Source organism: Osmerus eperlanus, chromosome 3 (genome assembly GCF_963692335.1).
Source record: "Osmerus eperlanus chromosome 3, fOsmEpe2.1, whole genome shotgun sequence".
NCBI classification, from domain to species: Eukaryota; Metazoa; Chordata; class Actinopteri; order Osmeriformes; family Osmeridae; genus Osmerus; species Osmerus eperlanus.
In genome coordinates this window covers 17056658-17199489 of record NC_085020.1, presented here as the reverse complement: position 1 = coordinate 17199489, position 142832 = coordinate 17056658, and the positions used below count along the sequence as shown (strand labels likewise).

Sequence of the window (142832 nt, the reverse complement as noted above, 5' to 3'; positions counted from 1 at the left end):
CTGTGCGCTCGGCCGTTCAGCTTCGACGGCCGAGCGCAGCCATGACCCGATCAGACGGTTCTGGTCAACCAGCCCCCCAGATAGTCATGTAGCTGTGCTGCTGGAGTGTGCTGCAGGATTCTTGATTCCATCTCCGTGTCCAGGAGCACCACACAGTCAGCTAGAACGTTCCAGCACTGACTCTATCTGTACACAACGTGCTCTCTTCTCATGTAGTTGAGCATTGAAGAGAGATATAGAGGTTAGGGGGGGGGGAGAGGGGAAAGAGAAATAGAGGATATGTGAGAGAGTCAAATGGACTCTGACAGCCAGTCAAATTGGGTGCAAATCCGTCTGGGTTGGCAAAGTAAACCTGAGGTCTGTCCATGGTGATAAAGTTAACGCAGGGTCCAGTCTAATGTGTTCCGGAGGTCGCACATCGTTCGGACGGAGCGAATGGACAGGGAGATCGATACTGGACGTGTCACAGGAGGGCTGAGGGCTTTTGCCATTTAGTTTGACTTTTACACCTCAGGAGGAAACCAGATTACAGCAGGAGGAAAGAGCACCGGGATCCTGGGGCCCACAGATGAATCACACAGACACTTTCCTGGAGGGGTCTGATAGGTTCAAGAGACAGTCCCACTTATGTTCACTGTCACAACAACACCTCTGTGCGTGTGGGATATGGGTTGTGGGTATCCCGGGTATAGAAGAGGTCTGTGAGCATTTGACTGTTGTGAAAATCAGCAGTGCTTAGAATAGCTGGAGTAGGCCTAAGCTAAAGAGGTAGAAAAGCAGAAGAGTTGAAGGAATAGAGAGAGAGTGAGTGACGGAGAGGCCGAAAGAAGGCAGAAAAAACAAAATGGACTTCTATTTCTTTCTTTCTATGTCTCTCCCACTCCCACTTTGTCCCTCATCCTCACTCGCGCCCTGTCAATCCTCTCTCTCTCTCTCTCTCTCTCTCTCTCTCTCTCTCTCTCTCTCTCTCTCTCTCTCTCTCTCTCTCTCTCTCTCTCTCTCTCTCTCTCTCTCTCTCTCTCTCTCTCTCTCCCCCTCCCCCTCTCTCTCTCTCTCTCTCTCTCTCTCTATCTCTCTCCCCCTCCCTCTCTCTCTCTCTCCATTCCTGTAGGACTGCAGAAGGGATGGAATGTGCACTGTCAGCAGTGCTGAGACAGGCACAGTGGAGAATCCTAGGGCAGTGTGGGAGAATATCAATTATCCCTGCAGGAAGAGGCTTCCGTTTGTGTGTGTGTGTGTTACATTTTCATCTTATATTCTGGTCACAACCAAAAAACATGATTTTAATATAAAATCTTTTTCTTGACATCTCTCACATAACCTGATGTTTTGATTTGAGGGTTGATTCCATTTTTTTAAAAAGGAGCACCAAACTCTGACTATCGAAAGAGTCTAGACAGAGTCCTTAAAACCATAAATAGTGTTGATTCTGTATTGTGTTAGCCTATGGTCTGCACCTCTCTAGAGGTGTCTCTGGAGTCTCTGGAGTTGGGGATCCTCACTGAATTGCTCCTCCCAAGGTTTCTTCAATTTCTTTCTGAGTTTTCCTGGGAGTTTATATTTGTCTTCCTTGAGGGTTTAGGTTCATTAAGATGCAGTTCTGTGGGTGTATGTGAAGCTTCTTGCTTTCATTGATTTGATTGATTTAACTGCCCCAAGACTAGGTGTTATCTTGGTTAGATTAATTTGATTGATTGACTAATTAGACTGATCTCAGATCTTAGTCTGATCTGGGACTCTACAGGCAGCACTTCCATCTCTGACCTACCTCTGATCAAGTTACATGTGTGCTCATTGCCTCGCACACAGGCGCCTCACACCCACAACAGAAATGAACACACCTCGCATACAGTAAACACGCTTCGCACACACACACACACACACACACACCGTCACTTTCTTCCACAGCCCAATTCAAATAGCATCAAAGAGGCGTAGAGCCTGGGACGGTCCTCTGGAGACTGAGAGCCTGCAGGAATTCCACCCACCCACCCACGCACACACACACACACACACATGCTTGCACTCACATGCACAAACACACACATATAGCACACATACAACACAAAGACACACACACACACTACAGCATTCAGAGCTTCTAACTTGCAGCCATTTTAAAACACTGTGATAGTATATGATGTCACAGTAATATTTTATTCAAAAGCAACTTAGTTCAAAGCTCCTCTTGATACAGTATGCCTAATTGCTGCAGGATTGAATATTCCTGCTGATTAAACTACAAACGTTGCTGTATTGCAGTGCAGGAGAAACTACATATACCATAATGGGGCAAACCAAGCAATATTAGAAAGAATATTCAAAATAGTAGACAAGAACATGATCAGTCAAAACTGGGAATGATACTTTCAGTAAGAAGAAATGCTAACATGTACCAGAATCAAAACAATACTTTAAAAAGGTAACAGGTTGAAATATATAATTGTTCAGTCAAAAAAGGAAAAGAGATATGAAAGTGTGTCCAGAAATCTGCAAAATATCACTGCGAATAGCTGTGTCTGTACACAAGTGTATATATGTAGATTTGCATCACTAGCTTCCAGATAGCACACAGATGACACACAACCTATACACAAGACATAATGAAAAAACATACTTCACACACGTACGCGCAGACATACAAACACAGATACACACACAAAAACATGCAAACAGTTCACACATTGAACGTCTAACCCTCTGTTCCAACAAAAGCTTGTCCAACTCCCCATGCTTATTCAAACGAACACAGTTTGCTTGTTCCAGAAGGCTGGGGAACTTTGGAAGCCTAAAAGTTCAACTGAAAGAGACATACAAGAACTAAACCACTTTAGTTTCTCCCTAAAGCCAACTATAACTTTTATCTTTGCATAATTCAAATAGACAACCTTACGTGCATTACAGTGCCAGATTAGAACTCCCCTCCCACTCCTCAGTTTTGGTACATCCGGCGTGCCTCACAGCCAGGATCATTTTGAGAGGAACCCATCTATATTTCAACACAGGGGTGGAGAACATCAGCTCTGAGGGACTGTCAAACTAAGCAAAGACGTTACCCACCAAAACAAAAATAGAACCTTATACAAACAGACTGTGGAAGGATACTTTCCTCAAAGCTTCTATGATATAACTACAGAAGCTAAGTCCAGCAGCGGATTGGTTACATGCTCCACACCTCCGCCCTGTCACAGGCAGCAAGACAAACGGTCCAAAACAAAGACACTTTCCCCAGCACTGAGCTTATCTCTCACAGCAAACACAGAATTAGTCCAATACAGCGTGGATGCGGTTGGACTGGGGCTCTACTTGTGTGTGCGTGCACGTTTATGCGCGTGTGTACGTGTGAAGTTGTGTTATGTGCACTGCATCATTGTGTATGTGGCTGCATTGGTGTGTGTGTGTGTTTGCATTTGTGTGTGTGTGTACTATGATAACCAGAGTTCCCAAATACCCCAGCATTCAGATGAACACAATGGGATTTCAGGGTTTCATGCTTGAAAGGGACACAAATGATATACTGTAAAGGGTTTACAGAGAGGGATTTAAGGGCATAATCTCCCTGCAACGAATGATTATCATGAAAAGGCTTATATCCTGGATGGATTAGTGGAAAGGAGACCAGAGCAGGTACAGTGGAGTTGCCTTCTTTAGAAAGTTGTAATGCAGCATATCTATCCTTCCTACCTTCTCTCCTTTTCTTGCTTCCTTCCCTCCTACTCCCTACAGGATACGGGGGGAAGTTTGTTAGTTGGTCTCTCATTAGATATGAGTGGCGATTATGTCAGAGAACTGGAAAGAGGTGGTTGCAGATAGAGGGACGGCTTTTTTATTTCATCAGAACATGATGGCTGACCAGTGCCCTACTACTTTTCCGCCACTAGAGAGAAGTGTTGAGTTCAGTAAGGAATAGCTGCAGGAGGCTGTGTGTGCGTTTGGAAGTATAGGCAAGGTGAACAACAGGCATTGACAATGCCTGTGGAACGGTAAGGCAATGCTGGTAAAAGATGCTAGGGAGTGTGGATGCGATAATCTACAGCAATGATCTGCACCATGTGAAACTGTTACAGGCAATATCAAATTGCATGAGCTGCGCTAGCATCTGCGAGGAAAAATACATGTTTTTTGGCGTATTTCGTTTGATCACATAAACTGAAAAGCAAACGGTTTATTTTTCACCTGTAATACATCATATGTGTGTGTGTGTGCTGACCACACGCTGTTCAGCACGACACAAAAAGGCTTGTAGTGGCTGGAGCTAAGAGCTAAAAATAGTATCTAGACCTGTTAGGGCCTTGAAAAGACGCAACGTTGTTTGGTTAAGACAACAAAGATGCCCTCAAGTGGCCGCAACAGGCTACTTCACTCACTCTGCAGACAGGAACCCCCTTCGCAAATCAAAGTTTTTTTAATAATTTTCTCTGAGCGATCCCTGTCAATAAGTCTTGGAAGGAGGCCCCTGGGGATTGAGAGAAAGCAGCTGAAGGCCATCACAGCCTCATGGATGCTTTTCTGGCGGTTCACTGAGACAGGATCCTGTCTGGAGGGGTTGGGGTAGGATAATTATTTTCGCTGGTAGGAAAGCACACATTGATCCCCTGTCCCTCTGACACGGGCTGATATCAGCTCAGCTGTTCCCTCACTGAATCAGGGCACTGGGATGTGTTTGTGTGCGTGTACATTATGCGTGTATATTGTGATTGTGTGTGTGTATAGTGTCAGTGTATGATGGTGTTGTGTGAGTATGCGTGTGTGAGTGTGTGTTTGCATTCATGCACATCTGTGTGTGAAGCCCCACGTGTGAGAAAGCCGTGTCATGTGCGGCCTGTGTTATGTAACAGTGGCGTTACAGAGAGGCAGGGCACCATACTCCTGGCCTGAGCCTGAGGACACATAGAATTCTCCAGCAGGACTCAAAGCTCTTGCTGGATGACCTGCACTTCTAGTCAGAACAAGTTAACGCATAGACTAGCTAGTTTAAAGGCTAACTAGTACAGATAGAGACTGTAACAGGCTAGTTAGTACATATAGAAACTATTACAGCCTAGTTAGTACATATAGAGACTATAACAGGCTTACTAGTACAGACTGAGACTGTGACAGTACAGCTTGTACATATAGATACTGGAACAGGACAGATAGTACCGATAGAGACTGTAACAGGACAGCTAGTACAAAGAGAGACTATAACAGGCTAGTACAGATAGAGACTGCAACAAGCAAGCTAGTACAGATAGATACTGTGACAGGACAGCTAGTACAGATAGATACTGCAACAGGACAGCTAGTACAGATAGATACTGGAACAGGACAGCTAGTACAGATAGAGACTGTAACAGGACAGCTAGTACAAAGAGAGACTATAACCGGCTTGTACAAATAGAGACAAAAAACAAGGTGGTTAGTACAACTGTAATAGGACAGCTAGGACTGATAGAGATTAAAACAGGAAAGCTAGGACCTATAGAGAGACTGTAACAAAACTACTAGTACAGATAGAGACGCTAACAGGACAGCTAGTCGAATGTGTTACAATACCTCAGGTAATATGTGTGTCATGTGTCTGCAACAGCCTGCTTCAGCTCCATACAGGAAATGAGCTCTTGTCCTATATTAGACCAGGCTTACAGGAACACTAGGTATAGCACAACTTATGAGTAGTAACGACTAGCTAGCTCACAGAAACACAGCACTCAGACACTAAACACCATTCTGCTATAACTAGCTAGTTCATACTAAACACTATTCTGTCTGCTGTAATTGTGTAGTTCATTTTTAACACTATTCTCTCTGCTATAAAGAGCTAGTTCATGACAAACACCATTCTCTCTTGAGTGAGTAGTTAGTTCATACTAAAGACAATCCTGTCGGCTGTAACATGGTTAACAGCTCGATACTTCCGTAATACTTTCTTATTTAACATTTTCTGCAGTAGCTAGCTCAAAACAACACAGGATATACTAAACACAATTTTCTCTGCTCATGTCCAGAGGGCCCAATTAGCATATATGCAGATCGGGGTACAGGAAGTGAATTACCAGGCATTATTAAAACAGAGGGATGGATATCTTCAAGCTCTTCTCTCACTCCAACTGAACTCTGGAGAGATAAGGATGAGGAGAGGAGAAGAAAGGGAAGTGCCAAGTTGAGTGTTTCAGCTTCCCATCAGCTGTGGAAGCCTTAATGAGGAATGACACTTTGTAATTACTGTGGACTATAATTAGTGTCTCGGTAAGTGAGATGCTGATATACAGGTCTATATGGGCCCCAGTGTTAAGAAAGTATGTGTTAAGTTGATATAAATGTAAATGCATGTAGTCACTCTGGGTTTCTGACACCTGGATAACAGAGAATGTGTAGGCTACAGTAAATATGAGAATAGTGGCAATGACACACATGCTAGCTATGCTGGATTTAGTACATACTGTATTCTATACAGTCTAGGTCACACACACCTTATTTCCTTCATGGTTGTCCCATCACAGCCAAAACAAAAGTGACTATACTGTTGTTATCTTTGACACCATGACAACAGAGGAGGGGGATGTCACTTCATAAACACACCATGCAGCCATCCCATAATGCTGGTACCAGAAGAGGCCCAGGCCAGGAGTTGGCAACACAGACAGGTTTCCATCACACAGCCATCTAGCCGTCCAGCCGTGCCTTGTTACGGCTGATGTAAAGCTGGAACTAATGGGACACAGTGGGGTTGGTTACCCTGGGGATAAATGCTGTACTGTTACACCTCTGTTACAGTCTCTCTTCCCACGAGTAGAGAAACTGACCTTTCAACATTGGCTCTAAAAATAGCCGGCTTGCTGAAATAAACGGGTGCTCCTCGGACGTGAGCCTCACGCACACACACACTTTCTCACACGCACACACCCTCGCACAGGCACGCTGGCAAACATTCTCGCGAAACGTTTCACTTACACACAATCTCTCGTGAGCTGTGTGCACCCATACCCTCTCACACACAGTCTCACGCACTCGCTCTCCCACACACTCTTCCTCACACATTCTCACAACATACTCGTACCCTCTCTCTCTCTATGTCTCTCTCTTTCTCACTTACCCTCTGTATCAACTCCTTGATGCCAGGTCAATATCTGCACGGACTTCTCCTCTCCTATTGACAGTGTTGGATTAGATTGGTTGGAGCTGTCAGTCTTCAGGGGAGATCAGAGTTCATCAGTGGACACTGGCCGCAAACGGCCTGGGGGGATGGACAACCACCACCGGAGCGTACCTAAACACGGCAGCTTCACGGCGTCTTTATGGTGGGAACACAACGCTGCTGTCGGTGGGGGAAACACAATCTCAGGGACTGTGTCATGTGACTGTGTGTGGTCTCAGTCACAACGTCCAAGCTTATCGTGTGTGCTGAGGGCTTGGCGTGGCATGAGTGGACTTGATCTGATGACTGAGATGGAAATGAGCAAGTGACACAGGAAGACATGAGGAAGGTCTTCTCTGTATGGGCTTGTTTTCAAAAGTGCCCTGCCACTCCCTCTTGGCTCGTAAGGGAGTTGCTTAGCTAGCAGCTGACCAGAATGTGGCTGTCCCCTCCATGTCACCTCAGCTAACACATCTGTTGATGCGCAGCACTCTCAGTTGCTGCCCTCGAGCGTGCACATGCACACACGCATTCACACACACGCGTGCGCACACATACACATACACACACACACAGCCCTCCCTAACAGTTGCTCTGCAGTGGTAGCTCACCGTTGCTAAGTAACGTCCAGCACAAGCCCCTTCCAGGAACCTCAGGAAAGGTCCAGTGAGAAGACAGCAGTCGTGGCACACACACACAAACAAACAAGTTATCCAATGACAATTACACACATACACACAATGCAAGCACATTACACACAGGCAACACATATCATCCCCATTAAGACTGCATAACTAGTGTGCTTTTCCCCTATTGAGTGTGTTAGGAAGAAGGTGTCGAAGCAGTTACTGATTACAATTATTTTCAAAGGAGGCCCAAACTGAAACAGTTTGAGAACCAACCTTTTTAAATGCTCAAAATGTGCAAATTCTTTAGCCCACAGACTTTCCACTGTAGTACTGTAGGGCACGCATATAGTAACACACGTACTCACAAACACAAACATACTTACAATCACTGCTTCTAAGAATATGCATGGCACCACTTCAGTGCATGAGTTACATTGCCCACCACTGACACCATTAACATAAGGGCACATCTTAACAAAATATTGATACAATCAATTAGCATTACATCAAGGAGGCAAACAGGACGAGCGAGAGGGCAAAACAAGGAGAGAGAGAAGCCCATGCAGTGCTGCAGCAGCAGAAAAGCCAGGCCATGTCATTTAAAATGAGAGGCTAGTGTATTCATAAAACATGAATCTTGTCTATGCAGTATATGATTCACTGGCAGTGTGGGGATTACTCCTGCCTCTCACTCATTCACTCACTCTATACAAATACATGGAGTCTGAAACAAACACAAACGCAGAAAGCCACCTTTCACTGTAGCTTTTGCTTACACTCAACCCTCCCATTCCACACACACACACAACATGCATCTCCATCAGACCAAAGCTTTCAAAACATACTTCAACCCGAATCCTAAACACCTCTTAAAACACACTTCCCACTTTGTATGAACACAGAGTGTTCACTCACTCACTTACCTCTTTCTCTTATGTCCTTTGAATTACTCACTCCCTCACAGACACAAGCACACACACACACACACACACACACACATAAAGAAGAGGTTGCTGACTGGAGAAGACAGAAATGCCATAACATGCTTGCCACAACTGTGCAACAATGTGTCACACTGTGCAAGCCTTTGTGTGCAGACAACTGACCCCAACCTCCTCAAAGGTGCAGTCTGTTTGGAACTCTGTCAAATCTTCCCTACACCTGTTGACACTGCTAGGAAAAATGTGCCCTATTACCCTGTCGTGGAGTATATTATGTGGAGACAGACTTACCCTACCTTATGCTAACCTATCATCTCTTATCGAAACTTTAACCTACCTAACCTAACCTAACCTACCCCACACTACCCTACCCTACCTTACCCTACCCTACCTGATTTTGACCTAACCAAACTCATTGTACCCTACCCTAGCCTACTTTACGTTTACCTTACCTTACCCAAGACTACTTTAACCTAACCTAAATACCCTACCTTGGGCTACCCTAACCTTGCCTAATGTCTCTCCTCATAAGATCACAGACTGTATGTGTGTGTGTTGTGGTAAGTAGGATTGGACGTTTCCCTTGCAATCTCATCCCCCAGAGTCTGTCTCAGATTTAATAAGTGGCAGCCAAGTCCAGCAGGGCTCCAGCTTGCATGGCTTCATCAGGATGGAGCAGCCTTGCGCAACATTAGCTGATTAAACACAATGATATCTTGTCCCATGGTAAATGGGTTAGAACCGGGAAGGCGAGAGACATGGCTGTATTTGACCCTGTTGGGCATCTCACTGGGGATCAAGTCTGGCGCTACAGTAGGGGCGACTGTACCTCTGGTACCGTGACGGGCCATGGAGATGGCAGTACAATACCGTGGTGTCTGGTTTTCGTCACTATAAGTTGTCATCCTGTTTTGTTCTGTCATGGTTTAACCCAATGAAGTTTGTCAGGGAAGGGAATTTGTTGTAATTATGAGTTTGTCTTGTTTGGGAAATGAACAAACAAATACTGAGACAAACTGGCTAGAGGCTGGCTTGAGTAAGGGACATATCCTTCAGTGTTCACCTTTCAAAGTGCCCTGCCTGCTTATGGGAGAATAAGAGTCCACTACTGAACTCCATCCTTATCTGGTTTGCTGGTGAGGGGGACTTCTGCTCCAAAGCTGTCCAAATATTTGACTTTCTGCTTATTCATGGTGAGCACTTTGGCTTGGGATCAGGTATAGAAGATGTTTTTGCCAGAGCCAGATATAGCCCCTGGATATACAGGATGTGTGCACTATGTCAATAAAACGCACACATGCACAGGAAAGCACTCGTACATGGACGCATGCATGCAAACATGCACACAAACACACACACATATCCTGTACGGAGTTTGACTCATTTGTAACCGTTTTCGCTGTTCTGTCACCATCCTCCCACTGTCCTGTGGCTTTTCTATCTATTGGCTATTGTATCTGAGAGTGTAGATGAGTTTTGGGTAGAGATTATATTCGTTTATAAACACACCCACTAACTGAATATCAATATCAAAGTCCTAAACATGCCCCATCCATCAGATATCAACACGTTATGTTATAATCTCACATCCTTCACTAAATATGACCACATACAGTTATAAACACATCTCTAAGACTGAATATTCATCACCGACAGTTATACACATATAGCATACATTCTATGAAGGCATTCAGAAAGCATCACATGAAGGTATCAAAACAACACTTTCACCAAATACGCATCACCGACAGCTTTAACCACACACCATCCACTGAATATTAATCAGAGTACGGAGTTTGACTCATTTGTAACCGTTTTCGCTGTTCTGTCACCATCCTCCCACTGTCCTGTGGCTTTTCTATCTATTGGCTATTGTATCTGAGAGTGTAGATGAGTTTTGGGTAGAGATTATATTCGTTTATAAACACACCCACTAACTGAATATCAATATCAAAGTCCTAAACATGCCCCATCCATCAGATATCAACACGTTATGTTATAATCTCTCATCCTTCACTAAATATGACCACATACAGTTATAAACACATCTCTAAGACTGAATATTCATCACCGACAGTTATACACATATAGCATACATTCTATGAAGGCATTCAGAAAGCATCACATGAAGGTATCAAAACAACACTTTCACCAAATACGCATCACCGACAGCTTTAACCACACACCATCCACTGAATATTAATCAGAGACAGGTCTACCACATATAATCTACTGAATAGTCATCAATGTCAGGTGTCAACGCACCCTAGCCTATTACCACCCAGCCAGGTTTGGAAGGGTAGATTAGTCTGGGTCTGGTGCAGCCTGAACTCTACCAACCTCCGACCTGGCCTGGTTGTCTGGTCTGGCCCAGTTATCCATCAGTTTCTTTTGGCTGCAGTCTCTTCGTTTAAAAGCCCTGCTAGAAGATACATTATCACACACATTTGCTGATGAGGGAGAAGCCAGCGAGCATGTCAGGGAAAACCGATTCATGAAACCACGAGTGGATGAATATGTCTTGTTTACGAGAAAGGCACTCCAAATAAGTGGATGGCAGAGGGAGAAAGAAAGCCTAGAGTTCACAAGAGAGAGAAACAAGCTTTCATCAAATAACATTCAGGAATTACTGTGTCTTCATTTACGGGGCGCCACTAATGCTTCAAAGCGAAGGAATGATCCAGGTCAAGTTCCCAGAGAACTTTGCAGAGGAGATGAATGAAGATGAATTCTCTTATCTGTCAGTCAACAACGCTGTCCAATCCAGCACAAATGAGTTAGTGGCTTTCAGAGTCAATTATATGCTGCCCTGCCTATTCATCATTCTCTATTCCTATTTGAAACTATATTTAGAACACCCCCTTATCACTAGAAGAGTTGGATGCTTCATTCATCATGCATCCAGCAAGGGTACAGTGCAGAGATGTCCAGGGAAGCTACCAGACCGAGGTAGATGCAACTTGAAGACTGCAACAGCAGAGTAAATCACCCAGACAGAATCAGGGCTGTTACAGTAAGCCTGGACTTCAAAACGATGCTATCTGGTCAGAATATTCTCCCGACGGTTCATTTAAACCCCCCAATTATAAACAACCTAGTTGGACTGAGCTAGGGACACAGGTAAACACTTTTATCCAAACAGAAGATTTACTGGTGAAATCTTTCACAACTAAATATGTTTTAGTTTGTTTTAGTTGAATAATAAGCACAAGTTTATTGTATTTGAGTGTGTGTGTGTGAACGTGTGAGTGAGAGTGTGAGTGCGCATATGTGTGCGTGCGTATAAGTCTCTACCCAGCGCGCCTCTCTGTCTCGCTAATGATCTCATCTGAAGAAGGTCATGAGTTCTCCGTCCCTCATGACCACCAATCAATATGCTTGACACCACACTTCCTCCCTGAGGACAACATCATCACATCACTTCCTTTTAGCCCAGCACACCCTCTGACCAATGGGGCCCTTAACTCTTAAAGTGGGGCATCAGTGCCAACAGTGCCAAACAGAGGGACAAAGAGAGGGGGAAGACAGACAAGGTGGGGATCGATAGAGATGGACGAGGCAGAGGGAAGGCTGTCATCCGGTATCCTGGTGACCACAAACCACTCAGGCAGCCTCCAGAGATCCTGGTAGGTGAGGAAGGTAACGCCACTATGTAAGTAGGCTACGTCTCCTTATTGACATGCTTGATAAGATGACCTTGAGAGGAGAACAGTTGGGCGTCCCTCTGCTCTCTTCTCTCCTCTCGTGTGTAGGGCGGGATCATATTGAGCTCCACGTGAACTTTGAACTTTTGAATGCAAATCTCACCTATGGACCATCCCGTCGTGTCTTGGAGTAGAGACTTCAAACATGAATCAGTGGTCCAACCGTAACTCCATTACAGGTAACAATTTATAACAAATTTGAACTTAACCTGTTGTTTTTTACCTCTTTTTGGTGGATCCAAGTCTTAATTAGGGGGGTTAGACCCCCTCAAACCCCCCCGTAATTTAAACCCTGACTCCATGGCCCCTTGAGATACAGATATTGTCATTTTCACATTAATATTTCCTATTCTACTGGTCTCTTGTGGGTCAAGAGTGTGTATTATAAATGTAGTACAGTATGTTTCAGAGTTATGAGAGATAGCTCTATAGACCACCTCAGCACCACAAGACTAAAAATGCTGACACGGTGAGGCCAAACTGTAATGCTCACTAATGTGTGAGTACATGAAGAGAGACTCTCCTGATTAAAAGACAACTTACTTAACCTCCAGGAACAGTCCCAGGAGACCTCTCAGCCTTGTTCTCTCTGTCTCTTTTTCTACCTCTTAGTCTGTCTTTCTGCCTCGTCCTAAGCCGCTTTCTCTCTCTCTCTGCCCTTTGATCTCAGCCACTCTCTCTCTCTCTCTCTCTCTCTCTCTCTCTCTCTCTCTCTCTCTCTCTCTCTCTCTCTGTCTCTCTCTCTAGCTCTCTATCTCTGTCGCTCTCTGTCTCTCTCTGTCTCTCCCTGCCTATGCAGAAACGTGGGCAATTGTATAGTAGTATCTGTGAGCCCACCCAGTTCACCCCTTCTGTACACTTACACATGCTAGTTACAGTGTGCACACCTAAACACAGCAGAAGGAGAGGGGGAGGGACAGAAAGAGAGGGAGGTAAACAGTAAGAAAGAGAGAGATGACAAGAGAAAAAGGGAGAGAGAGAGTGGGCCTTTATAAAAGCTTGGAAGACAAAAAAGAACTAGAGGACTTCAAAGATAAAGCTTTGATACCATCCTAGATCTACCATTACAGTGAGGGAAATAAAACAAACCCATTCAAAAAAGAAAGCATGCAGACCAGACTGTTTCAGCAACAAAACATATAATAGTAGAAACCGCGCTACGCACATTAAAAGTTGTCTATTTTTCTGGACTTGTGTGATGTGAGAAAGGAGGATATTATTTGAACCAACCATTTTGGTGGTGCTCAATTCAAGTCCCTTATGCAAATATCACAAACCTGACCCCATAATGTAAAGTTTTCCTCTACCTTAAAGAAAAGGAATCCCTCGACACCATAAAAAGAAAAGAACATGTTGATATTCTGTACATGCTGAATATGCCTATCAAGAGTGGACGTATCTGGTAAAAGGTAAAAATTGTCAAATAAATTTGAGATACATTTCTTGTTTTAATGCTCTTTGATACCTCTTGTGTTTGAAGACGATGAGAAATCTGAAATTAGCGGCACACTTTGTAACTACTTTTCACAATCTATGGAACAAGAACTCGGAAAAATACTTGTCAGAGTGAAAGAAAGAGGCTTTTATCTACTAGAATATTTTCAGGAAGCATGTCGCAATTTGAGATATTGCCTGGCTCAGAGGACTCCATCTGCGGTCTGCTGCTTTAGCGTGGCCTGCAGTGATTCATGGGTAACTGGCCTTTTTACATGGCCAATCAGTTTCTACGCCAACCATCACTCACAGACCCCATGGGCACATACTGTACAGCTGGATGGTTATTGATAACATGGAGCGGAGAGGCACTCACACAGTTCATAGAGCATACAGTCTGCAGTTGTAGTTATGGATGCTTTGTATACAAGTCGGGAGGATATTCTTTATGACATTAGAGTGAATAGGGCTTATAAATTGATATATTTGTGTGTATTTGTGTGTGTGTGTTTCACCAAAATTTAAGAAACACTGCTGCTAGGAGTCTTTCATGAGTCATAGATCGTGTAAGCCTAAATTGCTGGCCCGGGGTGATGGCACCTTTTCACTTCTGTACATTTTGTTGAATATCTGAATGTTTTGCTCAAATCAGAGCCAGCTGCAGTACCTATGGTATATTCAGACATTGAGAGAGAGCTGTCCAGACCATGCCTGTCTGCACTGCATCATGCTGAGTAACTGTGTTACAAAGTCAGGACACAATAAAGATGAATAGCTAGACCTTGCTCTCTTTCTCTCTCTCTCTCTCTCTCTCTCTCTCTCTCTCTCTCTCTCTCTCTCTCTCTCTCTCTCTCTCTCTCTCTCTCTCTCTCTCTCTCTCTCTCTCTCTCTCTCTCTCTCTCTGTCTCTCTCTCTCTCTGTAACAAATCTATGAAACCAAATGGGATAATCACATAGGGCTCAGTCTTGGAGCCATTTGTAACAGTATGACTGTGCATGGAGCCATATGTAACAGAGCACTGCAGTGTATATGTACGCACATCTGCACTCAAGTTAGCACACACACGCATGCACGCACACACACGCACACACACACCAGCCTCTGATCATCTGGAGTGACTGTGTTGCTGATTGATGGGGTCAGGAGCCGTCACCCCTCATCAATTACCCTGACTCAACACAGGCCAGGGGGACCGATTAAGCTGTGACACCCATAGGACACTCAGGACTTATGGGGGGGGGGACGGGGACGACGACAACAAATAAGGCTGTGACACAAAGCTGGAGGGAAAGAAAAGAGACTGTGACATGCAGTACAGCATCTGCAGACCCACCAAGGGGGCCATTGGGACTGAAAAATCTGGAAACCTGTGACACCTGGCGTCTGTCTGTAACACTTATCCCGTTAAGGCCAACTGACACACACAGGACAAGTAAACATACGCAGGGGCAGCTGGAGTGTGGTTCCGCAGGATACTGCACATTCTTGTCCCCTCCACAACTCTATGGGTAGTTCATTCACTGACAAGGGAGAAAGTAAGACAGGAAGTCATAGAGTGGCTGCAACCTGTTTCGACCCATATACTGGTCATGCTATCCAGGACAACCTACTTCACATAACTATTCTGTGCTCACTGTAAATAGGTCTTTTTATGCACACACCACACACACACACACACACAAATGATAAATGGTCTTTGGTTAAATGAGTGAATTAATGTATTTTACACTCCCAATCGAAAGGCCTGACACATCAAACTCACAAATGACAAAGAAAGGGAAGAAACAGAGTGAAAGTGCAGTAAAGTAATGATCCATTTGACTTTGTCGGAACCTTGAGTGTTTCCTGTCCATGTCGTCTCATGCCACCCTCACATCCCTCCAAGAGGAGCAGCCTGGTGTTGCCTCTAAACACCAGATGGACATGAATATGTCCAGTGTTTTGTAAACGCACAACCTTGTGCTAGTGGAGAAACCCACTTTGCACGCACACTAACACACACTAATACAAGAATACTACACGCACGCAAACAAGCACACACACATTTAGAAGACAATCAAACAAAAGAATCACCCCGTATCAGATAGAGTAAATAAATGACGTGGCACACTCATAGTCTCTCTCTCTCTCTCTCTCTCTCTCTCTCTCTCTCTCTCTCTCTCTCTCTCTCTCTCTCTCTCTCAATCTTTCTCTTTCTGTCTCTCCCCCCCCCTCCCCCACACACACACACACTCCAGGTAGGTCCAAAGCACTTTGCATACTTTTGCCATCAGCTTGTGAGCATTGAGCTCTTGACACTCTGTACTCAACACCTATCTGTTTATCCAATACTGAAGAGAAGAATATTAGGTTCAGTGCAGTACAATATTAGGTTCAGTACCGTAAAATACACATACACACACACATACTCACACACACAAACACACACACACACACACACACATACACACACACACAGCCACATTCTCCACATCTGTCTAAGTTCCCATGGTCGTAGCACTTAAAGCAGTTCATAAATAAACCACTACTGCGCTGTCCTCTCTACAGCACCATCTGTTCTGCTCTGGCCAGTACAGGGGCTAGCAAGCTAACAGCTAATATCATGCTAACGACCAAGCAGCTAATGGCTAACCAACTAAAAGGCTAAGGACTAAAGGTTGTTAACGATCGTGTGCAAAGGATCACACTGAAGAGATTTTCTCTGTTCATTATGAAATATTCTGTTTTGTTCTTGTCAAATTGTTACATTTTGAAAAGCAAGGTGTAATGACTTCTCATCAGTAATTGTTAATTTTTTTGTCATCATGAGGTTTAAACCTTTCACTAACAGGGTGCAAATATAAACCACATAACATAACAGGCTAGCAACAGGCTTACTCTTTCTCCTCTACAAGAAAAGCAACCTCTTGGAGCGGAACCAGGGGTACAGTAGAGTTTATTGGAGATTATTTATTAGACTACATTATAATTAATTAACTATACTAGAGAAGAACAAAAGTAAAATTAGGGGAGTAGAGAGTAAAATTTAGTACAATAAAGTTGAGTAAAGTATATTGGAGCAGCACACAGCAGAGCAGAAGAGAGCAGAGCAGAAGAAAGCAGAAGAGAGCAGAGCAGAAGAAAGCAGAAGAGAGCAGAGCAGAAGAGAACAGAGCAGAAGAGAGCAGAGCAGAAGAGAGCAGAAGAGAGCAGAAGAGAGAAGAGCAGAAGAGAGCAGAGCAGAGCAGAAGAGAGCAGAAGAGAGCAGAGCAGAAGAGAGCAGAAGAAAGCAGAAGAGAGCAGAAGAGAGCAGAGCAGAAGAGAGCAGAAGAGAGAAGAGCAGAAGAGAGCAGAGCAGAAGAGAGCAGAGCAGAAGAGAGCAGAAGAAAGCAGAAGAGAGCAGAAGAGAGCAGAGCAGAAGAGAGCAGAGCAGAAGAGAGCAGAATAGAGAAGAGCAGAAGAGAGCAGAGCAGAAGAGAGCAGAAGAGAGCAGAAGAGAGAAGAAGAGAGCAGAAGAGAGCAGAAGAGAGCAGAAGAGAGAAGAGCAGAAGAGAGCAGAGCAGAAGAGAGCAGAAGAGAGCAGAAGAGAGCAAAAGAGAGCAAAAGAGAGCAGAAGAGAGCAGAGTAGAAGAGAGCAGAAGAGAGAAGAGCAGAAGAGAGCAGAAGAGAGCAAAGCAGAAGAGAGCAGAAGAGACCAGAGCAGAAGAGACCAAAGCAGAAGAGACCAGAGCAGAAGAGAGCAGAAGAGAGCAAAGCAGAAGAGAGCAGAAGAAAGCAGAAGAGAGCAGAAGAGAGCAAAGCAGAAGAGAGCAAAGCAGAAGAGAGCAGAAGAGAGCAGAGCAGAAGAGACCAGAAGAGAGCAAAGCAGAAGAGAGCAGAGCAGAAGAGAGCAGAATAGAGAAGAGCAGAAGAGAGCAGAGCAGGAGAGCAGAAGAGAGCAGAAGAGAGCAGAGTAGAAGAGAGCAGAAGAGAGCAGAAGAGAGCAGAAGAGAGCAGAAGAGAGCAAAAGAGAGCAGAAGAGAGCAGAGTAGAAGAGAGCAGAAGAGAGAAGAGCAGAAGAGAGCAGAAGAGAGCAAAGCAGAAGAGAGCTGAGCAGAAGAGAGAAGAGCAGAACCGTGTGGTGCTGCAGAGGCAGTCAATCACCCACAGTGGAGTCTGTCTGTGTCTGCGTGAGGAGTGTGGGCGCCGGTTTCAGGCAGGGACTGGGCCGTTTAGCCGGGGTGATTGCGACTGTGTTGCGTGTGGCCCCCCAGGGACGACTTCTCACCTCTTGTGATAACGAACGTGGAGTCCCCAGCAGGGGGTAGGGAGGCACCTGAATATTAGCTGTAAAATAGCTAACCCAGACAGTGCACTATTGCTTGTGAAACTTAGCTTTGATGGCCTGTATGTGGTGAGGATAGGAGGACAGGACACAGACTGATAAGACCATGAAGGAGAAAGGCTTTGACCAGCATGAAAGCACATATGCTGAGTTGTACCATCTGTTTATTGCCCTGTGATCAATGGAGTCTAGAACAAATAAATTAAGGTGATTAAATCACTTAAGAAAATTACACCTTGACCTAAGCATCACTGAAAGTACACCAAAGTGGTGCGTGTGTAAGTGTGGGTGTATGAACGTGTGTGTGTGTGTGTGTATGTGTGTATTTGTGTGCTTGACAGTCGTTAGGACTTCATAGACCCAGTAAACAATCAGAGAGAGTGTGTGTGAGGAAAAGTGTGTTACTTCTTGAAGGATGAGAACAGTCTGACATACATGGCATTTAGCAAGGTTCACCAACCTCACCAAACCTCACCAAACAACACACACACACACACACACAAAAGAAAGACACGAATAAACAGGGGGGTCAGATGGCTGAGCGGTTAGGGAGTCGGGCTATTAATCAGAAGGTTGTTGGTTCGATTCCCAGCTGTGCCAAATGACGTTGTGTACTGGGGCACGGCACTTCACCCTACTTGCTTCGGGGAGAATGTCCCTGTACTTACTGTAGGTCGCTCTGGATAAGAGCGTCTGCTAACTTTACATTTATTCATTTAGCAGACGCTTTTATCCAAAGCGACTTCCAAGAGAGAGCTTTACAAAGTGCATAGGTCACTGATAAGAACAACAAGCCCCAAAAACATTGCGGGTAGCCAAAACGTGAAGCACATATTGTGAAGAACCAAAATAAGTGGCAAAGGGAAGAACCACACAAGCACGTAGTTAAACAAGTTACAATTGAACAACATGAATCGCTATAAGTGCAAGTGTACCTGTAGAAAAGCAAGCAACAGTAAAAAAGGACTAAATGTAAATGTAAACAATGACACACAGCGCACCCACACACTACAACACACACACACACACACACAAGGAGTGAAAGTGAGGGGAACAAAGGGTGAAAGGATGTAAGGTGAGAAAAGAGACCATGGGTGTGAAGGATACAGACTCTCTCTCTCTCTCTCTCTCTCTCTCTCTCTCTCTCTCTCTCTCTCTCAGCGGCTTCTGTCATGAGACTCTCCAGTCAGATACACACCTCACTACACTCCCATACCTCCAACCTTCCATCTCTCATAATGTTCTATTTCTCCCTCTACCAGCCCTCTTTTCATCTATTCATCATTTTGGCCCAATGTTAATTCTATCAGAATTATATATAGACCATCATCTCTGTCCTACTTCCATGTATCCCTCCACGTTGATTCTAGATGCTGATTTGTTGATTCTTTTTTTTTTCCTACATTTACTTCAATTCATTTAGCAGATGCTTTTACTCAAAGCAGCAAAGAAATAGTCCACATTGAAAGTTCAGTAGTATATAAAAGGGATAAAATGATAAAAAGTGCACAGTTTTAATAGTAATTCAGAGATCAGAGTCAAGGAATGGTGTGTATTCACAGGCACAGTGCCACATCTCAGCTACCAGGCATGATGAAAAAATTAAAATATCTACTTAACTAGAGAACAACAATAATATCTCAATTACAGTATTACATTGTACAGTACACCTAAAAAGTGAAATCTTAAGTACAAAATCAAACCATTTTGTTGGTGCATTCTCTTGCGAGCCAGTATCTCAATTACAACATGCAGAGAGAGAACAAGTTTGCAAATCTAACAAGAAATAATGTACTGCTAAGGGCTGCTTTCTGTACCTTAAAGCCAAGCAAAATGTCCAGTTGAAGCTTAAAGAGTATCGTATTGCATCTTTGGCAGGACAGTAGGGACGGAGAGCTGCGTAGTTGACGAGGAGGTCTTTCCATCACAGTGAAGCATGGCAAGAGAAGCACACCATGGTACAGGCCGTGTGCAAGGGCCCTTCTTTCTCTTTGCAGGGGTCAAAAGACTACCGGATGTCGCGGAGCAAAGCACCCTGAGTTGGTGCAAACGGCTGGACGATGTCCTCCAGGTTTGCAGGGGTATGGTGGTGGGTACCTGGGGCAATTTAAGATTAGGCGCTGCATTCTGTCTGATCTGCAGAGGGTGTATGGCACACGCCAGTAGGCCAGAAAGAAGGGAGTTACAGTATTCAGGAGAGTACTGTGGCCTGGATGAGCGGAGGGGAGTACTCTGTCCGATACGGACAGATCCCCTTGACGTTGTATGGCGACAGGTCTGCGCGGTGAGAGTAATGTGTTTCATGAAATCCAGGTTACCGTCGAGCATGACCTCTGGAGGTTTCTTGCCAAATGAGAGGCTGCCACAGAGATGCCGTCACCAGCATGGGCGGAGTGAGGGGTGGCTTCTGGGGCTTGAGCCCCGAAACCGAGACTAGGTCCTAGGTTTGGGCTAAGCTAAGCCCCTGATGTCTACAACGTTTGGCTCCGCACCTGGTCACCAGAGATGGAGAGTTCTCAGGGCAGGGAGGATCTATCAGGGATGAAGAGTGGCTCCGTAGGGATTCAGCTGCAGGTGGTGGATTAGAAGATGCCGGTCAGACAGACCAAGATTCTTTCATTGATTTTGACTGGGAGAGGGTGGAAGGTGGAGAGGAACATCTGAGTATGGTCATGGTAACAGTGCTGAGAACAGCAATGTGATTTGAAGACCAAGCCAAGTGTTCTGGTGTGGATGGAGAAAAGATAGGGCTCCCAGCAGAGATCCCTGTGGGACTCCCTTAATGAGTGGGTGAGGTGCTCAAGTAGAGTCTCTCAAGTGGATCTGGAAGGTCCTATCAGACAGGTAGGACTGGAACTCACATTCCAGCCATGTGAAGATGTTGGGTGAATGTGTCAAAAGCCTGCAGACAGGACAAGAAGAACAAGGATGGGTGACAGGTCTGAGGCTCTAGCTGTGTTTTGGGTGTCTCTCACTGCCATGGGAGCAGTCTCTGCCGAGTGTCCGGTATTGAAACCAGATTGGTTAGGGTCTAGCAGAATGTTACTGGTAAGGAAGGTGGATAGCTGATTGAGAGTATCAGCACATTCCAGAATTTTGGAAAGGAATGATACAAAAGATACCAAACACCTTTTTCAGCAAGGGAGTGACTTGTGTCATGCAGTGGGTGTGATTTGAGACTCGCCCTCCATTCCTCTCTTCTCTTCCATGCTCCTCTCATCTCTCTTCACTTTGTCTGTGTTGACTAATTTCTCTCACATAAAACACCATGTTATTGTGCCAGTATAAGTCAACTCTCTCCATGTTCTGCTCCAGTATCAAGGGATGGCTTACATAACTTAGAAATGAATAAATTAGCACCACCAAAATGTAATTGTTCATGTTTTTCAAAATAACACTGCATGTATAAAATAATCTTCCCCGACTAGTATTCCCCAAAACGGAAGTCATAAGGAATGGACCAGCTGCATTTTAACTCTCTGATTACGCGTTTCCAAGGTGTGACCAGAAACAGTGATTGTTGGATCCAAAAAGGCTGAGTCATGAGGTTCACATTCTGTGTAAGTTGACTGATGCCGAAAACAAATTCAGGAGAACCTTTTTTGGAACGAGAGGTTAGAATTCTATCTAAGCTCTGTTTTGGAGGACGGGATGAAGCTGCAGTTGGTCGCTCTAACCTCAGAGAAACACCATGAGCTCTGTAGCACAGGGCTAACAACAGACCAAGTTCCCTCAGGGCTCTCCTCAAATGCCTGTAGATGTTTCCTTAAATCGGAACACACATGGTCAGTCACGTAAGGCATGTATCGAGCAGAATCCTTCCATGTTGGCAGTAGGCCGGGTGGGTTAGCCTGCCAGTTTCCTGCTCCCCCCAGCTGAGCTGGAACCTCGCTCCCTGGGGAGAGAGCCATCTGAGGGCTCCCGATAATGACAGGTCTGATAGGATTCTTCATGGGGTTTACAGCAACACTCCACATAGAGGAGAAGATGCAGTTATAGCCCCGCATGTGTCACTGTCACACACATGCAGTCGTGCACACAGCTGCACACACAGCCACACACAAGCAGCAAAGCAGGAAACTGAGGACAAGTACAGTAACGTTCTCTCTGATAGTTTACTCTGTTTCTACAGTTGACCCTTTTGGTGTGCAATTTGCAACATAACTCACATTCCATGTCATGGACAGTAGAGTAGAGTAGAGTAGAGTAGAGTAGAGTAGAGGAGAGGAGAGGAGAGGAGAGGAGAGGACAGGAGAGGAGAGGACAGGAGAGGAGAGGAGAGGAGAGGTCCAGGATCAATAGAGAAAACAGTTTTTTGCGAATGACCTGATCTCCAGCAAACCAAATTACATTATTCAAATTATACTTATACAGCAACATAATCCACAGTCCATTTCATCCATATTACAATCCTTTATACAAGGCTTCTGAGGTTGTGATATAACGCTGCCCTCCCTCCAGGCAGTGGACGGGGTGTGGGCCGCAGAGATTATGCCAGGCCAGGACAAAATGCTCTATTCTGTCCTAAATACTTGTTGAGAATGCTGACACATACCATACACAGCTCTGAGAAATGCAGGCCTGGATTGTGAGACTAACCTCCTTTACTCCATTGTTGCTTTACTATCTCGCTACCTACACTCCTCACAACTACTGTAACTCACTACCTCAAGGCTTGTCTACTTTACCAATGTACCTTCCTATGCTAACTCAAGACGTTTTACAAACTAGAAAAGTAAACACAAACCAAAGAAGAGTTGCACAGAATGTTGGAGAGCAGAGTAAGAACGACTTTAGTCTGTCAAAAGGTGAGGAATGTTAAATGTTAAAAACAACATAAAAGAATGTGTGGTAGCACTTCATCAGAGCAGGCTAACTAGGCCGAAACCTTTAAAAAACAATTCTAATTGGTGAATGCTACCATATATGTTTGGATGTTGTTTTTTGAAAGTAGGCTGTAAGTGTTTGGGTTTAGTTCTATAGTAAAAGCTTCACTTTGGATAGGCGCATCCAACTCCTCCACTGGAATGTAAAACTGTGTGTCCTGTATGTCCCTCTGGCTGGTCTAATCATCTACAGAATGTCTATCAGGCAAAACATTTGCTCCTGCAGAAACAAAACATGGATGCCAACAAGGCACTGATGCTCTGGTCTTTTCCCTGGCCTTACGCTCTCACACACACAGACACATGCACACACACTTGCGAATAAGGCATGCAAACACAAGACTTCACAGACACACACTTAAATACACAAATGCACACACTCACAGACACACAAGTCCCTACACACAAACAGATGTATCAAGATATGCAGTCACTCCACAGCGCACAGAGGGGACAGCAGCACAGGCATCAAAACAGGTAGCTTCCCCATCAAGTGACACGGCTATTTTTAGAATGTCCATGTGTCCCAAAGAGACGGAGAGAGAAGGGGGAGAGGGACACAGAGAGTCTGTGTGTTTGTGTGTGTAAGGTTGGGATGATTGAGAAAACTTGTAATCACAAATTTAGTCAAACTTCCTATTGGTGACAGGCATGACACCCACACACAAACAGAAACACGCACAGAAAATCCAGCAGTAGTAGTGTAGTGGTTGTGCATGGCTGACAAAGAGAGTCTGCACTGAACAGATTCATCACGACCTCGGCACATTACGTAATCTGGACCATTGCCATGTCTCCATGTGTATCCAGTAAGAAAGACTCATTCATTCCTGCACTGCTTTTGCCCAGTTATATTTCACATGCAGACATGAGGAAGCAGGTCGAGTGTACTATGTAGGCCAATTCCACCAGCAAGGTAACCGTTGGTTAAGAAGAGGAGAGGACGCCGAGAGACTGAAAGAGGAAGATAGACAGAGAAACATGTAGACATGTAGTAGGCATGGTACTTGTGAATGACCTGAACCAATCCAAGAAGAAATTTAGCCAGGGAGAGGGGTTGAGGGCTAAGTCAGGGCTGGTGTTGGGGCCAAGGTCCAGGCTCCGGAACAAGGGAGTAGGACAGAAAGAGAGAGAAAGTGAGTGAAGGAAAGCGTGAATGGGTGAAAGGCGGTAGTTGAGGGATGAGTAGAGAAAGATTGAATAGAGAAGTGGATCAGTGCGGGGGGGGGGGGAAGGTAAAGCTTTGTGACCAATGAAGTACCAGCATGCCAGATACTGACTGCTCCATTGCCCAGTACATTTATTGCATTCTCCAGTCACCGCGAGACTGTGCTGCGCTTAGATTATAAGTTGATTGACATGCATATTCCCTCACCCTCACACAAGCAGTCACACACACACACACACATAGAGGGCCTGTGAGTTGGAATCTGAAGACAGCAGACTAAGTTCAGGTGGATCATAACACCATAAACACATCCTTCAAATCACTTCCTGTTTAAGAAAAGGCCCATCACATCGTAAGGCTTGTGTTATGTAAGTTAGAGCATTCCCACGACCAAGGCAGCCCAGGAACCGTGCTTCTTGCTCCGTGCTTTGAGAGAAAAATCCATAATAAATTTAACAAGACACAAAGTGCATGCACAACCACTATACTGTATGTTACTGTACCAGGCCGGCCTAACAAACCCTGCTCAAATTTGAGGAGAGTGCTATGTATAAAGCCTGGCTCCATATTTGATGTCTATTTTGGACATGGCGGAATGGGTTCTTTATAAGTGCTTGTTGTGTGAGTGGACCTACATTCACAAGAAAACCAGAGTGAGAGACAGACACACAGAGAAAGACAGGCACAGAGACACACAGAGAGAGAGACAGACAGACACAGAGAGAGACACACAGAAAGACAGGTACAGAGAGACACACAGAGAGAGAGACAGACAGGCACAGAGAGAGACACACAGAGAGACACAGAGAGAGAGCCAGAGAGAGAGAGAGAGAGAGAGAGAGAGAGAGAGAGATAGAGAGAGAGAGAGAGAGAGAGAGAGAGAGAGAGAGAGAGAGAGAGAGAGAGAGAGAGAGAGAGAGAGAGAGAGAGAGAGAGAGAGAGAGAGAGAAAGAAAGAAAAAGACAGAGAGAGATATAAAGAAACAGAGAGACAAAGAGAGACAGACAGATCCAAAAAGAGAGAGGGAGTATGTGTGTGCGTGTGTGTGTAAGAGAGAGAGAGAGCGAGAGAGAGAGAGAGAGAGAGAGAGAGAGAGAGAGAGAGAGAGAGAGAGAGAGAGAGAGAGAGAGAGAGAGAGAGAGAGAGAGAGAGAGAACATAAATCATTATGACAATTAGAGCTCCAGAATGGTATCAGCTATTTGCCTACTCACTGAGTCACTCTATATTACACCTGTACACACAAACACACTATCTCACACTAACACACACACACACAGTGTATACACACACTCAGCTCCAAACTCAACAACACATTTAGAACTTATTATTTTGTACATATGATGTACAGGGCAAGTCCAAACTTGAATAACAGGTGGGACATGGGAGATAAGCCAATTAGATAACGAGTACAAGAAAGAGGGAGAGAGAGAGAGAGAGAGAGAGAGAGAGAGAGAGAGAGAGAGAGAGAGAGAGAGAGAGAGAGAGAGAGAGAGAGAAAGCGAGAGAAGAGAGAGAGAGAAACAGATAGAGAAAGAGAGAGGGTAGAAGAGAGAAAGCGAGAGAAGAGAGAGAGAGAGAGAGAGAGAGAAACAGATAGGAAAAGAGAGAGGGTAGAAGAGAGAAAGAGACAGACAGAAAGATAGAGAGAGAGAAGAGAGAGGGGGGGAGGTGAGGTGAGATCACATGGGATAAACTAGAGAGGGTACAATTTCTGGGGAAATTGTAGGGTGTGCTTGCTTGCGTCGGTTGTACAAGGATTTTAATGCCATTTTTACAACTGATATTCCTGTATATTTTATATAAGAATGCATAGGGCCTACTTATTATGTATAAATATTACATAGATTTAAAAGCATCTTTTTTTTGCTGCTCATTTACAACTGAAAATACGAGTGAAGTGTAGAATGAAATAGATGTCTTCTCATTTCCCCTGCAAGAGGCAGCCTCATCGTTGAATCAAAACGAATACATTTGGCAGACCGGTGTAAAAATTGACCTAATCTCTATGACTTAAACGTCATTTTAAGTTTTTCCCTTCTCATGATATTTTCAGGCATTTAGCCTACTCATTGCATTCATTCATTAATAAAGAACCCCCTTTGAAGATTATTCTACGACGTTACCCGGCAGTAGAAGATGGAATCGCGATTCAAACAGTCCCATCTGCTAACTGAAAATATGCCCCCCAAAACGTAAATAATCTTGACATTTATTTAGTGGAAAATCGCTCATTCATAAAAAGCTCACTGGTAGCGATCATCGTCAGTAACAATGCAAAATGCGATATAGCCCTGTGTGGAGAAGCTGCCCCGGTAAATTGTACTACTACGGTACAGTACTAGACCACTGCTGTGTTCGTCTTGGTAGCGATTGCGTTGGTTGAATTGGATTTAACGTTCCGTTGTACGGTTTAAACTGAAATTAATTATTTTCATGAACAGATTGACAACGTTTAGGCTGTGGCAATGAAGTTCAGGTTAGTAGTTAGACTTTTGATTTAAGTAAGGGGAGTGCCGAACACGTTCTGTCGCCGTTTGACTTCCTAAACAGCTGTGTACTGTAGTGTAGATATTTTTGTAGTGTGTCTCGCGTAAGCTACAGCGTTGCAGTGAGCTACACTGGTTTGAAACCACAGGTAATGGTCATTTCACCAACAAATCGTTTACTAATGTCAGAATAAATCCTACAACGAAAATGTATATGTGAGGAATGTTTATTTTAACGATTGAAAACAGATAACGCTACATCATAGACCACTGTAGTATGTGTTGCCCGGGCAACACAGGCTAACGTCATGATGCTAATACTTCAGTGAAATAGTAGACTACTGTTTCCGAAAGTAGATGTACTTCCTTAATAATATCAGCTTATACTGTACATTACACATCACAATTGTGTGTCATATCACAAAGTAAAATGAGTAAATAGTTATCACCCTGGCCTCTTTGCTTGTGGCGTTTCTGCAGCTGCCTTGCAGTAAAGCTATAGTTAGCCTAGCTATCTCCCAGAAGTTAACGAGCTGCTAAACTAATATTCTGCTAGAGGTAGTCACGCGAGTTTTCGTGACGTTAGTGACGTAAGTAGCGTCATTGACTGTGGTTAGCAAGTTAGCCACCGTTAGCTTCACTTACGTTCCAAAACGTAATTTCTACTTAAACCGTGCAACGGAACGTAAATCCCAATACAAGCAACTCAATCGCTACCAAGATGAAACTTTTGACACCTACGTTGTCTATGTAGGCCAAATATTGACTGAGTTTTAGGGGGGCAAAAAGAAATAAAAATAATAATAATATATATGTGAGAGAACAAAGGTTGTGCTCTCGCCGAAGGCTTGAGCACACCCAATAATATATATGTGTGAGAACAAAGGTTGTGCTCTCGCCGAAGGCTTGAGCACACCCAATTAGATTATCCAAACAACAATACAGGCAGCTGGTACAGTACCACTGCACAGGTCTAAAATGCACATTATCTCTTACAAACAAACACACAAACGCACGCACACACACACATGCACACACACAAATATACACACAGATGAGTGACTAGCTGAGTAGCCACCAATAGCTAGGGCTTGAGCTGAATCTTCCATGGTTCTATGTTCCAAGACTGACTGCCCCACCCCACAAAGAATGAAAAACCAATCGCAAAACAAAACATTCCATCCCTTCATTACAAACTAAATTACACACTCGTCAATGTATTACTCCACTTGCACACTGACATACAGTACAACAACAGAGCATAGTTAATAATACTCACATGTTTATCCGTGTTTCATGCTGCTGTGCGCGTATTGCTCCATGTTTGTGTGTGCTGGTCCATGTTTGTATGTGTATTGGTCTGTGTGTGGTGTATGTGTTGGTCTGTGTTTGTGTAATTCTGCCTCACTGCGTTTCACGTTCCCGTGTCTGTAAATGTCACCTGAAGCTAATGACGGTATCACTGATAATAGCACATCTCTCATAGTAGTTCAGGGTGAGTAGTCTTGGCACACACACACACAAACACACACTCATACACATACTGCTGGTAAACACACACACATACTGCTGGAAACTCACACACACACTGCTGGCACATCACACACACAGGAACTGCAGGCATGCGGAGATGAGATAGTCACTGACTTGCTGATCATTACCTGTGAAGTACTGGCCTGTGAACTCAATATGTCACTCACTTGCTCACACACACCATGGCCTCACCACACACATGCATACACACACACACACACACACAAACAAATAATCTCATCACGAGAGCCATGTCATGTCAGAACTACTGGAGCTAGCAGCAGGCCCAGCAGGGAACAGAATATGGGGCAAAGAGACAGGAAACAAGGCCAAAGAAATGTAGTAGCTGTGCTCTGAACAGCACACGGCATTATACACACACACACATTCACACACACACAGCAGCCCAGAGAACGTAGCTGGCTGTTTCATAAGCCTTTTTAGCTACATTGAAATAACCTCTCCAGAATTTCCATAACGTGCATGGCATCAATAAATAACCTCATTCTGCACCATGACAATTCCATAATGAATATTTCACTGTATTATTTTTTAAACATTACAAACTTGTGAATAATGAATGCAGCTGTATCCCAAATAAGGCATTTTCACCTAACTAAGCAGTAAAGGTCAGGAAGGGGAGCCAGGTTCCATAGGATGATCAGCTGGAGAGGAGAGCAAAGGCACATGTCTGTGTGTGTGTGCTTGTCTGCTTGGAACAGAAAGCACCCAAATGACATGAAGTATGCAGACAACTGTGTATCCAACTTCATCATCCATAAAGAATGCCTTGACCTCCTTTATCATCCAGACCACACATCACTGTCTCCTCGCTGGCGTGTCAGTGACCTAGTGCTGTGTGCTGTGGTGGGCAGCCCTGAGGAACAGCCCACTCACTGTAGCTCATCACACACTCAACTCTCATGCCACATGTGCCCGGACAGACAATACACACGTCACACAAACGTGCATGCACACACACACACTTGGTGTAATGGTGCGCACACACGATGGGCGCAGTGGCGGGAGTGGAACTAGGGCTGGGGCCAGATGCTGTCTATACTGAACTCCTATAATCTATATCATCTATATCTGGTCATGACACACACACACACACATACATTGAAACAAATACACACACATACACGCACAAATGAACCATCTTGTTCTCCCATAGGCCTCTTTATCTAATTAAACCTCTGGACAGACTCAGTTTTGGAGACTCTGTCAATAATCATCAAAGACAACAGAAGCTGACACACCTATGAGTGATGGGAGGATTACCAGGCCACTGGAAGGCCAAAGCCATAAATATATCAGGTCACCCATTCTGTAAGGATCCCAGTGTAGACCACACACACAAACGGTCTGATTCATTACATTAGGATGGACTGCGAGGGACAGTTTATTGGGAGATGATGATAATGATAATGAGATGTTGTTTTCTGAGTGCATGAGCTGAGATATCTCTAACCTTGGCACATGGATACCTTCATTCATGAACTCCAAATCAAAAGTCTACCTAGAACATATTTTGTCCTCAGCATGTCTATCTATGGTATAGATACACCTACTGTACCATTATTATACTGTAGATCTTAGCTTACAGTAGAGGACAAAAAGAGAGGAACAAAGCAGTGAAGAACAGGCAGGCAGGTGACAGTGAGGAGCAGAGGAGCAGGCGAGGAGGTGACATTGAGGAGCAGGCAGGGAGGTGACAGTGAGGAGCAGAGCAAGAAAGGAGGTGACAGTGAGGAGCAGAGAGGAGCAGGCAGGGGGTGATAGTGAGGAGTTGAGCAGAGAAGTGGGGTTCAGCATTTTGAGGACCTTGGCACTCCAGGGAGTGTCCTTTACGTCAATTACCGTTACCTGCACTCCCTATTGCCACGGTGGCCAACTCTGCTATTAATGCTGTAATCTAATAAGGCTTGTCGCCAACCAGTAACCCTGACAACTGGATTTACCCAGAATACACCTGGGTTGGTCCTAGAAGGAACTGCAGACAGACCAAGATTGAGGGTCAGTTAGAATTAAAGAGCGTTAGAAACTTGTGGGTTAACAGCAAGGTTAATGGAGCATGGTGGCAAATGAAGCTAAAAGCATGAACACTGTCCATATTGACAACACTAACAAGGACGTCACAACTCACCAAACACTCTATTGAGAGTAATATCCTACAACAGTAAAGGGAGGGTTAGGACTAGAAATGAATAAACACAGAAACAAATGCAATCTGTATCCCTGGTAACTAAATCTGAATCTGTATTTGAATGTACAGGTACAGGACTGCGATGAATCAGCATTTTGCTCATTTATCTGTAGCATACACACCACCTCAGCTGTCATACTGTTTTATCCAATCTGTGATATCACTGTGAAACTATTATCTGCACTTCCCAGGAGAGGAGACAGAAAGTTAAAGTATGGAATATCTGTCTCTCTCTCATCAATGTTCTATCTGTAAGACTCATAATTGGATGACTCTCCATTTCTCCAGGTCCTGCAGTTTCGTCATTGGTTCAGGCAGGGCCAAGCCCGCCTCCCAATCAATGTTCATCCTATTAGAACTTAACTCCAGACACATTGATCCATGCTACTCACACTCCTCCAACTCTATTGTCCTTGTTGAAAAAATAAGTCTGCTTAGACTTATTTAGCAGGAAATGCATGACCCTGCCTTTTCCCTCCTATTTTCGAAGTATAGCATGTCAGCCTGTCTGTCTGCCCGGAACACCCTCTTTGTATGGGTCATCAAAATCTGCAGTTTCGGTGGCGAGGGAGAGGAGGTTTCTTCCTGTTTTTGTGGTGACTTGGAGGTCGCAGGTAGGTTGCCCTGGCCAATCAACAGGGCCTTGGCAGAGAACAGCCTGGTCCTGCTCTAGTCCAACGGATCAGTTTCTCATGACGGCTCACTTTGAGAGAGCTCATGGGCCAGCAGGAGCTGCCCTGGCAGGGAAACGTGATAGGGTGAGGAGTGGGGCGGGCGAGGGTGGTGGTGAAAGTCCTCCACAAACATATACAGTGTATGTGTTTATGTGGATAGGGGGATTCTTGGGAAAGGTTGGAGGCTGGAGGGGAGGTGGGTGGAAGGGGCTTATACGCTCAACCTTAAAGCGTCCCTACCCACCCAGGGGAAGTCTGGTCTATGATAAAAAACAATTGAAACCATGTGGGTAACGTGGAGTCACATTACCCTTGATGTGGATATTTGACAGGGCCAATAGGATGAACTTTGCGTTGATAGGAAAAACTTTATATAACTGTGTAGAATTGAATGAAAGAAACTGGACCACCCATAACATCTAACTTATCCAGTGTAAACCTGTGTGATCGTTCACTGTGTTCAGTATTAATCAGAAACAAATTGCTTCAGATAGACAGCCTCTTAGATAGACAACCTGAACAGCATCAGATACATGTAAATGTAAATGTAATGTAAATACTGAAGATAGATTTAGACAGCCTCAAAAGATAGTTAACCTCATAGAGACAGCCTTTAGACCGTCTCTATATATATCCTCTATATACCGAGGCTATCTATCTATAAGGCTGTCTATCTATCGACGCCGTCATCTATAAGGCTGCTTATCTATTGAGTCTACTGTCGATATACTGTATCTATTTATCTATCTATCTACAGTATGTATCTGTTGTAGAGGTTGTTTTCCTTTCTATCTATAAAAGGCTGTCTTATCTAGAGTCTGTCTGTGTATAGACAACCTTTTATAGATAGGCAGCTTCAATAGACAGACAGTCTCTACAGGTAGACAGCTGCTACAGACAGAAAGCACCTAGGACAGCCTCTATTGCAGCTTCAGACAGACAGCCTCTATAGAGGCTCAGATCCAGACAGGTCCCAAGCTCAGGAGATCCTCTTGGTCAAACGGTCTGTTAGGTCTGCGAGCTCCTCAGATCCTTTGGGTAAAAAGGTGCCTCTCTGCTTCATTGACCTGCAGCCTTTGACAAAGGCAGTGCTCCGTATCAGTCTATCACGCCTTTCTCCACAGCCCCGGCTAAAAACAACGTCCCTTCCTCCTCCCTTTGCCCTCCTCTCCAGCTCCTCTTTAAAGCAGCAGGTCTTCCCGTTCCTACTCCCAAAACGAAACGCCTGTCTGCTCTTTCACCTGCACCCTGGCGTCTAAATTTAGTTCGTAAAGACCACATTCAGTTATTCCATCCTTAAAGAGATAGTTCACCTACATTTCATCACTCGCTCATCTCTCTCTCACAGAGCGAAGCAGAAGGGTAGATGGTACTGTGACTCAGCTGTTCCCTGTAGATGATAACCCCATCACCAGTCTCACCCTCACAACCACAGAACAGCAAACATACAACTCACAGCATTGTTCAAACTTCAAAACAGCTACTTCAAGATCACCTTGTGCTTTGTCATCGTGAGGTGAGTTATGATTCAGGAAAAGCCTCAAAATCTAATTCTAATGACCACCCCAGCCCTACCTCTACCGGTGCACAAATGATGTGCTGTGTTTTTGAAATACAGTAAAACAACATAGCAACAGTGCTGTAACAAGTGTAACAACTGTCTACTGAAATAAACCTTGTTTGTCCATCTGTGCTGCCTTCCAATTCAGATGGATGTGTCCTATTGATCCCCTGCTCAGAGCGAAGGGGTTATGACAAACAGATTCATAACAGCACCAGCTCAGACAGGCAGGACAACATTGTAACGCTATCTCTGTGCTCCCCAGCCCGCCTGCACAGTCTATGCTCGCACAGAGCCATTAAGTGCCCATCCATTACATCACACAGATGGAGAAATATTAGATAGGATGCACCGTTTCGATTTGTTTCAGTGTTTGCCTGTAAACACTGTGACACCAGATATGGCATATAGTCTGGACGTCAATGAAATGGTTGACCAGGGAGACATACTGGAAGGTTTCGATAACTGCAAGAATCTACACTAACTTCACTGTCGTCATGCTACAAGCTGGGGAAAAGTCTTGTTGAGGGTTACAGTCATGGCCAACAGACACTGAACTATAAGCAATAGAGGACTGCAGCACAACAAGGAGATGTTGGTTATTGCTATGCCATCCTTTAAACAAAAAAACTCTCTCCCTTCTCTCCCACTCTCTACCTGAGTCCTGCTCGGCTCCAAGGCTTCAAGAAAGTGATCGGTCAGCACTCTAGTCATGAATCTTGTAAAATATATCTCAATTAATTAGTCATGAAACACATTCAAACAATTCTATAGCCAGTCACACGCTTAGAGAGCGAGGGAGAGGAAGAAAGGAGGAGGGAAAAGGAGCAACACGCTCAACTGAAGTCTGAAAGGATGTCAAAGATCATTACCCAGCAGTCCGAAAAAGCTAAAGAAAACAAGAAAGCTAGGGTAAAACCTTTCCCTTGAAGCGCTCTTTTTAACTCTTTCCCTCTCTCAATCTCTTTGTCTCTCTATCTCTCTCCCTACCCCTTTCCCACTCGCTTTTCTACCACTCTTTCTCTCCATATCCTGCTATTTCCTTGTCTTTGTCTCCCTCTCTTTCTCTCTCTTTCCCTCTTTTTCTCTCTCTTTCACTCTCTTTCCCTCTCTCACACACACACACACACACACACTTTTTCTGCTACATGGCTCAAGTATACAGACCCGGTGTAATTTACATGCCGCACACACAAATACACAAGAACAATCTCAGGCAGCGGTGTTGTTAGGAGGCTTGGGGAACGGCATCAAAGCGCCATTTAAAGCCCTCTATGAGTAATGGCATGAGGAGAGAGATCCATCTCCCTCAGGAGTACCACACAAAAGCACACTGTTTATCCCCACAATAACACCACACTGGCCCTGCCTGCGCCGCTAAACCATCTTAACTATCTGCCCCACTTTTGAAAAATCTCCTTTCCCTCTACTCTCTTCTCGATTCCTCGCCTCGCCTCTCCTCCCTCCTCTTTGTCCCAGCGATGCTGTGAGAGAGTGCTGGAGATGGAGACAAATAGACACTGCAGTTCTATTCCCCCGGTTACCCAGATGATGAGAGCAAACTTGGTCAAACTAAAGGAGAGCTCAGACGCCTGGAGGTGTGAACTTATCTCGGCATCTGCTCACGTCTACGGGCGGAACACATTTTACCAGAAGAGATGCTGGCATTAGGAGCAGGAGAGACAGAGGGGATGAGGGGAGCAGAGCAAATGCAGGGACAAACTCTTCTGCTTGGAGCCTGCTTAGAAACAAGGCCTCTCTTCTTTCACCGGCACATTCTTCTTTTCAGAACATCTTTTTCACATACTGCCTTTCAAACATGTTGCCTTGGTCATGACTGAAAAGCGTGTTTGTATTATATCTTTATACCTTTGAAACTTGTCAATACATGAGATTGGCCTCAAAGTTGGCATGACTCAGGACATCTCGAATGCAAGCCTTTGAAAAGGCAGCAGCTAGCATTTTGGCCTTGATGTTAACGGAGTGTGTCTGTGTAGCTATGCCAGCTTTGAGAGAGGTGACTATATTTAGCAGTCGGTCATTGGGAAGTGTTTGGTGCTCAACGCCGATTAGATGGCGAGGTGTGGCAGCGAGACAAATCACGTCTTTCCTTCTTTGATATGTGCTCGTGCCAACAATAAACTGTTTGTGTTTGTGTAACAAAATGAAGCACGCAGGTGTGCCGTGGGATATGTGTGTGTGCTGTCTGTGTGTGTTTGAGGACCAGTACGTGTGTATGGTAGTGGGTGTATGTGTGGGGGGTGGGGGGTGGCGGCGTCATCCGTGGATGTGTGTGCAAGGTGAGGCTTTCACGCAGTGATTAAGAGTGGGTTTCTGTGTGTGCGGCTCTGTGTTGAACAGACTGAGAGGTAAGCATGACCTCTGACAGCTCAGGTCAGAGTGGATCTTACACACAGCTCAGCAGTGACAACAGGCCAGTGTTGGAATGCTGCCTGCTTATCGCCTCATTCCAGCACCAGGCAGAAGTATGTGTGTGTGGGAGAGGGGGGGGGATGGTAACTGCATCCTCAAGGCTCATCCCGCCTTATCCTCAAGACATCATCCTGCTTCATCCTCCAGAACATCCTACCTCATCCTCCAGAACTGATTTCTCTCAGTCTTTAAACCTCAACCCGGGGAATGCTTTCACATGTACAGGTTGCTGGTTTGGAGCAGTTCTCAACCATGGAATGTGTACCAGTTAGGTTTGTTGGCCAGGTGATAGCACACAAAACCAAACAACCTAAATCCCCTTGACAGCAGAGGTCTTGGTAAGCTTCCAATTAAACTGTGGAGCGTTTACTCATGAGTGAGAACTCAAACTGGACCAAACCCAGGTAAAGGACCACAGAGCAGCACATTTGACAAAGCTGATTGGACAGTTTTCATTGACATTTCCTTGTTCTGTTCAAATGTACTGTAGTAACAAAGACATGCATTGCTTGATAACCTGTCACTAAATTAGCCACAGCTACCTCAACTGTATTTTTAGCGTGAGCAAAAGAGTTATTGGTTAGGCCAAACATGACAAGTATTTACTGTTGAGTGTCATAACAATAACCAACATTAGTCATAACACATCAGTTTAGAGATTAACAACTAAAAAGCCACCAATTAACTCAACAATTACAAAAAACTCTGTCTCCGGTCTGTCTTTGGTGTCTGTACTTACCTTCCAGCTCTTTCTTCAAGACCCTACGCAAGCTGCGCTCCATGATATTAACAAACGACTGCGTGTCCATAGTTCCACCAAGATAAACTGTTTTTATTGAAGTTTTCAAAACTTAAGTGATAAGTATGACGCTATTGTGGAGGTAGCCAACTGACCCGCTGCCTCTTGCATGCAAACATGGCCTTTTAACCCAGACGCACACACACACACACACAATCAAGTATTCCAACACGCCCTCTCCACTTCCAGCCCCTCTTACATTGTCACTTCCCCCCCCTTTTCCCAAATAGCAGAGATAACATTAACACTTAGTCTAATGGGCAAGATAACCTTCCCCTAATGTCACGGCTGAGTAGCGAGGTGAGTGTGACTGAGTGTTTGGTGGTTACATCACTCCAGGATTTGTTTTTCTATTGTGTGTCGCCATGTGTTTTGAGCAGGTAACCTGTTTGAGCTGAATCAGCGAACCAGCAACTTAATGTTACAGTAACAGGTTCTCCAGGGAGGCACACAGCAGGCTCACTGGGTGGCCTATCCTCGCAGCCCCTGTCTGTGCTGTGGTGGAGGCTGTGTGGAGGCTGTGGCAGAGGCTGTAATAGGGAACGTGATAGGCACTGGGAGAAAGAGGCTGTATCCTACTTGAACAACTATTAGGCAGACAGCTCACCTCTCTTACTTCTCAGGTAACAGAAATGACACAGAACTCCTTGTCTGTCAACAGGACCAGTTCTCTCCCAGACCAACCGGTAAGGAGTGTCTTCTAAAAGATCTTGAAATAAATGTTCCCCAAGCTGTGTAAGGGCCCGGTCAAGGGGAATGCTCGGCTTGCCAGGGCTGATTGATGAAAGTGAAGCTTTGGGGCTAATGCCATTTTATAAAAACAAAACTGTGGAAGTGGTACACTACTCCACACAGCTTACATGGAAAGGCAAACATACAGAGAAAGAGAGAGAGGGGGGAGAGAGAAAATGAGAGAGGGTAGAGAAAGAGACAGAGAGGGGGGGCAAATAGAGAGAGGAAGAGAGGGAGAGGGGGAGTGGAGAGAGAGGCGGCGTTACAATGCTGCCTGCTGCACTGCAGCAAAAATCTACACAGCATACCCTAGCTAGCTCACAACCTCCTCATCGGCACAGAACATACTACCAAAGAGAGGAAGAAGAGAACATTGAGAAAGAGAGAGAGAGAGAGAGAGAGAGAGAGAGAGAGAGATAGAGAGAGAGAGAGAGAGAGAGAGAGAGAGAGAGAGAGAGAGAGAGAGAGAGAGAGAGAGAGAGAGAGAGAGAGAGAGAGAGAACAAGAAAATTAAGAAAGGTGGATAGAGGGAGTCTAAATCAAGTGATAGTAAGAAAGCAAATGAGTGTGAATAGCATTGAGGAAGATGGAGGGGGGCTTGTAGAAAAGGTTAAAAAAAAATGGGGAAAGACAGAAAGGAGAATGGAAAGCAAGAGAATAAGCCAAGGCAAAAGAGAAAAGACAAAGACAAAGAAAGTCACTGCCATAAAGAAAACAAACCCTTATGTTCTTTATGTTTCAAGACGTTATGTTCTAGGGACTGTGCTGCACAGACAGTTATCTTTCCATTTCTCTGTTTGCACCTGTTGTCGACGAAGACAACAGCATTAGAGGTAAAACACTGATGAGTTGTGTCTTCTGATGTCCATATGAGGAACATTCTCAAGTAGCAGTTTCCTAAAGACTGTGCATTAGCTGCTTCAGGAGCAGATAGGAGAGACTGGAGCCTCTGGCTACATGTGGAGAGATGAGAGCACATGCACACATACACACACACACAGACACACATGTGCACAACATACACATTCAAACACACACACATACCTGGCTTCTCATGCAGTCAAAGAGGGGAGTCAGAAGGAAAGAATATGAAGAGGGAGATTGGGAGAGAAAGTACAGAAGAACAAGAGGGGGGGGGGGGGAGATGGAGAGAGAGATGCCCTAACTAATGGACTCCATTAGGACCTGAGAGCCCAGATCCTCTCCGCTGTCCACCTTTCCCGTGCCCCTCACTGCCCCAGGGGGACCAGGAGAGGGCAGGACCAGAGAAGGCTGGCCCAGAACATGCAGCCCCAGAACAGGGATAAAGCATCATGGAGAAATTATTCTGAATTTTAAGCTTGAATCAAATAAGGTTACACATTATGGTTCACCACACTGGCACTCTGTCATGCTGGGTTGGACAGCATTGCATCGCTGTGGTCTACTGTAGGGTTGGTATAGCTGAAGATATTCATATAAACTGAAGAGAGGAGGAGGGGATCTCATCTACACCAGAGCCTTGGGGGCAGACAGACAGAACAGAGCAGAGATGATGCGTTCAGAGAACACAGGAGGTTAGGAGACAGAGACAGAGACGGAGGAGAGGTAGAGGGGGAGGCAGGGAGGGAGAGAGAGCGAGAAAGAGAGAGTGGGAGACACAGTAAACGTCTCTGACAGATGAAAGGCAATGTCTAGCGCAAAGCCTTCATTTGAAGCTAAAAGACGCTAGGCTAACTTTATAGGGAGAGCAGAGGAGGTTAAACACAGAGGAGGTTAAACACAGAGGAGGTTAAATGCAAGGCTATTACCTGAGCACGCACAGACATACTGACTCGCGCGCATACACACATTCAAGTACACACTGGCACACACTCTTCCTGACACAAACTCATGAGTCAATACAAACACAGACACACACACCCTGACACGCACTTAAAAATCCACACGTGCATGTATACAAGACACACACTCATACATATAATTATACAAGCCCTGGTACACAGTCATGGACACAACAACACACACATTAAGCATAGATAATGAGTGTTATTATATTTCAGGTGAGAAATAAGTGCTAACTGGATGCCTAACCTTTTCCTCTCCACATATGAGAAGCATCCTGATCCAATGAATAATGGTATTTAGAGGAGTGGGTGGTCAAGAGAGGTAGAGTTGTTTGATAGTCAGTTAGGAGGAGACAGAGAAAGAGAGAGAGTGAGGGAAAGAGATAAAGGGAGGGAGAAAGGGAGAATCGAGAGAGGTTCTCCAATCAGCCAAAGTGCCTCTTCACTACCACCACAGTGTACACCAGATGCCTGAACAGACCAGAGCTCCTGAGCCCCTCTCTCATGTCTATTTGACACCTTTAAAGTGTCTGTCAGGCTGGGGAGCAGGGCTCCGGCGCTGGCCTGCCCTGTCTTCAGAACATACCTCCCCCCCCCCCCCCCCCCCCAACCCCTTCACATAAAAAAATTCTCCCCAGGGAGAGAAAAGCTTCTGACTCACATCTAAGAGGCACAACCCCTAAAGACTCACTATCCCTAATAGAATTAGCTTCTACTGGACACGGACACGTCACCAAGCACCTCATCACTGACTGTAGGATGATGGCCATGACCTCGAAAGAGCCTCACATTGATGAGAATGATGGTCAGCATCACTGGTCACAGACAACTGCTTTTCTGTAACATCGTCAAGATTCTGAAATCCATTCATTCTGGACTCTTGTAGGGGATCGTGAATGAGCATTTATAGTTAATCCATCCATCTGTGTCTCTCCCTCTCTATTTTTCTCTCTTGCCCTCTGTCTCTTTCTCTCTCTCTCTCTCTCTCTCTCCTTATTTGACATGCTCCTTTGCCCATCAGTGTAATTTATAGTCCACCAAACAGAGAGTTGAGTCTTTCTGGCTGTGGCTATAATATGGGCCTGGGTCTCTGCTAAAGCATTGTAGCTTTCAGCTTTCAAACACCACTGCAGATCCACTGACAGTCATGTGACCAACTCTCTCTGGACCAGGAAGTCTGAGCAGCGAGATATGTCAGAGAGAACCTACTTACAGCTGTGCTTTAGCTACACTCCTGCTCCTCACCACAACAACTCACCTCATCACTTCCTGAGGGGTGTACGTGTGTGTGTGTGTATGTGTGTGTGTGTGTGTGTGTGTTTATGTGTGCGTGTGTGACTTATACGTCTTAGTATTGGGGCCAGAGGATTTGTGCCAAATGATGGTCTGATTTATGGATGCTAGATGAGACACAGGACAGTGGACCACAAGGGGACAGCCTGAGTAGCAGAACCATGCGTCTATTTGAGGAGGAGACTATCCAAGGAGGCAATAATGTGAAAACGTCTTCATCTGGGATTGGCTCACAGCCTACAAGAGACATACTAGAACTGCCCTCATTCAGTAGAACTGCTCTCATTCAGTACACACTCAGTACAGTTAGAAAGACTGGGCCTCATAACAGTTTGGAAGTAGTGTGGTGTTAAAGAGTAAGACACACTAGAATACACTGGGTTGCTTTTATGAATCCAGAACGCTGTAAAATCGCATACTCTTCCTTTACGGTTATTACACTTTAATCTTATTTACCATGCAGTTGTCATGTACTATAGATGTGCTCACCATCGATGCAGGCATTTGGTGTATGTATCGTCACTAGGGAAGCAGTTTGGTGCATCTTTACTACAGAGACAGGTGTTTGGTGTGGGTGCATTTAGCAGAGAAGCAGATGTTTAGTTTAGCTACATATATGTTCAGAGAATAACGCATTAGATGTATAATCCAGGTCAGGCTGACAACAGCTTGGCTGATAGGAGCGATCGACGTGTCCTGTGATCACGCCAAACCTAGCTCCACCACCAGTCACATGTCAGAGCCTGGAGAGACTCTAAAACAGGCAGCGATAACATCTCCTAACAGTTACTGCTCTCACCGGAAGGGAAAAACCAGAGAGAACCATGAGAACTATGAGAAACACAGCCAGGTCTTCATGCATAATACAAAGATCTATATTTGTGTTTTTCTGTTCAGTCAGTGAAACAGGCTGCATCGGAGGTATAAAATATATATACAGCACTGTGTTGATCAGTCCCGGTGTCTTTAGCAGTAATTAAAATGCCAGATCAGTGCGCTGGGACTTTGTGATGTGACCACTTAATGTATGAACGCGGGAGACATACTCCATTAGGCTGACAAGACACAGACATGCCTCAGACCCATCAAACAATTAGCCAGCATCTTCAGAAGACTGAACCTGCTCTGAGAACCTCAGCAGAAAGGGTGAAATGTTTCTTCTGTGTCTTGTACAGTACGTGTTTAAGGAATAGCTGGAGTTTCGGAGTGGCAGTGGCATAAAGTGTCATAAAGAGTGTCTGTTGAAAACGTGAATGCTGTCAATAAATACACTTCTGGTTAAACCTCAGACAGAGCTAAAAAGGCTGGGTAAAGTAATTTATAAGTATACAGTATAGTCAGCCATAGCCTGATCCTAACAGACTCTCGTACATTTCATTAGGAGTCAGATGGCTGAGCAGTTAGGAAATAGGGATATTAATCAGAAGATTGCCGGTTCGATTCCTGGCCATGCAAAATGACGTTGTGTCCTTGGGCAAGGCACTTCACCCTACTTGCCTCAGGGGAATGTCCCTGTACTTACTGTAAATAAATCTGGATTAGAGCGTCTGCTAAATGTAAATTTGTGCAGAGAGTCTGGCCACAAGCATTAACTTCCTTGAAGGCGGGTACTCTGTTGAAGTTTAAAACTATTGGATCTGCCCAGAGCCCCTCTGGATCTGCCATAACCAATCGCTAGTGTTCGCCTTAGCCAACTCCTTCACCACTAATGGAGCTGGAAAATCAAACTTTCCAAAATGAAAATTGAGCGGAAGTACGTAGGAGGGCGGAGCCAGGTTGTCAGGCAACCCACACCATCAAATTATGTTTTAGTGGCACAGCCTGCTAAAGTGTTTTTCGTGTCAGAGGACCTGAGATCAAACACCAAAAATCACACTGTGATTCGAAGACACTGTGAGGATTTGGTAAAGATTTGGTCAAAATAACACCTCTGGATCTTGGAGAGCCTTCTTAGAATCTAAGCTCTTCATACGGTATCTTCTGCCACTGCTTCCAGGCTCCTGCACTGTGACCTTGGCCACAGCTCCAGACCAGCTCGGGAGGCTAACGTCTACTCCAGGAGTCAAGGCCAGAGTCAACGTCATGCAACAGGGCAGTCTGCCAGAGAGAGCAAACCCCTCTCTTACCTTTCCAGAGCTCCATCTCTCTCCTTCCTTCTCCTCGCCCTTTCATATCCTCCTCTCTCTCCTTCTCCAGTCTCTCTCATGTCTGTAGACCTCTCTCTTTCTCCCTCTCCCCATCCTCTTTCTTTATCCCCTCTATTCAAGCTCTTCATCTCATCTTCTCAGCTCTCCCTGTCCCTTCTCTGGACTTCTTCTCCGTCTGTCTGTCTGCTCTTTTCTGCCCCCCTCTCTTCCACCCTCCCTTTCCTCTTTTCTCTGAGAGAAAGAGACGCAGTAGAAAGAGCTTCAAGGAAATGTAGAGCAACTAACTCTCCTCTCACTCTCCTCTCCTTCTGTCTCCTCTGTCTGTGCTGATTTGTATGTAAACTCGATAGTCTCTGGGAGGGAGGTAGGGAGGGAGCCAGATCCTGCATCTCATCACCTGGCAGGTCACATTTCTCAAGAGCAGGACACAGATAACCCAAATTAATTCACTGAGGAAAATGTCGATTCTGATGTACAATGCGATTAATACGAAAACAATGGCTCCCTTATTCGAACACAGAGAAAACTTTGCTGTATGATTACCTGTAAAATGACCCTGTAGGTGAGGAGACCGTACTTGAGCCCTCTGAAGGCCGAGGAAGACAAAGACCTCTGCTTAACAGTCTAACAACAATCCCATCACATCCTGTGGACCCCTGACGTCACACACACACACAATGTTAGACTGGCTGTTAACCGTCTTGTCTGCATATAGACAGTTGCTTGTGTCCTCCTGTGCGGCTTGCCTCCAATCAATATATTAGGGTGATACTTTGGTACCTTTGTCCTTCTTTCTAAAGGAAGATAAAGAACTAGTCTAACAAAGCAGCAGGATCCCTACAACATTTTCCCATTGTGGGGAGAAATTATTGCAAGGCTGCCAATTAGAAACTTACAGTAATTGCTTGTTTATGAAGCCATAGCAACATGGCATAGATTCGTCCGTACTGCTGTTATTTTTGGCCAGCCCTGGAGTTGTTGTAATTGTTAGTGTCTACGTTTGAATCCCCTCCAACCCCTTTAATTATACCAGTGGTCTCCCCACAATACTCTCTATGGGGAGGGCGAGGGGGGGGGGTGTTTCACACAAATTAGCCACTTGGTTTTAATAACGTACACATTTAATGAATACTTGTTACCTTTCCCAAATGAGTAGTGGCCACCTGATTGAAGGTGTACTGCTGTGCAACTAGGTTGTTTGACAGACAGTTGTTTTGAAGTGAGACTTGCACAAAGAATGAACACCATTCTGACACTCCTGGTGTTGCATGTGAATGTTAGGAGGGGGTCACAAACCTATTCACGTTATATGATACAGAGGCCCATCTTGACACGCAGTTCAGCTTATTAAAATATCTTTCATCGCACAATGACAAAGACAACAGTGTTCAAGGTCTTGTGGAGTTCAGTGTCACCTCTGCGTGCTGAACTGAATCCATGCACAAACTCTGTGGAAACAACATATTCACAATACAGCAGAGAAGCTCTAATTAAGTCTCTATCTATCTTGCTGTGCTCTAGGATAGTGATAATTCTGTCACCGGAGAAGGTCAATAAGCTTCAGGGTTTGGTCTACAGGGTAGATGTAATCTTTAGGTAGGTCAGGTCAGGGGCTGGGTGTAGGGTTGAGGTTAAAAGGTCTCCCTCTTCCTCGACAAATCACCAAGAGACTGTGTTCTCGGTCAACTGACTTGTTTAAACACTTGGTTTGTCTTTACGTCATCTCCCCCACATGCACAATTGAGCACAGCAACAGAACACGACACATGATATAATCGTTCCACACATGCACCACACCTAGCACAACACAGCACAGAAGCACAGTAATATAACACAACACAGAACAACACATAATATCATGCTTCCAAACATGCACCCCACATGTACACTATAGCACTCCACAAAAACACAGCACAGCAATAGAACACAAGCCAATATATAATAATTCCACATATGCAGGCCAACAGCATATCATGTTTTCAAGTTTTTCAAATTCCCATTTGAGGCCTTGGTAACACTTTAGATCCAGGTTCTTGTAATAAGGGTTAGTTTATCAATAAAAAGGCATTAGTAAGTATGTAAGTCTTATTAACACATTATTGTGTAATAAGCATCTTATAAGGGCCTTATTACCTATTAACTAATGCTTATCTCATCTTACGATAAACCTAACCCTTACCCCAGCCCTTAGCTTTACTAATATTATTATTTATATGTATTAATATTATTCTTAACACTTATGGAGTCTTGTTAACACATACTCATGTTGTTAACGCATTTAAAAATATTTATAAGCATCTTATAAGGGACATATTACCTAACTACACACTTAATACAAACAACTGGATTTGGTGTTACTGAGGCCTCTCTGTATTGTCGTGTGTGGTTGTGGTACTGAACTGAACAACGGAGAGTGAGTCTGTATCTGCAATCTTTCTAGCAGGATCCATCGTTAATTAATGAATGACTTGTTAATCCTGTGCTCAGTCAACAGCTCATGCTCCTCTGTTCCACAAAAGCATGCACTGCCACAGCCCCCAGTCAACTTGCACCAGGGCAACCCCAGGTCCCCAACTTCAGGGCCACAGTGTCCAGGCCTGGTCACCATCATCTCAGGGTCACCAGCTGAGCCACTCCCATGAGGATATCTCGGCTACTGAACTTAATGAGCCGAATGCTGCAGTTTTTGTCACTTTTTTTAAAACGTTTTACTTCATGTACTTGCGTCATTCTTGGATGTCTGGTTTCCCATTCCTCACCAGGAACAGAATGACTATGAAATGGTTTACAAGAGAGAAACTAGTGTTGTCCAAACTCAACTTCTCCCTCCTGTCATCCTGTCAGAGGTATCTCCTCATCTTTCTAGTCTTCTGGTCCCGACACCTGTCAGTGGCACGTCTGGTGTTGATATGGAAGGTAAGACACTGTTGTTTGTTTAGTTGGCAATGGGTGTACGGAGTGGCAGAGGGAACACACAGCGCAGTAAGGGCCAGGAACTCTCATCTACACATTGGTGGGTTTCCAAACCGACAGAGCGATGTTCACAGTGAGCAGCAGGCACGATCACCAATGACAGACAGCTGCTGTGGACCCTCCCAGAGAAAACAAACCATGAGTGTAAAATAAACATTTCCAGCTAGCTTGGATACGATAGAGGCTTAATTGCATGTTCAAGTTCTCCAGATTCACAACCTTATGCTCAAACTTGTCATTTGATCCTACACACTTACAAAACACAAATCGACCTACATGTCTGAATAACAGCCCCTGGATGTTCCGGAAACAGCCTAGGCTGGTATGAGTTTAGGACAGGACATAAACATGGATGTGACAGCCCCTTTACAGTGAAGCAGAGCTATACAGCAAAGCTGTGGTTTGGTCTGCACTGCCTAAAAAGTATCTCTCACTGCTTCCGAGTTTTAAAGGAAATGTCAATTTAAAGATTCCTTAACCAACTAGGACAAAAGGATGAGTCATACGGCCCTCCGGTTACAGGCACAACCTGAGTAGGAGAAGGAGGGACTATGCAGTTTGATCTCTTATTCCTCAATATGGGGTTTGTTCTAGGTCTCTCAACCAATCAGTTTTCCTTCAGATTAATCCTCAATCTGTGCTTACCTTACACATTCGGCAAGGGAGAACAGACACACACACAGTCGCACACACACAGAAATGATGCCCCTGCGAGGCAAATATTAGCCAACACAAGGCTATCAGCAAGTGCCATCTGCTGGACCAGAAGGTACCTATAGAGCCAACATACCAAACCACCAGCAACATGGACACTATAGGAGATAGAACAATAGAGAGAAAGGATGGAGGGAGAAAGAGGACGAGAGAGAGAGAAATAGACAAACAGAGAAAAAGAGACATGCAAACTCTTTATCAGTACCAGACAGCAGATGTTTCCTACAGCACTGACAAATGTTGAGAAGCTGGATACCACTGGGACTAGTGCTGTGCCTCTCACTGCTCTCTGAGCTGTGTTGTGTAGCCCCACATCCTCTGAGCCATGGATGCCCAATAGCCCAGGCCAGCGCTGAGCAGCACTCATTATCCAGCAGACTTCAAGCCTCCTGGCTTCCTGAACTTTGAAGGAGTGGTGGTGGTTGTGTGAGTGAGTGAGTGAGTGAGTGAGTGAGTGAGTGAGTGAGTGTGTGTGTGTGTGTGTGTGTGTGTGTGTGTGTGTGTGTGTGTGTGTGTGTGTGTGTGTGTGTGTGTGTGTGTGTGCGTGCGTGCGTGTGTGTGTGTGTGTGTGTGTGTGTGAGAGTGAGTGAGTGAGTAAGTGAGTGAGTGAAGAGGTTAGGTTTATAAAAACAAAGGGGGTACGATATCGTGTTTCAGCTGTTCACCTACAGCTTATGATGCTGCTTTCATTTTATTATGGTGCTTTTGTTTGATTTGTAGTTTCCACCTGTTAAAGCCGTTACATTTCTCGCCGAAGTAGTAAGTTGTTCAGACGATTTTCTCTCTGATCTACCGCCACAATACAGTACCTATTTTACGCATTACGCCCGCAGTGTGTACCATAATTCAGTAGGCTGCGATCTCAAGATACTTTTTGACTGCCACATGGAGGTTAATTGTACACCTCTAGGGTTTGGTTTAAACTCTGAGGGATTTGGTTAAAAAAAACACGATAATTTGGTTACGTCTTATCCAGAGTGCGACTTCTAGAAGTTATTTTTTCTGCTGCAGCTCGTTTCATCGCGAGGAGGTGCTTCAAAGCCGCACATAATTCTTGAGGCTGCACAAAATCTATTCATACATAGCACGCACTGATAGTCTGCAAGCCTGCATGCCACTTACGCTGGGCTATATCTTAGTTTCAGCTTTTATGTAGGCTATATACACGGAGATGTTAGCCATCAAGTGATAACAGCTGATATTTGGTCGTTATTCTTGCAATGTCAGCAAGCCTCAGCAATTGCCCAGCTTCGCTGTCATGATCTACTCTACTGCAGTGGCAATGTCGAGGAAGCAAAACGTTGGTGCCAAGCGCATCAACTTAAAACACTCTAAATAAGCCTGGTTCAACACGAGGCAACATTTTGCGCAAAATTATCTGTACAACAGCCTGTTGAAAGAAACCTCCTTTCCTCCAAACAAAAATCGCTTTATTTAGCGTGAATTGTTGCACTATTGAAATCCTCAGTAGTTCGACAGTGGTGAATTGGCGGTGTTAATCAGGTCCATGCTCACTTGTGATGATGATGTGGGCCTATTGAAATCAGTGTCGAATGCTGTGAAGTGGGTGTTTTAGCATATGAAAACAGTTAATTTCGTTTAGGCCAATAATAGCCTAACCAACACACACACCTGCACTGGTCTGTTATGAACCTCAATGTTGTGATAGAGCCTGTGGTAGCGCTTGATATTACTATCTTAGGTTCCATTACAATATAAGGAGACATACTGTGTAGAGCCGTCTTCTCCGTCTGCCTGTGGAAGCCTACCCTAGCTTGTTTAATAGGTAGGTGTTGCAGGGGGAATGCTGCAGCAGCAAACTGGGAATTAAATACCTGTATAGCAGATCACGTAAGATAAGCGACTCAACGATGAACGCTACCAACATTTGAACGGTTTGCCCATCTAAGGTGCTATAATAGCATGTGTCAGCGCGCTATTTAAAAAGTTAGGAGATTGTGGAGCTTTGGTGATGCAGCGTCTTATTGTGACTGTGCGCGGCGCGTCCCTAAGCTGGGCGCTCGCTATAGGCGGTCTACAGGAGAAGTTGTCCCCCCTCCTGCTTCTCTGCATCCGCTCGCTGCACAAATTTGATTGCAGATCTATCACCATTACAACAAAGGTACAACACTCACTCACTCAGAGTGCAGTTAAAGGCGAGATGAATGAGCGCGCGATGGCAATGAACTTACCACTTGGATTCTTGGTTTTCTTAAGACTCTTGCCACAAAGACACTGCAGCATATGCGTTCCTTTGCTGAAAATGTTCCAAAGAAACCACATTGATTTGGGCGAAGAGCAATCCAGTGGCTTAAACACCCAGATAGAGATGAGATCCTTGCGGTTGCATAATAACTCTAGTGAATCAGTTTTCCAAAACAAGCCTACAGATTGTAACATAGAAAAATAGTGGATATCCAAGTCCTTCGCGCTTTCATTCACGTGGTGAAATATTCACTATCTGTCGGACTTTGCAGTTGATGTGTTTTTTCTTCTTCTGGCGTATAAATGATGCCACCTTAGCTGGTCGGTTATAAAAAATATACTCTATAAATTGCATGTGTCGAGCCGGAAGGAGACGTGCAGCCGGTAAACAAACTGAACTAGCGTGAAAACAGTGAAACGGCGGATTTTCGAGGAGAAAAACCTTGTTAGTTCATGACTGTAAGGAGAGGAGGGTGGATCTGAACAGCATCAAACGGCAGGGGAGGATGCATACACACACTACTGCAATGATAGCCCAAACAAAACACAACACATAGCCGCATTAAGTCCACTTGGTATCTTCTTTAGGCTACAAACCAAATGGTGATCAAATTCCTAAAAGCCCAGTTTTCATCTAATCTCTGCCCTTACTGCAGCGTTCTGTGGACAGGTTTTGCTCTCTGATGCCTGTCCCGGTTCTTTAGGTGGTTGTTTCTTGCCTGACTGGTTGCTCTGAATTGTTTCACAAATGCTTCACTTTCATCTCCAAAAGTACGGTGCGCCCGCAGTTTTTTTGCGTGTATTTCCACTAGCCAAGCATCTGAGTTAGAAATAGATGGGAAGGAGGGGTTAAACTGAAAGATTGGCTTTCCATTACGTAAAGACGTTGTTTCTGCGCCGTCATATTACAGACGCTCTCAGATGTTTTATGAAGAGGACAGTCTGCTATTGTCTCAATGATTGATATAATGTAAGTCAGTGACCCATTCGCGTCATATTGTAAATAAGTGAATGATAGTTGTAAATTGCACTGTGGATCAGGGGTGTGTGTTAGACATTGACAATTCATAATGTATCACAATGTTTGTCTGAACCTGCAGGCAGTTTTATAGACTGAATCATTAGGTTATCTTTACAAGGGAGTTCCACGGGTTGTAGGTGATACAGCCTTGTTTCATAAAGAGGTCACAGGTAACAGGTTGGCCTGTGATAGGTTGGTGAGAAGCAGGTGACATGAATCTGCCTGCACCATGGTTTTAAAGGCTTTGTAGGGTGAAAATTGTCTACGTTATGATTTAGACTATTTAGCCTTGTGACTAATACACATTATACCATAGGAGTTGTGCTTTGGTCTTAAAGATGCATTTTTTGTCTTTAGAGTCCCATTAGCTGTTACTTTGGCAACCACAACTCTACCTAGTGTCTCAAACACAACACACATTTTATTTCTCTCATACACACACACACACAGTCTCTCTCCCTCTCTCTGTCTCTTTCTTTCTCACACACACACACAGACACCCACAAACACAGAACAAACAATTAAAAAAACACACAAACTCTCTCCCTGACCTGCACACACACGAACATGCACAAACGCCATACATATGTAGGTAGACCTAGACTGTAAGTTGACCTAGAGTTGTGTGCACTATGGCAGTGTTATTACCAGCAGTCCTCACATCTAGACCCATGGGGTTCCGGGTCTGTTAGTGTTGCTCATGGTGATTGTTACTGCTACGTACACATCCCTCTCCCAGGAAGGATGTTTTCCATCACAGACTGAAGAGGAACTAAACAAAGCGTTGTTGCCTGATTCCTCTAAGAGGGGAGACAGAACTGAATAAGAGACCACTGGCCAGCCTCATTTTCTAGCTTTAGACATTCAGAATCAGGATTGTAGTCCTTTTGTTCGCCTTAACTGCAAAGGTTCAACCTGACCAATTAAATAAAACTTCATGTATTATACCTGAAGTAGAACAATACAATATTTTCATTGCAGAATTAATCATGTCCAAGTGTAGAAAAAAAACTGTGTTTTTGCTCTTATAAAGTCTACAGATTCTGCATAGTCATCATTTAGGATGGTTGACCTTGCTGTCAGATTATTGTCATGTCTGTGCAGTACTCTGACTACCTGGCACCCACCCTATCTCTGTTGTAACAGGCCGAGCTTCATACAGTAATTGGTTTCTCTCGCTACATCTCTACGTAGGGGTGACCCATGACCCATTAGCAAGTACTGGGAACATAACCTCTCCTCATCTACTCTCTTAATCATTCAACCAATGTGAGCTGGATCCAGAGAGAGAGAGATTGATTGATCAGGAGGACACCCCCCACCCCCAATTCCTGTTTCAGATTAGTGGCCCATTAGGCTCAGGCAACATTTTATGGGCACTCAGGACAGGTCATTTGGTTAGTATTTGCTTGTGTATAAATTGTGTAGCAAACTGACAGAGCATTATTCAAAATAAAGGAAAGACCAGATATGATATCACACAATTCATACATAACACGTCCTTTCCTTGTCATACTCTGTCCTTGAAATACTCTTAAAAAGGAGACAAACAGCCTCGTCTATCATGATATAAGTGTAAAGTTTCCCTTCAGACAGAAGTCTGTATAATAATGTCAAGTATAGGCCTACAGGCTTCTCTGGCAGCTTTGTGAGAGAGATGACATCCCACTGACCCAGTCTTCTCGCATGTGTATCATTAGTATTGATGTGTGAGTTTTGATCATTAGATTGAAAATTGATTTCACTAGACCATGTGATCCTGAGATTCAGGCACAGCTCATATAGGACTCAGTGACACCAAATAAACCTAAATCGAACACGTTCTGGTCTAAAACAGGCTCGATAGGATGATAATCACCTTAAGAGTCATACCTACACATCTCATACATACACATACATACACATTTGTGCGCATCCGTACAAATGTTTACACTTCATGTCATTCTTGCCTTGTGCATGTTCATACATGTGTGAGTGTATGTCGGGAAGTGTGGCATGGCTGTGTGTATTTGTGTGGGAGTGTGTGTATTTGCTCATTGGTCTGTTGCCACCTGTGTGGAAGTGCGTTCGTGTCCATCTACATTGAACTTCTTGATCTCACAAGGGTACAACAAGCGCGGTGCATGTGTGTGTGAGGTCAGCTCTTCTAAACTAACGCACTAACCCCCCCCCCCCCATTCCTCCTCCAGGAGAAGGTGCCTGTGGGCTCTTGTCCAGGGCCCTCTCATATCCCCGTCTCTTATTGATCTCTCTGCTGTGCTGTGTAAAGTATTATTGCACCCAGGAGGTTGGTGTCTGCCTGTTTTGTCAGCCATCATTACAGTAGCGGCGTTTGATAGGCCAGACCAGGGTCTAGGGTTGGAGTGGTGTGAACACTGTAGGACATGCACAGCGATCCTGACCAAACATTTCCAGAAGCATAACAAAAGAAAGCAGACAGGACATGTTGAATATGACATTTGAAACCACAATGGCAAATCTTTTTTTTAAATAAGTGATACGACTGTTTCAAGCAACATAGGCAGCGTTGACTGTGCTCTTTGAGTTAGACGGGGCTTGTGCTGTTGCTCTCAGGGACTTGAAGCCAAGTCTCTGTCCTCTGAGAGGAGGGTAAACTTTGCTAGAACCATCCGCCGTCCTTCACCCCACTCCTCACTCAGAATGCTCTTGGCTAAGCCGTCCCCCACTAAGAGAGGGCGGTGTGTCTGGCACGGCTGGGAGATAGGAGCAGATGAGCAACCGATAGGACTGTCATACACTCCAGTACACACAAACACAGCACATATGCACATACACGCACACAACTTCTTCCAGCATCTGCTGGCCATCCGGAGAGCTCTCGGCCACTTAGGTGTCCCCTCCAGTAAATGTCCAGTACAGCTGCTCATGGGGAGGGGCAAGAGCGGGGGGTCCACTGCATCACAAGCCGTTTGTCTGTCTGTCTCTTACAGGGGCCGACGCAACATCCAGAACTCATGGATGGTTTGAGGTGAATATTGAGTTAACACCAAGGAATAATCCCAAATATAGATGTGTATTTTTTTTTATACATAGCTATAAGTAGATAGAATATATATTTTTTATGAAATATCATCCCTCTAATTGCCACTACTGTTATACCGTTATATTACTTAGTTAGAAGAAGATGCAATATTATTATTACAGTATTGTTACTGTGCGGCGTTACCCCCAAACTGGAGTACTGTATCATTGGATGAAAACAACTATTTAATGATTTAAATACAAAACTATTTATAAATCAAACAATTTATATTATACGTATGACTGAACACCGATAAACATCCTTATGGTCTTGGCTGTTTAAACGATTGTAGTAGGATCCCTCTGTAGTATGGTGGGGCTGTAATGATATGTTGATGGAACAGAGAAAAGCACTAGCCCTCCAGAGAGCTCCTACGCGGTGAGTAATAGGCCAAACGGCCAATAGAACAAATTGAAGAATCCACACACTTAATAACCACCCCCTCTTTAAAATCCTGACTAATTATTAATGTGCAGAGATTAGAGCAGTGGCACTGGCAGGGAGAGGATCCAGACACCCCTCTGTACAGCCTGGTCCTGCCCACACTCAGTGTGTGTAAAGTAGGCAGGAGAAGGCCACTCTCTGCCCATCTGGAAAAACCAGCGCCAATACAGTACTGTAAGAGAGTAAAGAGAGAGTAGAGTGGTACTTTATTGATCCCAGGTTAGACATTGACAGACAAAGTAAAAATTGTCAAGATACAAAAATGTACAATGTAAAAGGGAAACAGATGTGCAATCGCTATAAAAAGCTATACAAATAAAAGTTCTCAATTTTTCAAATATTACAGTACGTGTTTCCGAATGTTGTTGAAGTGTTTCTTTTCTTGTGTAATATGCTTTACATAGAAGTCCTTTTGAATGGGTCTGCACTCAAAGTCTCAGTTTGTCTTGCAGGGTCGGGGGGAGAGGGGGGGACTGACTGACCTTCCCAGAGGCCAAGGCGGGGGGTGTTGCTGCTACACTGATCACAGTGATGCCAGCCATACCATTCTGCACCCTCTGCCATTGCCTTTCCCCTTTCACTGACTTCCTCTAACCGCCCATCAGTCACTGCTTGGCATGGTACACAGGCATTCTCTCTCTCTTTCTCTTTCTCTCTTTCTCTCTTTCTCTCTTTCTCTCTTTCTCTCTCTCTCTCTCTCTCTCTCTCTCTCTCTCTCTCTCTCTCTCTCTCTCTCTCTCTCTCTCTCTCTCTCGCTCACTCACTCACTAACTCTCTCTCTCTCTCTCTCTCCCTCGCACTCTTAATGATGCACAGGGCCTAAAATACAGTAGGCTCATATAATCATGCTCTTTCATAATCATCTCTTGGGGAGGTTCCAGTCCAGAGAGATCCGACAAGATCAACATGTTCCCTTCTTAGATGAGCACACAGCCTTTTATAGCCTGTGTCAGAGTCGTGAATACGCTGTTCTCTAAAGATTTTGTTAATAAGTTTAATAAGATGGTTCACAACGCCACTCAATGTAAAACAATGTGCACAAACAATTACAGAAAATTCCACAGTTCTAATTTTGGCAACTGTGAAAAGATAGTAATTTACAGTTTTTCACAATGGTTATCACACGTTTCTCAAAACAATAACGGCTTTCTCAAAACTGCACACACAAAACTGAAAACCTCACACACAAAATGCTAAACCTGACACTCCCTTTGCAAGATGACTCTTTGCCATCAAGTCTCTTACCTGTTCACAAAATGCAACTCGTGTTCTCATTTGGTACACACAGACATATTTTCAAATGACACACTCATACCATTCATAACAGTACACACAATAAGCATTTGCTGAGCATTCACAGCACACAGTAGTGCAAAATTGAAAACACAATTCTATAAATGGAACACACCATATGAATGACAATGACTCTGGAGAACGAGCCATTTCTCCTTTTGGAAAATGTCTCAGTGTAGGCCTGATTTTTTCATAGTCAAACATAAAACAGCACACATATGCATCAAAAAAAGTTTTATTTCTGAACAGTACAGTACTGTCAACGGGATCTGAACAGCATCAAACGGCAGGGGAGGATGCATACACACACTACTGCAATGATAGCCCAAACAAAACACAACACATAGCCACATTAAGTCCACTTGGTATCTTCTTTAGGCTACAAACCAAATGGTGATCAAATTTCTAAAAGCCCAGTTTTCATCTAATCTCTGCCCTTACTGCAGCGTTCTGTGGACAGGTTTTGCTCTCTGATGCCTGTCCCGGTTCTTTGGGAGGTTGTTTCTTGCCTGACTGGTTGCTCTGAATTGTTTCACAAATGCCTCACTTTCATCTCCAAAAGTACGGTGCGCCCGCAGTTTTTTGCGTGTATTTCCACTAGCCAAGCATCTGAGTTAGAAATAGATGGGGAGGAGGGGTTAAACTGAAAGATTGGCTTTCCATTACGTAAACACGTGGTTTCTGCGCCGTCATATTACAGACACTCACTCATTGTTCACCAAACAAAACAGAGGCTCAAGGCCCTTTTTCAATTTTTTTCCAATTGCTTAGACACAAAAATGTCAAATAACACACAGTTAGTGAAATCTGACACTCAAGGAGCACACCAGAAGGCCAGACCTGCACAACTATAAGCACATTCTCATCCTCACACTATTTGCAAAATACTACACACAGTGTTTTGCAAATCACTAAACACACTTTTCTACATTAGACACATTTACTGTAAGATTATGTCACTTTTTTTAGACACTGCCTTGTAAAATGCCACACATGTGAACAGATAGATCAAACACGGGCGTCAGGTGTACAAGCACTAAAGTGCTAAACTGTAAACATACCAATCAGGTGTAAGCACTATAAAAAGGCAACAGGTCAGTGTACCTGTCCTCATCAAAAATGGAAGGCAATGTTGCAGGTAGAGGAAGAGGGAGAGGTAGGATGAGAGGGGGAGCCCGTGGAGGAAGGTAGGGAGAGGGAGAGGTAGACCTGGAGGCCGTGGAAGAATAGGGACAAATTTACAGTATCTAATGAAATTCAAACAACATTGAACATTGGTTGACCATGTTGTGAACCATGGGGCAACATTGAGAGAGGCTGGACAGAGAGTTCAGCCCAACCTCAGCAGATATACTGTTGCAACAGTAATTTGGACAATTCGACAAGAGCACAGGTGAAAACTACTATTCTGTACTGTCTACAGTACAGTACAGTAAAATGTAGCTACATGTAGCTACAGCTATATGCACTACATCAGTACTTTTTTTGTACATATTCACTGCAGTCCATGATTGAAATAATGTACTGTATTTCATTTGCTGTATTCTTTCTTTTGTCTTGACAAATGTATTTGGTGTGTTTACAGACTACTATGTAGCCTACTACAGTATTTACAGAAATTTGAAATATGTTCATATTTTCTGCACAAAATGCAACCTTTACGTAGACAATGTGGAAAAATACAGTAAATATTTTCAGCAGTGTGCAGTACTAGTCTTGTGTGTTGTGTTTGGTCAACATATTCATGTACTTTTACGTACTCTTCTGGAACAATATCTCAAAATCAAGCAGGTTCTATCATTATAAAACAATAGTTAATGTAATAGTGTTTTACATTTTGCACAGCAGTGTGTAACTGGTTCAAACAGAGTCCAATTTTATGAACCATGTGTGTGGCATACAGTGACAGAAATTGGTTTTTATACATGATTGTATAGTTTTGAACGAAGTGTTTCATTTTGCAAAAGATTGGAGGTGTTCTGCTACTTGTGTGTCTAGTTGTGTGAATCGTGTGTTGTGTTTTGACAAAGTGAACTCTGTTTTCAAAATTGTGCTTACGTAAGCAATTGGAAAAAACTGTACGTTTTGAAAAAAAGAGGACAAGTAAAAAAAATGTGTGTAAGCATTTGAAAAAAAACTGTAAGCAATTGGAAAAAACTGTATGTTGCAGTCCTGATCGTAAATTGCTCACCAGACCTGAGTGTTTAGAGATTCGAATATTTGTGTGTTGTAGGTTGATGCTTTGAGACTTTACTTGAGAAGTGTGTGCAACAACTAAACATTGTGTGTAGTGTTTTGACAACAAGGTGATGTGTAATTTACATCAGTGTGTAAACAAAGAAAGTCAGAGTCTAATGCAGATAAGGGAGTTTGAAGTAGTGCCAAATTGGGTCGAACAATTGGTACCTGAAGTGAAGGTTGTGAAAAGTGTGCCAAATGTTTGCTTTTTGTGTGTTACAGTTTTTTTCAAATGCTTACACACATTTTTTTTACTTGTCCTCTTTTTTTCAAAACTTAACACACAAATCCAACAACTGCACACACAAAATGCAAAAGGCCTCGCTTCTCTTGCAAAATAAAGCACTGCTTTCTAAATATCAAGTGGTGCAAATATGAGCTGTTGTTTTGCTCCTTGACTGAAGGTTTTGATAATTGTGTAATACTTTTGATTTTAGTGTTTATCCAATCGTAAAAAACTGTAAATGGCAGAGATGATGAAAAATTCATGGTAAACACGAAAACAAGATTGAAACCAAACTTATTTTTTTACTATAAGCATTTGTGGTTGTGAATACAGTATTACACAGTACAAAAGAGTGTAGTAGGACAGAAACCAAACCTAATTTTGAAAAAGGTGATTACAGAATGGTGTGTCTGTGTGTACCATGAACTGTAGCATACAGTAATATATACTATGTTCTACAATATTGTCAGAATGTCTTCTTACAGTCACTGTACTGTTGCACGGTGTGATACAGTAATCCACCAGACTGTGACCAATCATGCAGTGCACTGCAGTCAATGGATGCTAAAATATATGTTTGTGTATAGTATACCGTGTGTTGTGCTGAAACAGCTATTATGTGTACATTAGAACATGTGTATATTACAGTATATTGTTACATACCTGTTATCTTTTCTACAGTAAAGGTTCAAATTATACCTACCACTGTAAATCAACTAAAATTAGGCTATTTATAGGCCTATTCTAAAGACATGATTGGTTGGTGTTGAGTAAAGCAATGAGTGTTTGCACATGTGAGGAGTTAGTGTAAGGCACTGATGAATTAGTGTGGCATTTTGATTGGTTGTGTTTGAAAAAGGAAATCAAGATGGTTCCTGTTAGAATTTTGTGTGTTACGTGGAGAATTGTGTGTTGTGTTTTGCAAAAAGTGTTTTATGAAATTGAAAACTGAGTCAAAGGCCCAAAATGTGCATATAGTTTTGCAGATTTGAGGTGGGGTTCTGGTGTTTGAGTGTCAGGTTTCAGAAATTGTGTGAAAAGTAAGGAATTTGTGTGTAAGCATTTGAAAAAAACTGTAACAATTATGAAAAACTGTAACACACAAAAAGAAAAAATTTGGCACAGTTTTCACAACCTTCACTTCATGTACCAATTGCTCAACCCAATTTGGCACTACTTCACACTCCCTTATCTGCATTAGACTCTGACTTTCCATGTTTACACTCTGATGTCAATTACACATCACCTTGTTGTCAAAACACTACACACAATGTTCAGTTGTTGCACACACTTCTCAAGTAAAATCTCAAAGCATCAACCTACAACACACAACTATTCAAATCTCTAAACACTCAGGTCTGGTGAGCAATTTGCAATCAGTACTGCAGCATAAAAAGGGCCTTGGGCCTCTGTTTTGTTTGGTGAACAATGGAGAACTTAGAACATATTGACAACCAGAGAAGGAGAGGGATAAGAGTGAGAGGAGGAGGAGGAGGAAGAGGAGGACAAGAAGAGGGGGTCAAGGGGGAGGAGGAATAGGAGGACAGAGAGAAAGAGGAGGAGGAAGACTAGGAGGAGGAGGACAAAGATGAAGAGGAGGACAAGGATGAGGAGGAGGACAAGGATGTGGAAGAGGAGGAGAAGGACAAGGAGAAGGAGGAAGAGGAGGAGAAAGAAGGAGAACGGTCATCTCTAATGAGATTTGGGCCACTGTGGTAGACCATGTGCTCAACCATGGTTTGAGCATGAGGGAGGCTGGCCAGAGGGTCCAACCAAATTTCAGCCGCTTCACAGTTGCTGCCATCATTAGAATCTTCAGGATGGAGAACAAGTACGAAATCTATTTGCCTGTGTACTGTAATACTGCATATCAATAGAATACAGTGTGCTGACAGTATTTGTATTTTGCAGGACTGAAAGAGAACCACACCGTGGAGGAAGAACACACACTTTCACAGCCGAACAGGAGACTGAAATTGTAAATAGGGTTTGTGAGAACAACGCTATCACACTCCGACAAACTAGGATCCTGGCTGACCATGTTACATTCAGGAACGTCCAGACCGTCAGCCTGTTCAGTGTGTACCGAAAATACATATTTGTGTGCTGTTTTATGTTTGACTATGAAAAAAGTAGGCCTACACGGAGACATTTTACAAAAGGAGAAATGGCTCATTCTCCAGAGTCATTGTCATTCATATGGTGTGTTCCGTTTCTATAATTGCGTTTTAAATTTTGCATTTCAGTGTGTGTGTACCAAATGAAAACACGAGTTCCATTTTGTGAACAGTTACGTAAGAGTATTGTTTTGAGAAACGTGTGTTAACAATTGTGAAAAACTGTAATTACGAAACAAAATGTCACAAAATGTAATACAGTTTTTTTGGATTGCTTAAGCACGATTTTCAAAACAGGGCCCGTGTTTTCAAAACACTACACACAATTAGCACAACCACACACCCAATTAGCAAAACACTACAGATCCTTTGCATAATTAAACACTCTTGTAAAAACTATACACTTTTGTTTAAAAACCACACTTTGTTACCATATGAAACACACACGTTTCACATTACTATACTCTGTTTGCACGAGTTACACTCTTCTGTGATAAACCCAAAACACTTTTAGCACTTCTACTTCCCTATGATTAGAGTAGGCTACCATCAACAAAGTACAAATATAATGTAAATTCACCAAACACTACACAAGACCAATGTTGCAGACTGAAGAAACTCATTTATTTCTCAACACGCCCAAAATGTTGACATGGAGATTCATAATACTGTAACAAAATGTCACTTTACGTATTGTACTGTAAGTTTACTGTAAAAAACAAACACAACAAAACTAGACATTGTCTCTTCGCCTAGCTGGATCTGGCCAGAGAATTTCATCAACATCGCAGGCAATGTTGTCATTAGCAAGACACCTTGGAAAGAAACGTCTTGAATGACGAATCCATCCTTGCATTGCTGCTACCTCCATCTGGTCACAGGCCTCCTCCATGGCTTGGATGAGGGGTACCTCAGCCTGGAGACGGATATCATATACCTTCCACCGCCATGCCGAGAAAAACTCTTCTATAGGGTTGAGGAATGGAGAGTATGGTGGAAGATATAGAACGGTGAAATGTGGATGTTGCTGAAACCAGTTCTGAACCAGAGCAGAGCGGTGGAAAGACACATTGTCCCAGACAACAATGTATTGCATATGATCGATTTGATTTGCTGCGGTTATGTTGTGCAATTGGTCCAAGAATGTAAGTATGAGTGCTGTGTTGTAAGGGCCCATATTGGCATGGCGGTGGAGGACCCCATTCTGTGTAATGGCTGCACAGAGTTTTATACCCCACGTTGCCCTGGGACATTGACTATAGCCCTGTGGCCAATGATGTTTCTTCCCCTCCTTCGTGCTCTCGTCAGGTTGAACCCAGCCTCATCTACGCAAATGAACTCATGCTGGATCTCCTCTCCATCCATTCGTAAAACTCTCTGAAGAACAGTGTCAGGCAAAATTGTGTAGTTCAGTGTAGATGTAGTATACATATTACAGTACAGTTACAGATTATGAGACAGTATGCAAGATCACACTGCTAAAGTGAATACATACCTCTGCATAATCATGCCGCAGTCGTTTCACCCTTTCGGAATTGCGCTCGAAAGGCACTCGATAAATTTGCTTCATTTGAATATGTTTTTTTTTTAGGATGCGTGCCAGTGTTGATGTTGAGACCTGATGGATATCGTTGAAACTGGCGTGGTCATTGACAATGTTAGTTCGGAGCTGATTGAGTGTTATAGCATTGTTGGCCAAAACCATGTTTACTATCTCCCTCTCTTGCTGTTCTGTGAACATAGGAGGCCTTCCCCCTTGTCGTTCCTGACCCTCAATCCTATGTAGAAAAAAAAAACAGTATACAATAGTACAGTAATTTCACAGGAAAAGGTAACAGAAGTGCTGATAGTGCATAGAATACAGTACTGTAAGCAGTTACTGAAACCGTGCAGATGTGTTTGATATGATGATATTTTTACAATACCTATTTTCCAGTCGAAATGTTCTTATCACACTTGCCACTGTGTATCGGCTTAGATTTGGCTGTACTCGCAGTCCAGCCTCCCTCAGCGTCAGGCCATGGTTGACAACGTGGTCAACCAGTGTTGCGCGGATCTCATTTGTCAGATTCGTTCCTCTTTGAGCACCTTCTTGTCTTCCTCTACCTCTAGCATGGCCTCCATCTCTTCCTCTTCCTCTGTTGATTCCTCTTCCTCCCCTTCTTCCTCCTCCTTGTCCTCCTCCTCGTTCTCCTCCCCGTCTTACTCTTTCTCTGACTCTTTCCATTGTGCTTAAAAACCGATGAACTCACCTGCTGCTTTTTATAGTGCTTACACACCTGATTGGTGTGTCTACAATTAAGCAAACAAGTGTTTGCACACCTGATGACTGTGTTGAACCAATTGGTTGGAAGGTGCGGTAATTTGACAGTCAGTGCTTTGGTATTGCAAGGAAGTGACTTCATGATAGATTTTTGTGTGTAATGTATGTTAAGTGTGTTTAATGTTTTGCAAATCACTGTGTGTAGAGTTTTGCAACAAGTGTGAGGTTGACAATGTGCTTATAGTTGTGCAAATATGGGCTGATGTTTTGCTTCTTGAGTGTAAAGTTTTGCTAATAGTGTACTACTTTTAATTTTTGTGTGTAAGCTATCCAAAAAAACTGTAAATCAAAGCTATTGAAGCTAACATTATTATGGCTATAAAGTTAGCCTTATGTCGTAGTTGCTATAGTCTCTATCAAGTTTGTATGGTTACACCGTCTTAGAAATATATATTTTTGGGATTTGTGACTTTTTATGTTCTGATCTATATTTCAAACCAAGACCCCAGACATTCATTACATTACATTTTACATTTAGCAGACGCTCTTATCCAGAGCGACTTACAGTAAGTACAGGGAAATTCCCCCGAGGCAAGTAGGGTGAAGTGCCTTTCCCAAGGACACAACGTCATTTGGCAGAGCCGGGGTTCGAACCAGCAACCTTCTGATTACTAGCCCGCTTCTCTAACCACTCAGCCACCTGACTCCCACTAATTTCAGCTAAATCAAATAAGTACAAAGTACAGAAACAAGTAACTACTATCTTCCTATTCAAATAGAAACGGCCTTGCCTGCATATTTGTCTTGGAACGCAAACGTTCTAGAATGCTAGTTATCCCTCTGTTTGAAACTACTTCTTCTGTGTTGTCTCTCTAGTTAGTTATTCTCTTTACATTTCACTAGCCAAGCGAAGGACCACACACACAATACAAGAGAAGTATGTACATTTACACTGCATTTGCAATATGTGACATGTGTTCGACCAATGTGTGCAGTGTATGTATCTGTGATGAGTCTGGTAGTCGCCAGGACATAGCCACATGCAGTAATGCGATTGATTTGTTCCAGTGGTGCCAACAGATAATCAATATCTCTGCTTTGTTCTGGAATGTGCTCATGTGTGCTGCTGTCTCTCAGGCCATTGCTGTAAAGACATGATTTTGGACCTCATAGACCATGATACTGGACCTCATAGACCATGATACTGGACCTCATAGACCATGATACTGGACCTCATAGACCAGGATACTGGACCTCATAGACCAGGATACTAGACTTCACAGGCCACGATGGGCCCTACTAAAATGCATAGACAATGATAAGAAATAATATCACATAGACCAGAATGTGGGCCTGAGGGACATCTAAATCTGTTGTGCACTGTTATGGTCTGTGTACATCAGCTGCACTACAAAGGCCTAGGCATACTTTGTAATAGACTCAATTTATAACTGCCAAAATCTTGAATATTTTGAACATTGTTAGGGTGTCCCCTCTGCCATAAATTAGTCCAGTTTGTTACAGTTTTTCTCAATTGTTTACACACAAATACTGGTACTTGAGACACAATGACCACAACATGTAACTCATGCACCAACCCCATGAACCAATTGTGCTAAACTACAAGCACAATTCCTGCTTTACACTCAAATTGCAGTTCTAACACACACTTTTTTCAAAACACTACACACAATTCTCTGCATTTGGCACAATTTTCATGAAGAAAATCTTTTGTTTTCACAAAGAACACACTGCCATTCAAATACGCACACTGACTCATCGCATGGACAAACATCTGTCACACAGTTTTACAATTAGGAATCAGAGCTTTAGAATAAAAGGGCAACAGGTGACCTTTTCTGTTTTTGCAATGGATGCCAACATTGGAAACAGAGGCAGAGGAGTGAGAGTAAGAGGAGGAGGACAGGGAGGACGAGGATGAGGAAGGCCAAGGACCATAATCTCTGATGAGATCCGAGCCGCTTTGGTTGACCATGTAGTCAACCATGGTCTAACAATGAGGGAGGCTGGGCAAAGAGTACAGCCAAATTTGAGCAGGTACACTGTAGCATCCATCATCGGGACTTTCCGAAATGAGAATAGGTAAGAAATCTACTCTCACTACAAAATTGCAGTAGGCCTACAGCATATCAATACAGTACTCAATGAGTACAGTAGTAAAGTATTGCCTGTGGACTGTTCTGTAGGACTGTAAAAATAAAGTATGTTTCAAGTATTTGGAAAATGTATTCCTACTTTGTATTCCTACACAGTATTTACAGTATTTTACTATATGTTTGGCAGAACTGAAAGATTACCAACACAAGGTGGTCGGGAACATCTTCTGTCTCCTGAACAGGAAACTGAAATCATGAACATGGTCCTAGAAAATAACGCCATAACATTACGGCAAATACAAAGAAAAATAATAATAATGTAACTGTAGATGTGAGGGGTTTTGCCCATTGTGTGTGTTTGTTTTTTTGATTTGTGTGTAGAGTTCTGAGACTATGAGGTATGCATTCAGAAAATGTGTGTAACCAATCGAGAAAAACTGTAATATACCTGCTCCAATATAATCTTCTTTGTTGTCATCTCTCCCCAGTCTCTTCTTACGTAACAGCAGCACACTGAGCACTTCCTCTCATGTAGCTACTGGACAGAGTTTCTACTTCTTGTTAGGACTCTGTGTTCCATTATTTATGCCTGTGCAGAGCACAGATCCTTACGGAAGACAAGCTTTTATGGGTTGAGCATTTAAACCGGAGAGTACTTCCTGGTTGAAGCTGGCAGTGTGTACTGTGTGTGTACATCATGCTGTCATCATGCTGAAAACACTCATTTATTACCTTCCAAATGGCTGGGGAGGCCTGATGGTGGATGAGTGGAGTCTTGGTTCTAGGGTTGATCTCTGCTGTATTTTCTTTCAGTTAGAGATTGGTCGGACATTAAAACCAATTTTAAGGAGAAAAGCTCATTCAAATGTCACTTTTACTACAGTTTTTCCCAATTGTTAACACACAAAAAGCAAACATTTGGCACAATTTCACAACCTTAACTTCATGTACCAATTGCTCGACCCAATTTGGCACTACTTCACACTCCCTTATCTGCATTAGACTCTGACTTTCCTTGTTTACACACTAATGTCAATTACATATAACCTTGTTGTCAAAACACTACACACAATGTTCAGTTGTTGCACACACTTCTCAAGTAAAGTCTCAAAGCATCAACCTACAACACACAACTATTCAAATCTCTAAACACTCAGGTCTGGTGAGCAATTTGCGATCAGGACTGCAGCATAAAAAGGGCCTTGAGCCTCTGTTTTGTTTGGTGAACAATGGAGAACTTAGAACATATCAACAACCAGAGAAGGAGAGGGGTAAGAGTGAGAGGAGGAAGAGGAGGACAAGGAAGAGGACAAGGAAGAGGACAAGGAAGAGGACAAGGAAGAGGAGGGAGAGGATGACAAGGAGGAGGAGGAAGAGGAGGACGACAAGAAGAAGGAGGTTGAGGAGGAGGAAGAGGAGAAGAAGAAGGAGGAGGAAGAGAAAGAAGAAAGAGAACGGATCACACTCCGACAGATACAAACCAGGATCCTGGCTGACCATGTCACATTCAGAAACATGGGGGAAAGGAATGCCCCAGGAATGCCATGGGGATGAAACAAGTGTACAGGGTCCTATTCGACCGGAACACAGACCACATCAAGGAGTTACAGCAAGAGTTTGTGCTTGTAAGTCCCATACATTCAGCACTGACACATGCATGTATTGTACCTGTAATCCAATATTGTTCCTTTTCTACAGTGTCTCACTGTAGTCCACTGTGTTGACCCAACTGTGTCCATACTATAACTTGCATTATTATGCTGTCTGTTTTGGCGGATCCAGGAGCATGACACAGCTAATGAGCTATATGAATACATATTCATTGATGAGGTTGGATTCAACCTGGTGAAGAGGAGGCGCCGGGGCAGAAATGTCATTGGCCAGCGCGCCATTGTTGAGGTCCCCGGCCAGCGTGATGGGAACATCACTTTGTGTGCTGCAATGGGTTGAGCAGGCCAGTTGACAGTACTGTACTGTTCAGAAATAAACCCTTTTTTTGCCGCATATGTGTGCTGTTTTATGTTTGAAAAAATTAGGCCTACACTGAGACATTTTACAGACATTGTGCAGCAAATGCTTATTGTGTGTACTGTTATGAATGGTATGTGTGTGTCATTTGAAAATATGGCTGTGTGTACCAAATGAGAACTCGAGTTCCATTTTGTGAACAGGTAAGAGACTTGATGGCAAAGAGTCATCTTGCAAATGGAGTGTCAGGTTTAGCATTTTGTGTGTGAGGTTTTCAGTTTTGTGTGTGCAGTTTTGAGAAAGCCGTTTTTTGAGAAATGTGTGTTAACAATTGTGAAAAACTGTAAAATAGCACAATATAACTGTATCAATCCAAACTTGATTCAGTATTTGTAAGAATTTGGGGATACTCTCTACCTTATATGTAAAGTTCTGGTTCTAGATTTTTTTTACGTAAATACAAATAAATAGGCAATAGTTGCGTAAAGGAAGTTGAGAAGTGTCTCATGTGTCAACTTTTTCAAAAGCTGTGAGTGCCTTTAACACTGTGTCAACAACAGACACCTGATCAGGAGCAGGAACAACGGCTGACACACACACACTCACACACACTCAGAATGCTCTTGCATTCCAAAGCCATAACAGAATTGCGGATTGCGAGGAGACATTGATAAAGGTTTTTCTAGAAACAGAATGCAGACGCTCAGAACGACCTTGGTAGCCTAACATTAAATCTAAAAGTTAAAAGACAAAGAAGGCATTTACTGGATTCGTATACCACTTTTGTCCAAGCCATCTGCTCTCTTCTGCTAGCTGTAAAGAGTTCTGGCAAGGCTGAGATGAGGCAGAGAAAACAAAAGAGAGGAGGTAAAGTAAAGGAGAGGAGAGGGGATAGAGGATGAGGGGAGAGGGGGGAGGTGAGGAGTGAAGACAAAGAGGGAAAGGGGATAGAGGATGGAGGAGGTAAGAGGAAGAGAAAGAGTATGGGAGGAGAAAAGATTACGTGGGGGGAAGAAAGCAGGGGATATAGGGGAGGAGGGAGGGAGGAGAGATTAGAAAAGGGAGAAAGGAAAGGAAGGCAAGGTAAATGTGAGAGGAAGTAGGGGAGCAGTGGGGAGGAAGTCGAAAGAGGAAGAGAGGAAGCAGGGCAGAACAAGAGAGGAGAGGAAAGGAGATGTGGAACTAGAAACAGAGTGCAGACAAGAGGTGGCGGACTAGCAGCAACAGCCCTCTTTAAACCGTTTCATCCCCAGAGACCCGTTACCTTAGTCACTTTCCATGACACAGAGAGAAAACACAGATCTAAATCTTGAGGGAATGCAGTCTTCTCACCTCTCCGGAGACTGACTTCTTCATCCTCACTTCACCAGCTAAGGAAAACATGTGCTAACAAAAAGTACCCTGGGTACTGATGTCCTCAAGACACACAGGATACGTGGAAGACCAGTTTCCATGGTGAGGTAACAACATGCTGCCAAACACACCTCTACACATGATAATGGGCAGGTTATCTCATTATCAAATGCCTGTTACAGTAGGTTGAAGTATAAAGGCTCAAACAACCACATGAACTATATTGCACTCAGGAGTAACGGATTACTTTTTTTTTGGTGACTTGGGGAAATAGTATCCCAGAATGCCGCCTTGTCTTTCGCTGGCCAGTAATGATGCAGTTGCCTGAAGAGATGGAGAGCATGGCAGGGATGATGCCATTACAGTAGAACATATTGACAACCAGAGAAGGAGAGGGGTAAGAGTGAGAGGAGGAGGAGGAGGAAGAGGAAGAGGAGGACAAGAAGGAGGGGGACAAGGGGGAGGAGGAGTAGGAGGACAGAGAGAAGGAAGAGGAGGAAGAGTAGGAGGAGGAGGACAAAGATGAAGAGGAGGACAAGGATAAGGAGGAGGACAAGGAAGAGCTAGACAAGGAGAAGAAGAAGAAGGAGAAGAAAGAAAGAAAGAAAGAAAGAAAGAAAGAAAGAAGGAGAACGGTCATCTCTAATGAGATTCGGGCCACTGTGGTTGACCATGTGCTCAACCATGGTTTGAGCATGAGGGAGGCTGGCCAGAGGGTCCAACCAAATTTCAGCCGCTTCACAGTTGCTGCCATCATTAGAACCTTCAGGATGGAGAACAAGTACGAAATCTATTTGCCTTGTGTACTGTAATACTGCATATCAATAGAATACAGTGTGCTGACAGTATTTGTATTTTGCAGGACTGAAAGAGAACCACACCGTGGAGGAAGAACACACACTTTCACAGCTGAACAGGAGACTGAAATTGCAAATATGGTTCGTGAGAACAAAGCTATCACACTCCGACAAATACAAACTAGGATTCTGGCTCACCATGGTACATTCAGGAACGTCCAGACCGTCAGCCTGTTCTCTGTGTGTACCGAAATAAAACTTTTTTGCTGCATATTTGTGTGCTGTTTTATGTTTGACTATGAAAAAAGTAGGCCTACACTGAGACATTTTCCAAAAGGAGAAATGGCTCATTCTCCAGAGTCATTGTCATTCATATGGTGTGTTCCATTTCTATAATTGTGTTTTCAATTTTGCACTACAGTGTGCTGTGAATGCTTGGTAGTGTGCAGCAAATATTATGAATGGTATGTGTGTGTCATTTGAAAATATGGCAGTGTGTACCAAATGAGAACACAAGTTCCATTTTGTGAACAGGTAAGAGATTTGATTGCAAAGAGTCATCTTGCAAAGGGATTTAGTGTCAGGTTTAGCATTTTGTGTGTGAGGCTTTCAGTTTTGTGTGTGCAGTTTTGAGAAAGCCGTTATTGTTTTGAGAAACGTGTGTTAATGATTGTGAAAAACTGTAACACTGTAGCACCATAACAGAACCATCATTTCCTCTATCACCATCTGCCTCTCTTCCTTCGACTAAGCAAGAAATGAAACTTGAAACATTTTACCGCCCATAATTCATTTATTATTCATTCATTCCCAGCGCAGTGAGATGCGACCACTGCAGGGGAGTGGGAATAATTAATTGGTTGTTGGGGGTGTCCGTGGGGAGGAGTCATACTAGGAGAACGATCTCTGATGGGAAGAGGAGGAGGGGGGGGATTATAAGGATTCGCACAGTGTTGATGTTAACATGATGTAACAGTTCATATAAGTGTTTCTCATTCAGCTTTGAATTTTGAAGGTTGATGTGGTATGTAGCTTTACGCTAGTGACAGTGGTGTATGCTACTGCCACCGTGACTGACCAGGCCCCTGCTATTCGTTGATGAAACAGATTTACAGAAACTGTTCAATAAGTTCAAAATAATGTCGAATTCTGATAAGACCAAATACATTATTTTACAAATGGAATGTCTCTATTGAGATGGGTTGGTTACTCTAGATGGTGTTCACATTGAACAAGTCTCTGCATACACATAATACACTGTCCTGTATATAAGACTAGTAGACATATGTGACAACTGAATGTATACAGCACTCTGACTGTTGCTTCAAATGGCCATGTTGAATAAAATGCACATTAAGAGTAGTGTTTTCTCATAACTGTAGATGGAACTCCGAATGTACACTTTTTTCTAGGGATGACCAGCAATTATTCTAACCAGAACTGTACATGCAAGTCCTAGTTCTGGCCAGCAGGTGGAAACATTGTCCTCTTAAACTCCTTTAGCGACTGATCACCTCAGAGTCTCAAAAGACGTTTCACTGTCAGAGCCATTGAGAGAAATGTATCTCTATGGCTCTGGTTTCACCATCTTCACCATACTGTTCATGTTGTATCTTCATAGATCCTTACCACTGTTTATTGCTAGGTCCCAAGCACTTTTTATGTATTTCCCAAAAGCAACATTTAGTATCATATTTATAACTTTTAATTATCTAAAAGTCTGAATGTGTCATTAAATAATGTTTTGGACTAGAATCAGTGCACTTCTGCTTTCTAAACACGTGATTTATGACCTCCCAGGGAGGCTTAGTAAATACCTTGTATTATGACCTTTGTATTGACGCTAGTTTAGCTTCCTGGTAACTGTTACTAAGGACATGTAATTAGCTATGATCCTCAGTATAAGCATAAGTAAACCAATGAAAGTTTCTAAGATGGAAGAGTATTTCTGGTGTTAAAATGTTTGGTTGTGCTGAAAATACTATTTATCTATCGTTATATTATTAGTAAATTATTAACAAGACATACACACAACATGTTATCATTACTAAATTGTACTTCTGTTTACCCTTCATTAAGGCCCTCTCTGCTGTGTCCCTGTGTGAAGCTGCTTAAGCAAGCAAAACGTTTTAAGCCCTTCTTCATTCATCTCTCAGTGCAGCTGCTGTCATGGTAACTTTTGTATGACAGGCAATAAACACTGCAGTCTCCGAGCTCAATAGACTAGTGGAGAAGAGAGAGGGCAGAGCTGGTAGGCAGCTATATGAGGAAATCTTCAAGACGTTGTCATTACTAAATTGAGCTTTGACTGATTCATCCACAGGAAATAGCCATGCAACAGTTGGTGTACCAATCTCTGCTTCCCACTGGAAACAGATACCTGCAGCAGAGATGGGACAAAACCTCCTATGAAATGCACAGGAGAAATGTAAGATATTCACGGCACACGGTCACTGTATCATGGCCTTCTCTAGCATAATTGACTTACCTTGTATGCAATCAACTGAATTGTCTTTGCGAGAGGAGTTATGAAAAAAATAAACATGCAATAAAAGGGTTGAGATAAAGCTTTTAACATTTTTTATTTTCATTGATGTGTGTTTTACTTTTCAAGGTGGTTTCAGCTAAATCGACACTTGATACAACTCCACCAACATCATATGAACACCTTTCTAACAAGATGAAGAAGAAAAAGGTAACATGTAATCTTCATTTAGCATTATCATTTAATACCAATCAAGATAAAACCACTAGTTGGCAGCAAAGATTGTAATGTTTAGTCCCCCAACAGACATTTTTTATATTCTGCTTTGATTAACATTTTGTTTAACATGGTTTTCCCACGTAGAAAGCATTTAAAAAAACAGAAAAGAGGCTGGAAGCACATCTAATATGTTTCCCTCATTGAAAAATACTGGATCTATGAGTATTCAAATATGCAAATATCACAGGCCTCGTGCATCAATCATCAGACATAGACTCAGATGAAGAATCTGTTGTGCACCAAAATCAACGATTGACAGACTTATCAGTATGGTAGGCAAGTGTAGAAAGCATTTTATTAGTTTATTAGTGTGTTAGCTTGTCCTGGCTGTGGTTGGCTCAACGTTAGTGACTGTGAAACATAAATATCTAATGTCAACGGAAATGAGCATTTCAGAAACACAGTACGTGTTAATACATTCAGGAATGGTTCTATCCCTTTTCAACTGGGGGGGCCGAGCTGGAGGCCAGTTGTACTGTGCCTGTTAGTATTGTTGTACTAACAGGCAAAAGACTATGTTTATAATTATTAGCCACAAGGGGTCCAAGCTTGTTGTCACATTTTTGATTGGAGGGGGTCTTCGGCTGAGTGATGTCTTCATACTTTTTAGGAATTAGCCTATTTAAATGGAATTATATTGTCATGTCTTATTTTGCTTTCCACTCTGTTGCTTTCATCCGTGTAAAGCTTGAAGAGGAGCAGATGAGCAAAATACAAAGGGAAAACAACATGCTGCTGGAGAAGATATCTCACATCATGAGAACCACTGGACGGATAGATAACCAGAATGATTATGACCACAAGAGGTTGGTTAGGTGTGTTTGGCGTCTGTTGTCTTTTGATGAACTAGGGAAAACAAGTGACATGAATTCCATTCACTTGCACTAACCTGAGAACACTTGTCGTCTCGATCAGATTTCATATTGTTTTCACAGATCATCGCAGTAGAAGAATAATAGGCAAATAGTGAAGTCACTTTAAACACCCCGTATTTATTTGAGTGATTCAATGATTCACTCTTTCATTTATTTATTTTTAAGACTACCCTTGATTGGGATTTCATGGGAGCGTTTCAGCTAATTAGCAACGACTTTGCAGGGACTCTCAAGAGCAAGTTCCCACAGCCAGATGTAACCTAGCCCAGGCTCACCCTCTTCTCTTGTCTGTGTAGTTTGAGCAGAGAGAGACGAAAGCAGGAGCTGCGGCGCATCACCCTGGACAATCAGCTAATCGTGCAGCGTCTCGCCCAGTGCCAGCCTCATTACAGAGCCAAGGACTGGCACCACGACTGGCTCAGGACCTGCAAACTAATGGAGAGCATTGGAATCTTCCCGAGAACAGCCCCTGACAAAAAGGTGCCTTTTCGTCATAAATGATAAATAGATGTAGTTTATCCTTTGCAAACCCTAATTCAAGTTATACTTGCATATCCTAATCAAGTTATCCAGTTTCACAACCATGAGTAAGAGGCATGTCATGGGGAAAGTTCTTATCAACACTTAAAAGTAACACAATGTGGTTTAATTTACTAAACCTATGGAAACTGTCTGTACTTCCAAGGCCTCCTCCACCAGCCATCGCTCCCAGAGAGGGGGATTCCAGTCAGACACGGAGCCCAGCCAGAGTAGCAGTGGCAGGGATACTGAGGAGGAGAGTAGGCCTGAGGCACCAGAACCCAGTCCTCAATGCCACTCACACACAAGTACCAAGGGGGATGAAGAGATGGAGCGTTCTTCCAAGGTGCAGGTCCAGGAAGAAAGAGGCAACCAGCAGGACACTGCTGCTGCTCCTGACAACTCTGGCAAAGATTCCTCAACTGACACCCCCAACTCAGAGAGCACACCTAGTAGTCGAGAGTCACAGATCACATAGAGTGCAGATGGGACTGGCTGAAAAGGGCTTTTTATATCATGATTAGATTTTCTCTCAATGTAATGAAAGTCAATTTGTGTGCTTTTGTACTGTGATTTTATACAGATACATTTTGTTTTCCTGGGTTACCCTACAGGGGAATTCAAGATTTACCACCTCATTCAACTTAAGAAATGTTACAATTGTCAGAAGTGAACAATTAGAATAAAAATGGGAAATAAAATAGAAGAGGTACTTTTTTATACTATTTTATGTAGAAAATGTGTGTGCACTTTTATAAATACTGAAATAGGCCATGCCTACAAACATTCATATATAAACTAGGAACTGTAATTTCATAGTAAACGTTTCTGCGGAATTCTAAGAGCAAAACACTCAATGCAATAGAAGCCGCGGGTTTGTCTCTGCGTGCCTAGCGAATTAGCGAATGCTTAAAATTTGTCGTTGCTAGCTAGTCAGTAACTGCATGATGATGATACACTTTTGAATTACAAAGCGACAGGTAGATAACTCACAATGAATCTTGATAGACTTCGAAAACGTGTACGGCACTACATTGATCAGGTAAGAATCGGGTTGTTTAAGTGTAGTAGTAGAGCTAGCTAGCTCGTTTACAGTAGTCAGTCGTCTGCTACATTGCTAGTGCTAACTTCAGCTGGTATCTGTTTTAATAGTATACTGTACTAGCTAAGCTAGTGCAGATATTGCCTTTTAACTATTTTAAGAGGTGGCAAGCAAACTAAATAGCTGATAAAACTTAATTAACACAACACGTACGTCAACAAGATAGCTAGCTTGCCATTTCTTTCTTCGTCATCTGTCCACATCATGACCATAAATTAATGTTTGATGTGGCACAGCGTGACCTCTCTATTTTTGTTTACAGCAACAATATCAGAGTGCTCTGTTTTGGGCGGATAAGATAGCATCCCTTTCACATGGTAAGTATCTACTATCGGCTGTTTACTATTTACTACTGACTACTTCTAAAGAGTTGTGATGAGACAAAAAACAAAGACAGTTCATTTCCTGGTGTTCCATCTCTAGTTTTTTAGGGTTTACCACATCAAAAGACTTCAGTCCGGCTTCACTATGATTCATATTGTGGGCCATTGGTTGGTTGATTGTGGACCGAGTCACTATAGGACTATAGCTTGGCTCTAGGTAACTATTCACCCTGGTCTCCCTTCCTTAAATAGAAGACCCACAGGACATCTACTGGCTCGCACAGTGCCTTTACCTCACCTCACAGTACCACAGAGCCTCGCATGCCCTACGCTCACGCAAACTAGACAAGGTAAGACCTCACTTGCACTCCAGGTACTAAAACATGGGGAAATGTATTAAACCAGATGTTTCTGCCTACCAAAGCAGCTCTCTTATTTTAAAATGGCATTTTGACCTTAATATCATGCTATGAACAAGATCTTGATAATATGACATTTAATGTGCAGTACTACTTTTTCTTCTCACCCTCAGTTGTATGGAGCTTGTCAATATCTAGCTGCTAGGTGCCATGTAAGTATGAACAATACTCTATAGTTATGGTAATAATGTGATTTATTGAGTGGGTTTCACCAGTATGCCTCCTGTTTGATGTTTTAGCTCAGTTTATGCTTGAGCCAGTATTCAACCTGTTTAAACTGTGAGCTGTGTGTTTTTCTCAGGTATTCTGTCTGTTTATACTCTGAGCTGTGTGTTTCCCCAGTATGCTGCCAAAGAGTTTCAGCAGGCCCTGGACATACTGGACATGGAGGAGCCTGCCAGTAAGAAGCTGCTGGACCGCAGTGGGAAGGAGGACAATAGCGTTCGAGAGTCAGGAAAAGACTGGGAGATGTCTACTGCCTCTGTGAGTCTCAACCCTGACTGGGAGGCTGCTTTTCACAAAGTCTCCTGATCACCGAATGTTGTAGTCTTGGTTATTTGTTCGCTCTTGATAAATCATACATCTGGATTCAGGTCTCTCATACACTCTACCCATCTTCAGAATGAAAATGATATTTCATTCCAGCTTTAAGTGTGTGTCATCTTGATACAAGAACTCACACACCAAATATCTATCTGTCTCTCATCTCTCAGATAAACAGCTCAATCTGTCTCCTGCGAGGGAAAATCTATGATGCCATGGACAACCGGTTGCTGGCCACCTCCAGCTACAAAGAGGCCTTGAAGCTGGACGTGTACTGCTTTGAAGCCTTTGACCTTCTCACGTCCCACCACATGCTGACCGCACAGGAGGGTGAGAGGCCGGGAGGGCGGGACACATTCCATTTATATCCACCTTTACTTAAAGGCAGAGGGTATCTAATGTGTTTGAGAAGCACTTTTTGTCATATTTGCCAAAATAAACGTCTTGATAGCAACCAATACATATAAAGGTTTGACGGTCATATTGAATCAATACGACATCTGTGGGTGTCGCAAGACTGTAATAAACACAACAAGTAATTAGGCCGTACCCTGACTAATGATTGCCTACCTGCCAACCTGGATGCGCACACTCTGCCCCTGCAGTTTTGTGGGAGTTGCTTTGAAGGGAGGCGGTGGGATATTTTGGGTTGAATCGTGTCAAACAGAATCTAAAATAGCTAGCTTCACAAAACTTGCCTAACCCAGCTGTAACCCGTAGTCTCATTGAGTTAAATGTATCAAAACAAAATGAAAGAACCAGAAGAGCTGTCCACCTGGGACAGAGCCAGCCAGTCAGAGGGCCTGCTTCCCTAGTTTCCTGGGAACATTTAATGGCTTGTGATGACAATGCCACTCATACTAATTGGCCAGACTTGGCACTGATTGAGAGTAAACTTAGGGTGAACGTAAGAAGCATATGGTCCCAGGGTTGGAGTTGCCTAGTGATTTAGAATATAAATGCAAATGTATGAGATAAGAGATGAGATAACAACACAATGCGCATCACCGCACGCATCTTTTCTCAGTAAGCCTAATTGATGTTGTCGTCATTTTTTTATGTCTATTTAGAAAAAGACTTCCTGGATGCTCTTCCTCTGAGTCAACAGTGCACCGAGGAGGAAGAGGAACTGCTTCACTTCCTCTTTGAAAACAAGTTAAAGAAGGTATGGAGACCTAACCTGCTCGGATCAGTGGTGATATTCCTGTTTCATTTGATGGAACATCACTGAAAATCACTGCCTTTGTTTTATTTGTGATTCATTTCAGAACCGTGCAGTTGGGTATCAATTCATCTCTATAATGAACTAACCTTGTTGAATTATTTGTAGATAGCTACAGCGAGCTTTATGGGTCCTCAGGTCAGCGACAATGTTATTGTATGCTTTTGTCATCCCTCTCCATGTAAATTCTGCCCCCATGTCCATGTCCTTTCTCCTCCTCTTTCTCATGTCCACTTCCCTGCCGTCCACGACCCTTGTCTGTCCTCCCCAGTACAACAAGCCTAGTGACATGGTGGTCCCAGACATGGTCCATGGTCTCCAGGACAACCTGGACGTGGTCGTCTCGCTGGCTGAGAGGCATTACTACAACTGTGACTTCAAGATGTGCTACAAACTCACGTCTATGTAAGGCCGTACCTGTCTGCTCCCAGGCACTGTGCTCTCCATCCTCCGCCTGATCCATATCTTGAATTCAGAGTTGTGAGTTGAATTGGTTGAGTTCATCCGAAGTGTTGGTCCCCGTCTGTCCCAGGGTGATGGTGAAGGATCCATTCCATGCTAACTGTTTACCTGTCCACATCGGCACTCTGGTCGAGCTCAGTAAGGCAAATGGTAAGATCCAACACAGCAGTTTTAGCCGCCCGTAAATCAAGTTCTATCATTCCATTGCTTAAAACAGATGCATTAGAAACACAATTGTTTGTATCCTGTTGACGGTTCATTTGTATTCTTCCCAGAATTGTTCTATCTCTCACACAAGTTGGTAGACCTGTATCCCAACAACCCAGTAAGTACACCCTCTTGAGTTCTACATGCACTGGTCTCAAAAGTGAACAGAAGCAAATTGTAATTTCTACGCAAACATTTGGATGTATATATTTGTTTTCAGGTTTCGTGGTTCGCAGTGGGATGCTACTATCTGATGGTCGGACACAAGAACGAACACGCACGTAGATACCTTAGGTACGCTGGATCGAACCCACTGCACCAAACATTGCCTCACAACACAGTCACCGCGTGCACACACCTTTGCCTGGGAATGTGCCCCGGTGATGCGGGTCTCTGGCTCTCCAACTGACTGTGGCCACTTTGTCCCACAGCAAGGCCACCACCCTGGAGCGGACCTACGGTCCAGCCTGGATCGCCTACGGACACTCGTTTGCCGTGGAGAGTGAACACGACCAGGCCATGGCGGCCTACTTCACTGCCGCCCAGCTGATGAAGGGGTACGTGTGGGGCTACGAGGGGTCGCGTAAGGGGGACCTAGGCCTGACGAGACGCGTGGATAGTGAAGATACAGCAGCGCATTTTTAGAACACAACTTGGGGGACGAAATGTAGGAAAGGAACTTAACATCTTGAATAGGTAGCACAACTAGCTAGCAAAGTAGCTTTGAATTGCTCCAGCCAAACGTCAGAAGAATTAAGCAGGCCCCCCTCCTTACCCTCCCCGCCCTCCCAGGTGCCACCTGCCCATGTTGTACATCGGCCTAGAGTACGGTCTGACCAACAACTCCAAGCTTGCTGAGCGCTTCTTCAGCCAGGCACTCAGCATCGCCCCCGAGGACCCCTTTGTCATGCACGAGGTGGCGGTTGTCGCCTTCCAGAATGGAGAGTGAGTCACTTGTGTACACACACACACACAGGAATGATCTGCATCAGTGTGCACTCGAACACCCACAAACAGATGTACAACATGTGCATACAGACTCACATGACATCTGCTGGAGCAAAACATACACACATTCAAATAAAAATACTTCTAATTGCTTTCTATTGTTCCCAAATCTACTTGTACAGCTGGAAAACAGCTGAGAAGTTGTTCCTTGATGCCATGGACAAGATCAAGGCCATTGGGAATGAAGTAATGTATAATTCAAATTCAAGTCGGTTTATTGTAATAAGGACTGGAATACATGTACACACAGAACAATGACATTCTTACTTGATAGGCTTTACTACTTGAAATCTCACAGGAATAATACATAAATAAAAATATATAAATAATGAAGCCCTGTTGCAACTACTCTGCTCTCCTGATGTTAACTCATTATTGTCTGGACGCTCTGCCTGCAGGTCACAGTCGACAAATGGGAGCCGCTTCTCAACAACTTGGGTCATGTGTGTCGCAAGCTGAAGTAAGTCAGTGTGATTTAAGTCCCCCCGTCGCCAACGTCATGCGTGTGTCGTCTCTGACATCACAGCTCTTTATCTCAAAGGGGCTTGAGGTGAGGTAAGCACTAGAGGCAGGAGACGGTCCTCTCAGCACATCAAACCAGATGTGCTGTTAGAAACAACAGGGGGACACCTGATCCTGTTTATCCAGGTAGAGGGCCTGGGGAGAAAGCAGTAGAAGGGTGCTTTCTCTCTTTCCCTCCTCCCTCCCTCTCTCGTTCTCCACACTCTCCACTGACTATTTTCAGAGACATGTCTTTCTACGGAAATAGGCCGCGCATTGAGAATTCATGCAAAGATCCTCTAATGAATTATGCAGAGCCACTCTGCGGCTAGAGGAGGCTGGCAGAACCCATAGCGTTCAGACCAAGTGGCTGTTTTGAAAGGTTGCGCTGTATTTCATTTAAAGAAGGGTTTTGCATGCACGTGTGAGTTTATTCAGCTGTCCATTTGATGACTTTTGTCTCAAATGAAGTCTGCAATATATTAACTCTTCCATTGTGTTATCCAGTCATTTTGTGACGTATGATGACATAACATGTTTGGTTATTTTCACAGACTATTATTATAAACGATATAAATCCCTCTTTGTCTAAATCATGCACCTTAAATTTACTCTGAACACCTTGATGCTTTGTGTGATTATAAAGATCTACTTATAACATTCACCCTAGGTTTAGTCCCATTGTCCGTCCTCTGGCTAATCAGTATTAATTACACTGTCATCACAAGCCTTTAAAAGTTCCCAGAAAACTAAGGGCAGTGATTGGCTGGCCTCATCCCAGGTGGACCGTAGCAGGTTTTCTGATTGTCTCTCTTGCCTTTTTCTAACAGGAAGTACGAGCAGGCCTTGGAGTACCACCGCCAAGCTCTGGTGCTGATCCCACAGCATGCCTCTACCTATTCAGCCATTGGATACGTGCACAGCCTCATGGGAGACTTTGAGAGTGCCATCGACTACTTTCACACGGTACTGAGAGTTTTAGACTCCCTCGTGTAAGCCAGTAATCACAAATAGTTTTTTTTACTTGACAGCCCTACTTGTGTGCTAAACTTGTGCACAGCTGCTGAAGTCCATAAGGTAACTTTTGTAGTGCCGTTGTCCAACACACTGGGTTGAAAGGTAGTTGGGATACTAATCAAGACTAGTCTGAAGGATACCCACCTAGCTGAGAATACATGGCAGTCATTTAATGTACTTAGTTGTGTGTCTCTTCTTTTAGTATATAAATATCAACTGTGTCCCTGGTTGTCCCCATATCTCTCCTAATAATAATAATAATCAAGGGTTTGTCCCTTCTGCAGGCACTCGGACTGAAGAGAGATGACACATTCTCTGTGATGATGCTTGGCCATTGTATTGAGATGTACATCGGTGACACGGATGCCTATATAGGTAAAAAATATATATATCACACTATATAAATGTGTCTCTAAAGGACGAACATAAATGGTCATGAATAATGTATGTTAGAGGCATACATCAAGGATAATGTATACATGTTATAATAGGTAAATTCCTCGTATGTGTACTACTACTTGGCAATAAATTCTGATTCCATAAGTCTGTGAGGGACAAAGTAGCTTTGAAGGGATGTTCCTCTTTCTGCCCTCGCCCAGGGAGGCTGGCTCCAGGTCCATGGACCTTGAACTTCCTCATTATATTTGCAACAGTTGTCACAGGAACATGAAGCTACTTGGAGATGGTCTTGTAGCCTTTACCTTTAACATGATTGTCTTTTATTTTCTTTCTGATCTCGTCAGACAACTCTCTTTTGTGTTCTCTGGTCCATGTTCAGTGCGGTGCACAAAATTATACCAAATGGCACAGTGACTACTTTCCTCCATTTAAAGAGGCTGAATGACTGATTACAAGATTGGATACTAATTTAAAGAAACAAATGAATTGGTTTGGAAAATCACTATAATCCAATTATTATAATATATTTTTAAGGGGTACCAACAAATGTGTCCAGGCCATTTTAGAATATCTTTGTAGAATGAGCAATAATTCATTTATTTTCACAGCTTCTCATAAGTATACATGATGCAATAGCTCTTAATGTGTGATCACTTTTCCAGTGGAATGAAGCATTATTGCAATGCGCTGTAAGGGAACCAACAAATTTGAGCACGTCTGTAAATGTTATGATGTCTCTAAGGGATAGACATCAAGGAGGATGTATAAATGTTATGATATATCTCTTAGGGACAGACATCAAGGATAATGTATAAATGTTATATTATGTCTCTTAGGGACACACATCAGGGATAATGTATTAATGTTATGATATGTCTCTTAGGGACAGACATCAAGGATAATGTATAAATGTTATATTATGTCTCTTAGGGACACACATCAGGGATAATGTATTAATGTTATGATATGTCTCTTAGGGACAGACATCAAGGACAAGGTCCGAGGGAGCCTGAGCACACCGGCACTGATCAAGATGCTGAACACCTCGACAGAACCCGGCGATGCCCGTGCCACGCCCACACTAGACGACAGCAGCGCCATGTCATTGGAAACGCCCCCGTCCAATCAAGACAAAGCCTCACTGGACACGCCCCTTCGGCGCTCGCTCCCCCTAGAGTGTGACATGTACGAGAGCGACATGATGCTTGAGACCTCCATGTCCGACACTAGCACATGATGACACCCTGTGACGAGAAAGGTGTGGCTGATGTCACAGGGAGCTAGCGAGGACACCTGACTGTGACCAGATCCCAACCAAACCTCTTGGCTCTTCTCCTCCCCAGCATCAGTTTTGATTCCCCGTCTACGCCATCTAAAATGACTGGGATAGTCAAATGATGTCATCGGCTCTCTGGAGAGGTGTAATATAGAGAGTAAGATACAGGGGGAACTCTGTGTATCAACTCTGTGTAGACCTTTTCGACTAAGACTTGTCTCAGCTGTGAGATTCAATATGCATGGCTGGATGGATAGATAGTGTGACTTACAGTTATTCGTTGATTGTGAATGGGAAGCCGAGGATAGCCTGGAGAGGTGGACGGGGCTTGGTTTGGTTCTGGGTCTAGGGTGAGGAAGGAGACGTCGTTGATCCTACGTTTGTGACTGAACAGAGAGAATGCTGCAACACTCCCCACAACATCTACTAGCAGACTGTCTTCATACCTCTTGGCCTTGCTAACCTGTGGATTTTTCAATAAACAAAACTGTCTCAACGCAAGACTTTTGGTGAAAAGGAATATCAGTTAATACAATAAACCATATGTTTATCTTTTTATGGCGAGTTCTTTGTCTAATCCTTGCGGGTGACTCCTTTTTTTTGTCCAGTTTAATTTTAGGATAATTATCACAGAACCTGGTTGGTGATTTACATTTAATTCATTTTGCAAACTTTTCCAAAACGTACAGAAATAGTGCATATAAGTACAGTGATGTTGTAACATGCTGGTCATTGGAAGCATGGATAATTGTTGCTAGCTATAGCCTCAAGGAAATGACCTTATCCCTGCAGTGTGTTTTTTTTATAGTTGGTCAACAGCAGTTTCATATTGATATCCCATTTGAGCCGACTGATATTGTATTGATATAGCTCATGCCCATATTTGGCCGAACATCCACTCATCCCCCCACCCTGGCTTCTACACACTTGTTGAAGTATGCCTGTGTGTGTGTCTGCTGTAGTGTATTTGTTTAGCAACCCCTCCAGAGCTGCTAGGATGCAGACCAAATTAACCCTTGTGTTATCTTCGGGTCATTCTGACCCATCAGTCATTGTGACCCACCGTCGTATTGCGACAACTTTACCGCATACCAAAACAAAGTGAATCATTTTCTTTTAACCGTTGGGCTGTCTCAGACCCCCCACATTGCGATGGTTAAAAGAAAATTATTTTTATTTGTTTTTGTATTGGGTAAAATTGGGTAAACACAACGATGGTTCGTTATGAACCTTTGGGTCATGTGACCCGAAGGCAGCACGAGGGTTAAGTGAGAGGATGCAGACCAAATTAAGTGAGCCACTCCCAAGTGGGCTTTGAGTGTGAGGTCACCTATGCAGGCAATAGACCCTATTCCTAGCCCCCTTTTTTCCTGCAAAGGTCAGCGCCTGTGGAGGAGGAGGGAATTGGTTGGTATTATATCTCTGAGCCGCTTCAAAAGATAACTGCAAACTCCTGTGTCCTTTCCCTGACAACCACACTGCTGTTCTGCATCCTTGGTAACCATCGTTCTCCCCTTTATTTTTACTGTTCAGCCTCTCCTCCCGCATCTCCTAGTGTGATATTTCCTGTCTCATTCCCTCTCAGTCCCACTCCTTTCCATGTCTCCCCCACTCTTCTCACAATTTCTCTCCCTTTAGCCTCTGATGGAGATCAGCTTCAGCAGTTGGGGAGATGGGCTGCACTCCCTCTAAGTCAGTGGTAACCTACACTCAAGAGCGGGTTTGTCGAGACCTGGACACCTGCTCCACCTTCGTACCCAGCCTCAAGAGCTCTGTGTCCACCCCGGAGAGACCCTCACCCCGGCTCTGTGTGGAGACCAGCAGCGGCAAGCAGACCTTTCTCAGTGGTGAGTCCATTAAGAGTTGGATTCCGCCACATTTTTCAATCAAATTCTTAAACTACTGTTAGCATTCTCGCCCAAAATAGATCCTTGTAATACGTGTTAAGACGTGTCATTTTATTAAGCTTGTCTTTGTGCCTGCTTATAGTTCCATGTCGCGACAGTGTCGGTCGGTCGCTGAGCCAGCCCTCCAGTCCAGACACATGGAGCACGTTCAGCACCGCGACCACGGCTAGTCCCTTTTGCCTGCCTCGGGCCGATATCGCAAAACCCAGCTCCAACGACAACGGCAGCGACTCGGAAGGCAGTGACACTATAGCTTGCAACGGAAGATAATTGTGCTGGACTGATGGTCAGACAGCATGCCCATGGCCCACACTCAGCTACTAAATGGACTGGCAAGTCTTGACAGTAACTAATTTGACCTTAATGTATGTTTCTCCGTAAACACATATTTACAAAATACCGACTGTTCTTAGGTTTGGTACTTTCTTCTTGGAACAACGTGACCATTTAACATAAGCTACTGTTAAATTAGTGTGCAGTTCATGATGCGGCATTGAAATTAAATTTTTAATTTTGTAACATTGTCAGTGTTCAGACGGACCTGTGTGCGAATGGCCAACGTGTAATGTATGTGTCAGCAAATAACTATCCAACTGTTTCCTATTGTGTTCATAGTAGATAGAAAAACGTGAGACTTTTGTGACTAAACATTCAAAACCTATTTCCAGTTCGTAAACTCGCGATAATATGCGCCCAACTCTCGCGAACAGTCAGTGACTGAGGAGAGAGATGGAGAGAAATGAGGTCTGAAAAGGACCAAACAACTGGAGGTAGGGAGAAAACCGTCGTTGAAATACAATTCAAAGATATTCCACGGGAACCCGACGGTGTGTCCGTACACTCCAAGCAAAAAGAGGAAAAGAAAGAGGTTTTCACCAAGGTAAGTGAAGCATGTTGTGATTACGGCGCGTTATTGTGGTGAGCAGATATGGAGGTTGTACAGTAGCTAGCCAGAATCATTTCAGCACCGCGGACAGCAACAACGTTGGACGCGGAACCACCGTAACAACATCCTGTTGGATTTGACAACAGATGCGCATACTATCCTAGGCTAGTAGCCTACCAAACAGTTTTCAAGTTCTAGTACGCTGTTCTTTTTAAGTGTTATTTGGTAACCAACTATAGGTAGCTAACTATGTAGCTTTTGACTAGATGGTGTACGAAGCCTTTTTACTGCCCGTTCAAAATGCACATTATGTGAGAGCTACACACGATTCTGAGGAACATTACATCTAACTAATGCAGTTGTAAGAAATAGGGGAAAGACATTGTAAAACGGACTAAAGGAAATGTCGTTTATATGCGTCTATTGACGCTTGATATCGTCTGAATCGTTTTCTATATGAAGCTACCAAAGATTTGGTGATCGCTACCGTAGACAAGCGATATCGAGTTCTTTCCTTTTTAAGGTGGTTATCCGGCGACTTCCACCCAGTCTTTCCAAGGACCAGTTGGAGGAGCAACTCAGTCCCCTTCCGTCCTACGACTACTTCGAGTTTTTCCCAGCTGACCAAAGGTAGATATGGATAAGAATATTAGGCCTAGCACAGACTTCAACATTTTCCATGACAACAATCTATGGTGTGAAAACTCTAGCTAAAAAAGTATGATGCAGTAGCCACCAGTATTTGTAAAAATTTGATTCTGTGCTGTCTCCCTGTAGCCTCTACCCACACCTGTTCTCCAGAGCTTACATCAACTTCAAGAACCTAGAGGACATCTTGCTTTTTAGGGATCGTTTTGATGGCTACGTTTTCATTGATAGTAAAGGTACAGGTCATTGTGTTATAGTGTTCTATGCACAATAATCTAAAGGGCCGGTGTCTGTTCCAGGTTAACTGCTTTATGTAGACAGAGAAGGATTGATTCTTCCTTACAGTGTCTGGTGCCATGGTAACCTGTTCAATCAGTGCATCATCTGTCATCAATAATCCATCTCCTGTTCATATTGACCCAGGCCAGGAGTACCCAGCTGTGGTAGAGTTCGCCCCATTCCAGAAGATTTCGAAAAAGAAGTTAAAAAAGAAAGATGCCAAAGCTGGAAGCATTGAAGAAGGTACAGTAATGGACAAATCTCTCTTTAATCATATTTGATGTGGTGGTACCATGAACCATGAACGTTAACCGTACTCCTAAGTTTATGACTCTGTAAATAAAAGAGCATCAATGACCGCTTAACGACCGCAGAGCATAAAGACCACAAACAGACAGGCAGCATTGAAGCTGCCTGTTCGAAGCTGACAGTACATTCATGGTTTAATCTCCCCTGGGTCTGTTCTACTCTGGGTCTGTATGATTATAAGTGGCCTCCTTGTCTGTCCCCTGTTCCTCCTCAGACCCAGAGTACCGGCGCTTCCTGGAGAGCTACTCCTGCGATGAGGAGAAGTCCCTGGCCAACCCTGAGACTCTGCTGGGGGAGATAGAGGCCAAGACCAGGGAACTCATAGGTAAGGGAGCAGGCAGCAATCCGTTTGACTTGTAATGATTTCATTTTTCTGTTCCAGCTATTCATGTTCAAATTATATATTTGTCATGTGTAAGTATGTTTCTTCTATTCAAGCTAATTGACAGGCTGTATTCCCATTGACCAGTGAAGATTGTGACTCTTATTGTTTCAGCCAAAAGAACAACGCCGCTTCTGGAGTACATCAAGAATAAGAAACTCGAGAAGCAGGTAACAGCAGTGCAAGGTCTCATCGAAGCCCTTACAGTATACTCCTGTCCATGTGTTATGTCTCAATCCTTCCCCGCAGAGGATAAGAGACGAGAAGAGAGAGGAGAGGAGGCGCAGAGAGCTGGAGAAGAAACGCCAGAGGGAGGATGAAAAGAGGAAGAGGAGGGAGGAGGAGAGACGCAAACGCAAGGAGGCTGAGAAGCAGAAGAAACTGTCGGAGAAGGAGATCAAGATCAAGGTGGTTGCATGTTGATTTGCTCCCTACTGTACCAACCAACAAACCTGAAGCCGCTCACAGTACATATGTATATTACTCCTCTTGTGATCCCAGCTTTTGAAGAAGAGTGACAGGGATGATGACCTAGACTCAGACAGACTGAAGGACAAAGGGGACAGCGGAGAGACAGACCGAAACAAGTGGGACAAACCCAGCGGACACGCAAAGTCAAAGGAACCCAAGGAGAAGTAAGAAGCTACACTTTGTGGTTAAAATAGTTTTAGTGTCTGGCACAGTTTCTTACCTAATGTACTGATTTAAAAAAATCTACAACATAACAGCTATTTAAATAAGGTCTCCAAATGCAAGTTTTCTATATTATCAATGTATTTACTATTTACTCACTGTACATCCCATTTGGATGCTGACTTCTCCTTTATCCACTCTTAATGACTAGGGGTCAGCAGGAGGGTGACAAAGAGCAGCGGGAGCATAGCCGCAGACAGAAGGACCACAGAGGAAGAGACGAGGAGCGGAAACGCCAGAGGCACCACTATGAGTTCGACAAGTTCATGCGCCGCAAAGAGGAGACTAAGTGGGGCAAAGGTTACTGCCACGACCGTGCTAAGAAAGAGGGCCATCACCATGGCTACTACTGCACCGAGGGGGGGGACAAGGGGGGCAAGGAGGACAGGGAGGATCAGGGTGGCAGGAAGGAGCGAATCCGGAACAAGGTGAGCGAGAAGGTGAGCAAGAGACACAGGGGATTTGGTGGATGCTACTGTAATGTTCTTCCTACTGTGATGATTTTGCTCCTGTAAGGGTTACTGGTTGGCATTGCTTTCTGTTGCCGTACTGCCTAAATACACATACCCAATGTAGATTCACTGATAAAGCTGAGGCCCAGAACACTATGTCCCTGGTGTGTACTGGAAATAGATGTCAGGCAGTTATCATTATCACTACCATAGAGTACCATAGACTCAGGATCGTACACAGTGTTACAAACATATATACAATTTAACAATACAATGTTATGCAGTACATAAGTAAAATAGATCTACTAGTTCTAGTGCGGCAGCTGCTGAAGTTTAAATATTGTCCCATGTAACATTGACCCAGGCCACGTCTCAGTATGTAACATTGACCCGAAATCATGTTTTCCAGTCTGTGATAGTGACCCAGGCCATGTCTCAGTATGTTACATTGATATAGCACTTGTGTCAGTATGTACAGTAACATTAACCCCGGCCGTGTATCAGTATGTAACGTTGACCCAGACCCATGTTTCTCAGTCTGTGATAGTGCATCAGGACAGAGGGACCGCGCAGTCAGAGGGAACACACCAGATAGGAGGGTCTCTGCCAGCCAAGGTACACAAGGCCCTACACAAGCTAGTATCCCTATACAAGCTAGACTCCATACACAAGCTAGCATCCCCACATAAGCTAGCATCCCTATACAAGTTAGCAACCCTACTCATGTTGGACTGCCTACACATACTAGACTCCCTCCACAAGCTAGCGCTCCTACACAAGCTAGCCTCCTTACACTCGATAACCTCTCTACACCAGCAACTTTCTCTACACATGCTAGTATCTCTACACCATCGACTGTATCCGCTCTACACTAGCTGCTGTCTCTACACAAGCTAGTATGTCTACACTATCTAGCCTCTTGACACAAGCAAGGAACCCACACAAAGGTGCAGATAGCATCTGCCCTAATTCAACCTGCTTACTCTTTACTTAACTCTTTACTTAACTATATATATAGTATACTTCAAGTTAATTTGAATTATTATCAAAATAACATATATCATGTATCAAGTATATTTCCAAAGTATACTTTATGTAGTAAGTATACTAACATTAATGTACTTACTAATATACTTATAAGTGTACTATTTTAATACTCACTGACCTATCCTCACTTGCCTGGAGATCCATGCATGTTACGGGAAAGGTCTCTTGCAACATAGTTACATTGCAACATTCATGCATTGAACAGCCTGTTTAAAAGGGGCTACTTTGAGCTTTAATACTGTCTTTGCTGCACTTAAATTGCTCAAATACTGAGAAACAAAATCTTTTCCTGAGCGCCCTCACATTAACTATTGATGTCCCTATCATAGCTGAACATTATATGCCCTTGCCCCCAATATATCACTATAACCATAACTAAATATTTTTTATGTGCAATGAAAGCCCTTGTTCTGAATATAGACACATTCTAAGCATTTTAAAGTTTTACACTATGTAGCCTATGTGTTACATCACAACCTTTGTTGTGTACCCCCAGGAACTGCTCTTGGATTATTTGATCTTTTTTTTTTTTTTTTTGTATGTATGTATTTGTCCACCCCAAAATTGATTTCAGATTTTCGCCCCTGTGAGAGTGAGATTTCACTCTGAACTTTTGGTAAAACTTGGTAGCCCTGCTTTTAAAGGGACAGGCACTAGTACCTGCAACATGGGGTAACTCCCTTTCAATATGCGAAGAGTGTTTAACTAAAAGCTTTAAAGAGTACTAAAACATTAGAGGAAAGCATTTGTTTTAAGATTGAAATATGAACACATCAACTCTGGTCTTCATTTCAACGTTGTTAGATGTTGAAAGAATGGATATTTGTCATGTAAGGGTAAATCTCTTCTGGATTTGAGGAAATACATATAGTAGCTGTCATCATCACAGGGAGGTGCTTTGCATGAAAACATGAAATGGGCAATTTTGTTTACTTTTCACACAATCAAGGAGACCTTAGAAAGCAAACACATAACACAGTTAATACACATAAATGACAATCTTGCATTTTCTTGTTTCCACCCAGGACCGTCCGGCCATGCAGTTGTACCAACCTGGCGCCCGTAACCGCAAACGCATGATCTCAGGGGGCAAAGGTTTCGACTGCCCCCCTGTCAGCCATGCCCTTGAGCCTGGCCCCGAACCTTGCTATGAGGTTGTTACCATGGGAACAGGGTCAGAGAAAAGTGGAGATGAGTAGTTGGGTTTTGTTTGACATCCATGCTTCTCTGATGCTTAACAAATCCCCATTGGATTGTATTTCAGGCAAATAGCATCAAGCTCCGGCTGTTTAGATGTTCTTTAAAGGTTTCATTTTTAACAAACAGATGGTTCTGACAGCTTCACGGTCCAAATGTATTTTCATTTCATAAATATGATTCCATGAAAGGTCAATTTAGGTTCAAGTTTTATAACTAAAGTGTCACAGCAGAAACATTCTTACAGTACAGTTTAAAAGCTGCACTAGTGACAACTAGATTGTAATAATCGCCATTTTTAGTAAAATATAAATGTTGGCTGTGATCCCAATGGATATTAATAGCACAACTTAACCTTCATGTTTCTGGATATGATACTTCTTCTAATGTCCTCATACATTTCAGAAGTCACTGCCTGATAACAGTTAGCTTTATATTTGATATATTCCACCTGGGCCCATAGTTGTTATGTGTTTGAGGCGGCTCATCCAACAGTATCTGTCAACCCACATGCCTGCCCTCATCACCCACAAAGCAGATTTATAAGCCTTTGTAGAGAGTCCATTCGACTGTGATGTTTTTAAAGAAAGACTTATAGATTTGATCATAAAACAAAATATATGATGCAAAAGTTTTATTTAAAATATTTAAGATGTATTTGGATCTGGATGTAGAATATCTTTAACCACAGAAAATAAATCCATAATGTAATTGTATGTATATACAGATGTACGTATTTGTGTGATTGAGACAAAAAAAACTAGCAGTAGTGGACCGAATGTGTGGATTGTGGGTTTCGTTAGTTATATACTTGTTTTACTGTGACTTGTGACAATTCTTACAAATCTTATTGCCGGATGTAAGAAAAGAGAGCATCTGCTTATTTTGCATAAGTGATGCAAGCAGTTTCCTTCCTAGCAGTAATTAAAATGTGAGCCAGGAGAAATCACACACTTTTGTTTATGTGACGGATTGATCATTTACAGTAAATTGATAATAAAATAGGAAGGTGCTGAGAGTGACTGTCTTCTCATTTTCATTTTCTATGCTGTTCTCTACCACATGAACTATCCAAATGACCTGATGCCTGAACTGTTTTATGTGAGAAGGTAGTAACTAATATGTAATAACATAGTAATGTCTTTGTAACATGCCTTAGATATTTTTGCACACGACTCACATTATTATATTATGTGTATCATAGCATCATCCACTATGGTTTGTTTTCACGATGAGAGTAATTTGAAAAATGTGAAATAAATCTATAAGCTAAACTGTAATGGACATATTGGTGCCTTATTCAGCATTTTTTACTTGTACAATAATAGCATGGATAATACTAGGTGGAGGCAATATCAAGCTGAAATCGCATGAATGTACAAATTGCCACAGTATCAGATAATGTCATGCCTTTCTTAGAGGAGCAGATAAAAGAAGAACTAGGGTACAATTTCTGGGGAAATTGTAGGGTGTGCTTGCTTGCGTCGGTTGCACAGGGGTCCGTTTTTGCACATTTTTACAACTGATATTTCTGTATATTTTATATAAAAATGCATACTTATTATTTATAAAGATTACAAGACCGGTGTAAAAATTGACCTAATCTCTATGACTTAAACGTCATTTTAAGTTTTTCCCTTCTCATGATATTTTCAGGCATTTAGCCTACTCATTGCATTCATTCATTAATAAAGAACCCCCTTTGAAGATTATTCTACGACGTTACCCGGCAGTAGAAGATGGAATCGCGATTCAAACAGTACCATCCTGCTAACGGAAAATATGCCCCCCAAAACGTAAATAAGCTTGACATTTATTTAGTGGAAAATCGCTCATTCATAAAAAGCTCACTGGTAGCGATCATTGTCAGTAACAACGCAAAATGCGATATAGCCCTGTGTGGAGAAGCTGCCCCGGTAAATTGTACTACTATAGTACGGCACAGTACTAGACTACTGCTGTGTTCGTCTTGGTAGCGATTGCATTGGTTGAATTGGATTTAACGTTCCGTTGTACGGTTTAAGATTAAATTAATTATTTTCATGAACAGATTGACAACGTTTAGGCTGTGGCAATGAAGTTCAGGTTAGTAGTTAGATAGACTTTTGATTTAAGTAAGGGGAGTGCCGAACATGTTCTGTCGCCGTTTGATTTCCTACAGTTGTGTAAGCTAGATGTTTTTGTAGTGTGTCTCACGTAAGCTACAGCGTTGCAGTGAGCTACACTGGTTTGAAACCACAGGTAATGGTAATTTCACCAACAAATCGTTTACTAATGTCAGAATAAACCCTACAACGAAAATGTATATGTGAGGAATGTTTATTTTAACGATTGAAAACAGATAACGCTACATCATAGACCACTGTAGTATGTGTTGCCCGGGCAACACAGGCTAATGTCATGATGCTAATACTTCAGTGAAATAGTAGACTACTGTTTCCGAAAGTAGATGTACTTCCTTAATAATATCAGCTTATATTGTACATTACACATCACAATTGTGTGTCATATCACAAAGTAAAATTAGTAAATAGTTATCACTTTTGATTTAAGTAAGGGGAGTGCCGAACATGTTCTGTCGCCGTTTGACTTCCTACAGTTGTGTAAGCTAGATGTTTTTGTAGTGTGTCTCACGTAAGCTACAGCGTTGCAGTGAGCTACACTGGTTTGAAACCACAGGTAATGGTAATTTCACCAACAAATCGTTTACTAATGTCAGAATAAACCCTACAACGAAAATGTATATGTGAGGAATGTTTATTTTAACGATTGAAAACAGATAACGCTACATCATAGACCACTGTAGTATGTGTTGCCCGGGCAACACAGGCTAATGTCATGATGCTAATACTTCAGTGAAATAGTAGACTACTGTTTCCGAAAGTAGATGTACTTCCTTAATAATATCAGCTTATACTGTACATTACACATCACAATTGTGTGTCATATCACAAAGTAAAATGAGTAAATAGTTATCACCCTGGCCTCTTTGCTTGTGGCGTTTCTGCAGCTGCCTTGCAGTAAAGCTATAGTTAGCCTAGCTATCCCCCAAGTTAACAGATGCGAAACGAATGTTCTGCCAAAGGTAGTCACGCGTGTTTTCGTGACGTTAGTGACGTAGTGACGTTAGTAACGTCAGTGACTGTGGCTAGCAAATTAGCCACCGTTAGCTTCACTTTTCGCCACAAAAACTTAACTTCAGCCTAAACCATGCAACGGAACGTAAATTCCAATACAAGCAACTCAATCGCTACCAAGACGAAACTTTTGACACCTAGGTTGTCTATGTAGGCCAAATATTGACTGAGTTTTAGGGGGGCGAAAATAAACAATAAATAATAAATAAATATATATGTGAGAGAACAAAGGTTGTGCTCTCGCCAAAGGCTTGAGCACACCCAATAATATATATGTGAGAGAACAAAGGTTGTGCCCTTGCCGAAGGCAAAGCACACCCAATAATAATATATATGTGAGAGAACAAAGGTTGTGCTCTCGCCGAAAGCTTGAGCACACCCAACTAGCACAGCCAGGATGTCGACAACCTAAACCACACCTCGTGGGCCTCGTGGTTTTGCTTGTGAAGAAGTAGGAGAAAGTATGTTATTGTTTTACGCCATGCATCAGTCACCCTTCAGCAAAGGGTTGCAGCACACCCATGGACACCAAATCTGGTTTCTTATTCTCTTTTGGGGGTTTTTGTGTTTGTATTTAGCATGTGTGCATCTTGTACGAGTACATTATGTGTATGTGTTATTCCTTGTCCCTCGAACGAGCACACAAAAAACAAACCCCCACACACAGATACACACTGAACAGTTTAGATGTACGTTTAGATTATGCATACAATCTCTGCTTTGCTCTCTTTTTATTCAATCTCTATCGCTTTCTTGCTCTCTGTAACTCTGGTTATGACTCAGAGGAGTATTGCTTTAAACTTATATCCTGTTCCACCCTCTACTGAGTCAAGACATTTCCATCTGTTATTATGAGCATGGCAGTTCATGTCATAATTTGTTTTATTGTATGCCTTGGCCCATGTGATAGTAACAACAAAGTAGTAACAATAATATTCATGATATTAACTTAATCTTGTCTATGTGAACATAATATTGTGGAATGGTTATCTCATACATCTATCAAATAATAGTGATCAAGTAAGGTTCCCGCAACAAAAACTTCAAGCATGTTGAAATATTATAAAAGAACTGTGCTAGCTTCCTGAACAACTAGGGTTGGTACATCCAGTACCCTTGGAACCACCCCAACTGCCTCACTCTTCCTTTCGCTCGCTCACTCTTTCTTTGTGACTAGTCTGTGGGAATAGGTACGTTTATTTTACTGTTAGACAGAGCAAACTAAAATTGGTGTTGGTTTCCGTCAAGCGATATGAATTAAGTTGAATTTAATTTATGAATTAAGTTGAATTTAATTGCTGGATTAATTTGTCAAATTTTACATTTGCATTTCTTGATTCAGAGTGAAGCACATTGTCTCTGTCAAGTAAGTGACATTCAATTTCATTTTTGTCCATTTGGAGACGGTGATAGTTTGATGAGGAATTCAAGTGAGGGATTAAATTATCATGCTGTACAGACTGTATGTTGTTTTTATTGATCTGTTAGGTGTTTTCCCTCAAATATAGATGAAGTTACACAGTGACAGTCCTTAATAATGTTTGTTACTGTACATTGTAAGCTTCTGTTTTAATGTCCGTCCCTTTCTTGCTGTGAGTTGGCTATCCCAGTTGTGTATTGAGTGAGTGGGTTCAGGATCCTTGCCACAGCAACTCGGGGGCCTCAGGGCGCACATGGTTTGTGGTTGTTTCCCTTCAGCCATGTGTGCTTACAACTACAGTGGTTGTAACAGAGGAAACACGTGGTAATTAGAGAACTGAGAAACTTTCTCAGAAGAAATGTAGCTTGCAGATGTGTGAACTAAAATGCATGGAGCCTGTCAAAGGAGACATAAAACCTAGGCAGCAGGTGTCTCTCCAAATATGTCAGTTTTCACACCAACTCTTTCACACATCTCACACTGCAACTGTTTTTTCAAAAAGGTGCTGTGTTGATTTAACTTTTTATTTGACTAGCACAGAGGAAAGTGATGAAGTAATTATACACAGCTGAACAACATAATATTATCCAACAGTAATGACCCACTAACCAAAACATACAATACAAGTCTAGGGGGGGGATACTTTAATATTATTTGTTTCTTGTAATTGAGGAAAATCTCTTTTTCACTCTTCATGAGTTCATATTTACTGTAGTTGCAGTGTCATGGCAAATAAACAGAAACACAATGATAACTGCTGTGTCAATCTGTCTTTGTGTCTGTTAGAGACAATCCAGCTACAACCACCACAAATCCCATCATGCCTCTGAGTTCCAACACCACTCGACTGGACAACGCCACACTGTCCCTGTTCCAGAACCATCTGGCCAGTGCCGCAATCTCCATCATCTACATACTTGTCACTGTAGTCAACGTGACAGGAAATGGCCTATCCATGTGGCTCCTCCTTTTCCGCACCTCTCCCAAGACTCCGTCCATCATCTTCATGATCAACCTGACCCTGACAGACCTGTCATTGGGGACTGCCCTGCCCTTCCAGATCTTCTATCAGCTTAATCATTATAACTGGACTCTGAGCCCTGGCCTGTGCAGGTAGTGTACAGTGGATCTACAACACAGCCTGTCCAAGGCCAGAATCCAAACCTGTGTCTCAAAGGGCATGTACGTGTGTCTAACTGTGTACATATGTATCTCATCATCTGTTCTTCCAGGTTCCTGACGCTGGGCTTCTTTGCCAACATGTACTGTTCCATCCTGACGATGACGGCCATTAGTGTGGACCGCTATCTTGGCATCGTTCGGCCCATGCTTTTCCGCCAGATCCGAAAGAGGAAATCAGTGGCTGTGATAGGCTGCATCTTCATGTGGGGCGTGGTTCTGTCAGTTCTGTTCCCACTGATGAAAACGGACCTGACATTCTACGTTCCAGAACTGGATATCACCACCTGCTTTGATGTGCTGAAGAAGGACATGCTTCCATCCATTAAGGCCTGGGCAGCTTTCCTCTTCTGCATTGTGGTTATCCTGTTCCTCATCCCATTCATCGTCACATCTTTCTGCTACATTAGCGTGATTGGGAAACTGGACCGGGACTCCAAAACGGCGCAAAAGGGAAAAGCTAAACGTCTTGCCGTCACTGTCCTCCTGGTCTTCACCATCTTTTTCGCCCCTAACAACATTCTTCTACTAGCCCACACAGTTGCCAGGCTCTTCTTTGATAGTTCCTTCTACATGGCCTACAAACTTTCTCTGTCTCTCAGCTGTCTCAACAGCTGTGTGGATCCCTTCATCTACTACTTTGCATCTAAGGAGTTCCGTCAGAAGTTGAGACGCATATTGAGGTTGAGGAGTCTGAGCAGCGGGGAGACCGGGCGGTCAGAGCCCTACAGGGAGAGCATGTTGTCAACGCAGTACCCTTCTGGGGGACAGGAAGGAGAGAACAGCAGAGTTTGTTACGTTCACGTAAAGACCTAAACCAGTAGATGTGAAGAGTGACAGTGAGAGCGAGAGATGTAAAATATTGCAACTCTTGAATAGGTTAAACTCACCCCTCAATACCGCCCACCTGCCCCACCAAATTGCTAGCTATTCAGTGGTGTGGCTGGCTAAATTATGTTTATGAAAGGTGGTCATTGCGTGAATCAGGGGGACCCTAATTTGAGCCCTGGAGTGGGCAAGTGAGGGACTGACACCAGTTACACAACATCCCTTGAGGTTGGAGTTTTTGTGATAATTTTATTCATTTGTATTTAGTACTGTATATTGGCACATAATTCATTAGTGTTTTGAGAAAGAAACATTGTTAATATATCAAACATTTATTAATATATTAATAAGTGCCATGATCTGATATTTTATTGTTCATTTATATTTTATAAAACAGAATTTTGTATAGGCCTAATTCGTAAAGGTGTATGGTTGTATTATGTAGTTTGTCAATAAAATGCACGTTAAACTATCGGAACAGAGAATGGGAACCTTTGAAGGCTGTTTCATCTTCTTTGCTTGAATTTGGTATGACTGAAAATGGCAAAAGTCGATGGGAACAGCTGCCCGTGAAGCAAGGCCATAATCATAATATATATCCCACCCAATATTCAAATCTGGTCAAAATGTTCCCCCCAATATATTTATATAAAAATATAAATGTGCTACGCTACGACTATGGAAGCAAATCGTTACCAAAATTCAAATGCAAATGCATTTCCAGAAATGCATTTGCGTGAAGAGAGCACTGCATTTGCGTGAAGAGAGCAATGCGTGAAGAGAGCACTTTACTGTAGAGAAAATACTTGTCCCATTCTCACAAGGAGTAGCTTAAGAAAATATATATACATATATTTTTTCTTACAGGATATATAAATATATAACGCCGACATCTCTACTGCCGACATCTGTAAAACTCGGCATCTCACACCAGAATCAATGCAACATCAAATTAGCACTAGGCCTGTTTGATTTGGGGGTAAACTGTCCCTTTAAGATTACAATTATCAAGACATCATATTTGAAGAAGGGCCCATCAACAGAAAGAGGATAAATATCACAGTCCAATCTATATTCCTCTGTAACAATTTTCGTCCATTCTAACGTCACGTTTTAGAATTTAATAAAACATTAAAATCCAGAGTTCGCCATTGGTTTATTCTCTTCCTGTATAGTGACGTCATTGCGCATGCTCAATCACGGTGTGTTCGTAGTAGACTCACTGAGTGAAGTTCAGTGAGGTGTACATGGTGCAGAGAGCCTTCAGCAGGTAAACGTCTACTTTATATTGTCTTTTTTCTCACAGACTGAGGAATAGGCTGGATCAAAACAGTGTTGCCAAAGGTTATGTGCTTTGTATGTTTATATGTTAGCTTTTGGTAACACAGGGCTCTCAAGTTTTATAAAAAGTATGGCGTGAAATTCCTATACCTGTCAACGTTTGGGTCGTGCTGGTGATGTTTCTGATTGTCTTTTTACTCTGTATAACTCGAGACAACTATGTCTATTTACTCTGTATAACTCGAGACAACTATGTCTATTTACTCTGTATAACTCGAGAAAACTATTATCTCAGTATGCCTGCGTCTCTCGTCCATTAATTGTAAATAGCGGGACAAGATCCCTTATTTCTCAGCGTGAGAAATGGCAGAAATGTCTCACGGATATTGCTTGAGACTTGAGAGCCCTTGTGTATAAAAACTCGACATGTTTCACACAGACTGCACAGTAGCTAGACCAATCATGCAACCATTTCTCCTACCACAACTTGGGTGCATGTAATCGAGAAGTGGCATAGGTCACTTTCTAAGTCATGAAAACCCATGTTGTCTTGAATTAGTGTGCAAAGTCGGCATAAACACATTTCAACACAACGTGATGATAACAGAAATACAGTTCATGGGAACTAAGCGTTATGCGTGCCTAGAGGCACCAGCTACCACATGTCATTACAGTGAGTGGGAGAGCACCCACCCACACTTCATACTGTGTTCCTTTGTCTCCCTGCATGCATTCTATCACATGCACTCCTTCCTGCATATGGTGAAATGTGTCTCTGTCTCTCTCTGAAAGGGTATGCATATTCAAACAGCCATTGTCATCTGATCACCGGATTGTCTGACTATGACCTGTCATGTTTAATGTTTAGCTGTGTGTTCAACCTCAGGCTGGACTGTGGGCGTGTTGTAGGTCACCATGGTTTTGAATCCAGTGATCTCCAAGCTGAGTGGGAAGTTGGTGGTCCTGGCCAGTGCCTCTCCCAGGAGACTGGAGATTCTCACCAACGTGGTGAGGGCTTCTGGCTTCTTCTTTCCAACACAGAATTTGTTCTTCACATGCACATTGATGACTGTCCGTCATTTCAGCCTACTTTGTGATAATAGCAACACAGGAACTGTAAAGGGATATGCAACACAGGGAGGTACACACAGACAAGCTTTCACAGATAAAATCCAGTTATGACTCATGAACCTTAGATTGATTTTGTTAATATGTAGAATGTAGAACTATTGATTTCCAGAGGGAAAATTGCACCATTACAGCAGCACCCAAAATCTACACAGCTACAAAAACACACAAAAAAGTACAGAAATCCTGGATAAATGAATGTCGATTGTGGAGCATTCGTTTAATTTTTATGTGCAAAAATGTATACATAGGCAACCCTAAGTAAAGTGGCCTGATGTCATGTATAAAATCAAGAAGTGTCTGATTAGGACAACAATGATGACGTAAGGATTTCATTCCCCAGGGTTTGCGGTTTGAGGTTGTACCATCCTGGTTCAAGGAGACTCTGGACAAGAGGCTGTTCAGCGCTCCACATGAGTATGCTGTCGAGACAGCTAAGCAGAAGGCCCTGGAGGTTGCCAAGAGGATGCCCTTTGTGAGTAAAGCTTCTGAGTTACTGATTCCTCATCATCTCAAGCTGACACTTAAGGGCCTCCACTGTGTTTCTCTGTCTACATTAGAAACACTTGAAGACACCTGATATTGTGATCGGAGCAGACACCATAGTGGTGAGTTGATACTGGTTCTGTTTTAATATATTTGACTGTGGTTTATATTTATTCACTGTTGTGTGATGCCCTTTTTTATTCAGACAGTGGATGGGCTGATTCTTGAGAAACCAGTGGACAAGCAAGATGCTTACAGGATGCTCTCAAGGTATGTGTGTGTGACATGTAGGGCCCACAATAATAATTATAAAGATAACAATATCCATCCGGTCATGTGTCTCTATGTTGGCATTATTTCCAGGCTCAGTGGGAAAGAACACAGTGTGTTCACTGGAGTAGCAATTGTCCTCTGCCATGAGAAAGAAGGTACAGTACATGTTATACTCTTTTAGGTAATCATGGCTTGCAAATGTTGTTTCTTATTGTAATGCTATGAGTGGTTTGGATCGGTTCAGTCTTTTTCTCTCTCATCAGATGAAGAGGTTGACTACCAGCTCATAGACTTCTACGAAGAGACAAAGGTGAAGTTTGCAGATCTGTCTGAGGATATGCTGTGGGAGTACATCAACAGTGGAGAGCCCATGTGAGTTTCAACACTTCCTTTGAATTCCACCATGCTACAGCTGTGTGCCATTGGCAAATGTTTTATTGATTTTTCCTTTTCCTTTTTTTTCTTTTTTTTTTTTTGCAATCTCACTTTTCACAAGAGCAATTCAGGTCAATTCAATAAAGTGAAACTTTTTGAACCCATTACCATCTGTACTTTGATCTTTTGTTGTTTGTATAGTGCGATTCTCGTTCAGACAGCCTTCTACCTTGCTATTAAAATATATGTACACGTTTTATTGTAATAACCTACAACACAGCTTAGTAACAGCGCTACGTCTGGGGTAAAGTCCGCTGTGCAGAATTTTAGTTATGTGGATAACGTGAGGTGGCCAAGTTTTGATTCACAAACATGGCAATCCTTTCTGTGACTGAGCCGAGTCAGAAGAAACACGTCAGACTGCTTACGCAATATGATCTTGAAACATTGAAGAAAAAAATACAGTGTTCAAACTGGGTGCAACATATTGTTATTTATTGTGTGTGTGTGTGTCAACAAATTGTTATTAATTGTGTGTGTGTGTGTGTCAGGGACAAGGCTGGAGGTTATGGTATACAGGCGCTGGGTGGGATGCTGGTGGAGTATGTCCACGGAGACTTCCTCAATGTGGTTGGCTTCCCCCTCAACCACTTCTGTAAGCAGCTGGACCTCCTCTACAACCGGCCCCCCTCCAGCCTGGATCTCAACGGCCCTCCCACCACCCACAGCAGCACCCAGACCACGCCAACCCTTGCCAACCCTCCACCTGCCAACCTCACCAACCACAGTCCACCAGCCAGCCCCGCCTTCACAAGCTCTACAGCTAACCCTAGCCCACCAGAAAGCCCTTCCCTCTCCAGCCCCCCAGCCAATCAGGCTCACCACTGCCCTCAGGATAGCCAATCACACAGTCCCCCAGCCAATCTAGTCAACCACAGTCCCCCATCCGGTTTAGCCCACAACAGTCCCACAGCCAGTCCAGCTCACAAGGTAAAAAAACGAAACAAATTATTTATATTTCTACTTTATTATTTTTGTTTTATAAACAAAAACAAAATCATGCTGTTGCTTTTAGTTGAGCATATCTATTTTAGATAATTCTCGACAGGGACTACCTCAGGAATGTTTTTCTCTGTGTTCCTCAAGGTAAAGAAAGAAGATGGGGTGAACTCTGTGGGCGATGTGTCCTGGACTCAGATCAACAGCCTTTCCAAGTGTTCAGAAAATGGAGAGGCCGATCTCCATGACGGTGATGGTGCAGACACTGTGGTGGCCAACAGGGGGCCTGTGAACAGCCTGAACCAAGTCGAGCAGGAGGAGGGAGAGGCTAGCCTGGAGGACCCCCATCTCCAGAAGATGATTGAGCTAATGGATGGCTTTAAAGCTTCTAAGGTGTGCTTTGATATGCATTGTGCCACTCCATATTACATTTACATTTAGTCATTTAGCAGACGCTCTTATCCAGAGCGACAGGGACATTCCCCCGAGGCAAGTAGGGTGAAGTGCCTTGCCCAAGGACACAATGTAATTTGGCATGGACGGGAATCGAACTGGCAACCTTCAGATTACTAGCCCGCTTCCCTAACCGCTCAGCCACCTGACTCCCCCATATAAGTAATTGTAGGGTTCTGGTGTGGTTGCTTTAAAGACATTTCATGGTCTTCACCTGTATGAGAAAACATTATATTGCCATAATGACTCATTTCAAACACTACAATAAGGAACACAGGAATGTCCATGGTATGCTTGTAAGTCGCTCTGGATAAGAGCGTCTGCTAAATGTAAATGTAATGCTTCCTCACTCTGAGCTCCCTCCCCCTGTGCTGCGTCCCAGGCCCTGTTCACAGCCTCCAAGTTGCGTGTGTTTGACGTGCTAGAGGCCCGGCCAGGGCAGGAGGCAGCGGAGGTGGCCCAGGAGATCCAGGCCTCGGTGAAGGGGACTGAACGACTGCTGGAGGCCTGCGTCTCCCTGGGACTGCTGGACAGCCATGAGAGATGTAAGTCTGGCACTCACATAAATCAGCCCACTTGTAGATACAGGAAATGGAACCTATGGATGTCACCACTACTGTACGTCTGCTATGCCGTTTGTTGGTTTGAGACGATAAAAGTTGTTCTCTCATGGCGGGGAGTCAGGTGGCTGAGCGGTGAGGGAATCGGGCTAGTAGTCCGAAGGTTGCCAGTTCGATTCCCGGTCATGCCAACTGACGTTGTGTCCTTGGGCAAGGCACTTCACCCTACTTGCCTCGGGGGAATGTCCCTGTACTTACTGTAAGTCGCTCTGGATAAGAGCGTCTGCTAAATGACTAAATGTAAATGTTCTCATCTGGGGTTTTCAGATGTCACGATAAAATTCAGGAGGCAGATGTTCTACAACAAATCTCTTGTGTCGACTATAGTGTTTTCGAACCAAGCTTTTACAGGTCTTGCAGGGTTTAGAAAACCACAGGGTGTGCTGGCAGAGGTGGTGAGTTTCAAACCCTCTTGTATCCCCTCTGTCCGGCAGTGTACCAGAAGCCTGTATATGAGAACACAGACATGGCCAGACGATTCCTGCTGTCCCACGCTCCTCACTCACTGCAGGGCTACATTCAGCACTGTAACGAGCTGGTCTGGCCCCTCTTCACACACCTGGAGGGTGCCGTGAGGGAGGGGACCAACCAGCACGAGAGGGCCTTCGGAAAGAAGTCCGACAACCTGTTTCAGGTGTGTCCTTAATGATCACAATATCTAATCTGCACCACAAGTAAAAGCCATAGATGTTTCGATTTGTGTTATTATTTGTCTTACCACCTCTGTGTGTCAGGGTTTCCTCCATTATGTCGTGTCTTTAAAGGATGCATACTACAGCAGGCACGAAGTCAAGCTGCGCTTCATGAATGCCATGCACAGTATCGCCAAGGTTACCGGGGGTGTCGTGGCAACAGCCTTTGACCTGTCCGGTTTTAAAACGGCCTGTGACCTGGGAGGTAACTACAGTGCCTGAGACTGAACTTCTAACAAGGACATTGTATGGTAACCTGTAAACCATTCAAAAATCTTTACTGGTATGTTTTGTTTTCCTAGGGTGCACTGGTGCCATGGCCTATGAGTTTACCAAGGCCAACCCTGGTATGACTGTGACTGTGTTTGACCTTCCTGCAGTCATAGAGATGAGTGGCCACTTCCGGCCCGTGGACACAGACAGCAGGGTCTCATTTGTCACTGGTCAGTTTGAGGAGTAAGGATGGTTGACCACCTCCTAATTCTGAAGCTGTTGCCGTGTGGGAAAATTAAAACTTGACTTTGAATTGTTTCCTTAATTAATTCAGTCTTTTAAAATGCAGTATTTTTTGCTGTGTCTGACAGGAGATTTCTTCAAGGACGCTCTCCCTAAAGCAGACCTGTACATCCTTGGGAGGATCCTCCATGACTGGACAGACGAAAAAGTACATGCCCTTCTGAGTAAAATCTCAGATGCCTGTGCCCCAGGTGAGATTGAAATGAGTTGCTACTCTGAATTAAAGAAATATACTTCCTACATTCCAATCCAACCTAATTTATAAAGGATTGGTAATTGTGTGGGAAGTAAATAATCATTGTTAAAATGGCAGCTTTAAATCTGAAACAGACATATTGAGAAGGAAACAGTAGGACAACATCACTTCATGTTGGACGACCTGAATCACCAGCGTTTTTCTGCTCCTAGCAATACTACATTCCTGTCTAACCATGACCAGTGTGCTGAAGCAGAATTGAATAAGCTGGTTAGCGCTGTATCCTATCATTCATCTGTGCGTACTGTAAACCCCCACCATGAATGTCTCAGGCAGTGGAGTGCTCCTGAGTGAAATCTTCCTGAGTGAGGATCGCCGGGGGCCCAGCCGGGGGCTCCTTCAGGCCCTCAGCATGAGTGAGGGACGCCAGCGCAGCGCCACTGAGTACACCCTCCTCCTGAAAACACACGGCTTCACCACCATGCACGTCCAGTACACACACAGCCTCCTGGATGCCATGCTCTGCCTCAAAGACTGACCTCCGCCCCCCCACCACCACCACCACCACCACCACTGCCTCCAAAACAAAACGTTTAACCTGTTTTAATACCCAGAGTTAATGTACTATACAGTAAGGTGGGTCAGTAAAGAGATGGGCTATGAAACTGACACTTCAGGAAGACTATTATCTTTACAGAAATGTCTAAGCTTCTATTGTTTGGCTCTTGTAAATGAACGTCCTTTTTATTTTTGGAAGTCCCAATGATTGTGTCATAAACATGGTGTTAGATATGCAATAGACAGTCATGCCAGCCACAATTAAGCATGGGAACCACTTGGATACTACATCCCTTGCTATTTCACAATACAATTACACTACAATACAGTGAACTATTAGTGGTAATGAAGAATCCTGCTTTTCTTCAAATACAGAAATAAACATTTCTATTTCAAATGTGTTATCTGGCCTGTGCTTTTTCTCTCTTATGTTAAGAAGGTTGTGTGTCCATTCTTATTGTTCTTACCTTCTTTGAAAAAGCAGCGTAAAGGAAATTACCATTTGTTCTGACTTTAAACAGTGCAACATATCCTCCTTGTGATATTTTAAAGAAGGCCTTCTTGTTTCGTATCACAGGATGTGCAGTGCTTGTTGCTGAGACCATGTTGGACGGACAGACTCCCTATTCCTGCCTCCAGTCCCTCAACATGCTGGTGCAGACGGAGGGGAGAGAGAGGACCCAACAACATTACTCAGATCTGTTGAGCGCAAATGGCTTTGGTGCTGTGCGAGTGACTCACACCAGGAGCTTTTTAGATGTCATTGTTGCACTTAAAAAGTAACCTTGCAGTTACAGTGGGATGATTGATCTGGTTACCTACAAAATGTGTTTCTGTCACACTGTAAAGAAACATGTTTCAATCAACGTTTAAAAAAGATTTTCATTCAAAATAGAAATTGTATTGAAATGTGTTTATTGTATTGCCCTGCCCACTATATCCTCTCGCGATATCTTGTGCATCCTCCCATTTTGTACAGTTGCGGATGCTGATCTTTCGGTACCCAGAGCAAAACCCCTGCAAGCGCGCATCACTTCTCGCAGCTTCGTTTTTGTCCCCCATCCCCTGAATTGACACCAAGGAAAAATTTACCATGGCAGACGCAGCCGTTTCTTTTGCAAAGGACTTTTTGGCCGGAGGAGTAGCTGCTGCCATCTCCAAAACGGCAGTGGCACCAATAGAGCGAGTGAAACTGCTCCTGCAGGTAAAGGACAGGGCGGCCTCTTGAGCGAATGACATCAGTCAAACAATAGCTATGTCTTGTCATTAAACGTTAGTATTTGTTCCTACGTCATGTTACATTATTGCTTAATATGATCGCTGGCAACCATTAAAACGTCGTGTAATTCTGTTTATTGCGCTAGCTTTAGTCTGACCTGCTGGAGCAATATTTAACAACTGCTTATCACTGAACTCAAGGCCGCCTTTCCATCCATCTACATCGGTGTACCAGCAGTGATGATTTGTGCCACTGCAGGTTCCATTGTATCTGTTGTATTACTTGTACAGTACCTAGTGCTGGTTGTATCAACTCATTTGTAAAAGGGGTTGTACCTCGTGGTACACTTTTTTGCTCATCTCAGTCAGTAAATCGTCCTATTTGTGGCTAGCCATTTATAGCCCAGTGCTACCCAGGCAGCCAGAGCCTCTGTATTGCACATCGACATGCTGCAGTCACCTCTGCAGTTAATCTCAGGTCGTAACAAGGGGAACGCACGAATTATGTAGTTTACACTAGACATATGCCAATTGCACACTATTCATCAGACTGCTGAATAATTTATTGTAAAAAGAAAAAGAAATGTTCTGTACATTTCAGCTTTGCTCTCGATTTTCTGATCAACTATGGTTGACAAAGCTGCTATCTGAAACTTGACCTTCTGGTTCTCCCTTCCCCCCTGGCCAGGTCCAACATGCCAGCAAACAGATCACTGCTGATATGCAGTACAAGGGCATTGCAGACTGCCTCGTCCGCATTCCCAAGGAGCAAGGCTTTGCGTCCTTCTGGAGAGGCAACATGGCCAACGTAATCCGCTACTTCCCTACCCAGGCCCTCAACTTTGCGTTTAAGGACAAGTACAAGCAGGTATTTCTGGGCGGAGTTGACAAGCACACTCAGTTCTGGCGCTATTTCGCCGGTAACCTGGCATCCGGGGGTGCCGCTGGTGCCACCTCCCTCTGCTTCGTCTACCCATTGGATTTTGCCCGTACCCGGTTGGCAGCTGATGTAGGCAAGGCTGGCGCCACCCGCGAGTTCAATGGGCTTGCAGACTGCCTGAAAAGGATCTCCAAGTCTGATGGCATTAAGGGGCTTTACCAGGGCTTCGGAGTGTCTGTGCAGGGCATCATCATCTACAGGGCAGCCTACTTTGGTGTATATGACACCGCGAAAGGTAGACCTATGACACAGCCTAAGGTTAAAGCTAAAACTGTATTTGCAGATGTCAAACAGTTTGATATGTTTATTCTTTCCTTCTATAAAGTGGACTACTGCTGTGCAATACATAGAAAGTAAATGTGCATCTCATGTGACTGACCGGCATGTTGCTATAACCTGTTTTTGATTGGCTGGTGTGAAGGTATGCTTCCTGATCCCAAGAACACCCACATATTAGTGAGCTGGATGATCGCCCAGTCGGTTACAGCGGTGGCAGGGGTGGTGTCCTATCCGTTTGACACAGTGAGGAGGCGTATGATGATGCAGTCAGGACGCAAAGGAGGTGAGGAGTCCCACTTTGTTGGTAGAATATGTCAAGGCGCAGATATAACAATCATCTCAGAGAGGAAGTTTCTGATGTCATGGTATTTACAATTACTTACAGAAATAGAACCCTTTGTGGTATGCAAAAGGTAATGGTGTATAATTTTCCCTAAAAAGCCCAAAATATGCAAATGATTAAAAAAAAACAAGTTATCACAAACATTTCTAATCAATTTAAAGTGTAGATAATGATAACCCACATGTATGTACATACACTTTGGGTTGGTTAACTTGCAAACAATGCAAAGGCTCATGGTTAATCAAATCATCATATATTCATCCTAGGACTGTAATAGAGACAGCAACAGTTCCTAGCTTAGGGTGGGCTACATGTCAAACTAGTTTACTGCAACTTTATATGACTTACACAACAGTGGTGTCATGGACTGTATGGAAGTAAGCATGGGCACTGCCTGAGGTAGCATGACCTAAAACTGGCCCTGGGCTAGAATATTAGTTAGTATTGTAACCCACACTCAAGTCCCTAGGGATTCACCTTGAATGAAATAACATACACATGCCTAGTGTCTGAAATGTGTGTGTTTCGCTTTGCAGCGGATATTATGTACACTGGCACCCTGGATTGCTGGAAGAAGATCGCCCGTGATGAGGGTGGCAAGGCTTTCTTCAAGGGTGCCCTGTCCAACGTGTTGCGAGGCATGGGCGGAGCATTCGTGCTGGTGCTCTATGACGAGTTCAAGAAATATGTTTAAATTCTACTTCACTTCCACCTCTCCCTGCCCAACCAACAGGACCAGGCCATTTCTTAGAGTAGCTCTTCCACCTTATTAAAATAAATAACTTCAGTTTTAACCCTGACCCTGAACCCTGGGTTACTGAGCAGTATATGGGAGGTTATTATGTAGGTAGTACATAGAGAGCACAACATCCCTCTCATGGTTCACCAGTTTACTATTCATTTAAAACATAGCTTATATATATATATTCTTTTTTGCTGTGTGTGTTCGATTGTTTCCTTCGATTGATTGTCTTTGTTTGCACAGAATAGTTATACAGAGTAGCTCATCTTTATATATTTTACCTTTGCTCTGACTCTGATAAGCCTTCCCCAGTTAAAATGTGAACAAAGTATTTCTTATTTTGTTATTGTATTGCTTAGCCATGGCCCACCTTCTTGATTGAAATATTATATTCCTTGAATGTTCTCAAGTATTTTGCTCTGCGGTTCAGTGTCATCTATGTAATGCCCTGTTGTGTCAGAAACACGCCTCCAGGGGGCGTCACCAGACCACACTTCACTCAGCCCTCCCCAGACGCCTTTGAAGCAGCACAGAGAGGAATAAACCTTTGAGGCTCAGCAACAGCACTTATCTGGCAATGAATGAGAGTTCAAAGAATTATGTTTTATGTTGTCAAATTCAAGATTAGAGAAGTGTTAAATGCAGATGGTTGTGTCACTTTGTCCGAGGTATTTGACAAGACTCCCTAATTCTTAACAGACATGATTTCATGAGGAAAAAAAATCAGCTAAACCAAACAGCTGAAGGGAATCTGAGAATATCTGTTGTCAGAATAAATTGCGCTTTCACTCATATTCCTTGAGACATTGAAAGTTTATTCCAATTTTTTTCTTCTTTTGGATCCCCATTTAAGTGTTTTCCTAGTAGGGTAATAAGGGTAGTCATGTTGTTCGTGACTATTTTCCTGTCAGGCGGAGACCAGGGCCTGTGTGGCATGGAGGTAATCCTGACAGCCGACACCGAGGGCTCAGTAATGGGAGAGGCAGAGGGAGGGTGGCTGGTAGGTCAAACATGGCACTGTGTGTAGTAGCACATGAGCTTTGTTGTGGTATGTATACAGTCTGTACACATTGAGAGGCCATACTATATTTATTGTGGTCCCACACTGACTGAGTAGTTTGAATGACTGTATTGTTTCAATAAAACTCAATACCTCATAATGGCATTTCGGTTCTGAGCTTTTCTTCCATGCACAGTTCATCTCTTTGTAGTGAATTGAGTAATGAAGTTGTGTCATGGTCATGAAATGACTAGAAAAGGTTCATCTAAAATTACCATTGATCAATAGTACACACAGTAGCAAATCACTCCCCACTCACTGTAGACGGCAAAGATTTGTTAGATTCGATCATAGGAACACCCTCAATGCAGTGCTCTACAAGGGAGAATAGTCATACGCACGTGTAGTTACAGTCTGTTTCAGAGAGGCCTCGTTAATGATGTTGGAAAGAGAATGGTCTGGACTAGAGAATTACATCAGTGAATAACAATTATTACTGATACTGTACAATCAGCGATCACTGATAGGCCTTATGCATAGACCCTGGGACTGTTCTCTGCTGCCCTCAGCCCGTCCAACATCTCTGTTTGTTTACACCACCAATAGACAGGGCTCTGCCAGCCTTTGTAATAAAAACCACTCCAGTCAATCAACTGAGCCTGAGACCAAAGGCCAGTGTAATTTAGGAAAATTGCTGCAACTCCAAAGTAATCTTGTGTAATGTGATACTGCCTCCAGAGCGCTCTCTGTACTGTACATGTTGGATAAGCTCACAGTCATTTTCTTCAGATGGAGCTTTGACAAGCCGCACAGATATCCACCTGCAAGCAATCAGCAGACTAGTGTTAAGTGCTTTGATATTAAAATGACTGATTTAAAACAATTTGCCGCCCGTACTTTAGATAGCAAGAGATTTGAAACAACTTCCATATGCTGATATATGATGGAAAAGGTGAAGGAGTTTATGAACACCGTTGTCAAGCTATGTGAGAGTAAACCCAAATATTAGCTGTCATGAGTGTTTTATTTTATTCAGAAGTTATCCACATTTCAACCAACACACTGGATGACTTGTTGTTTGACTAGCTAAAATTCGTACTTAATATTCTAGCTGTTGCTCATTGGAAATGATCAAATACAAAGTTATACTTATGGTACTTAGAATATCACTGCTATGGAAATGGGTATTAATCTAAGGATAGTTTATCTATTCAATGTGATTACAGTGTATATATTATAACCACTTGAGGGCAGTATGAACGAGGAAACATCCAGTTTTGGATATAAAAAACTATTGCTAAAGTAAAATGTAAAATTATTTCAAAAGTGTGGCGCAAAAGCCATCTATCCTTCCTTGTTTGTCAAGATGATAATCTTGTGTTGCTACAATATTATACAGTGGTGCTTTACTTTGAGGAATGCAGAAGATTTATTTCATTTCAGTACATTTGTTCTCCATCAAAATTCGACAAAATATGGGCTCTCAGATAAGTTCTCATTTCAAAGGGAGAGTTTTTTTTCTTTGTTTATCAGACCTCCAACTCCTGGTCCTCCAGCCCACAAAGAGAATATGTCAGATGAACACTCGCACCTCAGCCTAGATTTGAATTGAGCAAATGTGCAGTTGTTCAAAGTGGATAGAGTTTCATTGATTTGTTTCAAGACAGAAGAAAACATATCCTCGGGGCTTCTACCAGTTTGAAATAACAATGGAGGCCTCTCTGTCTTCTCTACTGTTTGTAGTCCTGTTGCTATCTTGCAGGCCAGTCAAAAGGAGGAGGATGGTTAGGGGGTGGAGGGAGGAGAATGGAGTGAGAAGAGAGCAGCAGCAGTCAGGCAGGTGACTGTGTTAGGCCCTAACCTGACCACTGGGCTGGCCGTCCAGCAAAGAAGCGGCAGACAGATGTAGGAGTCTCAGCAGCCAGCAACACATCAGCCTCACACAACACAACAATAACAATGATGAAATCAAGATAGAAACCAAGTTTGTACCTCTGTAGAGAATGTTATTTTTAAAAAATGTATTATCTGGATATTACATTTGCCAGAGGACAGAGCTAGTGACTTCTACGTGTAAGAGTAAAAAAAAAAGAAAAAAAAGAAGAAATAGTAATCTCATGTTCCCGTCTTTACTTGAGTTCAGTCATGTATAGAAAAATCAGCTTGTGGTCATAATGAGAGATTTCCTCTGTTTCCTGCTCCCTGAAGATGTTTCTGGTGTCAGTCAGGCGGCACGGCAGAAGGGGAGGGGACTCTCCGACTGTTTCCGTGGTGACAGGCCTTTCATCAGACCCACCAAGGCCCTTTGTTGTTATTTTAGGGATCTCTCACGGGTGCAGTGTGAGAGAGCAGTGGAAAGACACACACACACTCCACCAAACAATAGTGACATGCTCACTGCCATGTCAATCAAACAAATATGTTTTTGGGGTGCAGAAGTGCACCTGTGTTATTATCTCCTCAGATAGGTCCTTCAGTTGAGTCCCAGTCTCAGCTCATTGTCTGGAACACTGATTGCTGTCAACTGAAATTTAAATCTGTACATAACATTCATTGTATGTTAATGTCTCAACATAAAGTAATTTTGGCTATTCATTAATGTGTTTTTTTTTTCTCAACAGTGTTTTTATTAACAATATACCCCGAGACAGGCATTTACCAACTGTAAGTTAATGTTAACTAATGCCTTTTCCGGATGCGTAAGTTCGCAGGTAAGAGGAAACTGTGGTTATCTGGTGGTTAACACAATCTCAGAAACTATGATGCCTATAAGAAGCTGTTGTGACGCCCTTGTCTGCCGTATCTTGATGATCAGTCATATCCCCATACTGTTGAGCAAAGAACGAGTTCTCCCTTCCTGTCTGCCATGTGTATGTGGACCCATTACAGTTGTCTACTCTCACAGTGTCTCTTCTTCAAACTTCAAACAATCCAGGGTAAGTAACATAAGTACATAGGTACATCTTTAACCTCTCCACTTTTCTGTTGATTAGATGTTTACAGAGGTGACAGAGCAGTTTTGTTGTTGTTGTTCTCATGAGTGGAGGGGGGGGGGACAGATGGGGGGGAGGGAGGGGGGGGTTCTCTCGAGTAGTCCTTTGGCCTGGATCACTCGGCGCTGCTGTTTCCCTCTAATGAGCGGAGATCGGCTGCCCGCTGTGAGACACTGACCCCCTCCTCCTCCTCCAGGTCCACAAGACTCTCCTCCAAACAATAGCAATCAATTCCCCGCACATCAGACACAGCCCGCGAACAACTGATAAATGATATGCATCTCCTGCTGGTCCCATGGCAACCGCCTCGACTTTATTGTAGCTCGTCTTTGATCCTGCCAAGCTTTGATTCGTTTCTCACTCCCCCTTTTAGCTAAACATATCATGTGAGTTTGGAGCTTTGTTTTTGACAGGCCCCATCTTACCTGGCTCTCTCTCCACAGGCTCCCCGCCTCTCCCACAGGACCCGTGGAGGATGGGAATAATTCCACCCCATTCAAAGACTTCTCTGGATTTTTTATTTCTACTCTGCCTCCCTACTTGTGGTTCCTACTGACCTGCCGGAAACCAGGGGAGTTAGGGGACCAGTTGTGTCTGGGGAGTCAGAAGACCAGGAATGCCAGGTGACCAGGGGGCCAGTGGAACATGATTGGGGGAATTTGGGGAGACAGTTGACCAGGAAAAGCAGGGGAGTCTGTACCGTCAACCAGACTGATGGAACTCCAGTCGCAGGTCTTTAGCACAGCTCGACCACAGTTCCCCACATTTACCCTGTCAAAAAGGAACTTGACCATGATTAACAGTCCACAAGTAGACGGGATAGTCAGTTGTCCAGAAGAAGACAGGATGGCTTATGGTCCAGAAAGTGAAGGATGGTCAGTAGTCGGATAAGATACACAACATTTCTGTCTGAAAAGGTATGTATCAGAGAGTGCAGGGAGTGGGTGTTCTTGCAGTAACATCAGATAGTGGTTTTTGTCTCATCCGCTACAGTGGAACATATTCACACAGCCTTCACCATCATCTGCATACCACCATAGCAGCAATTGGATGGGTTTTATGACCTATTACAGCTCAGAACCATCTGTCCTTCTGTCACCCACCTGGGCCTCTCCCAACAAGGCAATTGTGATTTTATCTAACACTGACAATTACCTTTTTTTTGTGTAGGCTGATGGAAAAACTTTGTAGTTCCATGGTTGCATGTTCAATGTAAGCACTGCTGTGACACAATGTATGTTTTTCAAAAGAACATTCTCCCTCTTAACTCATGTACATCTAAATAGTCCTGGCAAAGATAGAGAACAGACTCTTTATGCTGTCAGCCACCTTAACTTCTAGAAAGAGTTATTTTGTGCATGATAAGATCTTCTGTTTTTCAAGACCACAGTAAAGGCTAGAGCTTTGTCAGTCTCTTTGTCTAGATATAAATCACAGAATCAGCCTGCAAACATCCTCTCTCACACACCAGTTTGTGATAAAGGAGAAACACAGCAGGGTTAGCTTAACCAGTCTGAGTCTGACAGCAATCTCCAGCATCGGCGCTTGTTAATTGGAGGACATTTCTCACTTACGTACTGTGAGAGACCTGGTCCTGGTCACTTCCTGGCAGTGAAGTGGCTGTGGGTTGGGTGTCGAGCTGTCATATTTACCAGAAGGTTTTGAGTTGACTCAAGTAGTAGTAGTGAGTTGTAATAGCTCATGCAGTGTTTGTTTCTCTTTGTATTGTGGAACCAGGGGTTAAGAAATCGAGGATGAGAAGGTTGATGTTATTGAGAACGACAGAAAGAGACCTGTGTCTGAGGGCAAAGGCTCAAGGGGTTGTGTCTATTTTTGTGTGTATGTAAGAGAGAAAGAGAGAGAGAGAAAGAGAGGGAGAAAGAGAGACAGAGAGAGAGAGAGAGAGAGAGAGAGAGAGAGAGAGAGAGAGAGAGAGAGAGAGAGAGAGAGAGAGAGAGAGAGAGAGAGAGAGAGAGAGAGAGAGAGAGAGAGAGAGAGAGAGAGAGAGAGAGAAAGAAAGAAAGAGTAAGATTCAAGAAAAAAGGAAAGAACCAAAGAAACACTAGAAAGAGAAGCAAGCCAGACAGAAAGAAAAGAGTAGAGAAAGGAGTAAAGTAGTAGAGGGTGTTAACCCATCATGTGTGCCAGTGTGCTCCTGTCTCTCCTGCTGGTCTGCAGCTTTCCTCAGACTGGTGATACCACGCCCCCAGGTAAGGGTTACCTTTCCTTCTTCCTATCAGGTTTCTCCTCCAGAGGGATTCATGTCATATCATGATGGTTACTGGTGGCACTGGCCACAGTGTAGTTCAGGATCCTAACCTCTCTTCCCTATGGTTCTGCCAGCTGTGAGTTTTTCATGATGCATCAAAGTATGTAATTGTTCTCACGTCTACCCTTCAGCCATAAACCCTGACAACATCAGGCTGAATGTTTCCCGCTCCAGCAAGGGTCTCCAAGTGTCCTGGCAGTACCCCAGACCTGACCAAGATGAACGCTGCTATGAGACCCAACTCCAGCACAACACAAGCTGTCACACGGACTGGCAGGTACGGACATGGGGACGTGGTGGTGTACTGAGGGCATTCATAAAATGGATAAAATAGATTCATAACATTTCTGAGTTGGTATCAAACTTTTATGTCAAAATGTCAGATCTATTCTGATTCCATTGTCCAGGATCGAGGTGGTTTGACCCACCTTGAACACGGTTGGCTTCTCCTCCAGCTTTTGACAGATGTGAAATCCTTGTGAATGTACTGCCTGTTTCTATGGCAGATATGAAGAGATGGGGGGCCCGACCGAGAGAGAACCATTTGAGTGTTCTTGTGTCTTCTCACGTGTGTGCTTGCTGCTTTGTTACCAGACGGTGACCCTGCAAGACAGGGACTTCCTACTGGAGTCTCCATCCTGGGGGAGGAGCTACACGTTCAGGGTTAGAATGAAGCACATCAATATATGTGCCCCTCACCAGTGGAGTGCATGGACACCGCCTGTCTACTGGGGACCAGAGGCCCACACAGGTGGTGTAATACTTCCTGACTTCAGTCTCTCTCTCTCTCTCTCTCTCTCTCTCTCTCTCTCTCTCTCTCTCTCTCTCTCTCTCTCTCTCTCTCTCTCTCTCCCCCCCCCACTCTCTCGCTCTCTCTCTCTCTCTCTAGCTTCTCCCACTTTTCTCTTTCCTTTTCTTTCTCCATCTTCTCTCTCTCCCACTCTTTGTCCTTCTCTCTCTCTCTCTCTCTCTCTCTCTCTTTCTCTTTACCTTTCTCTTTATTTTTGTCTCTTTTCTCTCTTTCTCTTGCTCTCAACTTTTACAATTTAATGTTGCTTTATTGTCATGACCAGAATTAGTAACAAATAAATAACCTAGGTAATTTAAAACTGGGACATACTAATCTGTGATCATTATTACATTAACATGGGGTAATTAGGGCAGAATAATCTATATTCTACACCATATTACTTTATCTATGTGATTACAGTTTTTATCGATTGCTAACACACATTTTTTGAAAGCCTACCCCGATTTCTCAAAACTCTAAACACAAACCCCAAAACCACTCAATTCAAAACACTTCATAACTCCTGCAAAATGCTACTTTGGTTTCAAAACAATGTTATGTCACCTCAAAATGGTATTTTGATTTCAAACAACAAACACAGACTATTATTTGAGTAGACTTTTCAAGCATCGATTGAACACTGATGTACTCAAGTGAAAACACTACGATGAATGGGAAAACACCATGTATGTAGGCCTTATCAGGAGCATTTTGCCTTTTCATGTTCAGTGATACCATAGGCTTACTTAGGCTTAGTACATATTGTTATACTGTAAAATGTAACTGTAAAATGTTTTTACTCCAATATGAAACAACACACAAATATACAGTAACAAAAATATTTATTTGTTTCAAAAGTGAAATAAAGAATAGGCCAGTACAGTCAACAACAAAGAAGAAAAGTAAAATAAAAATATATATACTGTAAACACTGTAAAAAAGGAGGACAAAATAATTAGGCTGCATCCTGTCTTCGGATCCTGTCTGGCCAGAGGACCTCATCAACATCACAGGCTATGTTCTCTCTGGCCAGACAGCGGGGAAAGTAACGCCTGGTGTGGCGAATCCAGCCCTGAAAGGCCTCAGGGGCTATATTGCCACATGCCTCCTCCATGGCCTGTATCAGGGGCATCTGCGCCTGCGGATTGCGTTCGTATACCTTCCATCTCCAGGCAGAAAAAAACTCCTCTATTGCGTTTAGAAATGGAGAGTATGGTGGGAGGGGAAGCACCAAAAACCGTGGGTGGTTGGTGAACCAATTGTGGATCAGAGCAGCCCGGTGTAAACTTACATTGTCCCAGATAACAACTGCAGCTTTTGATTTTGACACAAATGATTGTAGTTGTTCTAAGAGCTAAGGCGGTCTGGTCTCTCTTATGTTTAGAGAGTATGTTCTTTGCACACAATGTTCTTTGCAAAGAACAATACTTTACTTTTAGACCTTGTGCTTCTGAGAAATCACTGGTGTTTGACAATTAATTATTACTAATGTACAGGGCTTGTGATTAAATTGGTGGCACACACACACAGATTCCAGGAATTATAGATAGGGCACAGTGCCCGCGGTGATGTCGGTGACACACACCAATTTCTGGAATTATAGATAGATGCCAGTGGCCGTGATGCAGCGGGTGATGACATTTCTTCTCAGTGGTTTTGGTGCCTATTTTCTCAGATCACAATTGAAATTCTCTGTAATCTCTGTAAGTACTTGTTCAACCTCCACATCTGTTCTAGTCAAATTACCAATCCTGTGGTAGCCTACATTCATGCAAATGATTATGAAGCCTTCATTTGTCTACTGTTTCCAACATCATAGATTGCTTATGTTATGTTGATCAAAAGTACTGTATTGGTTCTCTGTTAAATTGTCTTACCACTACAAACATCTAAACTTCAGTCCATAACAGAAGACATTCATTTATGCAACTAAATTCACTGATCTATACTGAAAGTTATATCCACTTTATATTGTCATTCTGTTAACTAGCCAGCCCCTTTGAAAGCAGCTGTTGTAAAAGTGAATTTGCTTCTAAATAACAAAACATAATTTCACTATTTTCCTTAGTTTCATTTGCAAATGCGTTTGTTGATAGCATTTACGGTACTGCACTCCGTTGGATTATAAAAAGGAGTTCCCGGTATGCACTGCTTTGGATTATAAAAAGGTTCTCGAGATATTCGTAGCAAACTCGCTCCAACCAGAGGAACAATCAGAGTGAAGGGGCTGGGACGCGAAGAGAGCAGGCCAAACTGCTCCGATTTATTTTCATTATTTGAGTTTTTAGGACAGTGCAGGTTTGTCTGCCCCTAACCTTTGTTGTTTTTGTTCCCAAGTTTTAGATGTCAGATAAGTAACCCACACACAAGACTATCAGTGTAGCTGTTCTAAATTTCTAAGTTTATAGTATTGATGTTGCAAATTCATCCTTGTTGTCTGGCTCTCTGGTTTTCAATTCAATTTCATTTTTTTGGCATTTCAAATCTTTTTCAAGAATAAAAACGACATATTTGGAGCTAATTGAAAACCAAAACCACTGTTTAGCAATCCAAAATAAGTATATAAATCAAATCAAATCAAATTTATTTGTATAGCCCTTTTTACACGCAAGCATGTCACAGAGGGCTTCACATATGCCCATAGAACTGCCCCTCAACCAACCTAAACCCTCAAGGAAGACAAGGAAAAACTCCTCCAGAGACGGTTGGTGAGAGAGAGGAGCAGAACACAGGCTAAACATAGTCATACAGTGTCGATGGGTTTTTAAAACACCAAAATCCATTGTTCAACTTTATAGATGTAGAACAGGACCGGGAGACTCGCGACCAGGTCCAGCGTTGGCTGACCGACGACCAGGCAGGTGCTGACAACTCAAACCCCCCACACCACAAGGGATGTGTGTGGGGGGGGAACAGAGAGAGGAGAGCAGGGATTAGAGAATGCCAGGAGCAGCTAACAGTTACAGTCATAATAGAATGAGATCCCCACCGGTCAAGTGTGGACTGGTGCAGCAATTTAACAGAGCAAAAAAAGGGGAATTTGATGCAACCCCACACACCAAGACAGCGACAGCCCCCCTCATTTGGAACATGAAATCTGTTCCAGGGGAAGAGAACTCTAAAATAAGTTATACTTATAGAATAAGGATGGAAACAACCCGTCCCCTGTTGCCTCCAACTAGTAACATACTTACCTTTAACAGTCGTAGAATTGACTAAACAATAACGTTTTTAACCTAATTTTGAATGTCGAAACAGTATCAGACTCCTTAATTGAGACGGGTAATTTGTTCCAGAGAAGAGGTGCTCTATATGAGAACGCCCTACCTCCAGCTGTTTTTTTCTTAATTTTGGGAACCACCAGATAGCCGGCATCTTGAGATCTAAGTGTCCTTGCGGGGCAATAGGGTGCAAGGAGACCGGAGAGGTACAGTGGTGCCAATCCATGCAGAGATTTGTAGGTTAGTAGTAGAACTTTGAAGTCAGCTCTGGCTTGGATAGGGAGCCAGTGTAGAGAGACAAGAGTAGATGTTATGTGATCAAACTTTCTTGTTCTGGTCAATAGTCTAGCAGCAGCATTTTGCACCCGCTGTAAATTTTTTAGGTGGGTAATTGGGAGGCCAGAGAACAACACATTGCAATAGTCCAATCGGGACGTAACAAATGCATGTATTAGTTTTTCGGCATCATCCTTTGAGAGAAATTTTCGTATTTTGGCAATATTACGTAGATGGAAAAATGCAGTTCTGGTCATTTGCTTAATATGGTACTCAAACGAAAGGTCTGGGTCCATTGTGACTCCTAAATTTTTTACTATCTGGCTTTGAGAGACTTTGACGCCGTCTAGGTCTAAGGTCAGATTGGAAAAATTATTTCTATATTTTTTAGGACCGAAAATTTGAACCTCGGTTTTATCCGAATTTAGAAGAAGGAAATTTGCAGTCATCCAAGCTCTCAACCTAGAAACACATTTTTCCATAGCATGTGGAAATTCTCCAGACTTTATAGACATATATAGCTGAGTATCATCTGCATAACAGTGAACATTTACCCCAGAGCTTCTAATTATTTTTCCTAAAGGCAGCATATAGAGAGAAAATAACAGAGGGCCTAGAACTGAACCCTGTGGTACTCCGTATTTTACAGTGGAGCTCCTGGATGAGCAGCCATCATAGTGGACATATTGTGATCTATCAGATAGATACGATCTAAACCACTGAAGTGATGTAAGTAATATAAGTAATATAAGTAATTTACAATATACAGGCATGTTAAGTCAGGGGTCAATAGTTAATTGAAAAGCAAAAACGAATCAAACAATCATGACTGTTTATGAACCAATCAGCTCTCAATTCAGTTCAATTCAACTCACGTATTCTTTATTGGCAGGAATGAGTGAGCATTTTTGCAAAATAACGAACAAGATTAATGAATAGCTTTGTAAAAAGTCTCTCTCTCTCTTTCTCTCTCTGTTACTGTTTCTCCCTCCCTCTTATTACATTGTTGTGGCTGAGAGAAGTGTGTTTATTCCTGCAGTTTCCTGTGATGTGGAGGCCAAGTCACCGATCAACACCAGCACCTACATTGGCACCATTATCCCTCTGTCTCTCTGTTTTCTGTTGGTCTGCATCTTCTCTCAGACACGGCAAGTGTGTGTTCTGTCACCACTATTACACTGTGCAGAGAGATTCTCTGCACTCTTGTAGCTATTACATTAATCCACTCTAACTGGTGCTGAGTGGTAGAAGAGCAGATGGTGATGGGCTCTGTCTTCTGTCCTCCAGGATCAGGGTAATCTTCCTGCCTCACATCCCTAGCCCTAAACATGCATGTGGCAGCCTCACCATCAATCATTCACAGGTAAATCTCTCATCAACATGAATGCTGCGTTGCAGCTAGGCTGTGTTTGCATGGGACAGTGGTCAGTCCAGTCTAGATCTGTGTAATGTGTGTAATGGTTAGATCAACGTGCTATGTGTTTCATAATGATTGTGATGATAATGAAGGGGAGAAGGAAGATAATGATGATGGTGATGATAATGATAATGGTGATAACGGGGATGGTGATGATGATGACGATGATCGTGATGGTGATAATGATGGTAGTGGTGATGATGATGTCTCCACAGTGGCGAGGTGGTTTTTCTGAGCCTGGTGTGGACTGTGAGACGGTCGATGTCGAGATCGTTAGCATCCAAAACACAGAAGAGGAAGAAGAGGCGAAGGAGAAGGAAGAGGGAGAAAATGCAGAGAAAGAGAAGGAGGAGGAGGGGAACAGAAATGAAGAGTGCAGCGTTTTTGACCAAGGATTGTGCCCAACTGACGCAGGACTACAAATCTACCCTAGCCTGGCAGCCAACGGTGCCTACTGCAGTTTGTGTCTTTGGGATGAACGTAATGCTAGTCTTAACATGGTTGTGTGACATGAATACGCATTATATAAGACCAAACGTTTACTCTCTCTTTTTGGTTTAACATTCCTGGATACCATAAAAAGACAACTGCCTCCTCTGTAAATGTCAATATGGTTGTTATATTCCTTTTGACCACAGGAGGGCAGTATGACTGTGAGTATAGCTCTGATGACCAAACTTAGAGAGCCTGGTTTGAGCCTGCTATCCTCCTCCTCCTCTTCTTCCTCCTCCTCCACAGCAGCCTGGCCCAGAGAGGGGAGTGGGCTATTATTGATGCTTATCTAAAAGATTTATATGCATGTTGTGCATAATAAACATACAAATTACCTTTAAGACGTCATGGTGAGTGCTTGTGTTATCCTAACAAATCGTGATGGATGAGTGGAATTATTGAGTATCTAAGTGTTTATAGAGCAGCCTGTAGAGTGTGTAGTATAGCTTCATAATGATTGGATTGGAGAGTACATCTCCTCACATTCATGATTCCTGGATTCTGGAATACCGTGGTTCGGGATTCAGCCCCTACATCCAGGGTTTCCGACGTGAGGATACAACAGGCCACTGTGGGATCAGGAGGTGTGTCAAACGTTTTTAACAAGAACATTGTGGACATTCCATTATGTTAATAGCTGATGCCCACTGTGTTCATCCTCGCATCAAATGCATTTTTTCCCCCCGGCCTCCGGAAATAAACGTCTCTTAGTTTTTTCTTTGGAATTGGCACCTTGTCTTCTCTCCTCTCCTCGCTCAACCTCTTCATGGAGTGAGCGGGCAGCTTTGAAGACCGGAGGAGCTGCCTGGGGCTTGGGCTGGTGGGGGGAGGGCTACAGACCGCTGCACCTGAGTGCTGACCTGAGGGGGGGGGGGTGCGGGGGGTACCTCCCTGTCTCCGTCTCTCCCTCTGTCTCTTGTCGGGAGAATACAAAGACAGGGAGACTACAACCTGAGGGTCTGGTATGCTGATGTACCTGATGTTGTTATGGTGATTATAGAGAAGGGCACAAGTCCCTCTCCTTATTCCCAAAATGTATTATTTTATTATCGAATTAATCTTGTGGCTCATAGCACTGCTGTGTTAGGCTTTTTATGAGAGAACTGGATCACTCTGACACCTGTGCTGTGATCACAAAACATGTAAGACACACCGTTGCATCTTACACTTGTGAATGAGCTGCTACAGTATCCTTCCTTCTGTACCTCTATTCCTGTACCTCCCCTAAAAGCTACAACAAACAGCTGGCTGATTAATAAAGCAGGCTCTCTAAATGTGGCTCACAGTCATGTTTCTTCAAAAGCTGCTTATTAATGATAATTACCAGAATCAACAGACCAACGGTTACATCTTTACATCCTTAACAACTCTCTTAAGGGTTTATGAGTGTGCATGAGAGGGTCTATGAGTCTGTGTTTAAAGGGGTGTGGGGGGTGTGTGTGTACTGTACTGCTGTGTATGTGCACAGAGGTAGTGAACTGCTCCCATACCTTCCTTCCTTCTTTTCTTCCTTCTTTTTTTCCTTCTTTTCTTTCTTTCTTCCTTCCTTCCTTCCTTCTTTTCTTCCTTTCCTCCTTTCTTCCTTTCTTCCTTTCTTTATTCCTTCCTTCCTTCCAGCCTTCCTTCCTTTCTTCCGTTCCTCCTTCCTTCCGTACTTCCTTCCTTCCAGCCTTCCTTCTTTTCTTGCTTTCTTCCTTCATCCTTCCTGCCTGTCTTCCTGTCTTCTTCCCTTTCTCCTCTTTCCCTCGATATCATGTGACTGTAATTCAGGAGTCACTATGTTTTATTTATTGGGATGTTTTAGTTGAGGGAGGACAAGCTATTACAGGCTCTCATTATCATAAAGGCCCCAAGACATCCAGTCACACAACTCATCCTCACAGAGTCTTTACACAACGTACGTAGAGCACATAGAAGGCTGAGCGGGCCATTCTCTAGCAACCATCCACATCGCGCGTGACAGAAGCTGACATTGTCAAAGTGTCTTTGTCTCGTAAACTATCCCTGAAGCTGTGCTTGTGAGGGGGGATGTAAAACACAGGCGGGGTTTCACGCACAGAGAAGTTGTTTTCCTCAGCTTCCTGTAGTTCAGTAACTTGTCATCTCTCTCCTGTCAGAGCCCCGGGCGGCGGAGAGAGGTGGGGTGTTGGGGTAGTGTGTGTGTGTGTGTGTGTAGGGGGGGGGGGGGTTACTATAGGCAACCCCAGCGGAGTCTGACCATGTTGTACCTGCTCTCGTCTTCATATCACTCTCGTTTTGTCATCAGCTCAAAGCAGTTCAGTTGAGACAGCCGCTTTGTCACCAAGCATGTGTGTGTGTGTGTGTGTGTGTGTGTGTGTGCATGTGTGTGCATGTGTGTATGTAGACAAGCAGCAGTAACAGAGTCAAAGTCAGTCGAAACTCAATAGTAACCCTGCAGAGGCCTTTCCCTCTGTTCAATTATTTAGAGTCAAGAAGGAGAGAAGAGCATCAACATGTTTCCTCAGAAGAAGCTGTGTTCAGGAGAAATGAAGTACATATTTATCCTGTCTCGTCTTTGCCAAATAGCCGGAAATGGGAACAGATACCATCCCTTGGTTTCTTGGCCTTGGTGTTTTCCATTTTCCTCCTGTCTGTGTTCCCATATGTACTTGTTCAGTCATACCAAGGAGATGAATCTCTGGACAGGGCTGACAGGAATGGTTTTCTGTGACACATTCATGTTTCCTGGGCTGTTTCAGGCAAAGCTCTTTCTTTTCTCTCTATCCAGAGTCAGATGGAGAGGCAGAGAGGAGGAGGGAGGCAAGGAGGCAGGGGGGAGGGGGGAGAGAGGGAGTGGGAGAGGGAAAGAAAGAGAAAAAAACTGTGCTCACCTATTTAATTTGATTAAAGATTAGAGAAGTAAAAGAGTAACATTTCCTTCTGGCATGTCTTCCCTCCCGCTCTCTGACACCTGCGTATGTGAATGCTGTGTCACTGCCGAGCACAGAGGTAATGTCTGTAATTACTCTGAACTCTGAAATAAATAAGTTAGCTTTTTTCTCTCAGAGGGTGACAGGTATGCCAGCCGCCTTGACAAATGGAAAATGTGTGTGTGTGTGTGTGTCGATGTGTGTACATACAGTTAGGCACTCTTAAAGGTAAGAAACTCAGACAGGTCGAAGTCTTGACAGCTACTGTATGTTTTTCTCTCTCTCTTATTTTTTCCCGGCTATGTCTGTTGATCCAAGCGCAAGGGAAGTAACTCTTGTTCCAGGGAGTGAGTGGGAGAAGGCAGTAGGGGGAGGAGGTGGGTGGAGGGAGGAGGGGTGGAGGAGCTGGCGGTAGGAGGGGGGTACGGCTTCATCAGGGCGGCTCTCAGTATTATGAGTGGTGATTGGTTGGCTGTCATCAGGTGGTCTGTACCAGCCTTAGTCAGGCTCCTCTCTGGTCATGCAGGCAGACAGGCGTGTTACAGAGGATCAGCCAGGTGCTGATTCTTCCCGGCGGAAGGTTGGCTCTCTCACAGTGGATCTGATTTGACTTCACACATACAGAAATTTAGATCTCATCCTGGTGGGAGTTGCCCTGAACAATATGCATCAGAGTGGAGAAGGTGAAGATAGGTTTAGCTACTGGTGCAGAGAACGTACTCTCACGTTATTATTAAGAATTCACATTTATAAACCCTGTTCATAAGCGAGCGTTTCACCATGAATTATAAATGATAAAACTATCTTTAAACAAATTTCCAAAAGACATTGTTTGGAGAGAAAAAAATAGTTATTTCAAGCAACTCAATTCAAACCCCCCACTGTCTCTTTCTCTCTCTCACACACTATCTCTCTCTCCCATTCTCTCCATCCATTTCTACCCATTCCTCTTTCTTTCTATCTTTCTTTCTCTCTGTCTCCCTCTCTCTCTGTCACTATCTTTCTTTCTATTTTTATCATTGTCTCTGCATAAACTCAGTAATCTTGGCTTGAGATAGGCACCTGCATTACTTGCTCATCTGTCTGTGTAATGATTGCTAGATTTCTTCTTCCCTCCAGGAGTTCTCTTTGTATGTACTTACCTGCATGTCTTTATCCTTGTCTGCCTCCCTGTCTCCTTCCCTGTCTCCCTGTACCCTTGTCTCCCTGTACCCCTGTCTTCCTGTCTCCCTGAATTCCTGTCTCCCTCCCATCTCCCCTCCTGCCTTCCTGTCTTTCTGTCTCCCAGTTTCCCTGTCTTCCTGTCTCCCTGTTTCCCTGTCTCCCTGCCTTCCTGTCTCCCTGTATTCCTGTCTCCCTGTCTCCCTGTTTCCCTGTCTTCCTGTTTCCCCGTCTTCCTGTTGCCCTAGCCTCCTGTCTTCCTGTCTCCCTGTCTTCCTGTCTCCCTCCCTGTCTCCCTCCCTGTTTCCCTGTCTTCCTATCTCCCTGTCTCTCTGTCTTCCTGTCTCCCTTCCTTCCTGTCTTCCTGTCTCCCTGTCTCCCAGTCTGCTTATCTCCCTGTCTCCCTCCCTGTCTCCCTGACGCCCTGTATCCCACCATGTATCCCATTCTCCCTGTCTCCCTGTATTCCTGCCTCCCTGTCTCCCTGCTTGCCTGCCTCTACGGTGTCTGTCTGCCAAGGTGCTTTGCCTCCCTCTGGTTGGAGATGTTTGTGTGGAGGATGACACATTATTATCCTTTAATCTGGCTTTCAGCTTGTTGAGCATCAAATTGAAATATCCTGAACAGATGTAAAAACACATGTGAGCCTCGGCGCGCAAGCTGTGCCACACTTTGTTTCATCTACCCATGATGTGAGCCTTAAGGAGAACCTTTTTAAAATTTCATCACTATTCTAAAGGATAATTAATACGTACCCCCAGGCTTTGATTATGCGCTACCCAGAGTGCAACGCTGTGCTGCCATAATGAGACACTCGTCAGGCCTCTGCCTGGGCCTCCCCAACAAACACACAGTTTGCATAAGGTACTTAAGATTCCGCTACGGTAACAATGTGTGTGTGTGTCTATGTGTGTGTTGAAGTGTGCGTCTGATAGAGGGAGATGGGTGCTCCAGTACTGTTCTAATTTGCAGCACTGTGCTGTGGGTAAGATCAGATGGCACTCGTTGTTGTGCTTTGTTTACAAGGGGACCCCTGTCAGATTGTCAGCAGACAGGCCCGGTTTGACTGTCTAATACACACACACGCAAACACACATGCACCATGTTCAGCCATCGGTGTGAGAGTTAAGAGTGTGCAGAGGTGAGGCCTGATGAGGGAGCAGAGATGGACAGGCAGAGCAAGACTGACAGGCCATACTCAGGGAATATTGGGGGCTTCGCACATAATGAGACCTGTCAATTTGAATGCCTCAAGGCCAGGCAGGCAGGCAGGCAGGCAGGAAGCCAGCCAACCAGGTAGGTAGGCAGGCAGGCAAATGTCCAAGGCAGTCATTTTCCCCAGGAAAAATATCCATCACCCTTGACCCTGACCAATCCCCAAACAGCTCGGTTACCTCAGCAATTACTTTGCCATTCCATGGATGTTAGCGTTACTTGCCAGTGTGACACATAGAATACAGACATTAGAGAGAACACACACACTCCCTCAGTGGGGTGTCCGTGGTCACATGCTATGCGGTAATGATAGGATCACACCCAAGTGGTTTCGGTGAATGTAAACGGGAGAAGGTTGGTTTGGATCACAAAGACAGAAGGGTATATGTCCACATGTCCATGCACACAGACTATCACACACACGTTCTGAGATCATTCACGACATCACCAGTTAATGGAAAACACTGACTGCAAAAAAAGAAAGTATTTAAAATTCTATATACATACAACTATATACATTTGGAAACTGTAAAAACAGTGCATAACTTAAATGAATAAATAACAATGTAGTTGGCAGAAAATGTAATAATTACACAATTTACTTCATATTCATAAACTAAGACAAGATTTAAGAAATTATACTAAATGGCAGCTAACGTTAGGCAGCTAAGGTTACCATGGTTACAGTCTTGAATGTTTGTTTTTAGTTTTTTTTAGATTTGTGACTTTTCATGTTTCAATCTTCAATATGTTTCAAATCGGGTGCTCGACCCAAATTGTACACAACATGAACTCAATCAAAACCACTATACGCCGATTGACATAAGTAGGTCCTTGTCTCAATATTTTGTCATGGAACACGGACGTTGAATGCTTGTCAGCCCTCTGTGTTCAACTGCTTCCTTTGTGGTATAGATGCGAGACACCAGGGGCCTCATGTATAAACGTTGCGTACGCACAAAAAGCTTGCGTACGCCGGTTTTCACGCACACGGTGTGATGTATAAAGATTTACTTGACGTGAGAATACTATGTGCGGGCCGTCACGGAAACTTTTGAGCAGACGAGAATGTGCGGACCGTCCGCAAAGTCTTGTCTGGCTCTGTAACATTTACATTTAGTCATTTAGCAGACGCTCTTATCCAGAGCGACTTACAGTAAATACAGGGACATTCCCCCAAGGCAAGTAGGGTGAAGTGTCTTGCCCAAGGACACAACATCAGTTTGCATGACCGGGAATCGAACTGGCAACCTTCGGATTACTAGCCCGACTCCCTCACCGCTCAGCCACCTGACTCCCGTAACGTGGCAAATTCTAACTGAAAAGTGCCGAAACTCACCAAACATTACAAAATAAAGTTTCCACTACTACGTTTATGACGTTGACTATTCAAAAAAACATAAAAATAAAAGTTTGATCATTAATGTGGATGATCACATCAAAATGCCAAAACCCAAAACGGGAAATGCTATATAGCCGTCTGTTTAATCCGCCACCACTTAATAACTTCTGTTAAACTTGAGCGTGTCAAACGAACGACAAAATCACTCAGGAAATGCATGTCACGCTAACCCTATAGCTGCCATGCTGTTACGATGCGCCACCACTCGTTTCTTCATTTAAAGTTTTACATCGGACCATTTCTTCTTAATTTCTGCCATGGTCCGGTTCTCTGAACCCACATCATGTCCTAGGTCCAGCCATAGGTCCTATAATAATAATAGTGATTGGGTGTGCTCAAGCCTTCGGCGAGAGCACAACCTTTGTTCTCTCACATATATATTTATTGGGTGTGCTTTGCCTTCGGCAAGGGCACAACCTTTGTTCTCTCACATATATATTATTATTATTCTTATTATTCTTTTTGCCCCCCTAAAACTCAGTCAATATTTGGCCTACATAGACAACGTAGGTGTCAACAGTTTCGTCTTGGTAGCGATTGAGTTGCTTCTATTGGAATTTACGTTCCGTTGCATGGTTTGGGCTTAAGTTAAGTTTTTGTGGCGAAAAGTGAAGCTAACGGTGGCTAATTTGCTAGCCACAGTCACTGACGTTACTAACGTCACTACGTCACTAACGTCACAAAAACACGCGTGACTACCCTTGGCAGATCATTCGTTTCGCATCTGTTAACTTTGGGGATAGCTAGGCTAACTATAGCTTTACTGCAAGGCAGCTGCAGAAACGCCACAAGCAAAGAGGCCAGGGTGATAACTATTTACTCATTTTACTTTGTGATATGACACACAATTGTGATGTGTAATGTACAGTATAAGCTGATATTATTAAGGAAGTACATCTACTTTCGGAAACAGTAGTCTACTATTTCACTGAAGTATTAGCATCATGACATTAGCCTGTGTTGCCCGGGCAACACATACTACAGTGGTCTATGATGTATCTGTTTTCAATCGTTAAAATAAACATTCCTCACATATACATTTTCGTTGTAGGATTTATTCTGACATTAGTAAATGATTTGTTGGTGAAATTACCATTACCTGTGGTTTCAAACCAGTGTAGCTCACTGCAACGCTGTAGCTTACGCGAGACACACTACAAAAACATCTACAGTACACAGCTGTTTAGGAAGTCAAACGGCGACAGAAAATGTTCGGCACTCCCCTTACTTAAATCAAAAGTCTATCTAACTACTAACCTGAACTTCATTGCCACAGCCTAAACGTTGTCAATCTGTTCATGAAAATAATTAATTTCAGCCTAAACCGTACAACGGAACGTTAAATCCAATTCAACCAACGCAATCGCTACCAAGACAAACACAGCAGTAGTCTAGTACTGTACCGTAGTAGAATTTACCGGGGCAGCTTCTCCACACAGGGCTATATCGCATTTTGCGTTATTACTGACAATGATCGCTACCAGTGAGCTTTTTTATCAATGAGCGATTTTCCACTAAATAAATGTCAAGCTTATTTACGTTTTTGGGGGCATATTTTCAGTTAGCAGATGGTACTGTTTGAATCGCGATTCCATCTTCTACTGCCGGTAACGTCGTAGAATAATCTTCAAAGGGGGTTCTTTATTAATGAATGAATGCAATGAGTAGGCTAAATGCCTGAAAATATCACGAGGAGGGAAAACTTAAAAGGACGTTTAAGTCATAGAGATTAGGTCAATTTTTACACCGCTCTGCCAAATTTATTCGTTTTGATTCAGCTATGAGGCTGCCTCTTGCAGGGGAAATGAGAAGACATCTATTTCATTCTACACTTCACTCGTATTTTGAGTTGTAAATGAGCAGCAACAAATATATGCTTTTAAATCTATGTAATCTTTATAAATAATAAGTATGCATTTTCATATAAAATATATATATATATATATATATTTCTGTATATATATATATATACAGAAATCAGTTGTAAAAATGTCATTCAAAAACGGACCCCTGTGCAACCGACGCAAGCAAGCACACCCTACAATTTCCCCAGAAATTGTACCCTCTCTAGTTTTATTTGTAATGCACTTTACATTTAGCTAAATCTCAAAGTGCTACAGGTTAAAAACAAGAAAGGGCGCAAATTGTGACAGTTTTCCACTTTCTCCCTTTCTTGTTTTTAACCTGTAGCACTTTGAGATTAGGTAAATGTAAAGTGCATTACAAATAAAATCACCATTATTATTATAGGGCCATAAATGATGTGGGTTCAGAGAACCGGACCATGGCAGAAATTAAAAAGAAATGGACCGATGTAAAACTTTAAATGAAGAAACGAGTGGTGGCGCATCGTAACAGCATGGTAGCTATAGGGTTAGCGTGACATTACATTTAGTCATTTAGCAGACACTCTTATCCAGAGCGACTCACAGTAAGTACAGGGACATTCTCCCCGAGGCAAGTAGGGTGAAGTGCCTTGCCCAAGGACACAACTTCATTTTTGCACAGTCAGGAATCGAACCAGCAACCTTCGGTTTACTAGCCCAATTCCCTAACCGCTCAGCCACCTGACTCCTGACATGCGTTTCCTGAGTGATTTTGTCGTTCGTTTGACACCCTCAAGTTTAACAGAAGTTATTAAGTGGTGGCGGATTAAACAGAAGGCTATATAGCATTTCCCGTTTTGGGTTTTGGCATTTTGATGTGATCTTCCACATTAATGATCAAGCTTTTATTTTTATGTTTTTTGAATAGTCAACGTCATAAACGTAGTAGTGGAAACTTTATTTTGTAATGTTTGGTGAGTTTCGGCACTTTTCAGTTAGAATTTGCCACGTTACAGAGCCAGACAAGACTTTGCGGACGGTCCGCACATTCTCACGTCTGCTCAAAACTTTCCGTGACGGCCCGCACATTCTCACGTCAAGTAAATCTTTATACATCACAAAGTGTGCGTGAAAACCAGCGTATGCAAGCTTTTTGTGCGTACGCAACGTTTATACATGAGGCCCCAGCTGATTTGAATGGCCCTGTGAAAAGCAGTTAGCTGAGCTGTGAAACCAAACCCCCCTTTGTCACTCCTCCCACATCTCCTTCCTGTTCGCCTTCACACAGGAAGCATCTGTCCCCACCGACCTTCTCAGGGACGCGTTATCTGTCCTGTGCAACACCCTTCCAATCCCCCAGTCGTTCACCCAGCGGGCCACTGAACAGAACGTACATGTAAAACAGTACATACAGCATGTATCTCTTTGCCACTCACTCTTTCTCTTTCCATCCTGCTCTCCAGTCCCCCCCCCTCCCCCCCTCTCTCTCTCTTACATATAATACGATTTCACTGTGACAGTGGCAGGAATGCCCCCACACACGCATGTAAACACACACACACGTACATAAACACATCTCTCTAACCCCCTCCCCCCCAACCCATCTCCAAACACATGCCGTTCTCTCACGCAGCTTCCACCCCACACGCTCTACTGTACTTTGGAGCGGATTGTGAGCTGGCAGCAGGGAATGGAGTGACACTGGAGATTAGCCCAGAGCCTCGGACCCCCCTGTGGAAGAGCTTTAGCTGGTTAGCGTGTTAGCATGTTAACACTGGACAAAAGTGACATCTGAGACCAGCTGACAGCCGACAGACCGTCTCCACAACTTGTCCGGCCTTAAATCCAATTCCGTGCTTGACACCTGCAGCGATTACCTATGGACAGGTGAGTGATAGGGGCCTCATGGGCTACTAGGCCTCACGTTTGATTGGAGCAGGTTGAACTGAACTGTGAGGGCACAGTTCCACTGATGGAGATGTCCTGGAATGATGGATGTTGAATTATAAAGTGGATGTTGAACAGAATCAATGACGAGCATCTTCTCCTCAGTGAACATACACTGTAGCCTGTTTGAACGTGGCATTATCAATTATTGGGTTGATCAATACTTCCTTGCAGCTTATGCTAGATAAAATATACATGTCTCCCTAGAGAAGCACTTTAAAACTATTATATTGATGTGTGTAAATGGGAGAGTTAACACACCTGAGACATTAAATAGTATTGATAAAGATAGATGAAAAACGAGATATTCTCATAATTCTTGCAATATTGTGGGAGGAATAGCTCGTTCTGCCCTAATTTGCAATCCCCCCCTCCTCTGTTTCTTTCTCCTCCTCCTTCCCTTCTCTCTCTGTCCTCAGTTAGGCAGAGGGCTTTTTTCTTCCGGAATATACTGTACTTCCCTTGCTTTTTCACTGTCTGTGTCTGTCTGTCTGTCTCTCTTCTCTCTCTCCTCTTCTCAGCCTCTTTGAGTGACAAACACTGTGATAGTCAAGGCCCAGTCTGTAGGAACACATACATTTCCAATCCCCTCTCTCCATGCCTCCATCCCTCCTTTCCCCCCTCACTCCATCCCTCCATCTCCGGTCAATGAGTGTCAATCAGAGGTTGGCCCTCGCATAGATTGGCAACAAGTATTCGCATCCTTACAAAACAATTATGATTAGGCTGTTGTGAAAATGGATTCCCGTGCTACCTTCCCATGGCTGCACGGCTCTTTGCTGTGCCGGTGGGGTCCTGCCATGGGAAGCAATTATCTCCGGCTGCCAGCTGACAGGCCCATCTCGGAGGCCGCAGCCCGGCCAGTGAGCCTCATCCTCGGGCGCTCTCTAGGCAAATAGCCTCCTCAGCACTCATCTCAAACCTCTTACCAACTGTTGGCTTCTATCAGAGAAATAGATTGTTCCCTTTGTTCCCTGTCCGGGTGCAGGGGGAATACGGTCGACACGGAGGCGCACAATAAGGAGGGCTTTTTAATTTTGCAAAACCACCACCTTTCTCTCTCCCCCCTCTTGTTCTCTATCACCCCATCCCCTCACCCCACCACCCCTCCCAACTGTCCCCCCCTGACTCTCTTTCTCCTCTCTTTCTCCCTTTTTTTCTCACTGCTATGTGCTGTCAAGGTAGGTAGAGGAGAGGCATCGGGGTTGGGGGCAGTTGTTGTTATGGACCACCCTAGCACCCCCTGTTCTGCAGATGTTGGCTCATGAGTCCACAGGAGGAAGAGGATGAGGAGAAGGGGAAGAGAAAGAGACTGTTGCCCCATCAGTTTGACAGGCACTCCCACAGAGCGATGGAACAGGTACTAGCCCTCTCTCTGCACCACTCTAGTTGTTGTGTTGTGCTTCACTTTCCCCCACTTGAAACTTGACTCTTCAGTCCAGGTGAGAAGCATGGAGGACTGAGACTGTTAACTGTTACTGAACTGAGGTGCCATACTGTCTGCCTAACAGGCGGTAAAGGAGAGAGAATGGGTAAGTGAATTCCAACAAGAACAGCGCAGTCATCTGTCAATTTGCTTATTAATTCAATAAACACATCAAGGCAAAGTTCAGCCGATCCTCTAATCATTTTAATGAATGCATGTGGTTAGTCCCCCCCCACCTCCACCTAGTCTCTCTCTCTTTCTCTCTTTGCTCTACCTATGCTTGTAATAAATAAATTAGAATATCCACTGCCACCAACTAATTATCATGCAAATAAACCAGCAACAAAGCATTGTGGGGCTGTTCATCTCTGCCAGCTCCTCTGTGCAATTCCCTAATGTGCTCAGAACTGTCCACCACGCAATTAGAGAAAGAGAAGGGGGAGATGAAGGGGGAGAAGGGAGAGAGAGAGTGCAGCATTAAAAGACAGTAACGGCTGTCGCTTATTCATTGTCAAATTAATTCCATCTTTCTTCCCTCTTCCCTCTTCCGTATGTGAGGTAGGGGGCAGCAATGTCACTCTCCCTCCCTCTCTCTATCTCTCTTTCTCTCTCTTTTTCCCACTCCCGCCTTCTTCCCTCTGTTAATAGGAGGAGAAGATGTGAAGATGGGATCAGAGACAGTACACAGCAAACAGAAAAACAGCTCAGAGACCCTTCCTGTTAATCACCTGACCTGCTGCTCCGTGGCACGTGAGGTGAGAGGTGGCCCGTGGTTTTCTGTCCGTCCCTGTGCCTGGCGTGAACGCTGCACTGCCCTTTGATCAGATTGCCTGTGTCTACTGTCAGCAACACAGGCTCTTAATTAACTTCCTCATAGATCCCCCATGTCTGTCTGCTTAGGAGGCTGGTTGACTTACAGTACTGACTAACTGACCGGCTGGCTGGCTGTATTAGCAATGATGACTGCCTGGGTAGCTGACAAGTTAACTGACAGGCTAACTGACCTACTGACTGACTGATGCTTTGACTGAATGGCTGGCTGGCTGACTGTTTGGAAGGACTGTGTGACTAGATGCGGATGTCAACTGTGGTTGAGATACATTCCTGAGTGAGCACACTACGTACGGGTTAAAGCTCAAAACCTCCGAGTTTTCAGCTTTTTCAAAAACCACCAACTTTTGATCACTAACCTACTTCAGACAAGTCTAACTGTGCCAGGTTTGGGCTTCATAGATTCCTGTAAATGCAAAGAAAAATGTAATAATATAAAATACAGACAGAGAAGGAGATTAAAAAATGCACACCACATCTCTCCCTGGTGGGTTCAGAGCACAGCAGCTGAACACAAATCAAAGACAGGAGCCCAATCAGCATCAGGGCTTGACTTCTTTTGTTCATCAATGTAATCTCATGTAAATATGGCCCAAATAAGAAAACAAACAAGCAAAAAGAACCTTATTATCACCAGCTATATCATCTTAATGACCTGATTTGCCTAAATATTGCCCCCCCCCACCCCTCCTCAAGGGGTAATGAGGTTGCAGGGTGCCTGTGACATGGCTCTCATCACTGTTACACTAAACGGGCCCAATGATGAGAATCTCAGTCAGACCATTACGCTCCAGGCCCCTTGATGTCCACCAGAAATGTATGTACCCTCTTTTTAATATTTGATTGTTTTTTCAATGCAATTTGGTCCAATTCATCATTTTACCCTTTCATTTAGTGGACTCTGTGACATTTGTCTGATTACTGGACCTTCTGATAGGATCCTGTCCTTTGATGTCCAACTTTTTCTGCTGCCTTTTGAGCCTTATTTTGACCACAGCGGTGGCATAAAACTTTTCCCTTTCTGTTCCCACTTTTCAAAATACTGAAAAGAGGAAATTCACCAGCAAATGACATTGAAATATTATTTGTAAAGGGGTGGCTTATTATGATAGTGTGGGTAATTCACAAAGCAAATGTTTGCCTTTGAGAAGGTCCTGATTACTACAGTGTGTACTTTTTAAATAGTTGAATTACTTAGGAATGAAGGTAAAAAAAAAAATTATAAAACAAAATACAAATAAAAGCACATACCATGCAAGTTTTTTCTGGACAGGAAAGATAAAAACAGACCTTGTATTTGGTGGTGTAGCAGACAGAGCACTTACAAATGCAGACAGCTAACATGATTAATTCTATCCATTTCTGTTTTACAGGGGAGAAAGCGATGCTTGTATTGTTCATTGTCCATGCATTAATAAGCTGCTTGTCAAGGGCCACCGTGCTCAGTGGAGAACAGGGTGTTTCTCAGAGTGAGACATCAATCTCGTTAAAACAGCTGAAAAATAGTCAGGATGTAAAGAGATACAAAATGGCAGGAAACAATGGAGAGAATCTTTCTCTACAAGCAGGGGGAGCGTCGGATCAAACTCCTGCGATGGTAATATGCTGTCTGCGTCTGTCGTTCCGCTTGTTATTGTTTGCAATGAACCCTCCAAAAAACGGTGTCAATTACGTGTTAAAATGTGAAGGGAGCATTCATTATTTTCATTATCTGCACCCACTAAATTGCATCAAGCTTATGAAATATTTCTTCTTCTACTGGTTCAAAGGCTTGTTAGAGCTAGTGTTCAATTACAGCCGTGTCTGGAGCACGCTGTCAGCTCACTTTAGCCAATCATTAGTTAGCGTTGATGCCTGCGTGGAGCTGGGATGGTGGAGGGAAGAGAGAGAGGGAGAGAGAGAGAGAGAGAGAGAGAGAGAGAGAGAGAGAGAGAGAGAGAGAGAGAGAGAGAGAGAGAGAAGATGGCAGGCCTAATTGTTGCTGCCCTGTTAAAGGTTGGCTAATGAAGCATAAGGCCTTTGGGGGGGTTGGGGGGGGGGGGGGGTTGTGAGGCAGGTTGGGCAAGACGTTTTCAAGATGCAGAATTTCCCAAACTTTGTCCAGATCAAAGTGGAACAGAGGGAGACTGCTGGTGTGATGGTCAGATGCAGACAAAATAAGTCTACTAAAAAGCAAGGACAAAGACAAACAGAGATGACAAAGCGAAGATGAGATGGATGCTGAGGGAGAGGTAGAAAAGGATAGAGGACAGGGGTAGAACGATGAGGATGAAGAGGAATATGGGAAATGGGCTACTGGGAAGAGAAAGGGGACAGGGGAATGGTAAGTAGCTTAGGTAGAGATGGATAAGGAAGAGCATTGGACTGCTTTCAGCACGTTTTCATTCTGATAGCCGTGTAAAAAAGAGAGCTGAGCTAACTACTGTAGCTGGCAATGTTTCACACACTGGCACTCATGGCTTTCAGGGTGACAAGCATTCTGCCAGTTCACGGTTATCCAGGACACTATAAAGTAGTCACTGATAAATTTCGTTTTTATTGTAAAACAATGCTTTAAGTCATTGTTCATACACAGACCTTCACCATTATTCTAACTTCTATTTCTCTGTAGCTTAGTTACAGAGTTAGGTACTGTAGAACAGTTGTCCATGCCATTTAATACCTTGGAAGATAACCAGCTAAGCTTAGTAATCCTAATGTATCTTTAAACCGTAAAAGAATCCTCTGAGCATTGGATGTTATGTGTTCGTGTGACCCGCTTCAGTACATCAAGTAGCTGGAGAGACTGAGGAGAATAAAAGCAACAAGGAATGTTTCGGATGTCTCTGTTTGGTGGGCGTCTCCTACAGTATGTTCAGCATGTTCATCGTGGGAGCGTGTGATGCTTTGCGGCAGGGTGAAAGAACGTCCCGGTGGCCTGCTCTGGGGGGCGGGCGGGTGGGAGGGGAGGGGGGGGGGGGGGCGGTGATTGGCAGGGAAACAAAGAGGAGATTAGGCTGGCCTCTCAAGTCAGCAGGCTGATAGGGTGTTGTGAGAACCTGCCACAGGTGCTTAGCCATGATAGGGCAGAACCAGGGGAGCTGCCTGATAGTTATGTCATAGTGCAGTGTTCCTGGGGAATGTGACTGGAGATTAGGATCTGAGGGATGTTGGATGGAACTATCCTTAACCCATGCCAGCCATTCCTGCCTTACCGTCCCCTTTCCATGCTTCCTTCTCCCTCTTTTATCCTTCATCACAACATTGCTGACACACCTTTCATTTTTAGTTTTATTCTATTTTCTTTTTTGGTACTGTTTTGGCCAAAACAATATTCACATTTTGACTGATAGTTGATTAGCGATTGACTTGAGTGCGGCGGTCACGTGGATGCAGCCTAATGGACACAGCTAAGCATATACAGACTGGGAAATGGAAATAATCAGAGTGTGTTTAAAGACCCACAGTACAGACACACATAGTGAGTGTTTTGCTCTTCAGGGAGCTGATATCATGTCTGTGTGGGGCTGTGTAGCAGTGAAGCAGAGCCACCAGACAGCTCCCAGGCCCACTACACGATGTCGCTGTGTTTCGTCAGAATACCCACAATACCCTAGACTCAGCATCACTCTCAACCAGTTCAAATAACCCAACTCCATCTCCCAGCAGCCCGTGCAGCGACGGCGGTCCTAACAAGCCCATGCTAAGCGTGCTAAGCTGCTTTGTAGCGCAGCTTGCATTCATCCTCCTAGTCCTGCTTCCACCCTGGTGATTTGCTCACTCCAGGCAATGTGTGCTTTCTATTTAGCATACACACAGACACACAGGCACGCACAAACACACGCATGCACACATACAGTACCACCGAGCAGTGTAAATACATTTCACTCTCAATTGGTCCCTGGGTGTCACAGTGGAAAGATACTGGGACAGAAAACTAAGAGGGGGGTTTTATAGCTGCATTTATTGTGTTAAATCACAGTGTGTGCTCAGAGAGTTAGGAGAGTTGCGTCTCTTTGCGAAACGGAGACTGTTGGCTGAACCGTTGAACGCGCTACCACTGAGGAATATTCATTCACAAGTACCCGGCTGAGGTACTTAAGGTCAAAACAAACTTCAGGAAATGTTGCGAAAACGTTGCTTGACCCGTGAAGCCGTCATGTCCCAGGTGAGTTAGAGTGTTGTAGACCAGTTGGTTTCAGATATTCTAGTCTGAGTGGCATGACAACGCATTGATGATAGAGGGCCTTACCTCTCATGTTCTCCAGTACTGTGTGTGTGAGAGACAGAAAGAGAAAAAAAGGAGATTATATGTGTGTGTGTGCTAATGCTGGATGAGGGGCATACAGTAAGGACAAGGAGTTACAAGCCCCCCCCCCTCTTTTTCTCTCTCTCTCTCTACCTTCCTTTCCTCTCCCTCTCCCCTCTGTTACTACGGGGCTGTCAGAACAGCTGGCAGGTCTCCGAGCCAAAGAGATGAAAAGCAACACTCCGCAGCTCGCCCCAGTCCTACTGATGGAACCTTTTAAGAGCTAAATGGCTGCAGTGAGTGAAAACACTGAGAACACTGGCTGATGTCATATCACAGCTGTTAACTCCATCAGCAGGCCTCCATTCTGTGTAACACACAGTTGCTCAGTCGGGCAAACCAAAGCAAAGCAAGAAGCACTTTTGAAGTGGCATGTTTTGAGAAGCCCCCTTGCTAGAGTACAGTGGGCTGGTGAGCCAGGCTGGGTCAGCGGAGAGCAGCCTCACTCAGCACATGGTTAGCCCTGCGATGACACAGCTCCATCTTGTCTCCCCGTACACACTGGTCTCCAAGGCTGCTGGATCTGATGTCATCCTAACAGACACCCCCCCCCCCCCCCCCCCCCCAGTCGGCATGGCCACCTAAGCATTTTTCTTTGAAGAGATCCACTTTTGGGGACGGAGGGGTTCTCAGATTTCTGTCTATCCTCCAGAAGCTCCTGTCCTCTGCTGACACATTCTCACCAGGTCCAGGAATGTCGATTGTTGGGAGCTTGGAGAGAGGCGCGTTACTTCCTCCGACAGAATCTCCCTGTCAGCTGCCCTCCTCTGCTCCCTCCCTGAGGGAAGGGCACCACATGGCAGGTTGAGAGAGTCCACGAAAAACACAACGACAACAAGTGTCTGCCTGACTTCATTCTGAACAGCTGTTTTGTACTGAAGGACTCTAAACTCTACACAGTGTTTGTGTGTTAAGTTTGTAGTTGTCTCTGTGTTTGAATGACTGAATATGTACACATTGGTGGGTCTTTATGTTTATTTATATTAGAAAGAAGGTTCCAGAAACGCTACCCTGTGCAGCATGACCAAACAGGCTGGATAGCGTTCTCCTGTCCCATGTGTGTTCATGTGTTTGCCTGGCCTCAACAAACTGACAGTCTGAACAGAGGGGGCAAGCTAGGCTCACGCTCCACTTGATTATAGTAACAGCCCCCAACTCCGCTTTCTTTCTATCTTTCTATCTCCCTCTGTCTCCTACCATCTCTCCTCTCCCTCTCTTTCTCTGGCCCACGGCAAGGCTAGGCCTGTTAGCATTCACAAACAGGGCACCAGGGGCCAGGCAATGGACGGCAGGAGGAGACAGTGGGCATGTGACAGGCCCAGCATGTTGAACTTGAGCCTGGGGCAGGTCATAGACAATGCAAGGTGTGTGTGTGCGGGGGGAGGGGGGGGGGTGGTGTTATGGATGAACAGGTGAAAAATAATACCAGACCTAAACAGTACCTATGGGGCCTTTGTGTCTGTTTACATAAACACCTGTGCGGGAGTGTGTTAGTGTTTGTGTGTGCATGAGTTGTTCTCTTGTTTGCACCTGGGTAGTCAACACCAACGCTTAATGGAATCATAAATTAGAGAGAGAAAGAGAGAGCGAGCTAGTACAGAGAGAGAGGAAGAGAGATGAATACAGACATTTGGGTTGGAGATTGCAGCCCAAGAAGGAGGGGCAGGGTTTCATTTAGAGTCATCGTGATACTAAGACTCTCCTCGACAGTCACGGCAGATCCCTCCACTGTAATCACATGCAGGAGGTAACTGTGACAACAAGGAGCCCAAACAAGAGCAGACTTTATTATTATTTTAATTATTCTCCTTTCATTTTATTTCCCCCGGCTAGCCATGAGACGAAGGAGTGTGAAAAGTGAGAAGAAACTGTGTGTGTGTGTCTGAGGATACCCCCCAGTGATTTTTCCACAGGTACAAACGTTGGCTCGTAGGAGAGAACTCTTATTAAAGTCAATACTTATACATTTTCCTTCTGCATAATTTATAGCAACTTCTGTAGTATTAGTGTCAACAGCAGAGAATAGCTTCACAGACACTCCCAGTTTGGAATTGTCTTCAAAGAACAACATTTTTTTTTAACTCAGACTACAACAGGCAAACTAGGTATTGTATGTAAGTAACCTAAAAGACACACGTATTCCCAAGTCTGGGTCATGTAGATGTTTCAGTTCCTTTTTTTTTTTTTGCAATAGCCTAGGTCTGGAAGGTTCTTAGATTTTAAAGATTAATTTATTTTTTGATTAATCTTAATATAGAGGACATGTGACTGCAGTTGTGTCTGTGTGTATATATAAAGGAAATAACTGTGAAAGCATTTAACTCAAAAAGTATAAAATATACTATTGTTTACTTTTATAACATGACATCCTCTGTTAAGTAAATGGCTGGAGTATTGTTCACGGAAATCAAAAAAACATATTTTCTCATCTCCAGTGTTTATTCTCTGTGTCAGACAAAGGGTTAATGGGCCAAAACAACTACATTTAAAAAGTCAACAGTTTGCAGTTCCCATCGTTAGAACTGAGGCCATGTAGACCCTCATGATGCACATTCCTCCGCACAGCTCCCCATCTGGTCACGACGCAGACAAACACTTTCTTTCATATAAGATGTTTATTGTTTTGAGAGATTGATGCCGTTAATATCAGCTCCTCAGTTATTAGGAGATAAATATCAGTAATTTAATCACCACAGTAATTTATATTGCAATAATACGATTTACAAATGTAAGTGATTATTCAATTAGTTTACATCTCCACAGATTACCATCCATGGGAGATCTGGTGAGTCTGGATTACAGTCTTTCTTTTAAGGTTTTTTTTTGTGCAAAAGAGATTCTTCTGCTCTTGGCCAAAACTGGAAACACTTTACAAATAACCCTCTTTCTTTCTTTCTTTCTATCTTTTTTTCTTTCTTTAACTATTTTCTACTTCTGTGAGTGGACATTTTGCACAAGTTCAGCCCACCAGGGACATAAATGCTTTGCATTTAATTCAATTGAAAAATGATGTCCACTTGATCAAATAAAGACTGGCTGTGGGCCGGCATATCTAAACAGTTATCAAGGATTCCTTTGTTGCCGGGAGAACACTGGCCCTTGGGCTACTCCAGGTTTCAACATTCTGGAGCTGTACCCCCTTTATTTACAAAGTAATTTGTCGGTTAGTGTTAATTTCCTAAATGCAACATAAAAGGAGTGCAGTGCCCAGAGAAAAAAACTAAAGGGGAAAATCATAAAACCAGCAGAGAATCAAGCAAATTGCTTCCATGTGTGTTGGACCGCCGGCCCAGCTCTGAATGAGCTGAAAGTAAGAGAGGGGAGAAAAGGGAGGAGGGTAGGGGAACAGAAGAGGAAAGGAGAGGAGAAGGGATTAGAGGAGAGGACAGGGGAGACGAGGAGGAGAGGGTAGGAGGAGAAAAGGGGAGGAGAATGAGAGGGGAGAGGAGGAAAGTGGAGGAGGAGAGTAGAGAGCAGCCTAACTGCCCCTGACCCTCCCAGACTGGGCCAATTCAGTTTGAAAGGCCCAGTACGCTAATGAAGCCCTAATTTTTATTGCCACTCCATTGACTTCAAAGCAGTTCAGGTTGCCAAACATAATTTCACTGGAGGTATTTTCAGGTGCACTGCAAATAGTTCATAAATAATTTCCCCATTAGTCTACTTCTCCCTCCGAGCGATGCACATTTGTGGTTGAATGTTTCGTCTGTTCGGTCCCAGCCCACCCCCCGACCCCACTACCCCCCTACCTCCTTTACCCCCCTACTTCCCTACTTCCCTAGCCCCTCACCCCCAAACCCCACAATACCCCCCCTCATCTTGGTCCCCCAGAAGCTTATGGAGTCAAATGCCACTTAGTAGCCCTGTAACTTCTCCAGAGAGGCAAGCTTGCAGGCTGGCCATGGCTGGGTCCTGTCAGCCCAGAGGTACACAGATGGACCGAGGCGGAGAGAAAGAGCTCCCCCATTACAGGATTAGAGAATTAAAATAAATCCAACCAAAGCAGGACCAATCACCAATGCCTTATTGCTCATGACCACGCTGCCACTTTAAATGGCTATCTGATATAGGAAGAACAGCCATTAAAGCCCCACGACACCATGGTCCATCAGGAGTCAAACCTATTGTTAAAACACATTTACATTTAGTCATTTAGCAGACGCTCTTATCCAGAGCGACTTACAGTAAGTACAGGGACATTCCCCCGAGGCAAGTAGGGTGAAGTGCCTTGCCCAAGGACACAACGTCAGTTGGCATGACCGGGAATCGAACTGGCAACCTTTGGATTACTAGCCCGATTCCCTCACCGCTCAGCCAACAGACTCCCTTCAGAGATGTTGACGCCCAATTGAATGCACTGCCTTCTTCCAATATAATGGAACAGAGGTACATTTCTCACCTAATTTTAAATGTATGAAATGCAACCCTGTTGCTAATGCTTTTTCTTTTAAACATAATTATAAACCACTCTATCTAGTGGAGTTTGATTACTTTGGCATTATTCGTATTACATTAATTGCATAATTATAATCATTATTCATATTTCATTATTATTATCATTATCTTGATAAAACAACTAAATATATTAAACTTACTATAGTTAAAATGTAATGTTAAAAAAACGCAGTGACATAAAACACAAAAATGCTTTAAATCAATTGCCTTTCACAACATTATTTTGTGAATGGCATAGCATGTATTCATCTATCTATAGTTCTGAAAAAATGCTTACAATAAATAGTAGTGCATTTACCAATGATATTGCTGACAGCGGATCTTGCACACAGTTTCTTTTGGTAAATCACTAGAATAAACAAATTATTTCCATTAAAACTATAACCAGTTCCTTGTGAGCAAGTAAAACTAGTATTAGCCCAATGTCTGCTGTTCTGTTATACTGTATTTCATTTTAACCTCATACTCTACACATACCACACATCTTCCTGTCATACTAAACATGATTTAGCCCTACAGTACATATTACAACAGGTGACAGAGAGAAGCTACAGTATGAGAATGTTCCCTCAATCTCTCTTGTCAGATCCAGACCATAACAGTGAGAGAAAGCCTCCCAGAATCATGCAGCCAAAGACCTAATTCCAAACAAACTAATAATAAAAGGAACGATGCCATCAAAGAACATATGTTTCCCATTTCCAGACATTCTCAAAGAATTATTGGAATCTAGTGGGGGCCATGCCTTGACTTAGCAAGCCGTTAAACTAGTTTCTGCCTTTGTCCGACGCTCTGTAAAGAACTTCATAAAAACTATGAACCTTTTGATAGGTAATAACACACAGGAAGCCAGGCCCAGATGAGCTGGAGGATTGTATAGCAGAGTAGGCGCCATGCGTAAATCTGCCAGGCTCCACAATACCAGGCTGGGTGCCTATTACCGCCATCCCCCTCCCCCTCAAACATTTAGAATATTATTATTGTTCAGTAATTGTATTTCCTTCCCTGCAGCAGACCGCATTCTTTGAAGAGGGAAAAATGGAACACTTGTTTTATTGTGAGCAGGCAGGTATTTGGCAATAAAGCGAGCTGGTGTCATTGTACACATAACATGCTTAACGTGAAAACAGACCATAAATCACATGCTGCTCTAATGATATCTGATTATGCTCTCTCGTTCTTTCTGTGTCTCTCTCTTACACACTATCTCTCTCTGTTCCTCTCTCTTCAGCCTTATCTGCCCCTGGTCCATGTTTGCTCTGCTCTCAGTCTGGGATTAGGACAGGAAACTCTGGCTTTTGGAGAGCTGTAAGTCTAAGGAGTTTGCGTTTGTAAGCCACGCTGTGATGTTTTATGACTAACTGTATACGTTTTTTATTCAAGATGTCACCAGTGAGGCAGAATTTCTGAAAGAAACAGGTAGAAAATAAATTTTCCACCTTAATCTTATCGCATCTGGTATTGGCTTGTGAGGCTCTGCAGCAGTTAAAAGATGATTTATCCACCACCAAAGTACATCCTAACAATTCAGATTTAAGATATGAGGCGTCTGATCATAACCAACACACAACAGTCTTTACTTCACCAGTATATTTGGAATGATTTTCTAAAATATATTTTTAACGTTGTGGTCACTGTTGAAGTCAAATAAAAATACTACATATTCAAGAAACAATTCTCAGAAACCTCTAAACAGTTGGATTTATTGATTCTAGTTAGAGGGGCTGTTTAGCAGCTTCAGATACTGTAAATATTTTTCAAATGTAACCTAATTACTTTCTTAATTTTAAAGTAACATATGCACAGTTACCTTATATGTTATTTTATATAAATCCACCTGATGTATTCAGTTCCTATTTTATCCTGAACACTATCTCATTAAATCCGGAGTCATCCTGACACACATGAACACAACACGGTTCAACGATAAATATCTGAATAGAAAGATACACTGATGTTCTCATGGAAGTCTTCTCTATCTGCACCGTGAACTGACAGCCATTGTCCAATGTGAGGACTCTCTGGCTTCAAGTGTTGATGAGGATGTAGAAGAGAGATCTGCTTGCTCCCTGTCATGTTACCTGAATGTTTCTCCCTGTCAGGTCTGTGTTCAGGATCAGATCAGTAACAAGACTGATGTGCCCCATGATTCTTGACTACTGCCGGCCTAATTCCTCCACACACACAAAACTCATTAATGAGCTGCCATTGGAGGAAAACAAGCACTTGGTATCTGTTAAACACACACAGATCCTTTTACGTAATGAGCTATATCTGTATACACACACAGTTTCTACTGTCAGCTCACCGGCACACAGTTTGTCCCCTAGGTTAACCCCCTCAGAAATCCATTGTATAACCAATTGGATATAGATAGATTATTGGATGTAGATGGTGAGACAGCTACTTCTGCATGCAGGGAAATTGCAGGGGAATACCCATCATGGAATTATATACACTGAAGGTAACTTGGGGAGACTTCCTTTTTGGACTAGTTTTCAGGGATGTTTGTTAAGACTCGGACTGTCCTGTACATAACGCAAAGAGCCCCTTGGTCCACCTGTAACCCCTGAGGCCTTTCTCTCCTGACAGGAAATAAGGCTTGGCTTGGGGATTGTTGTATGTGTAGTCTCTGAGATACAGAGGAACAGGGAGGACATGTCCTTGCTGTATTGTAGATTTACAGATGTTGACACACTGATAGGGGCCAGGTTGCTGTGACTATTGAAGGTGTTTACCTTCAGATTGTTTTGAGGTTACTGCTTATAACTGCATTCTTATGCTCCACATATAGTGCACTCCAACTGATGTAACTTTCAGTGCTGTGCAGACTGACATTATTTAGCACAATGTTCCTTCACAGCACAGATTCTGTTCAAAGAATCTTTTCAAAGTTCGGGGGTCTTTGTCTTTCAAACCCGAACTCTCCCAATCACAGGCAATCATTAGCTGTTCCGGACACAATTAATCAGAGAGATCAGTGCGACACTGCTCCGCATCAAACAATCCTTGTCTCCCTGATATCTCCTCCAGATTCTCCATTAACTCTTTTTAATCATAAATAATCACACACAAAAAGATACTCAATTATATTAGTCTCCAAAGTCCTGGCATTACAGGGGGAAAAAATCCTCTGGTCTTTGGCTAATTCAGACTAAAGAGTAATTGCTCTCTTGTGACTTTGATACCAGTTGCAAGCTGGGGGTTTAAACTGGCCTTATTAGGGTTATTTCCAGGGGAGCGTGGAGGGAATGAGCGATTGCTGGATACTCTTAAGAAAGAGAAGACGAGATCATCTATAGACGGTATGCAAGATGAATGTTTGGTCCCTTGTTGTGCTGACTGCGTGCACCCCGTTTTGAAGTTGGTCTCTAATTTATCAGATGATGATGTCTCGAGGACATCAATGAGGACATGAAGGCTAGTTTGGACAGTTCCTTTAGCTACCAGTGCCATCACAGGAAGAACAGCCCCAGCGCTGGCATGTGGGATATTTCATGATGATGGAGTGTATCTGAATGTCGGCCCTTCTGTCTGATGTGTACACCATGATGCAGAGTGCAGCAATCCAAACTGAACTGGAAAATGGCTGTGTAGCTTTGAGAGCTTGTAGGGGTTGTTCAGCTCACAGCTGGTGGAGAACGTTATGGTTACAGGTTTATACAGTACAGTGGATATTGTGGTATGATATGTTGTTTGGTTTGTTTACATTGATATAGTAAATGTATGTCCTTACATATTCTCAAAACAGATTATCTATCTATAAGCCACCTAAATCAGTTGTCAGCAGGGGTGTTTGGGTAGGTGGGTATACTGTGAATTTATAGATCCCTGCCACACGCCTTGATCTACACGCAAAAACACATGTGCCCTCACACTTACACACCACTCGTCTCTTCCGAGGTGGGTATACGGTAAATCCCTCTCCTCAGAGGTGGGTACACACCATATACCTGTGTATACCCAGCACTACACCACTGGTTGTTAGTTAGAGTTAGGTGTTATAACGCAAGTCTGTGAACACAGAACACCTCTCCACTTCAAAAACCCTGAGATCATCTATCAAAACTGACAGTGTTGCTGCAACAGATTAGCCTTAAGTTTTACCACATTTCTGTCATTAGTGATGGCATGTGTATGTGTTTGTGACTAGGGCGAGCGGAATGTAGCTTGGTAAAGCAG

General features: G+C 43.5%; 8 protein-coding genes across 17 annotated transcripts in view; 7 read left to right on the top strand and 1 right to left on the bottom strand.

Moving 5' to 3' along the window:
• The window catches only part of fgf14 (fibroblast growth factor 14), a 91288-nt gene extending 42762 nt beyond the window's left edge, over window positions 1–48526 (bottom strand). The window contains exon 1 of one of the 3 annotated variants that reach the window (XM_062457511.1): window positions 47758–48526. In XM_062457511.1, coding sequence (XP_062313495.1) covers window positions 47758–47965 — 208 coding nt within the window. In that variant the 5' untranslated portion in view covers window positions 47966–48526. Of the gene's footprint in view, window positions 1–7075; window positions 7123–35820; window positions 36002–47757 lie in introns of those variants that run through there. The other 2 variants (XM_062457514.1, XM_062457515.1) reach the window with 2 other exon arrangements.
• A 20357-nt stretch (window positions 48527–68883) lies between these two features.
• On the top strand, window positions 68884–71434 carry cfap97d2 (CFAP97 domain containing 2). Its single transcript, XM_062456151.1, has 5 exons — window positions 68884–69078; window positions 69265–69345; window positions 70102–70220; window positions 70586–70769; window positions 70975–71434. The coding sequence occupies exons 1-5, from the start codon at window positions 68983–68985 to the stop codon at window positions 71284–71286; spliced, it is 792 nt and encodes a 263-aa protein (XP_062312135.1). The 5' UTR covers window positions 68884–68982; the 3' UTR covers window positions 71287–71434.
• Window positions 71435–71646: 212 nt separating this feature from the next.
• On the top strand, window positions 71647–79843 carry cdc16 (cell division cycle 16 homolog (S. cerevisiae)). Its single transcript, XM_062457509.1, has 18 exons — window positions 71647–71850; window positions 72173–72227; window positions 72486–72583; window positions 72766–72804; window positions 72995–73135; window positions 73366–73525; window positions 74266–74360; window positions 74689–74822; window positions 74950–75029; window positions 75155–75204; window positions 75307–75380; window positions 75518–75643; window positions 75879–76031; window positions 76217–76280; window positions 76493–76554; window positions 77426–77561; window positions 77897–77987; window positions 78989–79843. Exons 1-18 carry the CDS (start codon window positions 71803–71805, stop codon window positions 79246–79248), a joined length of 1866 nt encoding a protein of 621 aa, XP_062313493.1. The 5' UTR covers window positions 71647–71802; the 3' UTR covers window positions 79249–79843.
• A 1056-nt stretch (window positions 79844–80899) lies between these two features.
• On the top strand, window positions 80900–88367 carry upf3a (UPF3A regulator of nonsense mediated mRNA decay). 3 transcript variants are annotated; one of them, XM_062457507.1, is made up of 12 exons: window positions 80900–81134; window positions 81277–82074; window positions 82604–82710; window positions 82858–82964; window positions 83152–83250; window positions 83531–83641; window positions 83813–83868; window positions 83948–84106; window positions 84200–84333; window positions 84543–84819; window positions 85381–85458; window positions 86916–88367. In XM_062457507.1, exons 2-12 carry the CDS (start codon window positions 81934–81936, stop codon window positions 87087–87089), a joined length of 1443 nt encoding a protein of 480 aa, XP_062313491.1. In that variant the 5' UTR covers window positions 80900–81134; window positions 81277–81933; the 3' UTR covers window positions 87090–88367. The 3 variants fall into 3 exon arrangements, with proteins under 3 accessions (XP_062313491.1, XP_062313490.1, XP_062313492.1); XM_062457506.1 differs by having other exon boundaries at window positions 80901–81134; window positions 84543–84831; XM_062457508.1 differs by lacking the exon at window positions 85381–85458 and having other exon boundaries at window positions 80901–81134; window positions 84543–84831.
• Window positions 88368–91339: 2972 nt separating this feature from the next.
• On the top strand, window positions 91340–94296 carry p2ry8 (P2Y receptor family member 8). Of its 2 annotated transcripts, XM_062457503.1 has the most exons (4): window positions 91340–91414; window positions 91567–91590; window positions 92431–92757; window positions 92877–94295. In XM_062457503.1, the coding sequence occupies exons 3-4, from the start codon at window positions 92465–92467 to the stop codon at window positions 93637–93639; spliced, it is 1056 nt and encodes a 351-aa protein (XP_062313487.1). In that variant the 5' UTR covers window positions 91340–91414; window positions 91567–91590; window positions 92431–92464; the 3' UTR covers window positions 93640–94295. The 2 variants fall into 2 exon arrangements, with proteins under 2 accessions (XP_062313487.1, XP_062313488.1); XM_062457504.1 differs by lacking the exons at window positions 91340–91414; window positions 91567–91590 and having other exon boundaries at window positions 92115–92757; window positions 92877–94296.
• A 510-nt stretch (window positions 94297–94806) lies between these two features.
• On the top strand, window positions 94807–102144 carry asmtl (acetylserotonin O-methyltransferase-like). 5 transcript variants are annotated; one of them, XM_062457502.1, is made up of 15 exons: window positions 94807–94921; window positions 95819–95940; window positions 96404–96535; window positions 96621–96668; window positions 96752–96816; window positions 96910–96974; window positions 97083–97191; window positions 97746–98184; window positions 98341–98586; window positions 99029–99191; window positions 99701–99900; window positions 100031–100163; window positions 100261–100401; window positions 100543–100665; window positions 101806–102144. In XM_062457502.1, exons 2-15 carry the CDS (start codon window positions 95848–95850, stop codon window positions 102009–102011), a joined length of 2163 nt encoding a protein of 720 aa, XP_062313486.1. In that variant the 5' UTR covers window positions 94807–94921; window positions 95819–95847; the 3' UTR covers window positions 102012–102144. The 5 variants fall into 5 exon arrangements, with proteins under 5 accessions (XP_062313486.1, XP_062313483.1, XP_062313485.1 ...); XM_062457499.1 differs by having other exon boundaries at window positions 100001–100163; XM_062457501.1 differs by lacking the exon at window positions 101806–102144 and adding an exon at window positions 101003–101629.
• Window positions 102145–102190: 46 nt separating this feature from the next.
• slc25a6 (solute carrier family 25 member 6) lies at window positions 102191–105915 on the top strand. Its single transcript, XM_062457505.1, has 4 exons — window positions 102191–102432; window positions 103135–103621; window positions 103808–103948; window positions 104545–105915. Exons 1-4 carry the CDS (start codon window positions 102322–102324, stop codon window positions 104700–104702), a joined length of 897 nt encoding a protein of 298 aa, XP_062313489.1. The 5' UTR covers window positions 102191–102321; the 3' UTR covers window positions 104703–105915.
• Window positions 105916–109915: 4000 nt separating this feature from the next.
• crlf2 (cytokine receptor like factor 2) lies at window positions 109916–117960 on the top strand. Its single transcript, XM_062457497.1, has 6 exons — window positions 109916–110953; window positions 111144–111289; window positions 111607–111763; window positions 116339–116447; window positions 116587–116662; window positions 116932–117960. Exons 1-6 carry the CDS (start codon window positions 110881–110883, stop codon window positions 117223–117225), a joined length of 855 nt encoding a protein of 284 aa, XP_062313481.1. The 5' UTR covers window positions 109916–110880; the 3' UTR covers window positions 117226–117960.
• The last annotated feature ends 24872 nt before the right edge of the window (window positions 117961–142832 follow it).

What these genes read in the sequence shown, in the direction of transcription:
- slc25a6 (XM_062457505.1), top strand. Translation starts at nt 102,322, where the DNA reads ATGGCAGACGCAGCCGTTTCTTTTGCAAAGGACTTTTTGGCCGGAGGA. An exon ending in GAGTGAAACTGCTCCTGCAG is followed by an intron (nt 102,433 to 103,134) that starts GTAAAGGACAGG and finishes CCCCCTGGCCAG; the next exon opens with GTCCAACATGCCAGCAAACA. An exon ending in TGTATATGACACCGCGAAAG is followed by an intron (nt 103,622 to 103,807) that starts GTAGACCTATGA and finishes GCTGGTGTGAAG; the next exon opens with GTATGCTTCCTGATCCCAAG.
- asmtl (XM_062457499.1), top strand. Translation starts at nt 95,848, where the DNA reads ATGGTTTTGAATCCAGTGATCTCCAAGCTGAGTGGGAAGTTGGTGGTC. An exon ending in TCGGAGCAGACACCATAGTG is followed by an intron (nt 96,669 to 96,751) that starts GTGAGTTGATAC and finishes TTTTTTATTCAG; the next exon opens with ACAGTGGATGGGCTGATTCT. An exon ending in ATGGCTTTAAAGCTTCTAAG is followed by an intron (nt 98,587 to 99,028) that starts GTGTGCTTTGAT and finishes GCTGCGTCCCAG; the next exon opens with GCCCTGTTCACAGCCTCCAA.
- upf3a (XM_062457506.1), top strand. Translation starts at nt 81,934, where the DNA reads ATGAGGTCTGAAAAGGACCAAACAACTGGAGGTAGGGAGAAAACCGTC. An exon ending in CGTTTTCATTGATAGTAAAG is followed by an intron (nt 82,965 to 83,151) that starts GTACAGGTCATT and finishes ATATTGACCCAG; the next exon opens with GCCAGGAGTACCCAGCTGTG. An exon ending in TCAAAGGAACCCAAGGAGAA is followed by an intron (nt 84,334 to 84,542) that starts GTAAGAAGCTAC and finishes CTTAATGACTAG; the next exon opens with GGGTCAGCAGGAGGGTGACA.
- cdc16 (XM_062457509.1), top strand. Translation starts at nt 71,803, where the DNA reads ATGAATCTTGATAGACTTCGAAAACGTGTACGGCACTACATTGATCAG. An exon ending in CGAGCTCAGTAAGGCAAATG is followed by an intron (nt 75,030 to 75,154) that starts GTAAGATCCAAC and finishes TATTCTTCCCAG; the next exon opens with AATTGTTCTATCTCTCACAC. An exon ending in CATGTGTGTCGCAAGCTGAA is followed by an intron (nt 76,555 to 77,425) that starts GTAAGTCAGTGT and finishes TTTTTCTAACAG; the next exon opens with GAAGTACGAGCAGGCCTTGG.
- crlf2 (XM_062457497.1), top strand. Translation starts at nt 110,881, where the DNA reads ATGTGTGCCAGTGTGCTCCTGTCTCTCCTGCTGGTCTGCAGCTTTCCT. An exon ending in TGGTGATACCACGCCCCCAG is followed by an intron (nt 110,954 to 111,143) that starts GTAAGGGTTACC and finishes TCTACCCTTCAG; the next exon opens with CCATAAACCCTGACAACATC. An exon ending in GGGACCAGAGGCCCACACAG is followed by an intron (nt 111,764 to 116,338) that starts GTGGTGTAATAC and finishes TTATTCCTGCAG; the next exon opens with TTTCCTGTGATGTGGAGGCC.
- cfap97d2 (XM_062456151.1), top strand. Translation starts at nt 68,983, where the DNA reads ATGCAACAGTTGGTGTACCAATCTCTGCTTCCCACTGGAAACAGATAC. An exon ending in ACAAGATGAAGAAGAAAAAG is followed by an intron (nt 69,346 to 70,101) that starts GTAACATGTAAT and finishes ATCCGTGTAAAG; the next exon opens with CTTGAAGAGGAGCAGATGAG. An exon ending in GAACAGCCCCTGACAAAAAG is followed by an intron (nt 70,770 to 70,974) that starts GTGCCTTTTCGT and finishes TGTACTTCCAAG; the next exon opens with GCCTCCTCCACCAGCCATCG.
- p2ry8 (XM_062457504.1), top strand. Translation starts at nt 92,465, where the DNA reads ATGCCTCTGAGTTCCAACACCACTCGACTGGACAACGCCACACTGTCC. An exon ending in CTGAGCCCTGGCCTGTGCAG is followed by an intron (nt 92,758 to 92,876) that starts GTAGTGTACAGT and finishes CTGTTCTTCCAG; the next exon opens with GTTCCTGACGCTGGGCTTCT.